Consider the following 132052-nt stretch of genomic DNA (forward strand, 5'->3'; position numbering starts at 1 on the left):
TTCCACATTTTCCATGTCTGGCATAATACTGAGTTGTCAGTGTTTAGATCCCTTATTGACAATTCCAGATAGGAGCCAGAATCCTCAGTCTGTGTTAGCTGCTTTTCTATCACAAAGCAGGGCATCCAATTGGGAACATTATCTCCACACAAATTACATTCACAAGCAGTTTGGTGTAACATTAAAATAGGCAGCCCAAGTCCTCTATCCCGAAAGCTGTCAGTTTTGAAAACCTCATTCAAAACTTCCTGGTGACTTCACATGAAAACCTCTCAATTTTCTCAAGTTGTTCAAAGCATGTTGCTGGAATTGGCATCATCTGGAATAAATAACGTCACTGTGGAGTTGTAATCATTTTGTAACAGTTATTCAACCCCACAGACCAGGACTCGGTAAACTCCATCCACCTCATTAACTCTTACTTTTTGGAAAGCTGGGTCCAGTTTGTCCTTGTATCACTGATACAGGGTTTTAAAATCAGCAGGAAAGGGGTTTTGTTTTTTGGTGTTTTATTACTTTAAGCCATTGCACTCAATATGTCAATGATTTGATAGTGGCAACTAAGATTTCCAGGGCTCTGCAAAAGGTATGGTCCCTCTGTGAAATATTTGAAGGGGAGGCCACAGTCCATTTGTAAAGATTTTAGCCCGAAAACAAGAGGAAAAAAAAGTCACCTAGAAATTTATATCTAATCCAAATTCTGTACGTCAGAAGAAAATCCGGTCCATTATATGTTAGGAAGATGATCCTCAAAATGAAGAGCTGTGCATGTGATTTTCTTTTGTCATGTAACAAACATCTAAATAAATACATCTTTATCTTTTTGCAATTCAGAGCAACATCAGTATTTCCAAAAGTTAATTTCACGTATTCGTGAGATAAACACAACCCCTTTAGACTTTAAAACCCTGGTCAGTCTTCCGTTAAGTACCAAAAGCTACGTGGACAGGTTTGGGATAAATTTACCTCTGAAATGTATTCGTTCTGCTACTGCCTTGTGTAAGACACTTATTACTAGTTTCTCCCTAAGGCTTTCAAAGTTTTGGTCCCCTAATAAGGTAGCACTCACGGTGAAGAAAAAAAATCTCAGTGCCAAGTAGTTAAGGACAGTGAGAAGCTTCTCTAGTGAAGCTGAAGGACCGCTATAGAAAGTGTTTTGAATCATGAACAACTAAGTAAGGGTTGAGACACTAGAGGAGTTTGTGGCATGGAGCACATGCTTGCCTCTACACAGAAAAAGACTTGAGAAGAAACAGTGAGTCTACACAGGCAAAGCAGAGCTAATCACTCAGTTCCATTACTGGAGGGGGAGAGAATAGGGACATTAAATATTAGTTAATTGAATAGTCGATTAATCTCATGAATTCTTATTGGTTACTCGACTATTCTATGGTCCCCACTCCCAAGGAGCTCCCTGCCACTCTGCTGGTGCCTATCAGAGGCAGCAGTAGACGGCGCCAGGCGGGAGCCTGTCAGCAAGGGGAGCCAGTTTAAAAACCAGCTCCCCTCACAGACTGGTTGTCACCCCACTCTGCTGCCTCCGATATAGGGCAGGGAGGGACTGAGCTCTCAGATCTGGCATGAGCTGGAACTGAGTTGGGCTGCCTGCCTGCCTGGCTTCTTACACACTTTAAATGCAGAGCTGCAGAGGGGGTAGGTCCCGGACTTGGCACAAGCCAGGATTAAGCTGGCCAGCCTGCTAAAACTTTATTTGCAAGGGTGGGGGAGGGGGGGTAAGAAATGTGTGTCAACTTTAGCATTAACCTATAAGCTTTTGCTTATTGGTTAATCAACTACACTATTACATAGCTAGGAGAGAAAGAAAATTAAGGGACAGCCAAAGCACAGGCTATAGCATGCTGCATTAAGGCCAGTGCTGCCTACACAAACCAGTCTCTGCTTCTAGCTGAGCATTATGAGCCTTCAGAGGAGAGTGAGGATGGTATGGGCTGCTTGTTTAATATAAGAATTAAATTGAATGTTTGATAATAAAGAGGCTGGTTAGGAGAGACTTCCACAATTAACAATAAGAGTTTCAGCCTTAAAGCACCCGAAATGTGGAAGCCAGTTGTCCAATCCCCTTTTTATATGCTGGTCTCTACATGTAACAACATAGGAGGGTCACCTTCTTGAGTCCGCCCATCTGCTCGCACAGATTTCTGATCCTTACATTATACAGAGGAAACAGTATTTTTACAGCATCCGCTCTTACGCTGAGACCTTATGACTGTTTGCATCTCCACACCAACAATCTGCAAAAGCATAATTGTGACATTGCAGCTAAAAGAGTCAGCAAATGTGACTACTGAAGGCCAAGCTTCAACTTTCATTGTAATCCCCATTTCAATGGCTGCTAACATTAGTTCACCTACATGTTCCAAATGAAAACTTTACGTGTAACTTAAAAAAAAAGCCATTTTGTTCAAACATCCCCATGTGTTATAATTCTTGCCAAGATCTTTAAAAAGAAGCAAAGTTTGAAGAAAGTCTGTACAGCCATTTTAAAGTGATGAGTTTTACAACTGTTCCCCTCATTCAGCCATTTGTTAGAAGCTGTTGATGTGGATAGGCTTAATCAGTGTTCCCCTCTTGTCTGTATGCAACAGCACCGCACTCTCTGTAAAATGTAAATAGGGATAACTTTTGGTGGCATTGCCTATTTTACACAGGCATATGTCTGGTGTTTAAAGAAACCTAGGAGGCAGGGTAAAGTCAGGCATTTTCAGAGCACAGCACCACAAAACTTTTCAATTCCCATAACAAGACTGAAATGCCTTAAATAGTTTCAGAACTGGATAAAGGTAGCAGATTATTCAAATTCCACTGAGGACAAGTAGCTGAAATATGTGACTAACAGTCCATTAGTTACAATAAATACTGCCTCTGGAAACTCTCCAAACACACACTCAAACCTAGCCTGTATCCCTATAAAAATATGATTTCTGCACGAAAAATAGAAGTGGGCAATGAGGAAAACAGTTCACATCTGACAGAGCTTCCATGTAGAAAACTGCGGGATTTCCAAAAACTTCATGGAATGAATCCCAATCACTCAAGTTTATTTTACACTGAAAAATAGCTTGAGAGCCAGAAAATGCTTGTATTTCACACTGAGAATTTGCATTTTTGTAATTTTTGCAATAAATATGGTCTTGGATGCTGAATTAAACTAGTTAAATATTTTTACTGGATCTTTAAAGTGCATGTGGGCTTCATCATTTACACAAGCAGAGTAGTTCTAGGAAAAAAAGGCTAGATTTTACTTTGTATCAGGAACTTTTGAAAAGATGGAAATAGGGAGTTCAAATGTTGGGCTAAATTCTCTCGAGACATCCATTTATACTGCAACAGTAGCCGAGACGTCAAGATTTTTTGGTGAGAATGAACTCTCAGCCAAGGAACATATATATATATGCAGAAATATAAATAACTAGGTAAAATGGATGTAGGATTTCCCACTGTTTTTAATTATGGGGATCAGGAGACAATAATTGGCACCAAATACTAGGAAGATTTAAAATCAAACTAGATAAAATACTCACACACTCGATAGATAGAGAGATAGTATACCATTGGCAACAAGCAAATAAAAGAAATCCAAGAAACCCTAAAACTCTGGAATATACATTATGCCTAATAGTAAAACCTGTATTTTCCTCTATTTCTGAGTTATGAATTTGCTCTCACTTTGCTGCTCCAATACAGAAGAGAAGTACAAAATAAAATGAATTCCAAAATTTAATACAGAAAGCAAGAAAGTTTAATTGAGCTGCATAAAGACGTTTCGCTGAGATTACATAAAACAAGAGCTTAGTTACAATGCTTCTGTGATCACTAGTTGACAGAAAAAGTATAGAGTATAGTTTAAAAATATTTCATTTACTTCCCTAGTTTTAAGATTTAATTATTACATTTATCCTGCAAGCCATGAAATCAAAACCAAATCAGACTGCTTAAATAGTGTATGAAAAAAATTGCATCGATGTAACAGCTGCAGAATTCATAGGAGAGAGGCATAAAAATATAAAAAAGTCAAGAGTTAAAAATTCTACTGCAAGAGTATTGACTGTAATAAAAGAGAAGACATTAAAATCAGCAGTTGTTAGGTGCCAATACATAATAGAACCCATAAGACATACAACAAATGATGCTAAGTTCAGGAAAAAGAGTCTGTTTTCCAGGAAGAACTTCCTGACAGACACCACAACAAAGCAGAAGGAACGGTGACTGTGTGGTCCCCTTCTGGGTAATAAATCAAGCGTCAAAGATTGATCTGTAGTTAATAAGAAGCCTAAGCCTTCTCCAAGGATTTGTAGTACTCTGTCAGCACTGTCCAGGCTTTGGGAGCCATGAAACCTTCAGGAGGGTTTTGTCCTTCCCGAGCCAACTTGCGCATGCGGGTTCCTGATATAAATTCAAAGTCTTCATGGCTAAAAGAAACAAGCAAAAAGAGGATGTAAATTTAAAAGATGAACATTATATCTGAGACTGACCTTTCCTCCATTTCTTTCGAAGTGACTTTATATTACTTTAATACAACTCCATCTTGGAATGTGATATTTGAGAACCTAACTGTGGTTGCAGACATCCTATTAATGAAGAGTTACAGAATTCTGAAAGTATATACACCCTATAGAATAGACATACATATAATAAGGCAAATAAAGAGTATGTCTGCACACACTCATGACAGATAGTTTCATTCTGCTCCACCGCCTATCTTCTTTCTGAGAACTGTTATTCTTAAAGATAAAATTCAGCAAGACTGAGGGAAATTTGAGGGAAATGAGGATTATATTCTACAGCACTTTAAACACCAAAAAAACACTAGTAATCTAGTCAGAGTTGGTAACAAAAAAAGAAAAATCCCAGCAGTTCGAACCAAACTATCTTCTCTTCATCGGAATTAAACACAATGTCAAAAACAAAAACACAATGTCAGAAAATCAACCAAGTTCTGAAGCAAAAGTGATTTAGTGTTAAATTAAATACAGCAATTTTACTTACTTCATTTGTTCAATTTGCAACATGTATTTGTTACTCATTCTTCACTGATCTGTTTGAAATAAAAGCCAAATATTGACCTCACATGCACATGGTTCAGACTGAAACAAATGAGAACCAAGTGTGTGCATCAGAGGGCAGTAGTTTAAATGCTAAACCATGCTCAGTATGAGCTGGAGGTTAGCAAGGTACAGAAATCAATCCACAGTCCCATTTTTTATTTGGATTGTAGTCCTATGCACAACAGTAAAGCCTAGAATGATCTTCCTGCTCTCAGCAGGGGTGGGTGCCCAGATTGTGGCAACAAAGGAGAAAAATATATAATAAAGTACTATAACTACACAGCATATGAGACACACGTCAAATCAGAAAATAATTTTTAAAAGGGAGGGCACCAGAATGGAGAAAGCTGTACTCTTCAAATTGGAATGAAAATTAGAGAACATTCATCAAGTTTTTCCCCCCCCAACATAGGTAGGACTTTGGTGTCTATGAACCTCTCAATAACTGCGATGGAAAGATTTTTGTCCTATCTACACATGTAGCTGTTTTCAACAATGGCTTGCAGGAGGAGGTTCCCAGGATAACCTTCTAGTGTGAAGAAGATAATACAGAATTTACAGATTAAGAAAGCTTCTGGGAAACAGACTTTCCACATTCTACTCAGTGGGGTGTTAATTTAAATGTTAACACCTAGCTATTTACAAGCAGCAATGGGGCAGGAATTCGAACAGAGGCTCAGTTCGAACAGAGAGGATCAGAAGAGGGTATACCAGCTTTTGGACTGAAAGACTAGGAGGCCCTTCAAATGCATCTCAATAAATGCATAGTTTGACCTCTCCCTAACACTATTTGTCTGAACAGCAGCATCCCTAAGGAACAGCCAAACAGCACAGACCTGAAGACGTGAAGCAAATGTCAGACTTCTGAATTTTTTTTTAATATTTAATAAAATTTTATTTTTTATATATATTTATATTGTGTTTTAAAAATGTTGCAAGCCACCTCAAATATTTTAAAGAGAGGTGGGGCAAAAATATTTTAAATTAAATAAAATACATAAAAGCCTCTGATTATAGAACTTTGGGAAATAGTATAAAGAAATAGAGGTCCATTGCTACATTTTTAATGTTTTAGGAAGCTGGAAGAAGTTTCAATATCTAAAAAAGATTTACCCAAATCTCCATAAATTAAAATTTTGATATGATCAAGAAGTCATTCCTCCTCTCCCACACTTCTTTTTACCTGCAGCAAACATTTTATTTCATGCTACATGACTTTCCTTAAAACCAACAGGCCAATTCTTACCTGGCATAAATAAATTTAGCTAAACTGACAAATGAAACTATTCTCTTATTAATACTTACATTAGGTATTACAATAATGTATAGCTGGTCCAATCATGTTTGCGTAAGCTTTGCATAGACTTTGGTTTAAAGTTGTATTTGTTGTAAGAAAGTTTTTCATTTTAAAACTGAAAATACTATACAAGTACCTTAATTGTTCCACAAATTTGACATATTTACTAATGATAAAGATCAGCTCTTCACGGAGCATTAGCAATTGAGGATGTAACTAGCAAGAAATGGCAGCTTTGTACAACACCATTACTGTAACTATGATTCAATAGGACCCAACATTCTTGAAACAACACTTAGTGGTAAATATAATTTGCTTCCACATGGAAAGGTGTTTTATGAGAAAGTATCTGAAATAATGCAGCTCAAGATAGACTGCTACAAGTACTGCTGGACAAGTTAGGAATTATTGGGGTCATTACTCTGTAGAATGTGAAATTAGGCAGGAATAAAATGGGGTGAGGAAAGGAAAGACACCTTTACTATAAGAATAATGTTGATGCTGGGTGCATGTTTCATGGGCACCTAAGTCTCATTTCTGACCTTCAAGAAAGAGAGACTTATCCACTTAGAAACTTAAATTTCATTTCACTGAGGCTGCTAAGTGCTTAAATCACTTTTGAAAATAAGACTTAGAGAAAATTATATCTATGGGATGGAATTAGCTTTGGTATTTTACAGCATATGTTTACAAAATTTATTTTAAATTAGTTTCCTACCAGTTGTATTTCAGTCTGCAGCACTGGTGTGATGTAGTACCTTTTAAAAGGATAAAGGTTTTCGAAGTCCCCAATAACAAAAAAGAGCATGTCCTTGGTTTATTTCCCCCTTAGCCTCAGAAACTATTTTTGTGTTAGGGAGCAGCTATACAGATTTGTTGGTATAGCAGAAAATGTCATGAAGAATCTACACAAGGATTAACAACTCCATTTAAATTATACAATTTGAGGAGCAACAGCAATTAAACACTCATTCCAAACAGACAAGAATAAACCAGCTATGGAAACTGTCAACATTGTGTGGGAAACAGAAAGCTTGATCTTCAAAATATGCACCAATGAGATGGAAGTTTTACCAAAGTTTTACTGTATTGGAGCACTAGTATACTGAAACTGTAAAATCACTCCATGAAATATGTTTGTAAGTGGGCACTAGGGACGTAAGCAATTAGTCAACTAAGCATATGGTGTCCCCAGGCTGCAAACCGCATTTCAAAGCGGCAGCACTGCGTGGAGCCCAGGATCAGGGAGGGAGTCCCCAGCTGATCCTGGGCTCCACGCGGCGCTTTCACCTTTGAAGTGCTGTTGCTACACTTCAAAGGCAAAGGGGGACCTATCAACTAATCAAACAGTTGATGCAAAATGCATCAACTATTCAATTAGTCAATAAATAACCCTTGCTCCCCTAGCCTTGCTCCCCTAGCCTTGCTGCCTCTGTATAAGAGGCAGCAAGGCGGGAGTGGGGCGAGATTGGGAGCCGGTCCCTACAGTGAGCTGGCTTTTAAGCTGACGAAAGGAGAAAAAAAAAAAAGCACTGGCTCTCTTAAATCACCAATTGTTTTTATCTTCACAATAGACCGCTGGTAGGCAGGGAAGTCCCCAGCTGAGGATTTCCATTTTACACAAGAGGAGCTAAGGGCTGATAGACTAAGTGACTTGCCCAAAGTCACAGAAGAAATTGATGGCTGAGCTGGTAAATGAACTCAGGTTCTTGAATCCCAGTCCAGTGCCCTAATTGCTAGACTACCTTTCCTACACTAGAGAGAGACCTTGAGGGAAGGATCCTGGAACTTCAGAAATATATGCATGTTTTCACATGTACAGGCCCTGAAGCCCAGACACATTTTTTCTACTTCCTGAGCTAGAAGACAACAAAAATGTGTGTGTGTGTGTGTGTGTGTGTGCATACACAGGAAAAAGTTAGAATCACTGACAGACCAGGTCAGTATCCAGAAGGGCCAGGAAGCTCCTACAAAGGCCAGCCAATGCAGGGAGGAGAAGGGGGGAGGGAGTAGTAATGCCACACATCACCCCTGAGCAGGCTGAGTGATCAGGGCAAACAAGCTGCCTTCATAATTGAGGCCTGATATACACCATATAGTGCACAGATGTAGTATACGGAAGATGTATGCTATAGACTCAAAGTACCTATTGAAAGCAGTTGTGTTTGGGAACGTGAACAACTAGTTGGCTATCTGATAAGCAAATGCTTATCGGATAGTCGACATTAGTCGACTAATCACTCCCCCCTTGCTGCCTCTATCAGAAAAAGGCAGCAAGGGGGGGGGGGGAACAGGAGGGGATGCTTCAAAGCAGGGGTGCATCAAAAACTAGGATATAAAAGCTGAAAGACTTGGAAAAAAAGTACAACCAAAATCTCACATGTTACTCAGAACATTAATAAGATTTAAAGTTAAAACAACTTACTGCTCAAAATCATAATAATCCATGCACTTCTTTTTCTTATTATAAGCTGCAACTCTGAAGGGTACAATTTCCAATGTTTTAAGACCTGGAGCCATAGTCAGCACTTTTGCACCATGGGTTGGTTCATAGAGATCTTTTCCAGTCTCAGGATGTGGCATGCCTGCTGGGTCTCGTCCCACAATGTAGAAGTTAGCGCCTGCTACCATCCGTGACCTGCAATGCCACTGAACCTAGAATGCAATTTGGGAAAAATATATGAACAGGAGATAAAGAAGTTGTTGGGAGGCTAGGATAATGCTATTGTTCCTGCTAAACTAGTACAATTGCTTATAATTTAGGACTATGCTCTGGTGACTCATGGGTCTCAAGAAAATAAATAAAATGTGCATCAGTGTATCTAGTTTTGTTCTTGTTCTATAGTAAAAAATATAAAACAAGAGTTTGGATGTAAGCCATATTAAACATCAGTCAGGTCCACAATTCTCAAGCCATAAATCAGTGAGGGTTCAACAGAGCACTTGCTATTAGGTTCAGAAAGACCTGACTGGTCTCAGTGCAGATTTTCTAATTTCAGCTGGTAAGTTTTATTAAAAGGTAGTCAGACTACAATGAATATTTCCTTCCTACTTCTACATGTAAGCAATTGCTGTAGTTGCTCTAGGGATGTCATGTTAAGATGCAGGGAGAAACTTCAGCAGGAGATTGATATGACTACACAGGTTGGAAAGAATATGTTGACATGACAGAGGTATGGAATGAATAATGAACTGAATGGTCAGCAGGGACTTCTAAATTTAAAAGAACTAAATTTAAAAAAAAAAATCTATGAGGGCAAATGCTAAGTAATTTATTAGGCTACACAACACCCTTGTGTGGGATAATGAGTAGGATTCAAAATAGATTAGCCATTTGCATGCATGAGAGCATCTTTAGTTGTACTAACAATGAGGTAAAAATTGTCATGTTTCAATCTTCTAAAAAAGAGGACTAGGGAAGAACATCTCCCCTTGAGGTAAAATATTGCAGTGTTAATGTAGATATTATTAGGAGAATTTTTTTTTCTTTTTTAAACACAACTTTCTCTGAAACTTGCCCACTATAAAAGACAAGAGACTACAACAGAGAGAACTAATGCGTAAATCACTACTTTTAAAAAAAATGTTTCACGGTAATGTCAAAATTAACCTGTGTGTAGAAAACAATGCAGAAGTGCTATTCTGATAATTCTACAAAAAAAATGTACTTGAACCTAATATGCTGGGACAGGAGAGTCTGTCACATGTTCAAACGGTGGACAAGTATAGGCAAATAGCCTTTAGCCTATAAATGATACTACTGAAATGACTTTCAAAACTCTCCAATTTGTAAATATAATCCTTCATCTAGACTGAGGCTATGTCTACACTACAAAGAAAAGTCAGAAAAAGAGACGCAATTTACATATCTTTTTCCACTTTTCTTCCAAAAGAGGCTTTTCTGACAGTTGGCCCATCTACACAGGGCCAAATGTTGGGGAAAAACCCCTCTTTTGGAACATCCTTCTTCCTCATAAAACGAGGTATACAGGGATGACGACAAAACACGTCCACTTTTCCGACATTTTATTTTTCGGAGAAGCAGGCGCATACCTTGGATGCAGCAGTGCTTTTCCAGGATACCGGAAGTATCCCAGAAAAGCTCTGTAGTCTAGATATACCCTTAGTCTAAAATTGAATCAGTTATCTATATAATTTTTATATTTATTCCCCAAATGTACTAACAGGAGTGTTGTGAATAAAACACAAGTCGTCATTCTTCCACTCTACTGTGCACTGATTAGGCCTCAATTGAAGTATTGTGTCCAGTTCTGGGCACCACACTTCAGGAAAGATGTGGAGAAATTGGTGACTATCCAGAGAAGAGCAACAAAAATGATTAAAGGTCTACAAAACATGAGCTATGAGGTAAGGCTGAAGGAATTGGGCTTGTTTAGTTTGGAAAGGAGAAGACTAAGAGGAGACATGATAGCGGTTTTCAGGTATCTAAATGGGTGTCACGGGGGGGGGGGGGAAATTGTTCTCCTTATTCTCCTCTGATGATAGGACAAGAAGCAATGGGCTTAAACTGTAGCAAAGGAGGTTTAGGTTGGACATTAGGAAAAACTTCCTACCTGTGAGGGTGGTTAAACACTGGAATAAATTGCCACAGTTGCCTTGTGGAATCTCCATCGTTGGAGATATTCAAGAGCAGGTTAGACAGACATCTATCAGGGATTATATAGACCGTGGCTGGTCCTGCCACAAGGGCAGGGGACTGGACTTAATGATCTCTTGAGGTCCCTTTAAATTCTAGTATTCTACAATTCTACCAAATTTATAGTCTATTGTGACCAATTTCATGGTCATGGGATTTTTAATATTGCAAATGTCATGATTTTAGCTATTTAAATCTGAAATTTTATGGTGGTGTAAATTTTAAAAAAGGAGTTTTGAGGGGGTTTTGCAAGGTTATTGTAGAGAGGATTTTACTGCCACTCTTAATTCTGCACTGCTGGTGGTGTTGCATTCAAAGATGAGCAGCTGGACAGTTGCAGCTGCTGGCCCCCCCTAAAATAACCTTGTGAGTCCCCCTGCAAGCACCTTTTGTTTCAGGACCCTCCCAAATTTAGAAAGGATTGTCTCCCCAGTAATATCTATATTAGTCTAGGGTAGTGTTTCTCAATCATTTTTTATAAAGTACCCCTTTTAAAAAAAAAATTTAAGTACCCCCAGTACCTACAATTTTCAGACAATTTTTTTCCTAGCATTACAACACATTTGTTTAAAACCCTTAATTGTAGCTGGGCGGGCGATTAAATTTTTGGGTGTAAAAAGTACAAAAATAATAAAGCACTGTAAAACTTCACACAAAAATTCAGTTTTCTCCAAATTTCAGTTGTGTTAACGTACCCCCCCCCCGACTTCTCTTGAGTACCCCTAAACGTACTCGGACCACTGGCATAAGGTACTGTGCTAATTAGGCCTTAACTGAGTAGTGTGTCCAGTTCTGGGCACCACATTCAAAAAAGAAGAAAATTGGAGAGGGTCCAGAAAAGAGAAACAAAAACGATTAAAGGTCTAGAAAACATGATCTGTGAGGGAAGACCAGAAGAACTGGGTTTGTTTAGTTTGGAAAAGAGAAGTCTCAGAGGAGACATGGTAGCAGTTTTCAAGTACCTAAAAAGGTGTTCCACAAGGAGGAGGGAGAAAAATTCTTCTTCTCGTCCTCTGATGATAGGACAAGAAGCACAGGCTTAAATTGCAGCAAGCGAGAGTTTAGGTTGGACTTTAGGAAAAACTTCCTGTCAGGGTGGTTAAGCCCTGGAATAAATTACCTAGGGAGGTTGTGGAATCTGCATCATTGGAGATATATAAGAGTAGGTTAGATAAACATCTATCAGGGATGCTCTAGACAGAACTTGGTCCTGTTGTAAGGATTTCAAAGTCCCTTACAGTTCTAATATTCTATTATTCTAAAAGCACACAAAGAGCAGATTTCACAGGACACCAGATTTGATGGGTTTTCTAAGACTTTCAACGTGGCAGAGCCCTCTCCATAAAGACGCACTATAACCTTCTGCAACTTAGAAAGCTCCCTTTATTAACACCACACTGGAACATAAACCACTAATTAAAATCTACATGTTAGCCATCTATTTCTATACACCAATTCAACAGTCGGACCAGTAAGAAGAGTATTTCTAGCCACACAGTTGGTCAAACATTGCACTGTTCTGCATGCAAGTCGGGAACTCTGAGCACACAGATGGCTCGAGCACTCTGTGTCCCAGTACTTTTGCTTGGTTCACAGGGAGATAAAAAGCAGGAACGGAGACGGCAACAAATACCTCGGATGAGATTCTGGGCTCCCGCCTCACAAACTATCTGCGTATCACCAAGAATACAGTTGGGAAGAAAATTAAGCAACCTTGAATTTTTTTGCTATCCTTTTTGGGAACACTCAGTAATTTCTCCGAAAAAGTTTTGTTTTTTTCCTTCCCCCCCCCCCCCCCGGGGTAATTTATTGGTTTCCAGCATAATGACAGATTAATGCAAAGTCTTTCCATCAATGAAATATGATCTAAGCTCCACGTTTCCATTTGTAAATGAAATACATTCCTCCTCTAAAAGATGCACAGCCCAGTGATTTTCTGCCAAAAATCCCATCAGAGCATTAAAAAAACATATATAAACATTTTAATTACAAACATTACTATAGGTTAATCAGAACTATGAAATAAACATTTACGCACTTTCAGCGGTTTTACTTCTGCCAAACAAAAGTCAAACTAGAAACAACTCTCCATCTGTGTTTCCCTGGCCTTCCAAACTGCACTGGGTGGCCATAGTAGATCAGGAGGCATCTGGCATCTTGAAGACAGTTTGATCAGTTAGCAAGTTCTGCAAGATGGCAAGAGACTAAAGAGACTGCTAGGAGGCAGAATGCCAAAGGACTGCATATTCCCCACTGTCCTTTTCTTTTATCACAAAGAGTTTTCATAGTAGAACAAGTCAGCAAATGACAAGAACTGAGCAATTAGAGAAAAATGGCAGCTTCTGATGAATTACTGTCAGGTCATAATAAAAAATTATATATGAATGAGCAACTTCTTACCTGATAATTTTCTGTTAACAGCTTCTCTGCTGTTAACAGCTTCTCTCCCACGAATAATGGGTTAATACCATTTACCTAAGAAATTTGGAGGTAATCCAATTTTGCTGGAAGCTGCAGCTCAGCCCACCAGAAGAGCTCTTCCAAAACTGTAAAAACCCTCCAGCAGTAATGGATTAGCATTAAAATAACAACTTGATTTATATAGAATAACCTTAAGCAATTAATTCAGTTACAAATTGCATCCTAGTCATTTATCAGACCACCAGGGTAGGCTGAATAAGGAGAGAATCTGCTAACAGAGTATTTCCAGGCCACAAATTTCTTATTCTGTTTCACAGCTTTTCTCCTCTTTCATCACTAATGAGAAGTAGTGAACCACATAACCGGGGGGGAGGGGGGGAGGAGACAAGCAGAGTTTTAATTACTGTAACAGAACTACAGCAAGAGATTTGTAATTTAAAAGAATTACACTACCACTGGATGCCTCTGCAAGCAATGGAAATCTACTCTGCAATCTTCCTCCAACAAGACTTTCTGTAAGACCACTAAGAGATGTGAATCTTTCTTCGCAAGTTATTTTTTCGGATTCTGAGCATTCCAATTGGTGCAGGATATTAACATCTTGACTGCAGCAAACTTTGAAGACCTAGGCTGTGCCATTTTGGATAGAATGAGATTAAAGAGGTCCAACTAGCATGTGTCTTCATATTTGAGATGTATTTTTACAGCTCTACACATGATCAAAAAGATGCTAAAAAGACTGAAACAAAATGATGCCAGAATTATTTCCCACTAACCTGAGAAAGAGGGATTATTTTGGCGCTAAGAACTCCTGGCAGGGTGGATAAAAAAAATTGATGGAAATATGATCCTGAAATAGACAGACCTTGGGTCTGATTCCGTACAGCTATTCCTGTGTAAAAGAGCAGTGTCACCAACAACTGCTTCAAGCTGTACACAAGAGGCCCAAACTAACAAATACAGACTATGGGATGAACCGGTGGCATTCTGAAGATCCAGGACTGGGAGCCTTTTTTCTATGAGCTCAGCACCTATTTAGATACTTAAAGTGGAAAGATTTTCAAGAGTATTCTGAAGCCAGCAGCAGCTCCCAGTAGTCTCAGCAGATGCTGAGCACAAATGAAAAATCTGGCCACTTTGTTTAGATGTTTAAACAGGAGCTCTTTTGAAAATCTGTCCCTTAGAATCTTAGAAGATGGGTATTCCCCATGTCATGTATATTAGATCTACTGTACCTCTGTCTAATTCCGAAATACTAATATTTCTGTTAGCAATATATTCAGACTAATCTTTCAAGAAAACGATTCTGTAACTTAAAAGAATAGAACGTTACAAGTATAATCACTTCCCCAACATCATCGCAACAGTCAGAAAATGTGAAATGTGAACTATACCGTTCCCACAGCAATTTTAAATACAGCCATACTGCATCTGTGTTGTATTTCTGATTACTTGTTAGACTAAAATATATCCTGAATAGAGGAAACAACACTTATTAGAAATTTACTTTGCATTTCCTGATTTTTTGTTACAGGCTGGCTGCACGGGGGCAGCAATCAGGGCCACGCTTGCCTTGGCTCCCCTGCCCCAATCATGATGGAGCAGCGTGGGTGGCCATGCAGGATCGCGGCTTCACTGGTGTGGGCTGGCGTGACCCTGGTCCTGACTATGCCAGAATGGCCTGGGCAACCATGCAGGGCCCCCGCCTGATTGGGAAGACGACGGAACTCTGGCTGCACCAGCAGAACCCCAGCCCTGGAGTCGATGGCAGAACTCTGGCCCCGACAGAGTGGCCTGAGTGGCCAGGCGGGACCCTGGTCATGTTGGCTCAATCCGTCAGGACCCCGGTTTGGACCTCACTGATGGAATCCTGACCCGGACGGAGCTGCCTGGGGCAGGGAGAGGAGGGAACAATAACAGTGCATTTCTCTCTTTCATTGATAAAGAGAATGAACCTTATGAGCTTTGTATAAAACTTTTATAGAGTAAGATGGATTTCTTTGGGTGTGGTCTCTTTTGAGGGCTGTGCTTCTGGATGCTGTTAAGTCCTATAACTGAGTTCTCCCAGAACTGAGAAAATTTGCATTTTTACAGTATTAAGAGTCAAGGGACTTGTTCTGCAGATGCTTCACACACAGATCTCTACTGAAAGATTAACGTGCATAACAGTCTAGTCTGCATTAAAGTATACTGTAAGTCTTCATAGTGCTATCAGGGCATGAAACACGGAATTGAACATTTAAGAGGGGAGCTCATAAAATATCTAAGTACTGTGCAAATACTGGAACCAGGAACAAATTACAGATTTACCACTGTACAAATGGTATGAATTTTCACCTTGACCACAGTTAGATAGCACATGTACTGGATTCCATTGCCAATGAGGGCTATGGTTGCAAAGAAAGATTCTGAAGTCTGTTAGGCAAGATTTTAAATCTTTGCACCATGAACACACCATCACTTACACAAGTAACATACAGATAAGCTAGTACAGCTGATGGGATTTTCCTGATCTTTAAAGGAAAATTTTATTTGTTATACTTGTAACCCACACATCTAGTGTGGGTCACTGTCCAACGTAGTGGCACTTAGACCACTTACAGCAACTGATAAGGACAAATGAGCTCTACAACCTAAGCTGAGAGCAGCTGGCTTTTAGCTCAAGCAGTAAAGGCTCCTTCACTGAGGTCCAAAGTTCAAATCCCCCACCTGACAGTAACATACTGGCTAAGAACAACCAAAAAATCCCAGACACAATGAGACATGGTAGAGGATACAACTGGTGTTTCATCAGAATAATTTCTGAAAGTTTTAGAATCATAAAACACATAGGTGAGAGGCAAGAACACAATCAGCAGCTATTGTCCAAGTTTGATACATTCGTATTTCTTAGAAATGTGCTCATCTTCCCCAGTGGGTGAACCAGTTAAGATTTTTATATGGAATCTGCTCTTTTTGAAGTTGATCCTTTTCCTTCATAGATAACTGTCACAACCGCAAATGTCGTTTCCTAGCTGGTTATTCAACACACCATAAAAAGAGGTTTTTAAAACTTACAAAAATGCTAAATTGAGGCCTACAAAACATGCCCATTAAATCTTTACAGACTGGAAAACCATGTACATCCTGTTGATAACCATACTGGCTTAACAGCTGCCTGTTGTTCTGTAAATCATTTGCTCTAACGAAACAAATCTGGTACCAATGTCTTCTAAATGACCTACAGAAAATAATTAAAGGAAGAGGATCTTTTTTTTTTTTCTCCCCCTTAGCTGGCTACAACACATTATGGTAGGCTGCTTTCTGATGTCACTGGAAATGCTGCACAAATTAGGGGATGTTTCTTATTTTATTCAATATAATGACTGAAGGGTTGTGGGGAAGGCATTCAAATCCCTCTTACACACTCAAGATTTGCACTTGGAAAAACATGGACACAAGGACACTGTATTCATAAGCGACATAATATACAAGTGTTTCATTTTCTTAAACCACAACAGAGTACAAGTAGCCAAACATTAATGCCCTTTCAAAAATCTTAAGTCAAGAGCATTGTTAAGTCCAAAAAAGAGCATTTTTTAAAAATCTGTAGGAATCTAGTTTTATTGAGGTGTGGCAAGTAGATCTGGAAGTAGAAGACTGCTGTTTATTCTCAAAACACATCCACCGCAATCAACAGCACAAGGTTTCCCTGGTACCTAGCTAACATTCCTTGACTATGGGCAAAAAGGCGGTTCAGACTTCATAACTTGTCTACCAACAATGAGAGAGAACATTAAATGTGATTCCTGGTTTTTGCTAGGTGTGTTCCCTGTCTATGATAACTATATTAAGTTCTCTAAAACATCTTTAGGTGGTTAATTTTCAGTCATTGTGAAGCTGGTCAGGATATGAACTTCCCATGGCCTGAAGAAAAAAAATGGTAATGAGATACAGAACTAATGTCCCTTGAGACAATCTCTCTCAAATGTGAATGTTTAATTCTCTTCACTGTATCTCACAACCTCTAGAGAATTTAATTTGAATGCAAACCTCTAAATAAAATCTTGCCAAAAGTTATTTCATAGTCTTATTTATGTAACACCATAAAACAACTCTCCCTAGATTAAGTTTGTCAAAGATACACTCTCCCTATCCTCGCACCCACTGTCCCATTTTTAATTGGGACATAAAACTAGAATCTCTAGAAAACAAATTTATTGACAATTATTCAGTATGGTAACAGACCTGATAGTCTTTTTTCTTTTTTAGATGAAGTTAAGAGGTAATATTATATCTTGTCCTTTTTTAACAGCAGGAAAGGAAACAGCAGCTAAAAATTTGACACTGCTCTGTCTCCCATCTCCCAGTTCAAACCCTTTAATACAAATAGGAATTACTGCATAGAAAAACAGATTTTTGTCAGGATAGCAAAAGGATTTCTGTGGTGGTGTTGGTTAAGGAAGAGATTATTATTAAAGACTCACTTGACGATAAAAAACCAGCACAACAGAAAACATTACATAGACACTAATTGCTTTTAAACTCTCATCATTCATCTACCTCAGTTGGCCCAGCATACATCATGGGTGATGGAAATATGGCCACCACTGTTGTTTCTGGATTCAATATTCCTTCCTCCAGTACTGCCGCATGTTGCTTCATACGCCACATCAGAGGAACATCATCATCTTTTGTCCAGCCACCAAGTGGATGCAACAGCAGAACAGGACGCCGGTAGCCCCGTTCTAGGAGCTGCTTATGGGTATCCTGCATTAACAGAGCATGACCATTGTGTACTGGATTGCGCAACTGGAATGCAAAGACAGCATCTATGGGAAGAAAAATAGGCCAAAACGTTCAGAGTTACTATTCACAAAGTCTAGATCCCGGACAGCAGATTGCATGATTTAACAACGCTGAACTGTAATCACTGCTCTAGGTATTTGATCAGCCTTTTGGAAGTAGCTAAACAATATGGATTCAAACCTTGCTCACAGTGCAGAAGCTAAATCCTCTAGATAATTACAGGTTTTGGTTATCAAGTTGTGTCAATAATGGCGTGCCTATATAGTTGCGTTAATCATTCTGAAATACTACAATTGAGCTCTACACAAAGCTACTTTCCCTTAAAAATATTCAGAACAGACTAAAATACAAAGTCTGCTTATCAAGTGGGGCATCTCCCCAAGAGCATATTGCTTCCATGATCTGCACTGGTTACCAGGAGGTTCTCAAATCATGGTCCACAGAAAACTGGCTGGTCCTATGGTGCTGGGGCCATGGTCCCTTCTGGTGGCCTACATCTTCTGTCTGGGAGTATGCCAGCTACTTGCACACACTAGCATAGCCAGGGACAGCTGCTGGTGAACCTGGTGCCTGCCCCAGTAAGTGAGGCTGCAGGAGGTACAGCCATGCTGGAGGTGTCCAGGCTGGACACTGTCTCCTGCAAGTGGAGACCTTACTGGCTGCTGCTTTTTCCACTACAGTTCCTGTCCAGTTGCTGGCCATGACCCTGCTGGTCTCATTTGTTTACAGGGGGAGCCCTGCAACTCCACAGACATCCACTTTATATTTGGTGATATACATTTTGTATCTGCACTAAGCTCTAAACTTATTCCCTACTGCCCTGCTCACACTCCTTATTCTGGGTCAAAGCTTGTAATGGACCATGTGTGTCACAACTTTCTAACAAAACTAATTTTCAGTAATCCAAGTATGACCCCAGATGTATAGCACATTTCCTTTAAACCTGTGTAACATGTATTTTTATTTCAAACATTAGCTTTAATAAAATCTGTAAATCTGTCATTAAAAGATATTTATTAAAACAATGAGACCTACCTTATGCAAGGGTATTTAACACAACCCAACAGACATCCTCCACCTTACATCATCATAGTACAGGTTGAACCTCTCTAGTCCAGCACACTATGGTCTGGCAACGTCCATGACACAGTATGATTTTAGTTAGCCAAATGCCCACTTAGAATGGGTGTGGCCAAGTTTCCTGCAGTCCCATAAAGTTTGTTCACAGCCACCAGCCCTGGCTCTCAGTGTTCTGTGCTGTCCTTTAACTCTAATTTACTCCTACATGTCTTCTAAGAGCCCAGTAAGCAGTAGAAGTGTTGGTAATGCTGCTAGACAACACTGACTTCCTGTGGTCCAGAAAATTCTCTGGTTCAGCACCAGACAGGTTCTGAAGGTACCAGACTAGAAACCTTTGACCTATAAAATCTATGCTGTGTAAGCAACTGACACACACAGGCAGACAAGAATTAATATTACCTTGAAGTCAATTCAATACTCAGCAAATCAAGAAAACCTGGTGTTCTTCCTTACACTGACATCAATCTCAGAGGGGTTGCCATGTTAGTCTGTATCGGAAAACAATGAGCAGTCCTTTGGCACCTTATAGACTAACAAACATTAGATCATGAACTTTTGAAAGCTCATGATCTAAAATATTTGTTTGTCGGTAAGATGCCAAAAGACTATTCATTGTCTTTTCTGAAAATCAATGAGGGACATAAGGCTCACGCATGATTCTGCATACTAACATCATAGTATTAGGTTTTTTGGGTATCCGAGAACTCTGTCTGCTCACTGGATAACTAAGTTCATGTAAGGATTCTCTCTCCAAATATGGGACAACTCAATTTATTATAAGCCAGAAACCCAAGTCTTAGCTGATTTGGCTGCTATCTTTCACCTCCCTATCCAACACTTTATGGTGCTTTCTTAGCAGCCTGTGTACTGCTGCCCCACTAGAAGAGCAAAGAGCAAACAACTATATTGCCAAGCCATTGCCACTTGGTCTGTTACTTATTTATCCAACAAATTTCTAAAAATGGAAAACAAATAAAACACACTGTGGTTACTCTTCTCTGATGTGACGCTAGTAATTGCGTCCCAGATCATTTAAAAAGAGTTGCAGTACCTTTTGTTATGCTAGTTCCCTTGCAAGGCTCATGGACTTTTTCCCCCCCAAAGAGCAGCATGGAATAGATTTAATTAAAGAAAATGTACAAGACAATGATGATAATATGTAAGGAAAAACACTAAAAAGGCATTCCAAAGAATTAAGCACTCAGAACATCAACCAGTCATTAAAGTAATTAAAAAAGGTGACCAGTAAAAAAAAAAAAAAAAAAAACCTTATGCTCTTTTTTGTTTGTTTTTTGCTTCTTGATGATTCACAAAGAAGGTCTGAAAAATTTTATTTTCTAGTAATTTTTTTTTTTGGCCCTTCAAGCAATTAGAAATACCAATTGTCTTTTCTATTTTTGCTGGAGGACTTCTTTGAGGACTAGGGAACCAAGAACAGGCTGAATTCATGGAATTCAACTAAAGGAGCAGGGATGTCGAATCTTTCACAGAAAAAAAAAGCCACATACCCACCCTCTACCTTACCAAGAGTGTGTCAGAAAACTAAGGGCTTGTCTTCACTAATAAGCTTAGTCAACCTAAGTTACGCTACTCCAGCTTTGTGAATAAAGTAGCTATGGTGGACATAGTTTACATTGATTAACTCCCATGTCTTCACTACACTGAGTCTATGGGAGATGCTTTCCAGTCAACTTCCCTTACTATTGTTTGAGAGCTGGAGTATCAGTATAGTCTTAAGTGCTCTGCCATCAATTTACTGGGTCTTCACTAGACCCTCTAAATCTGTGGTCACCGAACCATCGATGACCTCAACCAGTCGATCGCGAGGCGTTCTGGGCCCCCCATTTATCCCCACCCCCAAGAAGCCCCACTACCTATCTCCAGTGACAATGGAGGTAGTGGCGGCTTCCCGCTGGGTGGACCGAAGTCCTGAGCTGCGCGTCACTTCCAGGGGTTCCGGAAATGCACTGGCTGCTTCCTTGCCCCAGGTGTGTGGCATACTGGAAGCTTACTGGGGGAGTCCCCAGAGGCACGCACTGGGACTTCCCTGCTCCACGGGAGGGGGGAGTCGGGCCCCGAGGGGGCACACAACGGGAACTTCCCTGCTGCATGGGAGGTGCACTGCAGCCCCGTGAGAGGGGTGTGACAAGGCTTCCCTTCTCTGTGAGTGGGAGGGGGCAGTCCTGGGAGGAGGCAGATGCAAGGGACTCTGTCCCCACTGGCACCCTGTCCCCTGCCTTCCGCCCCCCCGCCCCCCGGCACCCTTTCTCCTTCACCACTGGCACACTGTCCCCTGCTGCAGAAGCCTGTCCCCTGCCGCAGAACCCTGTCCCCACTGGCACCCTGTCCCCTGCCCTCCCAGCACTCTGTTCCCTCTCCCCTTCCCACAGCAGCAGAATCCTGCCCCCCACTGGCACCCTGTCTCCTGCCCCAGCACCCACTAGCACCCTTCCCCAGTACCATGTCCCCTGCTCCCACCAGCACAGTTGGGGTCACATTAGTAAGGCCTGGGGGGGTTTGGAGGAGTTATTTTTTTGCATCTCACTTGTGAGGCCCCAACTGACTTTTCTGTGGGTCAGTGACCCCTGACTGAAAACAGGTTCCCCACCCTTCTCATAAATAAAAACAATGCAGAAACTTTGTGTGTTTGACATAGTATTTTATTTAAAAACGAAGCCTGGCTAACAAACCCCCAATTGGGGCCAAGCCCCCATCTGACCACAGGATCATAACACTCCTGGCACCCCCCTTTCCTCCAGACCCTAGAGCTGAGCCTATAATACACTAAAACCCCTTGCCCTGACCCCTCACAAACCCCAACCCAAATTCCTGCACCCTCATATCCACAAGCCTGTGGCTTGCATAGTACCCCAAACCCTCCATCTGACCCAAACAGTGCCTGGCCTGAAGCACCCTCCCCGAGCCAGCGTCCTCTTCTCCACCTCTTTCTGCATCCAGATTTCCTTCCAGAGCTTGCACCTCTCACCCCTTCCCACACCCAAATCCCTCATTCCCATTCCAGAGCCTACACATCCTGTCTCAGCCCAGCAAGGGTACAGCTAGACTGCAAGAGTTTTTCAGGATTCCAGAGATATCCCAGAAAAACTCTTCTGCATCCAGGGATGCGTTTGTTCTTCCGTTTTTTTTAGTGGAAGAGCAAACATGCTCTTTCAGTAACCCCTGTATTCCTCTTTCCATGAGGAATAAGGGGGCTTCCAAAAGAAGGGGGTTTTCTGACATTTGGTCCAGTCTGAACAGGCCAAATGTTGGAAAAACCTCTTCCTACAGAAGAATTGGAAAAAAAAAAGCAGCAATATAAGGGTTGAGGATAGCAAGTGATGGAGAGGAAGAGAATAGAGAGGGCGGGGCTTCAAGGAAGGGTTGGGGTATTAGGGGAAGGATGGGGCGGTAGATCTTGGCTTGTTCTGTCATTTAAAAAGTTATCTTGGGTGTAAAAAGGTTGGAGACCACTGCTCTAAATCAATCCCCACTGCACTGATTGCAGTAGCATGCATCTCCCTACAGTGGAGGCCAGCCTTCTGTTTCATCATCATTAACACAACCACATCCATTGCAGTTATAGAAAGCCTCACAAAAAATATTTTCCTCTCCAACTAGTTCAGATTTCAGTTTTTAGTCAAGCCAATCTAGTGCTCTAAGGAGGGGGTGAAGCGAGTGTGTGGACACAGTATTTCTACTGAACAAAAGAAGCGTTTTGAAAATGTACACTATCTCTACTTATCAGGAAGGAGAAAATAAAAGTACACTTTCCTGTTTTTGAAGACTATCTTTGGGATGGGAAATGTGTAGACAACTTTTAACGATTAACAGATAAGCCTAGGCATATTGGTTTATTCTTGGTGACTATATGAATGTATCAGAGGCAGCAAAGGATGGGGAGCTGGCTTTTAAGCCACCTCCCCGCAAGCACTGGGTCTGCTTGCCACCCTCCCAATCCCATGCTGTCTCCTCCGATAGAGAAGCAGCAGTATGGAGGGTGAGGGGGGCAGGTGGAAGCCAATACGTGCGTGTGCTGGCTGCACAGAGCTGCCTCCCTCCCCAACCCACTGCTGCCTCGGATAGAGGCAGTAGCATTGGGGATAAGGGAGGCAAGGGAGTCTCCAGCCTCTCCGTGGCAGCAGCCCCTGTCCGCAGGGGTGTCCAAACTCCCCACAGACAGTGACTGATGCTACGGAGCAGGCACTGTCTGTGGGAGCTTGGATGCCCTGTGGAAAAGGGCTTCTGCTGCCCCATGCTGCTGCTGCCTCTGTATCAGAAGCAGCAGTGTCAGGCATCAGGTGGGAGTACTGCCTCTCTATTAGAGGCAGCAGGGTAGAATGGCAGGTGGCTCCCTCAGAGGGGGGCTACGAGTGCACTGGCGGCTGGCCCCACCCTCAAGGACTACCAAATAGTTGTGTAACCACTAAAATTTGTTGTGATATCTAACATCCCTAATTACCTTTCTGACTCAATATTGCAATGGGTTAGTGAATTTACTGAAGAACTGAATTTTAAAAGAACACACACAAAACAGACTTGCACTCTTACCCTGTTGGGAACAGAAGAGGAGAGATTTAGTGTACATTTGCCTTATACTTATTTAAATAATGCTGCATCACAACCTTTTTTTTTTTTTTTTTTTTTTAAAGTTGTGGAGCTAGTAAGTGGTTACTGAAAGATACTGTGAAGACAGGACTTCAAGGGTCACCAAACCAGGCAAGTCACAACTCACCCAGGTGTTTAAAAAAAGTCTGTTTTTGATCCAAAAGAGAGAATTTCAAGTCTTCCAAAACACAAAGCATTTTCAAAATATGAGTCCCACAAATAATGTTTGTCCCTAATGGGCAAGAAGCCCATTCAGTCTTGCACAAGCAACTTCTAGATAATATAGGTAATACTAGGATACAGCTACAAAAGTGACTCACCAGCATTCATTTCTTTGAATTTCTGCTTTAGTTCAGCAGGGGTGAGACGGTATTGATCAAGACCATCATTCCAATAAATACGGTCAAGAACTTGTAAGTCTCCACCAACGAGACAGTCCCCTTGCTCCATCACCATCTAGGAGAAAGACCAGAAGAGACTTTGTCAGCACAAATTAAAACAAACACTTCAGTTAGAGAAGACTGTTGTCAGCTGCCCTGATCATCCAAAGGTGCAATTGCCAAAAACCGTTTTGAGTTCATTCTATTTTAGAGAGACTCTAAATGGCAATTTTTAAAATCAATGGAATGTGGTGTGAACCAGTTATACTACAGAACAAAGGAGGTGAGAATAGCTAGTCCATGACTGGCACATACATTTCTCTTCAAAATAATGTACCATGCATTGCCACATAAAAATGAACAGTAATCAAAATCTCAACCAATACAGCTATGCAGCATCTACAGCTAAAAGATGGAGATGCCTGGGAAGTTTGTTACTTCAAGTGACATGCTAATTGTTGTTCAAACTTCTCATCCCAGGCTCTGAACTGAAGCCTAGAAAAACTCTAGTCAACCCAAAAATCACTAATTAACAAGCATTTAGTTAAAAAAAATTGTAAAGGGAAATCATGCTTCAATCTACTAGAATTCTTTGAAGGAGTCAACAAGCATGTGGACAAGGGAGATTCAGTGAAAATAGTATAAATTTAAATAAGTAAGTTGTGATGGGAGAAGAGGGAAGGTCCTCAAGAACTGGAAACTGATTAAAAGGTATGAAATAAATGGCCAATTTGCAGAATGGAGAGAGATAACTAGTAGTGTCTCCCAGGTATTTGCTCTCGGACCAGTCCTAGTCAACATATTCATAAACAATCTGGAAAAAGAGATAAACAGGAGGGATATAAAATCCCATTTAGTTAGTTAACTGTTAAATTATGTGTTTAACTGGTTAACTTCTTAAACTGTGATGGCAGGGATGGAGCAGCCCTCCCTCCCCGGCTATAGTAAAGGACTGCTCTAGCCAGGCTGGAACACGGCCACCTGCGATGCGATGCTCTGACCAGGGCAGACTGGCAGCAGGCCCCCGCCCACATCAGGTGGGTGAGGGGGGTACTTCAGTCCCCTCTGGTTAACCATAATCAGCCCCCTCTAGTTAACCATAACCTTACTGGGAGATGCTTACCAGTTAACTGGTTAACCATTCAGATCCCTAACAAACAGTGAGATGGCAGAATTTGCATATGATACAGAACTGTTCAATGATAGTTACAACCTAGGCAGACTGCAAAGAGCCACATAAAGACTTCTCAAAAGCACAGGAAATGTAATGTTGATAAATGCAAAGTAATGCATATTGGAAAACATAATACCAATAGTACAGATAAAATGATGGGGACTAAATTAGCTGTTGCCATTCAAGAAAGATCTTGGAGTCATTGTGGATAGTTTCAGGAAATATCCACGCAATGTGCTGTAGCAGTCAAAAAAACAAACAAACAATATTGGGAATCATTAAAAAAGGGATAAGTAATAAAGAAAATATCATATTATTGCTATATAAATCCATGATATGCCCACATCTTGAATACTGCATGCAGATGTGGTCGCTCCAACTCAAAAAAAAAAAAAAAAAAAGATATTGGAATCGGAAAAGTTCAGAAAAAACACAAAAACGATTAGGGGCATGAAATGACTGCCACGGGAGGAAACACTAATAAAACTTGGGACTTTTCAGCATGGAAATGAGACAAGTAAGGAAAGATATAATTGAGGTTTATAAAATCATGGCTCGTGTGGAGAAAGTAAATAAGGAAGTGCTATTTACTCCTCATAATACAAGAACTTGGGGTCTCCATATGAAATTAGTAGGCAGCAGGTTTAAAATAAACAAAAGGAATTTCCCCCCCACACACACACACAATGCACAGTCAACCTGTGGAACTCCTCGCCAGAGGATACTGTGAAGGCCAAAACTATAATAGGGTTCAAAAAAGAACTAGATGAATTCATGGAGGACAAGTCCATCAATGGCTATTACCAAGGTGGGTAGGGATGGTGTCCCTAGCCTCTGTTTGTCAGAAGCTGGGAATGAGTGATGAAATGGATAAAATATAAAATATTCCCATTCTCATTGAGATACCTGGCACTGGCCACTACTGGAAGACAGAATACTGGGCTAGATGAACCTTTGGTCTGACCTAGTATGGCTGTTCTTATGTTCTTAAATAAAGTTAACTATTCATCCATTGCAATGATTTACATTTATGTAGAAAATGTTAAAGCACGTAGGAGTTTTTAGATTTATTTTACCTTGACTTTTATTCATCAGTGTCATATCAGGTATTTAGCTATTTATAAATTGTAAGAAGTATTATGTCATCTCAATCTTTATTACCAAAATATTAATTTATGGAAAATTTTGTTTTAAATACACAAAACAGCAACATGTGTGTAGAACTCAAAGTATGAAATTAACATTCTTAAAAGATTAGGGCGGCCTTGCTGCAACGACACACCAATGAGCAACTGAGCCCCTAACTGCCCAGCTGTATACAAAAGAGCAACTGTGTACTGAAAGTTATCCTTAAATCTCTTCATGCTAAATAAGGCAGTAATACAGGAAAGTTTTTTTAAAAAGCTATCCAAATCAGGATATTGAAGTAACAAAGCTTATATTACTCGCTCTAGCCAAGCTACACCTGTTTGCAACTCAACTTAGGATAGCTTCCAGTTCTCCCAAGGGACCATTCCAACAGCTAGGGCTCACTGGGGTTCAAGAATGCAAAAACAACCACTGTATCTTCCAAAAAAAGCCTGCTAACCTAGAGGCCCGGGGCAGAAAAAAGATGGCATGTGCAAAACACAGGAATGACTAGAATAGCTCCGTGACACCCTAAACTTTCCCCTTAACTACAGGGAATTCTAGAGGACAGATCCAATGCTCTGTGCTGACAATGTGGTGCAAAGCCATTAAGCAGACACAAAAAGTAGGTCCATATTTTCTACACCAATCTTAACCAAGATATATTGTGATTGGTAGCATACTGTAAGGTGATATTCACCTGCTGTATGCATTCCATTGTCTTGGAGTTCTTTAAACAATACAATTGTCAGCTTTCACTGAATTTGCCATCTCACCCTCGATCCGCCATATCCAAAGGACCTGTCACTGTACAGGATTGAATGCATGATAATTGAAATAACTGTGACTTAGTATGCATTATTCTAGATATAGTCATGTTCTTGCAAAAATGTTCAACAGCATTATAGTGCACTAGAACACTAAAAAGGTTAATGCAAAGTAGGGCAGTATACATTTTCAAATTTGGGTATTAGTTGTATAGATTTTTTTAAAAATATATCAATAGCTTTTCCTTTTAAGAGAACAAACTCACGGTTAGTCTGAATTTTTAAAAAAATAAGCTGGCTCTCAGTCATCAACATGCCGACAATATTATCCGAAAAACATCTCACCTAGGGATAACAGGTCATCTTTAGTGCTGTGTCCACACAGAGCTTACGAATCCTAATACACAGAGCCCACAAACCTTAAGACACAGTCAAGAAGACTACTCAATGACAGAATGGCTACATCTAGACTGGACACAAATTCCGGAAAAGGGATGCAAATCAGGTAAGTCAGCATAGGGAAATCCGCGGGGGATTTAAATATCCCCCGCGGATTTAAATAAACATGTCCGCCGCTTTTTTTCCAGCTTGGGGGAAAGCCGGAAAAAAAGCGTCTAGACTGGCGCGATCCTCCGGAATAAAGCCCTTTTCCGGAGGATCTCTTATTCCTACTTTCAAGGGCTTTATTCCGGAGGATCGCGCCAGTCTAGACATTTTTCTGGCTTTTCCCCAAGCCGGAAAAAAAGCGGCGGACATGTTTATTTAAATCCGCGGGGGATATTTAAATCCCCCGCGGATTTCCCTATGCTGACTTACCTAATTTGCATCCCTTTTCTGGAATTTGTGGCCAGTCTAGACGTAGTCACTAAGTATTGCGGTAGGAAGAGAGCTACAGCTGAGTTCAAAGGAACAGGAAAATGAATTATCTCTATGGGAGGGGAGACTAAATGTTTAATACCTCCAAATCAATTGAGACCTACCTACCGACTATATATTCAGGAAGTACAGATACATCTTATATGTATCATGTTTATCAGCTGCTTGAATAGTTTTGATGACCCATCAGGGCTCACCTTGAAAAGAAGGCTACATTTCCTAAATGTATCAAAATGAGAAAGTTCTCTCCTCTGAAATACTGAAGATACCATGGCACATACTAATCATTTTCACATGCAGATCATCCCTGGTGTTAAGAGTGCCACATTAACAAGTGAGGACAATACAATAGAGATGAGCTACATTGAATAGAAAAAGCGTTATTTTTGTCTAAAAATTGAAGAGCAAAGAATTTTTGGTCAAGGTTAACACTTGCTGTTGTCAGCTCTACTCCACTTGCAACTATAACTCTAGAGAAAGGATAGTTGTAGTTAGAGCTAGATAATACAGCTTTCAAACAACCTTGATATAAGGATGTTCCTTGCATACTGTTCCCCACTGTCTGGCGCAGCGTTCCTCTTTCCTGTGTTCATAAAATTCTGGGTTACGAAGAATGGCCACACGACGCCCCTCATACACCAGCGCAAGTGCTGTGCATCCATCTAGTCTCTCTTTGTCTTCCTGGCTAGCTGTCAGCACTATAGGTACTGACAGGTTAATAACTCCCCCTGTAGGGTAAAGAATACACACTCAACCAACTGTTACAAAATGACATGTACAAACCCAAGTTTCACATTCCATGACATATGGTTCACTTCATTACACTTAACTGGTGCTGAAGGGGCACATTCTGGAATAAAATACTTGAGAATGTACTTCTCTCTGAGATGCAAGGTTGTTATACAGTAATTTAGGCACCAAGTCTTAGAGTAAGAACCAGCATGTTTAAAAATTGGCTGTGAAACACAATCAACATGTGTACTAGTAAAAGGCTCCTAGAACAGGCTTTCCATACAAGGGCATATGGTTCCAGAAGTGACAGTGAGTAAAAGGTAGCTCTTTGCTTCTTGTTTAATGCTGCATTTTAAATCAGAGTATTATGAAAACATCATTTGGGCAATAAATCTGAATTTTAACCTCTCTTTCCCACTATCATTTTTGTTAGTTGTACTTCAGATGCTTGGAAAGTTCAAAATGATGGAAGATGATTAATGTTAAAGCAGCTAGTGAGTGTATGCTATTCAGTTATTTCAAAGTTTCTAATACTATAATAATTAGAGCACCACATATTTTCAGACTGAACTCCTTGAACCCATGTTTCAGAATAGATTGACAACTGAGGTGATCAGACATTTAGCATGTTTGTTTTGTTACAATCTTATCAACCGTCAACTCCCACAAAACTAACCCAGAGCACGTTCATTCTAAACCTACAAGTGGGTGGCAGTCTCTCTGTTTTGGGCAAAATGCCTGCGCTTGTTGGCTCTCTGCCAGATCTAGAAGACCCGACAGTTGCTCAACCTGATCCTAAGACTGAGCACCCTGAACTGTTTGCAGCACCACCCTGAGCAAGGGCCTGGCATACTGACTGTTGCTCAACCTGAGCCCAGGCCCAATCACCTGAACTGTTGCTGCCCCTCCCTGAACTGTGGCCTGGGCATATTGACTTCTTGCATGGCCTTAGCACAGGCCTGAGTAATTGGACCCCAACCTGAACCAGGGCTGAGGCCAGACTGCTAACCTATTCTGATTGCTTACAGTGAGGCAGGCTGGCCTCACTCTGACTCTAGATTGGGCCAAGACTCCAACACGATCCAGTACACCCTCTTTAGTACAATTTTACAAAATTACATTAATACATACATACAAAAGTATTGGAAGGTAAGTAGCTTTACAGCGGGGTCTCAACCTTACGGCCTGTGGGCCATTTCGAGACAGAGCAGTAATGTAATCCAGCCTGGGAGTCCCAGTAGGCTGTCTGTTCAGGTCTCGCCCTGTCCCTTCCTATCACCTCCCTGCCCTCTTCCCCCCCCATGGCATCCCATCCCTCAGGGATGAGGTCTCAGGGATTGCCAAGGGGTCTGGTGCAGCATGGCGGCAGTAGCCAAAGGGAAGCAGAGCGCACTCGCTCCACTTACCTGCTTGACATTATTCAGTCGGAATACACAGAATTAAATGAAAGGAACTGTTAGGAATAGCAAACAGGAAGTGAAAACAACGTTAGAAACACTACCACAGGGCTAAACCACTTCAAGGAAGTTAAAACAGTGGCTACGTCATTAACTATGAAGATTTTATTTCAAGGCATTAGCCAATTTACAGCAATTTTGCCAAAGCCAGAGCCTGGAAACCAAAACAAGCATCAGTTAAAAAACCTTGCCTAAAGGAAGAAAGAGGAGGGGGAATGGGAAGGAGCAGTTCAGAGATCAAGTAGAAGAGACAAAGCAAGAGAATGTAAGAAGGCAGTGTCTCTCTCTCAGCATAGCAGTCAGGGGACCTAGACTGAGTCAATGTTCCCCAAAACTTTCAAAGAACAGATTTAGATAAGATCTAGACATGTCCATGTTTTGTTGTTTTAACTTATGTCTCTAAATGCTACATACCTCTAGGTGAATAAAGAATGCATCCCAGAGAGAAGGTTCATAGATCTGTTAAATAAAGTTGGGGACCATCATATTAATATTGTTTGGGACCAGTGGGGGCTGCAACCCAGAAATCCAGCATAGCAGTGATTGGGTTTCACCCAGAGCCTGTTGCCTGAGATGTGCACTCAATAGAAACTATAAAGGGGTGTAAACTAAAGCCATGAAGAAAAAAATTTGGAGTTACAGAATTCAAAACTGAATTGTGCTGAAGTACAACTTTATTCACACAAAGAATGGGGAAAACCAGGGAATACATGTTATATGTTACAAAAATATTTTAGTTTGTAATTAACCAGTAATACACAAAGAAAAAAAATAAGGAGCAGAACAGATGAACAGAAGTGGTTTGGGACAAATGCATGTTTCAAAATGAATACCACCAAATGGTTGCTAACATTTCCCTAAGCACCCCATTTCCTTTCTACCTTCAATCTGAAAACTGAAGTTTCTTTTCTACCTCACTGAAGAGCCAGCCTTCAAATGACCATCTGTGACATTACACAGCTCTGAAATGTTGAAAATCTGTGATCAAAGGATAGATTTTAGGTGTACTTACAGGAGTGCAGTTCTTTCCACACCTCCCCTCAACATCTTCCTTCCCACATGTTTCCTATAGTTCTACTCTCCCCATGTGCCTGACCTAAACTAGAACTAAAGAAATGGAGACAAAACTCAAAGCTATTGTGTTTATTGACACAACCAGGACAGAACAGAATTACTGGACAGCTATGCACAGACAGTTACATTTGTTTCAAAAACAGTAAATAGATATTTTTCCAAGGAATATTAAAAATACTCCACCATTTAAAAACAAACAAACCCTCTTCACTACATTTTTAGCTGTATTTATAGTACCATTATACAAGGTTGTTAAAACATATATTCAGCCATGTACAAGATGCAAAAGACAGCCAAAAGTCACTATACAAATGAGCTTTACAGGGCAGAGACCAAGAAATAGAACAGTATGGAATAAAAGTGTGAAGTCTCAAAGGATGAGCAAACTTGAAGAGTACGAAATAATGGAATGGCGACTGCATTTTATTATATGGGTTAGTATTTGAGATATTTGCACAAGAAATAAAAGGAGTTAAAGAGATATTTGCATGGAGAGAAAATGGGTATCTGGAACATTGGGATAAGACAGAAGTAACAAGTATTGGAAGCAGCACAGCAGACACAGAGAACAAATTGCTAGACTGACAAAGGGGAGCTGTAAGAGGCACAAGCAAAATCAGACAGGGCTGGAATCAAGCAGAGCTTCTAAGAGGACCAGAAGGGGCGTAAACCCTCTTTTTGGTTTTGTCTGCCATGGTGCCAAACCTCTGTAAAGAATCGCTTCACTCCAGCACAATTGCAGAATGTGTCTTTAGAACACTCTTGGTCTAGAGCTACATATTAACAGTGAGATAGCAGATAATCCTGAATACTGAAAATTAATAATACTGGAGAAGGACAAAGTTTTTCAAAAGCAGATAGAAAAGTCTGAAAGCCATGTACATCCCTGAAGATAATTATTAATTGTGGGAGGGTTGTAGTTTATAAAACTAATCCAGTCACAAGTTGGCAAAAGCTAAAAAGCAAGGTAACGTTTCATATTAAGTTTAATCCCTTGCAAGTTTTGATTCTTTGTGCTCAGGAGTGGAAACTTATTGAACGTAGTTCTCTCACATGACAAAACAACATACCACAAAAAGCTACCAAGCTGGGTGTTTAGTTGGGATGTGAATGATTAACCGGTATGGGATGAAGCAGTTCCCCGCCCAAAGGAGTTGCTCCAGAACCTTGGTGCTCACCACAGGCAAAGGCAAGCCCAGCCAGCCAGTTGGAGCAGCCCCCATCTGTGGTGTGCCTGGCCCAACCTCCCTGCTGCAGCTGGGTAGGGAGGGACCGCTCCAAACCAGTGACAGCCCCCCTGGACATACCCCTTTAGTCCGCTAACTGGTTAAACATAAGTTAACCAATTAAATGGTATTTTATATCCCTAATGCTTAAGTTTGTTTTTAGAAGTATTTTAAAACTGAAATGTCTTACCATCCAGCAGACAGTCAAAATGAAGGCATTGCAAGTATTCTCTCTCTCTCATAAAGCCATTAAGTGGTGTCGCCCAGCCCTCTGCCAGTACTTGCACCCATTGCATATCCACCTGGTAAAGAGACAGAAACAGACAGACACACACTGACACCAGTGAACTCCATGCACTAAGCCAAGTAACTACTTGTTGAGAATTTTTTCAGAATACAGCTATCTCCTCCATACTAAATCTAATGTGTACGTAAGTACAACTCAGCTTTTAACAGAGAGCATGTATCATTTGAATAGAGCTCAAAGTCTTTTCATTCAGAAAAAAATGTCTTTTTGCTCCTCAGTTTATAAATATAAGCTACTTTTCATATTTCCATCATATCATTAGCTGAACTTTCAAATGCAGAATTCAGATGGCCTGTTTCATTGCAGAGCTGGGTGTAGAACATAGGGCTACTTAAAATCTGAAATAGGAGAACAAGAAACACAAAAAACTGAAAAATAAACCTGGAGTCGCTAATAAAATGTTTTGGAGGGGTAGCCATATTAGTCGGTAACTGAAAAAAGTGTCATCTTTCCATCAATGAGAAGTGGTATTTCTATAGCAAAAAGCAATCATGACTTTTTCTCCTGCTCAGACTCATAATAATCAGAGTACCTCATATTTTAGTTTAAGAGACTGATATCAGTTTTCAGGGAATTTCCTCCCTTAACACTTAGTAAAGGCCACACAGTGAGATGTACTGCAACTATTTTAATATTTCTATATGTTCATTAAGGAGACAGAGTAAAGAGCTTTTCACAAGGAGGAATTTGTTGGGCTTGAGCAGGGTCCATCGTGAAAAAGCGCATGTTGTACAATTACATGACTAAATATTTACTATTTACCTCATGTCGAGACAATTCAGATGCAGATTTTTCCCACAGCTTGTATTGTATACTTATTTAATATTAAAGAGGGGAGGAATTAGTTTTCCAGGATTGATCCATTTCTCACCAACAGGAGGGAGCAATTTACCATAAGAGACAAAGGAAGGCTTGGTACTAGTCACCAGTAAGTGTCTTTAATTCAGCAAAGCAATAAATAATTTCACAGAAGACAGCAGAGCAAGAAAACTAGCAAACTGCAGGTGAGAGGAAGTGTTAAATCCACAGGTGTGAAAAAAAAGAATGGAAATCCGAAGACATCATTCCAAGACAGACTGAAACCTTGATCCCACAAAGCAACCTAAAGTTAAGCATGTGCTTAAGCACTAGTAACTTTGTCAAAAAGTTAAAAGGAAAACGCATGTGCTTACAGTTAAGTCTGTGTTAAAGTGCGTTGCTGGCTCATGGCCCAATTCCTCTGAAAAAAGACGAATACAAGGAACAAAAAGCAGGCAGTGTGTGTTTTCAAAAGACTGGCCCAAATTTGAACTGGAAGGGTAGTAAATTAATCAAATAAGAACAGAGCAGGTCAAGGCATTAAGCAGGAAAGCCAAATGGAGTGAAAAAGCAGCATGAGTTCATGACAGCCAAAGGCATAAAAGGAAAAAGTGTCAAGAAACAAATCTAGCATCATTAATAAAAAGAAAATGACAAAATTAATAAAGTCACCTTCTCTAGTATAAGTCTGTCTTTAAGAAAGAAAGCCTGGACATTTATAAAAGAATTAAGACCTTGTAGAAAAAAGCAGGTATGAGACTGTTTTGCTTAGGAAACTAGAAAGCATACATCATCCACGCTTATTATTGGAATTGACTAAAATGTATTTAAAATGCTTACAATTTGTTATGAAGTCATGGAGACTCAAAGATACCAAAAGATCAGAAAAGCAAGTTTTGCAGCCATCTTCAAGAAGTTACTGTTTGTAAATAGCTGAGATATAAACTATATCTTCTGAAAAACAGATTAGGCTCTGGCTTTAGCTTCAGAAATCACGTCACCAAAACACAATACCATTACCCCTCTACCTTATTTATTTCCAGTGTTAACAGAGTCTCTGCATCACTTTTGGCCAATTTGAGCTTGTTTTCTGGCACATACAGCTCTTTCACCTCATAAGAAGCATCCACTGGTACAATGTCCTACATAAAAAGAGAATCATAATTCAATATGCACTCAAAATGTTTTTCAGCTGCTGAACATATGGTCAAAGGTAATATTTTCTTGCAAAAAGTCTCACTACAGAGCAGTATACATCTTAAATCATTTTTATTCGGCTGAAAACCAAATGCATTCTAAAATGTTGATATATTCCTAGCCAAGTTGATGGCCAGAGGTATTAATTTTTGCATAGGTGAAGTCTGCTGAAATAGTCTTTTTCTGAATTCTTACAATTATATAGCATGGCATACTCTCTAGTAAATACAGAGTAACTATCACTGAAAGTAATACAATTTTCATTAGTACAGTATTTGTCAGTTACAAAATTAGCTATTGCCAGGGCATATAATATTCTCTCTCCGAATAAGGAAATAAAGTTAAAAAAAAAAAAAGCTGTGTTTTGGAATTTAAGCAACTAGCTGCACAGGAGACTAGCAATGTTAAAGGAGCTGCAAAATATGCTTCTCAACCAAATCTGATTAGCGCAAAAGCACTGGCACAAATTTAAATATTACATGTAAAGAGTGGAAAATACAATTGCACCAATCCAAACATTAACAGGAGTAGCTTTCAAAACAAGAATTTGAGTTAAATGGAAACAAACATTCTATGCATACACACTAAAGTCATGACAAGAAAAAAAGTGCACAGGTTAAAAATTTCAAGTTTCTTTTTGTTTGAGGATGACAAACAATATACTAAGAGTCTCTCTCTAGCCCTTAACCTCCCAAGTTGAAATACAGAACATGGCAGTTAGATACTAACAATAAAAGTGCTATGACAGACTTCTGCTATTACCCATATGCAAATCTACATCAACTAAAGTATAATATAAACATAAATGTCCATTCCATCTCTATTTTTAATAAATTGTTATATATATAACAGATTCCTTCAGATATACAGGACACATTCAAGTGTCCATTCACCATTTTGGAGGGAAAATATAAATATTTAAAGCAAGGAAAGGAGGAATACTATACAAATTTCATCAGAAAATTAATTCTTCTCCAGTGATGGCTAGTTTCAGAATCCAACCCTCTTCATTTTCTGCACCCAAACTTGCCTTTGAAAGATAAACTGAGTCATATTTTATCTCTTCTACAACCTCTACCATCTGATCTGTGTAATGTGTACGTTGCATACATACATGCACACCCTCTCTGCTCCATCCAACGGGGCAGACATTACCCAATGATATCTTTGGCAGCACACTAAAATTCATTTGTGAAACCTGTTTTTTATGTGCGGTGTAAAAATTCACTTTGGAACCTTAAACCATTTCACAAAGAGACAGACATTGGAATAACTTACAGCATTAGTAAATCTAGTTTTCCTGGTAGATATAAAAACAGTATTTAAAACATCACTTTAGATTAAAAACAGCAGCAAGAAGAATCCACGTGTCTTCAAACCATATGAAACTTCAGTACAAAGGCTATGTTAGCAGGCCATCTAGTGACCACTTTAAGGTTGATAATGTTGCAGTGAGCATCTTTCAATACCTATGAGCATTTCCCTTTTTTGTGCATTTAAATACATGACAAACCAATACAAAAACAAAATCTAAGCATTAAGAGAATATATACGGTATTTTTTTAAAAAATCAGTTTATTAAGCACACCAGAGAATAGCAGAAAGCATAGGCTATTGGGGAAGAAACAGCCTTCAGCTAACTTACACCAATAGATGGGCACTTGTTACACCAGTAAATTGACTAACTTGAAGCTAAGCACTCAAAAAAACAGCTATTAAAATAAGAGTAATACAGATACTTTACTTTCAGCTTGGAACAGCATTTGCTGCAGTAGTCCAAGTATAGGGTAAACTGGAAGCATCATGAACCAGGTTGCAGTACAAGTGTTGAAATCTTAATGGTGACCACTGTATATTCGTATTAGTCACAAGTATTTTACAGTACAGTACTAAAAAGGTATCACTCTTCACTGGATATTTTAAATGTTTTGGTGGCCTATAGGTACCACCATTCATTCAGTAGAACATAGCCGAGAATTTCTACTGTAAATCTTGGTAGTGAGAACAAGTGCCTTACATTGCTCAGAGCCCTCTCCAGTTATGGACTAACGTTGTATAATTTCTTTTGTGAATATAATATTTTGACAAACGGTATAACTATTTCAGAGGTGTAGCCGAGTTAGTCTGTAACATGAAAAACTTTTAAAAAAAATCCACACAAATAGTCTGATAGCACTTTAAAGACTAACAAAACATGTCGATGGTATCATGAGCTTTTGTGGGCTGGGGCTGAGCCTGCTCTTCAGAGCTGGTGCTGGGTGGCAAGTCACACGTGGGACACTGGGGCGGGAAGCCCCTTCCCCAGCACCACTCTGTACCCAGCAGGGCAGGAGCCAGTCCTGGGCAGCTCCTGGCTCTGCCTGCCCCATCCCCGGAACTGTAGCCTGCGGGCAAAGGGCTGGCCTGAGCAGGGAAGAGACACTGCCCCCCACCCCAACCTCTCCTTGCTTCAGCACCGCTGCCCTGCCAGTGAGTGTTTCGGGCACAGGCATATAGGGGCAGGAGGGGGTGGTGGCAGGGGTTGCACTGAGGGGCATGGGGCAATGCAGGGGATCAAGCTGGAGGGGGATTATGAGGCTGAGGGGAGCAAGGCTGGAGCAGAGGGAAGATGTGGGGGGGGGGGAGAGTACAATTGAAAGTGCAGCTTCTGCAAAGTACCTTTACTCCTCACTTCTTTGCCTCCCTCCCCAGCTAGCTATTTGGCTGCATTCTCACCCTCTCACATGTTCTGTATTACTTCCCCCAACTCTCTCCCATCCCCAGTCCCCCCCAAACTCCCACCCTCTCCTGCCACCAAACTCACTTCCTAACCCTGCCCTCTTCATCCTGTCCTGCATCCCCATCCCAGTCACTGGCAGCCCTGTCCTGCACATTGAACCCCTCATTTTTGTTTCCACCCCAGAGCCTAATGGGGTCCATAAAATGCACCAACTCCAGAAAAGTAAATCTGAACCTCAGTCCTTCCTGTCCCTTCCCCTCACCTCTTTGGGGCTGGAGCGACAGAAAAGTGAGGTGTCTAAGCTGGTGACCACATCAGTGAGGGTTGGGGTTTTTTGAAGGAGTTTTTTTGTTTGTCCTTTGTGGATCCCCAACTGATTTTTCTGTGAATCTATGACCCCGACTCAAAAGAGGTTCCCCCACCCCTGCCATAAAGAAAGAAAACATCAAAACCTTTTGTTGGACATAATGCTTCACTGTATTTAAAATGAAGTTTGATCAACTAACATGAGGAATTTAAAAAGCTTAATCTGTTTAATAATTTAAATTAAACCCTTCTCTCCAGCCGCAGCACTAGCAAAATGACTCAGGTGTAATTATGTAATTAACGGTGAGTTTCCATTAGCAACTGATCATCCGCAGAAAGGTTTGCATTGACCCCAATGGTTCACAGGGTGCACGGTAGAGAGAGACCTTCCTCCCCCTCCCCAGAGAGCAGCACGTCCCATGGCAGGAGGGTTAAATCTTGGCATGCCACTTGCTGACCCTTACCTTAGGCTATGTGACTTGTAAGTTGAGAGAGACCATAGTTGCAATGCTGCTCACCCATGTTAGCACTGCTTGTGAAACCATGTTAAGGCACATCTTGTCAGTTGACAGTTCATAATTTCTTTTTTTTTTTTTGTTACTCATGTCACCTGAGATTTTACACTCAAAAGAAATGACTGAGAGAATGCCTGCCTGCTATCTACAAAGAGCCTGTATAGTGAGGAGGTAAAAATCAGAAGATATCAAGTCCCTGACCATGACGGAGAAAAACCACATTTATCTTTATTACAGCTACCAGGTTAAGTTTTGACCGCATACACAAGAGCGTTCTGGTCTTATTCAATGGAGGCCAGGGAAGGAAAGAAGTGGTGGGCAGAATGAGGACTTAAGGGAACAATCACTCCAAGAATCTAATGTGGCCAGGGACACAGCTAGGAATTGCATGGACATATTGAACTGAAATGTTAGCCTGGAAATTGGAAATGAAGTTTGGAAGTTTCCTCAGTAATGTTCTGATACAGGCAAGTCTGTCTACACCATTGGCTGCAGCCGAGTCAGTTAAACTTGCAGGTTATTTCAGAAGGTGGGACAATCTCCTGTTGTCAGTAGCTGACAGATCTGGTTCTACCCCTGAGCTGCAGAACCACTGTAATGCATCTGTGGAGCTCAGAATGAAGGAAAACAGCTTTAAACCCACCTTAATATTTATCTATCACAATATTTCATTGTATCATGTTAAATCAATTCTTCTAAATGAACACAGCAGCAGATTGGACATTGATCTATTATCCCTACATGTATGTCCTATTGTGACTCTCTATGGCTTACTGAGGTTTCTGAACCTCATGTTCCACATGAAGTTAACAGAACACACTATTCAGTATTTCAGCAACACTCACAGGATAAAATGCAGGGTGCGTCTACGCAGCAGGGCTCAACTCGAAATAAACTATGCAAATTGAGCTACGTTAATTGCATAGCTTATTTCAAAATCGCTTATATCGAAATTGGGAGCATTTACACAGCACTTATTTCGAAACAAAGCACTCTTCCTTTGACTTCCCTTACTCTTCATACAATGACAGTTACAGGAGACAGAGTAAGAAGTCCTCCAGCTTGACAGTATTTCAACATTATTTCAAAATAACTGCCTGATGTACAGACATACCCATAGTGACTCAAGGAAATTAATTTTGGACTACAATTTAAACACTGTGTTCTATCCAGTAATAAATCAGACTCTGTACTTTTTATCCCCAGGCTCACCAAAAGAAAATATTAATGAGGCAATACAGTTAAAACAGTTTGTTCTGCCGATTTACATTTGTACTTATACACATTCATATGTTGTTTGTTGCAGTTAATTTCAGCCATTTTAAAAAATTTTATCTTTGGAGTTTTACCTTAAGAGGAATATGACTCCACCAACCCTTTGTGTAAACTTATAACATGCTGTACACTATTAAAGCAGCAGCTAAATGATTTGATGATCATAGCAGCATGTTGCTCAGTTAGAATGTTGGTGTGGTTGTGTTCCATGTGGCTAAGATCATGTTTAAAGTACCAAGCAGTGGTTCTCAAAGCGTGGGCCGTGGACCACTAGTGGTCGGTGACTACCTTTCAGGTGGGCCTCAGGCTTGGAACTCCCTCCCTGCCCTACAGAGGGGAGCCTAGGCTGGTGCTTTAGCCCTCCCTCCACCCCACGAGGTTGGAGTGACAGCGCCAGCTTCCCACTGAAGGGAGACGAGGAGGAACAAGCCTCACAGTCTGGATCCGGCTAACGAGGGAAGAAAGTGACTCCGTGAACTGCTTCTCCTCCCCCCAGCTGTGGGGGGGGGGGGGGGGAATGGCAGCACAGGAAACTGCTTGCCTGGAAGCTGGCCCCACTGCTCCCATTGGCCAGAATCATGGCCAATGAGAGCAGTGGGGAGGGGTGCCTGGGAGCAGTGGGAGGCACCAAGCTCCCCCTAATCCCCTCATGCCCAGACCCTGCACTCTCCTCCCACTGAGACCCCACACCCTCAACCCTCTCCTGCACCCTCCCTCCCAGACTCTCCAGTCCCACCCTCCTCCTACACCCAACCTCCCACATCCCCACCGTCTTGAACACATATTGTCATCATGAGTGGCTGGCTGGTAGTCTGTGGAAAGGTCTGCATTGAGCGCTGTAGGCCAAAAAGTTTCAGAACCACTGTTCTAAAGAAATTAGTTACAGTAAATGAGAAGTTTCTCAATTAAAGAAAGATGGTAGTTTACAACCCGAGTCAATTTCATCCACACTTTACAATTCCCATTGTAATGATGATCAACCACTTATAAGGATCAAATCATGCGGGCTGGATGTGATTATAATAAAAGGAATGCACTACCGCAGAAAAGAACCACCACGAAGTTATATCTCTAAGCACTCACCCAGAGGTGAGTGTTCAATATTAAACCCTTTATCAACTATTTCTTACTACCACTTCATTACTGTCTGTAGCCACAAATAAATGTAATTACGTACTCTTTAACATAATTAATCTCATGCATGCCACACATAGATGTCCTTCATTTTGCTGAAAGAAATGGTCACTGCCCTAAGCCTACCCTAATTTCACCACTAACTCTGCACTTGCATTCACTGAGAACCTACTGCTGGCTAATTCTGGGGCACAGGATGGTCTGTGGTGCCAGGAGAGGCAGGAAGCCTGCCCTAGTCTCCCCACTGTACTGCTGACCAGCAGCTGCTCAAGGTAACCCCCTCCAGCCCCAGCACTGACCTCCTTCCCCATAACCCGAGCTTCCTCCAATATCCCAAAGATCTCATCCTCCGCCCCACCCCAGAGCTCACAAACTAGTCAAATTATGTTGAGTCACAGGCATCAACAATTTTCTTCAACTGGGTTGTGAGAAAAAAAAAAGTCTGAAAACCACTGCTCTAGAAAACAAAACCATTTGTCACAAAACATAAAAAGCTAAAAGACCAATCCAAACTCTGCTCTATCGTAACTCTTACTGATCAGTAGACACACCAGTAAACTTAATGACGTTACCCTGGTTTGATCATACCACTGTAAAATTAAACAGATTACAGGAGAGACAAAGCCTTTTTTTAAAACCATCTCAAAGATGATGTTGGAGACACAGGCTTTGCCTCTTGTTTGCCGAATAGACAACCAAAAATGCATGCCTTTCAAATGCAGCAGCAGTATTACTATGTAAAACCAGAGCCAATTATCAAAGCTCAGTATGTGAAGGGAGGAATTCCTCCTTCCTATAGGCAATACAGAGTAAGCCATCTGTTGGCATGTACACTGACTTACACCAGGGTGTCTCAAACAAAAACCGTGTAAGTATTTTGCTGCACTTTTGCCGTCCAAGTGGACTGGAGAGTATGGTGCTTCGAATTTTTAAGGTTCATGTGATTTAGACTCGGCCTATATTTTTGTTTCTTTAGTTCACACTTATTATACTCCTGAACCTCATAGTTAGCACAAGTTTGGGGGAAGAGGAATTAAGATAATAGTTGAGAGGTTGGGTTTTTTTTCATATCAAGACTTTTGGCATAGCACTGAACTGGTGCTTGGATCTTATGAGACTGATTTGGTCTTAGTAGCTGTTCTTTGTTGTGATATGTATAAACACACTATGGGAAATGGTGCTTCATACACAATATTTTTTTAATCCAGGATGTCACATCCTGGAAAGCGTGCCAGCTAGAAGAAGAACTTTCACAGAACAATTATGGGACCATGTGTAACTAAGCAAATGGAAAATAGCTAGCCTTATACAATAAACAAAAGAAAAATAGCTAACAAAAAAAAAGTCTCTGGTAAAATTATTACCTTTCAGGTATGTCTACACTGCAGTTAAAAACCCACAGCTGGCCTGTAGTAGCTGACTCAGGCTCAGGCTAAGAGACTATTTAATTTGGAGTCTGGCTGGAGCCTGGGCTCTATGAGCCAAAACACAGGTGGAAGCCTGAGCTGGAACATCTACTGCAATTAAGTAGCCCCATTACCTGAGCCCAGCAAGCCTGAATTAGCTGGCACAGGCCAGCCACAGGTGTCTAACTGCAGTGTAAACATACCCTTTGAGAACTACTCACTAACTTCTGGCTGGTCACATGGCAAGCCGGCAAGTACCTCTCCTGGTGTAACAAGGAGAACATTTGTTTCTCAAGGTTAGACAAAAAAGTTTTTGAGCAGTATGCTTTTTTTACTGGTTGTTATATCTGTACTAGCCAATTAGCCCATCATAAGGCAGGATTTTCAGGTCTCATCTCCATGTCCCTCTTCTCTCCTGAGCCTCCAGTCTCTCGCTCCATGTCTTCTCTCTCTCTCCTGCTCCTACTGCCTTCCCCCTTCTCTCTCAGCTCTCCTCCCCCTCCTGCCTCTCACTTGTGGGACTGTGGAGCCCAAACGGTCGCTTGCGCCACTTGCTCCTGCATGGCAGCTCAGTTGAGCGGCACAGAAGTCAGCTGAGCACCACTGCAGGAGGTGATGGGGGCAGGGAGGTGACATTCATGGCCAGCGGGTGGGGTCTGGAGCCGCTGTCACACCGCACGTCACCGCCCCACGTCCCCTGCCGTAGGGCTCAGCTGACTTCTGCACCGCTCAGCTGGGCTGCCACGGGGGAGCAAGCGGACGTTTCTGCTCCCCCGCGGTAGCCCGGCTGAGCGGCACAGAGGTCAGCCGAGCGCCACGGCAGGAGGTGAAGGGGAGGGGCGGAGCAGTGACGTACACAGTCAGGCCCTGCCCCCTGGCCATGTGTACGTCACTGCCCCGCCCCTCTTCCCCTCCCACCATGGTGCTCGGCTGACTTCTGCGCCGCTCAGCCGGGCCGCCGTGGGGGAGCAAGCAGCGCAAGCAGCCATTTGGGCCCCGCACTCCCCATGCAGTACGAGCCACCCAGAAGGAACAGCCAGCATTTCAGCATTACAGACTCTCAGACATTGGGCTACACTATATATGTGATTATAGCTGAATGGATACTGGGAAAGGGAGAACAAAATATATGCTAGTTCATTCAGGTGAAGCAGCAATAAGAAGATTCTTTCTTTACAGGGTGCTTAAACTTTTTCAGCCACCGAACCAACTGTAACTAAATTCCTACATTTCATCTATGTTCTAATTCCTTTCTTTTCTGCCTTTTTTGCTCTTCTGTAAGGGTTTCTTCAAAACCTTTTTGATGTCTTGCCTCTCCCATGACTCCTCATTACTCTCTAGTTTCCCTCACTCTTTTTCTCCCAGGAGCCCCTGGAAATATATTCTGTATCTTTCTCTCCCCCTACATGCACCTAGTAGGTAATTTCACATTAATGCTCCTCCTAAATCTCACCAATGCTATTTCCTCACGTACTACAGTTATATCAATGAGAATATGAACCAAACCTAGCAAGAACTAACATCTTCCATTTCACTGCTACCTTCCATCTTTTTGTGCATCTCCACAATTCAACTATTAATCTAAAACTGCCCACTGAATCTTATCTTATTTTTATTTGTGGCTTCTCATGCCCCCTAGCAGAGGACTGTACCTGTACTGATGTTGCTACGTACAGCTTCTCTAGCCATAGCTAGAACCACAGGGATCCAAACATGATTCAGTGCTACAGAAAAATTCTCCTATTCAATTTTAAAAGCATGAATGAAATGGAAAAATGCAGGATTATGAGGGAGGTTATACCAATATAAGGCATGTTCCTGTAATTTGGAACTACGTACTCCTTAAGTAGCCATTAAACAACCAGCATTTAGCATAGATTTCAGAAGGCCAAAGTTGCCTTTTTCCCTTCAAAAAAAATTCATCTGAAATTGAGGAAGTACTAACATTCTGCATAAGGATTGCTCCAGAGTGGTTTTAAACAAAAGTCAATTTTTAAATTCTGTCTTCCTTCTGCTGCTTTTCCTTTTTAGTAATCCATTAGGAGTAGTAGAAGAAAATCCAGATGCTACTTACAGGCAAAATACTACCCTTAATTGATTCTTAAGACGTACATAATTCACTTGAAACTAAGGCTACCTCTCTGCTACAAATTACTTTGATATAACTTACAGCATTTAGGAGTGTGATTAAGCTATACCCTGGAGCGACTGTTATACCAACTTACACACTGGTGTAGACAGCGCTTAAGACAAGAGGAGATCTTCTGCCATAAGCTTAGCAATAGGAGAGCTCTCTGCCATCAGCTTCATCAGAAGCATTACAGAGGTGCAGCTGCATTAGTGCAACCACACCACTGTAAATTATGTAGACAGTCTCAGACACAACAGAACACACTTCCTTTCTGGATCCCTCCTTTTCTCTCTTCAGGGGAGGAACAGCAAGAAAGTCTCCTCTGCCCTTCCCTGAACAGTTATTCACTCTCACTCTTGTTGGTAAGTGATAGAGTATGGGCTAAACAAGGGGCAGGGTAAACAGACAAACTGAAATCCTATGCAGCATAGCAGAGACAGTACACTAAGCAAAGAGCTGGAGCATGTTACATGGGCTCATATGCTGCTGGTCTTTTGAATGATGAAGTTTTACAACAGATCTGTTCTCCAGGCTTTTCCTACTAGAAAGTGCAAGAGATCTGCAATCAAGTTATTACTAGTGTCCTGTGCATGGCAGGTAACACTTCCCTGTACAAGAATATTCAGAACAGATGTCTTATAATTAGCACAAGCCTGGCACTCCGGAGATCTAGGGTTTAATTCCTTACTCTGCCAAGGTCACTTTGGGATCTGAGACACACAGAGACTCTGTAAAATGAAGGTAATACTTTATCTCTACTGCCCCATCTTAGAGGTGTGCTGCAAGGATAAACACATTATGAATTGCGAGATACTACAGAGAGGGGGACGGCTGCATGAACCATAGCGAGGTAAAATTCAGACCAGCCAGGGGCTTTGTCACCCTTGTTCTGCAACCTTGTGTGTCTTACAATGTCTTGCTGTAGTAGGTCCCACCTTGGTCACTCACCTATGACACACACGGTGTGACTTGTGTTTAATGGCAGCTTGCTAGTTACACTCTGGCTCTGACCATCCTTGGTTATAGTGCAGTATAACCTTAAACCACTTACCCAGTCCAAGATTCTCCCCACTTCCCTGAAACGTATTCCCTGTATTGCCCAGCTCTGGCCTGGACCCATTATTCCTCTAAGGGAATAATACAGCATGTCATCATCTTTAATACTTACCCAGACACATCAATTTACGCACACTGGATTAAGCAAGTTTATTAACTACAGAGATTGAGATTTAAGTGATGAGGCAATGAAAAGTAATGAGGCATAAGTCAGAAAGTTACATGAAAAAAAACCAAGACAAAAATACTTAAAACTACATTAGATTCAAGCAAAATTACTCAGTCTTGCTAGGAGCATTCTGTATTTCAGGGCAGGACCCATCCCCCTTTCTAACTGGAAACTAACAGAAAGCCAGTCTCTGAAGGGAAAAAACTTCATGCTGTTCTTCACTCGGGTTATGTCTATATGGGGGAAGGTTTGGCGACAAAAGTGCTATCAATATGCAAGTCGCCAAAAGTAAAAATTGGTCAAATCAGTTTTTCTGCCTCCCATTGTCAACATTTCCTGGCCACACTGCTAGATTCCTGTTGACAGATAGAGCAAAGCAATGTGGATAACCATCCCACAGTGCAGTATTGTAAGAAGGCAGAGCTGATCTCCTCACTTCTTAGGACTCCCTCATAGCTTTGTAAGCTCTCCATACTAAGAAAGCAACGCAACATAGGAGTCTTTCCATGCAGCGGCAGTCTGCCTACTGTTGTGTTCCTCGTGCAGGGCAGAACAGAAGCACTCCAATATTTGTTCTTCGTTCCCCAAATGGAGCAGCTCACTCAGCTGTCAGATATTTCCTAGAGCTTTGAAAGGGGAGGGGCCATGCCTGCAGGCCAGCAGAGATCACAAAACATTGAACACAGCCATCAAGGTAGGCATTGTGGGATACTGGAGGAAGCCAGTACTCTCAACAAAACAAACAGCAGAGTCCACACTGGCTCTTTGTCAACAATAAAGGGAGGGAAAAAGGAAAAGCATCCAGCTCTCAAGAAACTTTTGCGTCACCAAAACTATTTTTTCCTGACAAAAGTTGCACTGCTGTGTAAACTCTCACTGCTTTGTCCCCAAAAGGCAGTTTTTGGCAACAACATGTGCCCGCGTGGACAAGTCCTAAGATGCAAGTCTTTGTCCCAGCCCCACTTTCTTGCCTAATAATGGCCAAGTGATAAGTAATGGTTCATTAAGCTTTTCTCCCCACACGACTGGGACATCAGCTTTCCCTTTGCGTTTGAGAAACTGGTTTAATCATTAGACCAGTGGTCACCAACTATCGAGATCTACAGGTAGATCTTGGAGCTTCTGACCAGTGATTTCAACTGATTTGGCTGAGAGGCCATAGTGCCAGAACTTCAGCTGCCCCTCCTCCTATTGCTGCGCATCTCTTGCCCTTTGCCTTGGAGCTGTTTCCCCCCCTCCCCAACACACACACACACACACACACACACACACTGAACCCTTCTGCTTGCTGTGCAGGACATGGGAGGAAGAAGAGGGTGCTGATATCAAGGTGCCCGCCCTCCCCCCACTCTGTATCTTATCTCCACAGAACAGAGTGGGAGGGCACAACAGGACTTGGGATGGAGTTTGCTGACTGCTTTTGGGAGTGGTGCAGGGCCAGGGCAGGAGTGAGCCTGCCTTAGCCCCATTGCACTACCACCCAGGAGCTACCTGAGGTAAGCAAGGCCCAGCTGGAGCCTACATCCTGAACTCCTGACCCAGTTATGAACCTCCTCCTGCATCCCAACCCCTTACCCTAGCCCTGACCACCCCTACATCCAAATGCCCTGCCAGAGCCTGCACCTAGAACCCCCTCCTGCACCTCAACTGCCTATCCCAAGCTCATTTCAGAACTCCTCTCACACTGCAAATCCCTTCATCCAAGACCAGAGCCTGCACCCCAAGCATCTGTCCTAGCCTTGTGAAAGTGAGGAAGGAGGGAGAATGGAGTGAGCAGGGCTAGGGCCTCAGATAAGGGGCACAAAGGAGGCAGGGCAAGGGTATTTGGGTTTGAAGTAGATGTTGGATTGCACTTAAATTCAAAAAGTGATCTTGTGCTTAAAGGCTGGAGACCACTGCCCTAGCTGTAACTGGGAAATAAACTGAAATCATGGCTGAAGTGTATGTTCATAACTTTACATATAATGTTGCTAAATGCACTTTTCTGTGATATTAGTGATGAGCAAGATGTGAGGTAACTTGATAACTCAGAAACATACCTTGTATAAAGATTATTACAATAGTGTGACAGCAGTCAGTATAACAAATACAGAGCTCCTCTTTTTGCATCTTTCATCTTGAGCAATGACAATTCAATTTCATTTCTGTTCACAATCCTTTTTCACATTCTTACTGATGCTTTTTTTTAAAAAAAGACTCTGCAGGGTGGTGTTTAAAGACAACTATTTACAGTGGATTTTTTTTAAAAACTGTGAAAAAAGTTTTATTTCTCTTTAGTTGTATAAAACTTTTTTTTTTTAAATTCCAATTTGGAGACAAATTTAAAATCAATGCTATGCCTGAGAAAGGTCTCAGAAGAGCCTGCTACATCTCCTTACCCGTTCTTGAAGAAGTTCTACTACTTGTTGAATGCATTCATTCACGTCACAGGAGTCAGTTTTCAGCACCAGTTCTGGAGCCTCAGGCTTTTCATACTCTGAGTCAATGCCAGTAAAACCTGCATAAAAGAAAACAGAATTGAAAATTCATCCACATTTCAGAATGGTTCTTATAGTATTCAACTGTGGCTGTGTGGTTGTGGACAGACACACAGAGTACACAATTTTAATTTGACGCTTTTTGTATGCTTGACTTCTTTTTTTTTTTTTTTAAATGAGGCCCTTTATTATTAATGCCAGATCTTTCTAAATGCAGGCATCTATGGTAAATAACAAAATATATCATGGATGAGGAAGAAGGAAAGTAGTGTTGTAAAAAGCACAATGTTCGACCACCTTGAGTTACTAGATACACACCCTTTTGGCTGACCTTACCATAAGTCGCTTTGATACTGAATGCATTGTTGAATAATCTAAGTATTTTGCTTATCTGTATTTAAGATTACAGAAATTTTTGATTCAATGAGCAACGTTCTAAAGGGCAAAACTTCAGGGTTTTTCTGGCACATTGGACTGGTTAATACAGGTGAAGTAGTTAACTGAGCTAATAAAGCCTGCGACACATGGCTACTGCACTTCTGAAGACTGTATTTACAACCCAAATCTGAGACCATATCATTTTCTCTGCCTTCTCTACTTAACATGCTACTCTGAAACAGAGGAGCTTCTAACCAATCTAGGGATGTAAGAATGGTCAATTGGTCAACTACCTGATAACCATCTGATAAACCTAGGCTTAAGTTGACTACTCGTATTTCCCGCCCTCCCACCACCTCTTACTCCCCCCCCCCACACACACACCCAGCCTCTATATCAGAGGCAACAAATGAGGGGGGAATCAGGAGCCAGTGCTTGGGAGCTGGTGCTGGCTTCAAAGTCAGGTCCTCCCAGCACCATCTCTGTGGTGTTTGGGGGGAGAAGCAGGGGAGGAAGAGGTGCTGCACCTCTGCCTCTTCAATGTAATAAGAACTGGGCAGACCTACTCGGCTGCAGCTCTGCAGTTTAAATATAGTAGGAGCTGGGCTGCCTGGCTCCTCCTACATTTAAATTGCAGCGTGGCAGTGGCCCCTTATCGACTTATTGTGTATTCCTTAAACCAATCATGCCTTTCTTCCACAATCACTGCCATGTAAATCCAGGTATGTAGCAAGTAGTTTCTGACTTGATGGCTTAATTTTCTATAGAGGAAAAAAAGAGGGTGGATTCTCTGTAACTTGACGACATTGAATCAAGATTTCAGGACTTAACTCAGCAAGAAGTTATGGGCCTATTGCAGGCTCTCTTGCCTGCAACATGCAGGTGGTCAGTCTAGACCTGTGGTGTTCAACCAGCCACTACTGCAGATACTGCTATCGCGAACTACTCACCCTCAACAGGCAAATAACCACATGTGGCTTTTGGCTAACTTGTTGGACACCATGGGTCTAGACAATCACGATGGTCCCTTCTGCCCTTAAAATCTATAAGATCGAGTAACAGATACTATACAATACTGTTTTGTTTCCAAATACAGCCACAATTACTATGGCTAATGACCACAAGTTCCAGGACTACTATCCAGCAAAAAGGTATTCAATCCACTAGGATGTTTTCCAGCTTTGTTTTTTTTCCCCCCGTAGTGGGGCAGTGGAGCTTATTTGTGGTATTAAAATGCAACAAGGCATCAGTGCACAGCCATAGCTTTTTCAGCACCATAGAAATAAACTATTTATAAAAGCGATCTTCGTGATGCAGTTTTATAGAAGGAATGGCTGTGCATGTACTTTTCCATAACTTTTTTGGAAGGCCATTATTAGCATTACAGCAGTGTCTACACATGGAAACTGGATCAGGTTCCCACAGTGGTCAGTATCAATACAGAATGAAAAAAAAAATTGTTCCTGCTCTTAAGAGCTTATCTTAATACAGAAGCTAGATAAAGAGTGAAAGGGGAAACAGTCACAAAGAGGCAACTTGCCCAAGGTTACACAGCAGGCTTGGGGCAGAACAGGGAAGCGAAATCAGCATTTCTGAGTCCCAGTCCAGTTTCTATTCACTGAACCATACTGCACCTTAATGAGATGTGGCCCAGAGTGTGCCTTTTTTATTTGTCCATAGACCTGATCATTACAGCATCAAAGTCGAGCATGGAAAAGGAGTAACTATACTGAAATTCACCTTTAATTTCTCCAGCCCGGGCTTTTTTGTAGAGCCCTTTGACATCTCTCTTTTCACAGACATGCAGCGGAGCATCCACGAATACTTCAAAAAAAGGCAAACTTGAACTTTCATGAATTTTTCTGGCATTGTTCCGATCCTGAATGGGAGGGAGGGGGAAGAGGGAAGGGATATTAACAGATTTTAAATACAATGTTGAAGCAGAAAAAAATATTTGAAGGACATTGGCTTACTTAAGATTGCAATCACAAAAAAATAGAAATTTTTCTTCCACAAAGTACAAAATACATAGGATTAGTAGGTCTACTGCTCTTTGCAAAGTAAAATTGACACTAAATTCAGAGGTTGTTTATACAGAACTGTATTTTATAACCAAATTATATATACAATGAGCTATTCTATTTCATAACTCCTAATAGTTTTGACTATGTGTTATCTCCATATTAAGAAGTTAATCTACCAGTCTCATTGAAGCCTTAAAGAGATGTCACTTACCATTGTGGCTGTACTCTCCACAACCCTCCCCACCAAACACACACACTTTTTGGGGGGGTTTCCACAGAACACCAGCTTTCCTTCTGCATGCACCAATTTTGACTAGGCTCAATAGACTATTTTACACAGCTCAAAATACCACACACTCATTTTACAAATATGGTCCTGCTGAAAGACTTCCAATCATTAGTCATCATTAAAAAAACCAAATCATTCAAATATTAAATCTAGATTTCTTGATCCCTAGATAAATATACATAGTGCATGCGTGTGCGTATTTTTCTCATCTCCAGAATTTCTGGCCTGCTACAGAATCCTGAACTATCCAAACTATTCTTTAAAAAACACTGCCCAAAGAAATACTGATGTAATTTTCACTTTGAAATTGTCATATTATAATCATCATGCATAAAACTATTTTTGAAGACGCTCCCTGCTGTCCCTTCACCAACTCTCTCCCTTTCAAGTTCATTGAGTCAATTTCCACGGACACAGTGAAATTCTTCACAGTATAAAATGAGCACACACATTTAGTCTGTATTTCCAAAAAGCCACATCTAAATACACATGCAAAACCACATTCAACAATAAACTGAACAAGTTGAACAGTTACCTACGCTGCATACTCAACTACATATTCTGCTTGCACAATTTAGGCCCAATTTTTAGAAGTAAAGGCTATGATATATATTTGGAAGTGGGGGAAGGAGGTTTTAACAAATGAATTGTCACCTACAGTTGTGTCTTTAAGGCAACTCAAAGGAAATTGAAGCTTGCATACTACAATTTTATACTACAGTGAAAGCTTTGTTGTCCGGCACTCTGTTAACCAGAAAACTTTGTTAACCAGCATTGCTCCCAGCCACAATACTGTCATATCTTCAGGCGCACAGCGGTTTACCATTATTGGCTTAACAAGTACTAATCATCTTTAACTCAAAACAGAAATGAGAGAATTGCCTCACACTACAAAACTACCAATATTAAAAACTTGAGTTTTACTATTATTGTCCGCTGGTTTTTCCTAGGTTGATGGGACCCTCAGATACCCAGAATTTTTAGATAACCAGAATGCCCTAATCCCTGAGCGTGCCGGATAACACAGGTTTTACTGTATATTCATCAGCTCAGAAAGGCTAAATGAAAGATGCCTAGAGCTCAATTTTTTTCCCTTGAGTGGCACTAACGCATGTTTTCTTCAGTGAGACTGCCGATATAACATTCTTGGGACAGCAAAACTAAATGCATCCTGTAGCAACATAAATATTTATCAGGACAATATGTTTACCTGGGTATAGGGGGAGATAAAACTAGTGATGCACACCAGACCAGCATCTGCAAACAACTTAGCAACCTCAGCAATACGTCGGACATTTTCTTCCCTGTCTTCAGGACTGAAGCCCAGATTCTTATTAAGGCCTTGGCGAATATTGTCACCATCCAATGTGTAGCATGGAATGTCGTGGCACACTAAATACTCCTCCAGTGCCATACTAACTGTGGTCTTCCCAGCACCGGACAACCCTAAATTAGTCAAAAACAAAATACAATCTTGGATCAATTCACCATTCAACTGTCACCACTTAAGGAACTAGGAGAAAAAATATAAATGTCATCTACTTCCTCTATTTATATTTAGTCACTCTCTCATGCCCCTCAATATTTTTAAGCACATGAAGGAAAACTTAACAAGAGTCTATATGAATAGGTGCTCCATGGTCTACAACAAGAAACTGTTGATTGCACTGTTAATTCTTCCTTCCAGACTTTGACTACTGAGAGAAATACCAGACAGATTAAACACTGCTCACACACCAGCAACATCTATGGATCCAACAAGAATTCAGTTTCGATTGTGCTGTCCAAACAAGTAAAACAGAGATGGCTCATCTTCAGAACATTCTGAAGTATTCCCCCTCCAGTTTTAAAATCATGTCTTATGTTGTGCACAGATATAGCCTTAAACTTTTTTTGTATTTCAAACACTTAGTGAGATTTTCAAAAGCAAAGATGCGCCTTTAACACATGTCCCACGGAGAGTCTTACGCTTTTTTCACTTGCCACTTTTGAAAAATCCTATCTTTTAATAGTGCAGCTTCAAGATTTTTCTGAAGCAGCCTCTCCAACTCTGTCTGGAGCCTAATTAGGCAACAAAGGGCCAATTTCATCCTGTGATTACTTTAAAAAAAAAATCAATCCTTTTGCCTCTGGTTTTCCACTAAGTCTGCCTACCTAGGTTCTTAGAATCGGCCATACTTATATTTGAAGGTGGCAGAGGAAACTCACATCATTCCCTGAGGCAAATTTCTAGTACTAAGTCACCAGAACTATCAGTCCATCATCTTGGGGTACATGATTTCCATTCATATTCTTTTTCTAGCTTTCTGTTCCCACAGACCTTAATCCTCCCTTTCTCCTCTTCCTCAACAATTTCAAAACTGAGGTCAAGCTGTCATTATGGAAGCAGCTACCTGGAAAGGTGGTCAAGTAGGCAGCTAAGCATAAGTTCTTATTGCAGCTGTCTGGAAGAGGTGTTTCTAGAATTTGAAGATTATCACTAATGCCGATCAAGGCTGGTGTGCAGTGGTGTAGAGATGGGGAGAACAAGGGCATCAAGCTATTACCCAAAAAGTGAACAGGATATAGCAGACAGCACTTCAAATGTGTTGCTTGCCTCTCTGGCTGACATTTTTTCTCTTTTGTCCTTATCAAACCTTTCACACAAGCTTTATTTATACCAGGGAAAGTTCCCATGATACAAATACAATTTGTCCCCCCTAAGATTATAGCACCACACCTTTTGTCCACCCACAAAAGTGATCCAAACTGTTAACAAGTAGGGTAAATTACTGTTTTATTTACTTTTTATCACTTCAGCCTTTAAAAACTCCACATCAGAGAGTTAATTTAAAGGTCTGGTAACACTGCCATATATTTCAATAAATAAATGAAATAACTAGTCACCTAGCACAGGATTTGGGAAACATGCACCCAAAAAAGCAGCATTTCTCTTTCCTCCCACAATTTCTTTTATCCCTGGTCATCTGACAAATACAGCTTAAAATGATGACCAGAAGCCCCACTGGTCAGCACTCAGCCAAAGTGCATTCAAACAGATGGGCTTTGCCTTGCACCTGCAACGCCTACAGGCTCAGGTTGGGTTGTCTTAGTCCAAAGAGAGGTCAAAGTGAGAAAATACCAAAGAAAAATGGCCCTTATAGACAATGCTTAGCCAGTAGCCCCCTGCCTTATTCCCGGCCCGGTCTGTCTTTTTATTTTTAATCAGAGGATCGAGCTCAAGAACCTGAGCTGATTGCAACTGTGGAACCAGGAGCCCACCTCTGCCCATACCATAAATAGACAGGAATCATGCCAAGCCACTTAAGACCTTGTAGGTCAAAAGCCAACACCTTGAACTTCACTCTGAATCCAATGGGCCGCCAGTGCAGTTTCCACAGCAACAGTAACTCTCTGAAAGCGCCACTTAAACAGTGCGCTGTATACTGCGCCTAGTTATACTTGCAGATGGATGTTGTGCAAGTGTAAATCGTTCAACAAGACCTCTCACAAACGTGCAGCAATATACTAGCAGCCTTTTAAAATTCCTCTAACAAACTTCTTCTGGGAGCTATGCTAGGAAGAGAGAGATAAATACTCAGACAAATTTGCAACTGAAGCCCTTTAGAAGAGTGGTAAGTGTGAACATAAAGCAAACGTGTAAGGATATAAGCACTGACACATTTGGGTTTAAACCATTGCAGTACAATGGGTTTATTTACATACAATTCAACTCTCATCTAGAAAACACCTAGAACATAAGAACATAATAACGGCCGTACTGGGTCAGACCAAAGGTCCATCTAGCCCAGTATCCTGTCTACCGACAGTGGCCAGCACCAGGTACCCCAGAGAAGGTTGACCGAAGACAATGATCAAGCGATTTGTCTCCTGCCATCCCTCTCCAGCCTCTGACAAACAGAGGCCAAGGACACCATTTTATCCCCTGGCTAATAGCCTTTTATGGACCTAACCTCCCTGAATTTATCCAGCTTCTCTTTAAACTCTATTATAGTCCTAGCCCTCACCGCCTCCTCTGGCAAGGAGTTCCACAGGTTGACAACACGCTGTGTGAAGAACTTCCTTTTATTAGTTTTAAACCTGCTACCCATTAATTTCATTTGGTGTCCTCTAGTTCTTCTATTATGGGAACTAATAAATAACTTTTCTTTATCAGCCCTCTCCACACCACTCATGATTTTATAGACCTCTATCATATCCCCCCTCAGTCTCCTCTTTTCTAAACTGAAAAGTCCCAGTCTCTTTAGCCTCTCCTCATATGGGACCCGTTCCAAACCCCTAATCATTTTAGTTGCCCTTTTCTGAACCCTTTCCAAGGCCAAAATATCTTTTTCGAGGTGAGGAGACCACATCTGTACACAGTATTCAAGATGTGGGCGTACCATAGTTTTATACAGGGGCAGTAAGATGTTCTGGGTCTTATTTTCTATCCCTTTCCTAATAATTCCTAGCATCCTATTTCCTGCAAGCCTGACCAAGACCCCACTGTACATATTTAGAGAGAAACTTTTGCTCTTCTACACAAACATCATGTTTTAGTGATAGAGATGTAGCCGTGTTAGTCTGGTGTAGCTGAAACAAAATACAGGACTATGTAGCACTTTAAAGACTAACAAGATGGTTTATTAGATGATGTTTCATTATGTTTTAGGAGACCCGTGATCCAGGGAACCCTTCCCCTTTCCAAAAACTTCTTTTCAACAAAACAAAAATGGACTGAATATCTTCTTTTACAGACAACTCTAAACTCTCTTTAGGACATAAGCAAACCTTTCTCTACCCTGTGAAATTTCTTGAACATAAGCAAACCTTCCCTGCCCATACATTATCAGTAGACTTTTTGGTTTAATTTAAGCCTCGTATCCACATTTAGCAAGAAAAAGTTGATATGAAGAAAAGGGAAAATAGAATTTTCACACAAAAATGAAGAAAAGCTTCATAAATCCATGCATAAGGCTTGGTTGTGCTGTACCTGTTAACCAGACTGTGCAGCCACGAAAGCCGCCTCTTGTCCCCACCACTTGGCCTCTCTTGCTCCTGCTGACATGATGAGCTTGATAAGTGACATTGGTAGCTCTCTGCATTCCCTGTAAGTAACACAGTTGATTAGGTTAAGTTATTCACACATACAAAGTTGAGACTGGCAGGCAAACCAATAAAAGCAAAGAGAATATACAATAGATTCTCAGCTGCATAAAGCCAAAGGGCACAAAGCAAGTCAAACAGACCACCTGTGTGGACCACATACAGTATTATACTCCCCATTTTCCACCACTGGAGTGTCTGGCTAGTCAATTACTGCAATAAATTGGATTGGCTAAAATTACAAGGTTGGGTTCTAAAACCTTCTTATTTAGGTAATTAGAAAAATCAGATTCTTGCAGCAGTACTGTAAATTCTTTAGAGGAGAAACTATTCTCACAGTTCCTATTATAGGGCTTACCCTTGGCTCTTTTCTAAATTTCTCTAAAAGGGGCCCTTTCCCCTGCAAATTGTGGTCTGATTTCCAGTTTCGCACACACACATCTAGCTCACCATGCCATTCGGTAAAACTTTCAACCTTCTGTAAAAGGTAACCTGAAGTTTAACAAATAGTATTTCCACTCAGTTGTATGTACTGAAAGACCCTGATCAACTTATTTAAAAAGCATTCATTATGACTATTTCCAGTAGCACCCACAATGTCATCCTCCATATTATCTCTGTCCAAAAGCCCTCAAGGCACTCACAGTGTCAAAATTAGCTTTCAAAATAAAGGACCCAGGACAGACTATTGCAGTGCTTCCATTGCTGGCTCTCCCAAACTGAAGCAGAAGTCAGATTGGTTTTCCCTAGTGTTCCAGAGAAAGCTGTAGGCAGCAGTAAGTGACAGAGAACAGGTCATTGTCATTCTGCTGCTTGAAAGAACTGAGAAGTGTAGCAGAAAGAAGCACTGCAGCCATTCACTAGGGAGAACAACTGGCCAAGGATAAATTAGCAGAGACACTCCACAACCAGAAAGCTGAGAGAGTGAAGGGACGACACAACCCCCCCGCTGTGGGTATACTTCCAGTGGCAACGCTCAATGTCAGGAAATCTTAAGATTTCCAAAGACACCACCTTGTTACAAAACCCAGAATACACTCCTTTCCTAACAGCGTGACTCGTTTTTCATTTTGCAGGTCACGTTTAAACCCAAAACGCTCAATCCTATTTCCTCTCAAGTAAATGACAAAACCCCCATGACTCTAAACAAACTAGATCTTCTAAACAATCTCGAGAGCAACTATTAGTATAAGTTGCACTGAGATTCAATGGTTGTTAATTTGTTCTCAACTGAGCATAACTGGGTTTTGATGCAATACAAATGTGCCTAATCTAGACAGTCTATCACCAAATTGTGCAGCTAGTGCTACAGAAAATAGAATTATGAATAGTGAATGATTCACAGTAACCTCAGGAGCTCTAGCACCGCTAGCCTAAATAATGGAAAGTTACATCCATTTCTGTACTGCATCTAACCCTAGTTTATTTTGCCCTCTATGCTTGGCATGTTGCATTATGTTTGACAAACTATGATTCTCTAGAAAAAACTTAAAAAGACAACAAATGGTCCTGCAACACATTAGACCAGAACTGGGCAAAATACGGCTCAGGGGCAAGATCTGACCCACTAAGCCTGTGTCTCCCAACCTTTTTATAAGTACCCCCTTTAAAAGGGGTAAGTATAAGTACACGAACACCTACAGTTGTCAGACACACAACATTTTTTTCTAGCATTGCAACACATTTGTTTAAACACCTTAATCGTAGCCAGGCGGGCGATTACATTTTTGGGTGTAAAAAGTCCAAAAATAATGAAGTGTTGTAAAACATAAAACAAAAATTTAGTTTTCTCCAAATTTCAGGAGTGTTGACATACTCGCACCCAGACTTCTGCGGCTCACTGCATTGCAGGGAGGGGAAGACTTTGTGTGATCTATCTGCCCCCAGCCCAATCCTCAGCTCCTATCATCTGGAAACAAGCAGCCTTTAGGAGCTGAGACAGTGGCCTGGGGGATGGGGACAGTGCAAGACACACACATGGAGGGAGCAACTTGCAGTTTTAAGCATCTGGGGCTGCAGCAGGCAGGGAGCCCAGCCTGCCTTGGGGATGCTGCAGGGCTGCTGGCTTGGAGGTGCCTGCCTCTAGCAGCCCTTCCCCTCCCATACCCCATCTCTCTCCCCCAAGTCATTATCCAAACCTCTGCACCCCCCCCGCCCCACGTCAAAACTCCCTCCCAGACCCTGTACCCCCTCAAACATCCCTTCCCCCACGCCAGAATCCTCTCCTGCATCCAGACATCCTCTTAGACTCTGCACCCCAATCTCCTTCCCCAGGTCACCATCCAAACCCTCTATAGTCTGCACTCCCTTTTCCCCTTCTCCCAGGTCACAATTCCTTTCCAGACTTTGCACCCCCTCCGAAAACCCCTCCCCCAGGCCAGAATCCTCTCCTGCACCCATACCCCTCCCTGACCATACACCCCAATCCCCTGACCCAGGTTACAATCCCCTCCTTTGCCCCAACTCCCTCTCAGACCTCACACCATCTCCTGCATCCCAGTCCCTTACTCCCTGCGCCCTTCTGCACCCAACCTCTATCCTAGATCCCACATCTCCTCTACAGAAAAGTGTAGCCCTTAACCACTTTCCAAAATCTTGGAGTGGGCCCCCCCACCAAAAGTTATTGCCCAATCCTGTCTTACAGACTAACAAAAATATAGATAGTATCATGTCCACTCCGTATGGCTGAAGAAGGAAAGGACTGGGAGAACTGACATAGACTTCTGTATTCAGCTTGATTTTTGGCAAAGAATTTTCAACATTGGTACACTTGGCAGATTTAAATACCTCCAGAACAAAAGGGTTTTTAAATAATTCTGTGGCCATGTTTTCCAGCTGACCTCAAGGCACCAGACATTTACCAAGCATATGAGTCAGGGAGGTAGGTGAAAAACCAACCAGCTAGTAACAGCACAAAGAAAGAGCAGAGTAAGATATGAGGCAATGGCTACCAGCCTGATCTGCAGCACCAATGTACATTTGAATTTTTAAATGAAAGTTTGAATTCCACTCTTACGGTTCAGAATCTTTCCATTTCCATGCAATATTTCCATTCAAACAGTAAGCAAATAGGTTTCCCCAATTCTTGTTCTGCCTGCCTGCAGAAGTTAACAAGGAGGCTTTTATAAAGCTACAAGCACTGTATTAAGTCAGTAACCACACAACTTTGGAATAGATTCAAGAGACAAACAAGTTCAGGTACATATAACAAATTAGAGATGTGCCAGTAAACTAATTGGCTAGACTCACTTCCTGATTTAAAAGAAGAAAAAAATACATTTGGAGCACACACTGCAGTAGAGAACAAGATTATTCATTCAGGACTGCCCACCCAGTTACATTTCACAGAATAAACCATTCACTTGCGAAAGAGTAAACGTTCCAACATCTATAAATATTGATTTTCCAGAAAAAAAATGTATATACCACTGATACAGAAAATCTAGGACATCCCAGAAATATTACATTCCTTCAACACAAAGACAAAAAAACAAGCAAATCCCAGTCCTAATGTTTGAAAACAATGTTCTTTGTTAAGGAATATGTCTCAGGGAAGCATGTAACATACATTTACTATCTTAAGTAAACATTTGTAATAGCTGCCCATTATCTAAAGTGAGATTTTCTATAGCATATAAGTCACTAATGGTCAGTAAGCACATCTAGACTGCCCGAGGCTTTCGAAAGAAGATATGCAAATTTGGCACAAATTTACGCATCTTCTTCCAATCCCATTTCTGGAAGAGTTTTTCGGGGGGAAAAAATCAGTCTAGATGCAGTTCTTTCAGGGAAAAAAATCCCTTTTTTGAAAGAACCCTTCTTCCTAAAAAAGTGTGTACAGGGTGATTTCAAACGGTGAGGTGTACAGGGTTATTTCAAAAGGTGTTTCCCCTCCACCCCGAAAGAACCGTGTCTAGACTGCTTTTTTCCCCAAATATCTCTTCCGAAAACAGGATCAGAAGATATGCAAATTTGTGCTGAATTTGCATATCTTCTTTCAAAAGCCGCAGGCAATCTAGATATGTCCTAAGACTTGCGCTCTTATGTTAGTTTGGTGCTTTTGGAAATCCCACATTTGAGACCTCAAAGTTAAGCAAAACAATATTATGTTGTACCAGTTGCCAATATGCAACTGTTTTAATTTTGCGTATCACATTGATATGTTAGGAAAAATTCTCACAATGTGCAGTTTTCCAAAATATTAAGTTGATTTTAAATGCAAATTTAAATTATAGAATGAAAGACTGCCAAAGGACCAGAAAGTGCTAGAACAATAAGCACACAAAGTCTGAAGACAGTGTTCCCTGGCAATAAAGTTTATGCATATCTAATTTCTTTCTGAAGAAGTGAACTGTTAATTTATTCAGCAATTTGTATTTTACAACATAAATGCTGACAAAGCCTTTATGTACATCAAACTGGATGGTGCCATTATAATAAGGTTTATCTACAATGTGAATCACCACTGAATGTATATAATTAGATGTATATAAAATGATCCATTCTTTTTGGCCAAATTTAGCAGCACTTTTAAGATTTGTAACAGGTAAAGACCATAAATACTTTTCAAACGTCAACTGAATGAATGCTCTCAACATCTTTCATAGGAGGGTCAGTCAATATGGCCACTGAGTGTTCTGCTTCTTCTTGTGTAGGGATCTATTCAGTGAGACCACAAGTGTCCAGATTCTCTCTCTTCCTATGGCGAATTCTGCACACTGGCTGCTCTTGGACCAGGACCTGGATTACAACCAACTGGGATTTGGAACCTACAAGAGTTTCCTTTCAGAAACCTATGAGAGCAACTGATTAACATGAACAAACAGGTATTGTTTGTTTATTCTTTCATCTAATACTACAAAGCAGGCAGAGACAATATATAAAACAAATGAGTCCTACACTGAATTGGAAGAAACAGCCTGCACCATTTCCAACATGATCCTTCAGTCTGAGTGAGTTTTCCCAGACTATCAACTTTTTCCACAGATACACCCAGGGTAACAGCTCTCGGTTTATCCCAAAAAATCCTTCCCTTTTTTAGAATCTCTGATCCTGTACTTAGTCATGGAAAAAATAAACCATTCTAGCCTGGAGAGAGACATTCAGGTTAAATCTTGCCCTGCTGATGTTTCAGCCATGTTATCCCAGGCCACATCTACACTGCAATTGCAGGCCAAATCTATACCGTGCCAGCTGACTCAGGCTTATGGGGCTTGGGATATAAGAGTCTGTTTATCTGTGATGTAAACCTTCAGGCTCCAACTGGAACCCATGCTCTGGGTAGCCTCCTACCTTTGCAACACACTCCACAATTGGTCATTATATCAATATAGGAGATTGACAAACATAGTAGTATCTTAAGAACAAAGTATGTTTTAAGGTTTAAGTATCATGCTGAATTCCCCAGTAACCTTGCTTAGGGGGAACATCTAGCACAGTGGTCCCCAACCAGTAGATCAGGATCTACTGGTAGATCTGGGAGCCTCTGACAGGTGATCCTGACTGGTTTGGCCAAGAGGCTATCAAGCACAGCACTTCAGCTGCCCCTCCCCCTACTGCTGCAAATCTCCTGCCCTTTGCCTTGGAACTGTCCCTCCCACTGGGCAGCCTCCTGCTTTCTGTGCAGGGAAGGGGAGGAAGTGCAGGGCATTGATGTCAAGGTGTCCCTCCCACTCTGTATCCTTTCTCCACGGAGCAGAAAGGAGGCACAACAGGACTTGGGATGGAATTTGCTGGCTGCTTTAGGGAGTGGTGCAGGGCCAGAGCAGGGGTGAGCCTGTCTTAGTCCCACTTCACCACCAACCAGGAACCACCAGCAGTGCCCAACTGGAGCTCACATCCACAACTCCTGTCATGAATACCCTCCTGCACCCCAAGCTCCTGTCCTAGCCCTGAGCACCCCCACATCCAAACACCCTCCCAGAGTCTGCACCTAAAACCCCCTCCAACATCCCAACTGCCTGCCCCAAGAGCAGCTCAGAGCCCTGCTCGCACTCCAAACCCCTAAATCCAAGATGAGAGTCTGCACCCCAACCCTTTGCCCCATCCTGATGAAAGTGAGTGAGGAAGGGAGGAAGATAGAGTGAGCAGAGGCAGGGCCTCAGAGAAGGGGTGGGAAGGAGGTGGGGCAATGGTATTTAAATTTGAGTAGATCTTGGATTGCACTTAAATGTGAAAAGTGATCTCTTGCTCAAAAAGGTTGGAGACCACTGATCTAGCACATACAGGTGAACTTAATAGCATTTGCATCTTTACCTTTGCAGGTCAGTCACATCAACACAGTTTTAAGTGTTCATCAGTACTACAGAAAACTCAATAAATGTACACCGACAATTGATATTAGCCGTTTTAATTATTTTAAAAACATTCCTAAAATTACACTACACTGAGGCACATTTGCCATTGACCCATTTAGACTATGTAAGCAAGTTATACAACCTTAAACTCAACAGAAATGGGGAAGGATGGTATTAAAATCCCAGATGATACACAAACATTGCAGGAGATGTTTTTGTTTATTAAAAAAAAAACCCACACCAAACAATGCACTAACTAGGGGGAAATTGAAACTGACTATAAAACAGAGGTAAATGACTAGTTTGTTACATTTCATCTCAGTTCAACAAAAGACCAGCATGGTCAGTGGTGAGTAGGTTTTAGAACAAATGTTTCAAAAACATATGGAGATATTAGTAACTTGAGTTTTTTTAATATTTCATTTTAACCAGTATTTTCTGCTGCTGCCCAGAATGTCATAAAATACTAGGTAAACATGCTTTTAATTCATTCATGCATAAGCCCAATGCTGTCAGAGTGTCTTCCTACCCTAGAAGCCTGAAAACAAACAGCTTAAGAGCAAAAGATTAAAATATTTCATATGCTCCTTATTCCTTTTGACACAGAATTAAGAACTTCCAACAATTGAATCTAATAAGTTAGTATGGCAACATCTTACAGGCACGTTTTGACCAGAAGTATTATCTCTAAAAACTAAAGGAAAGATTTGAACACTACACAATTTAGCAACAGAGTTCCGACTTATTTTGTCTAACATTCACCAGGTCCTACAGAAACAGGTAATGGCTTTCAATGTCGAAGTTTCCTTACCAAATGAATATACAGGAAACTACAAACCACTACTCTGGCAATAGCTGCTTGATTATTTTTACAATATTAATGGTACCATAAGAGATACACAATATTTTATTATGACAAGGAATATGCCCCAGCTCTCCTTCTCACAGCTGATTAAAAACAGCACTTTTTTCAGAATCTCAATGATTTTTCACATGCTCTTAAGGATGGCCTCTTTTTTCTCTGAGTTTTCTAGTCTTTGGCCTGCACTGTAAATTGATCTGCCCATGTGCCAGTACCTCGATGAATAAGAACCATGGTTTTCGTTGTTTGGCTTTAAAAAAAAAATCTTACTTTGACAGCTTTCCATTTAGCCACCACATTACAAAGAACCTCAGTCTTTAGCTGCCCCGCATTTATGAATGGTTACTTTGTACACTGAATTCTTCATTTTCCCCTCTTCCAACATATCTGAAGCAGAGACACCAAGGTGCAAAAGACAGAAGTGAAACCTTGAAATCAGCATTTTTCCCCATGCAACTCCCCTCCCCTTTTGTCCCCCAGAGCCCAACTTTCAAAACATAAAAGGATCCACAAAGGCAGAAACCCAGGGTGAGGGGAGATGTGCTGGTACCCTGTCTCACTCGCTTAGGGGAGGCAAACTTTTATGGGTATATTCATTTTAAGGGAGCATTTACCATCTCTCCCCTGGGTAAGGAAGATGCCGACGTTACAATGAGACAATTCACAATCCCATTGCACCATCACACCCTGCCCATTGCACCGTGCCCCATCCATGTACCACGCTTCCAAGTCACCCTTGCTGGAAACACCCCCCAACACCTTCTAATCCCCCCCCCCCCCCCCACATACACACCGTGCGCATCCTCCCTCCCCGCCCCTCACCTTTTGCAAACTGCAGACCCAGCCCGTGCAAGGCGCGAGCTAGACCCTCGCCCCAGGCGGCTGGTGCAGCTGCCTCGCTAGAGCTCAGCAACCAGGTCTGCAGCCCAGCCCAGCCCTGCCACATCAGCACAGGCGGAGCACGAGCCGCCAGCTTCCCCGCGTCTCTCCCGCCTCCCCCGGCCGGCGCTCACCCAGCTCTGCACCGCGTTGCTCAGCTTGACTTTCTTGCTCTGGCTCCCGGGCCGTTCCATCACCAGGGAGGGGCGTGGGAGGGGGGAGGAAGGAGGGTTCCAAACGGCAACCCCGGGGCGTAGGGGCGGAGAAGAGACTCTTCGGATGCTGCCGCTCGCGCGCTCAGAACCAGCTTGCGTCGCTGAAGGGGAGGGGCTGACGCGCGCCGCCAGCCTCCCGCTACGCACCGGGGGCGGGGAGAGAGAGGGGGGGTGCGCGACTGCGTCATGCGCAAGGAGCGGATTGCACCGTGACAGACAAGAGGGAGGGGGTGGACTAGGAGTCGGCGCTTCCGGTGTCGCCGCTCTAGCCGGGCGGCTCATCTTCGCTCGTTTGTCCCCGAGAGGGGGGCGGCGCAAGTCCTCCAGCTCCCCCCCGCCCTGCTTGGCTGTGTGGAGACGGGGCCTGCCTCGCGCTCTCTGCACGGGGGCAGCCCATTGCCCTCCCCTGGCCAAGGCCCCTCGTTGGGACACGGGCAGTGGAGCACTGGGGGGTCCCCACGAGCACACAGCAGGGCCCGGTGGAAGGGGAACATAAACCAACGAAATAGCCCCCTCCCAAAGGAGAAGTGGAGACACGTTGCCCTAACGGCTCTTGAGCCACACCACGGTCACGCCACGTTGCTTCACGTGGTCACCGCACTATGTATTGCGATATAGTTGACGAAAGCTTGGCTCAGCGTTGCCGTTTGGTTGCCACACACTGTGTCATTCTACTGCTTTGTCCGCAGGTTGTAGAATGACAGCAAGTTCTATCATCGCAAGATGGTACTTTGACACACCACCATGATTCTTCATTGCATTAGTCAATGTGCCAATGCAGCCTTAGGAATTCAGGACACACATTTGTCTTTTAAGACTGATGTATACAAATAGTAGCCCCCTTTTGATTGTTCCCAGAATGTTTCTCAAAAAGCATCTTTAAAATACTTATTTGTGATATAATTTGACATAACACTGGGATTCTACTGGAATAAGTTGCCTAAGGAGGTTGTGGAATCTCCTTCTCTGGAGATATTTAAGAGCAGGTTAGATATCTATCTGGGCTGGTCTAGACGGTACTGGTCCTGCCATGAGGGCAGGGGACTGGGAGGTCCCTCCCAGGTTGAGCGTTCTATGATTCTATAAAATTAAAAGCTGCCAGTGAATTAATTGATACCTATGCTCAAAGGTTGAGATTAGTATTTTGTACACACATAATGATACCTGCTCCTAACTACAGCTGACCACCACTGCAAACAGATGGAGAGAGAGTGGTGTGGGAGCCAAAGGAACTTATAAAACAGGAAAAAGAAGAAAAGAAAAGCAATTAAAAAAAAGAAAATTAAAAGCAATCGCTGAAGTGTTCCAATGATAATATCACAGTCTCACAATGGCTGATCTTACTGTTGGCAAGACCCCACTGGACAAGCTGAAAAGAGGGAACTCACAGGTCCCTAAACAATTGCTTTATCACTTATGCTAAATGTAAGAGAGAAATGATACTGACAATCTGTACCTTGAATCACTGATATATATGAATTATATTTACTATATAAATTAAGCATTTTGTCTTTGTGTTGTATGTTTTCTGACAAAAGCCCTATTCTGGAGATGTGGAGAAATTGGATAAGGTTTAGAGAAGAGCAACAAAAATGATTAAAGGTCTAGAAAACATGAGCTATGAGGCAAGGCTGAAGGATTTGGGCTTGTTTAGTCTGGAACAAAGACTGAGAGGGGACATGATAGCCGTTTTCAGGTATCTAAAAGGATGTCACAAAGAAGAGTGGGGAAAATTGTTCTTGGCCTCTGATGATAGACAAGAAGCAATGGGCTTAAACTGTAGCAAGGGAGGTTTAGGTTGGACAGTAGAAAAAACTTCTTAACTGTCAGGGTGGTTAAGGACTGAAATAAAATGCCTAGGGAGGTTGTAGAATCTCCATCACTGGAGATATTTAAGAGCAGGTTAGACGGGCATCTCTCAGGGATGACATAGACTGTACTTGGTCCTGCCATGAGGGCAGGGGACTGGACTTGATCTCTCAGGGTTCCTTCAAGTTTTATGATTCTAAGGAGAATGTTTTATTCAAAACCATAAATTAGGAAGATACTTTTTTAGAGCTACCAACATGCAAGGTTTATGTATTAATCTAACATATAAATCACTTATCACAAGTTTAAGAAACTTCAGGGGGTAGCCAAGTTAGTCTGTACAGGATAAACTGATTCTTTGAAATGGAAGAACAGTTGGAAACGTGTCCAGATAAATTATTAGCAAGGCAGAAATAAACAATTAGCAAGTAAGTATTAATAAACAAAATATTTGGAAATACATTTGTTATTATTATTAATAATTATTATTATAATTATGCATTGAGGTCTGAAATTAGTGAGAAGTTGACATGCAGCAATAATGAAGCACTTAATGCAAACTGGGGTGGGGTGAGGGAGCATTTCAAAAACGATGAAGAGACGATCCCTTGTTACCTGGAGACACACTGGCCATGATGGAGATTGACAGTCATAGTCTTTGGATATTATCCTTGGATTAATGACTCATCTCACAAAGAGTTCCATAGATTGACAGAGAAAGAGCATCCAGCTACTGAACTAAATTTAAAAATTTTCTTCTGTTTTACTATTAGGTTGAATTAGGTTAGACCTGATTCATAGCATTCAAGCCTCTGTGAGGGAGGAGGTGTGGGACAGAGTGCAAATCAGCTGATTCATGGCTCTCTGAAAGTACTGGGAAGGAGAGGGAGGAGTGTCCCATCTTTGCTCCTTCCTCTCCCTCCCAGCACTTTGTATCAGCTGATTTGTGGAGTTCAAGCTCTGGGAAGGAGGGGGAGAGGAGGAGATGGAGTGCAAATCAGTCAATTCATGCACTCTGAAAGTTCTGGAAGGGAGAAGGTGGAGTAAATAAGTGCTGGGCACAAGGGCCATAGGTGGAACTCCAATAAGCCGCAGACCCCAAGTTGCCCACCACTTTCAATCTTGCAGCCCACTGAGACGAAGAAGGGTACTCATGCGGCCCACTCACTAGTGTTGGTTGCCCATTGCTGTTCCAGTCACTAAAACGCTACATAAACTTGTACTGAAACTGGGTTATCAGGACCTGTTTAAATAATCTGTACTTTGATTTCTACAACAATAAAACTAGCTAAGATTGCTGATTGTCCACTAATTCTAATCTCTACACATATTGCCTTTTATGACCAGGGTTATAGCTATGGGTAAAGGAATTTATTTCAAGGATAGCTTTGGAAAAAATTCAGTGTTTTCTTGGTTTTCTTTGAGGCATTGCTGTTTGTATAGGCAGGATAGCTTAAGGTCTAAGAGTGATCAGAAAGGTAGAAGCATAGTAGTAATTGATCAGGTGGAAGATGAAGGATCTACAGGTCCCTCACCAACACTTGCAGCAAGGAAACTTGCATAAACTATATGGTTTTAGGGAGAGCCATAAGACCTTAGATTTAGATGGAGATTATATGTAAAAGTAGCTTGGCCTCAGAGAAAACCAAGAAAACATATACAGACACTCAGCATACACATAACAGACAATCAGCAACACTAACAAGTTTTATTGGTGCAGACATCAAAGTACAGATGATATTTAAACAGTTCTTGATAACCCGGTTTCAGCACAAGTTATGTAGAGTTTTAGTCTCTGGAAGATCTTTTTTCAGAGACGTACTTATATGGCTCCCATCTTCATGATATCTGAGCATCTCCAAATTATCTAACAAAGAAATAAAGTAGCATTTTATGGTCCTAACAGAATCCCAATGCAAAATGTGAAGGCACTCACTGGTACCGGGGAATGATATTTTGCTGGCCTGATCTGTTCAGTGCAGCCCTGTTCTAGTCCCATAGTCCATTATTCTGTGAAGACATCAACAGTTAAAAGCTGTTTAATGATATCATGTTATAAATGAATATATCACAGGCATATTTTATCCAGAAAAATTACAGGGACTTCATTCTTAATTTCTGGAATGAAAAAAAAAATACTGGCTGAGTTCTGAAATTTTAAATGGTTATAAATTATATGCAAATCTGTTTTCCAAATGGATTATACTGCTGGGAAGCAAAATACTAGAGCTAGTTTTTTCATACTATATATCCCTCTCTTTGATGGACATCACCATTACACAGGTTTAAAACTATTAGAATTTAATGAGTCATCTCTCTCAAGCCTAGAAAGTGCTGGAATCCATCTCTCAGGCTCTGTCTCCATTACACCAAAGCTCACTTTTCAAAGTGAAGCTACATTATGACTCTGAGGTTGTCTACACTGCAGTTATTTTTCCGGAAAAGGTACACAAATTGCGAACCACAATTAGCACTCCTTTTTCTGATTCTTTTTTTGGAAGGAGCTTTTCTAATATTTAGCCCATATACACGGTACAAATAGGTAAAAAATCTCCTCTTTCAGAAGAGCCCTTATTCTTCATAAATGAGGAATACAGGGCTTCTGAAAGAGCGCGCCTGCTTTTTTCGGAAACTGATCCAAAAGAGCGGACGCATTCCCTGGACGGGGCAGAGTTTTTCCAGTGTCCCAGAAAAACCCTGTAGTGTAGACATAGCCTCAGTTTAGAAACCAGGTTTCCCATGTTTCACATTACAAGATTTCTGAAATACTGTATTAAATCTGCCACTGTACTATTGGTTGAGCAGGATGAATTAAAATTAAAGGTTACCTGCAAAGGAGTACATATACAGTATAGGAAACTATTTTGCCATTTGGAAAAAAGGCTTGTGTAGTTAATTCAAGAGGGTTTTTCCCTCCTACTCACTAAGATTGAAGCATGAACTCCAGCTCCTTTTGGGAGCATCTTTGACAAAAATGAAACTTAAAAAAAAAAAGACACTTGCACACATGTCCACAGCTATCTTATTGCATCATTCTGACATGTTAGCAAGAGTGAGGTTTTAGTTTATCCAACTATATCCTCATATGCCAATCATTTTAGGAGTTGCAAAATCCCCACTGAGAAACAGGAGGCTGTTTGCATGGGGAAATTGAGGTTGATGTATATGTAGTTTGTTCAACAGTTAGTTCTCAAAACTACGTAGATACAGTAGCCGAAAAGGGAATCTAGCTAGGTGGTGCTTGTGTGCACATACTTGAAAAACCACACATCATAGGGAAAGCACATCCTGGAAATTTTCAGCCCAAGTTATGACTCTCAGGCAAACCTCAAGCACTCAGAGCCACATTCTAAGATGAGGATTCAAGAATTTATTTTTCAGTGGGCCCTTGCTTATGCCCCCACATTTATTCGTCATCTTTGTCATAATCCTAGCTTATGCTGTGCTACCCAAACTCCAGAGAGCCCTAGGTGAATGGAAAATGTTGAAGCCAACAAATAGTCATAATCTAAAGCAGGCTGCCTTCAAAACATTTGTCAGTTTCTGAATAGAAATCCATCATGAAGGTAATGTTGCTGAAAATATTAACTCCCACAGAAATCCCTCCAGAGCACCTGATAGGTGTCTAAGACTAGCATAGGCTAGAGCAGTGATCACCAACCAGTAAATTGGGATCTACTGGTAGATCTTGGAGCCTCTGACTAGTGATCTTGACTAGTTTGGCCAAGAGACTATTATCAAGTGCAGCACTGCTGTGCACCTCCTGCCCTTTGGCTTGGAGCTGCCCCTCCCTGGGAGTCTCCTGCTTGCTGTGCAGGGCAGGGGAGGGAGAGGAGTGGTGCTGATGTCAGGGTGTCCCCTCTTTCACCATGTATTCTATCTCCACAGAATGGGCAGGGAGGGGAAGGGGCACAACTGGGTTTGGGATGGAGGGAGTTTGCTGGCTGTTTTGGAAAGTGGTGCAGGGCCAGGGCAGGGGGGAGCCTGCTTTAGCCCCACTGTACCCCCACCCAGGAGCCACCTGAGGTAAGCAGCGTCCAACAGGAGCCAACTCTGATCCCCTGCCCCAATCATGAATCCCCTCCTGCACCCCAACTCCCTGCCCTAGACTCAGCTCAGAGCCCCCTCACACTCCAAATCCCTTAGACCAAGACCAGAGTCTGTGCCCCAACCCTCTGCCCCTGCCTGGTGAAAGGGAGGGAGAATGCGGGAGGACAGAGTGAGCAGAGGCAGGGCCTTGGAGAAGGGTTACAAAGGAGGGGAGCAAGGGTATTTGGGTTTGAGGTAGATCTTACATTGCACTTAAATTCAAAAAGTGATCTTGTGCTTAAAAAGGTTGGAGACCACTGGGCTAGAGTCACAATGCTAGTTTGAATGTAGGCCCACAGAGCAACGTAAACAGGCAAGCCTCAGGATTCACAAAATTAGGAACTGAGTTTTATTGGAAAGCCCTTGGGTCAGCCAATTTAGGGTATGTCTACACTGCCACCCTAGTTCGAACTAGGGTGGTTAATGTAGGCATTCGAAGTTGCAAATGAAGCCCCGGATTTAAATATCCCGGGCTTCATTTGCATCTTGCCGGGTGCCGCCATTTTTAAATCCCCCTTGGTGTGGACTCCGTGCCTGTGGTTACACGCCTCGGAAAGAGGTATACCGGTAGTTCAAATTGGAGAGCCTAATTTGAACTACCTACTCCGTGCCGCGTGTAGCCGCGGGCATGGAGTCCCCACTAAGGGGGATTTAAAAATGGCGGCGCCCGGCAGGATGCAAATGAAGCCCGGGATATTTAAATCCTGGGCTTCATTTGCAACTTCGAATGCCTACATTAGCCACCCTAGTTCGAACTAGGGTGGCAGTGTAGACATACCCTTAGGGTATGTCTACACTACAACGTTAATTCGAACTAACTTAGTTCGAATTAGTTAATTCGAACTAAGCTAATTCGAACTAACGGATCCAGACTAAAAAAACTAGTTCGAATTAGCGTTTTGCTAATTCAAACTAGCATGTCCACATTAAGTGGACCCTGAACCAGGCTTAAGGAAGGCTGGAAGCAGTGCCGGCAGGGCATCAGAGGAGGACTTAGAGCGTGGAGATGCAGTCTCAGGCTAGCCGAGGGCTGTGCTTAAAGGGTCCCGACCCCCACCCTGGACAGACAGTTCTCAGGGGTGCCCCGCTTGCAAAGCAGTCCTGGCTTGGAGTGCCCGGAGTACCCACACTGGGCACATCACAGCACTCGGCCATCAGACCGGCTGCACTTGCCACAGGCTGCCATCTGGGGAGAGGGGGCAATTGGAGGGCTGCAGGATAGCTTCCATCCCCAGAAACCCGCAGAGCCAGCCCAGTCCTCCCCATCGGGGGCTCCATTCCTCCCTCACCTCCTTCCACTTACCCTTCCCTAGCCCCTCTTCTTGATGTACAAAATAAAGATAACGTGTCTTCCAAAATGGAATCTGTCTTTATTGAACAAAACTGGGGGAGACTGGGAAAAGGAGGTGGAAGAAGGGAAGAGAGAGGCTGGGAGAGGGGAGGGCAACTAAAATGATCAGGGGTTGAGAACAAGTCCCATATGAAGAGAGGCTAAAGAGTCTGAGACTTTTCAGCTTAGAAAAGAGGAGACAGAGGGGGGACAGGATAGAGGTCTCTAAAAGCAGGAGTTGGGTGGAGAGGGTGCATACAGAAAAGTTCTTCATTAGTTCCCATAAAGAAGGACTAGAGGACACCAAAGGAAAGGAATGGGTAGCAGGCTTCAAACTAGTAACAGAAAGTTGTTCTTCACAAAGCAAAGAGTCAACCTGTGGAACTCCTTGCTGCAGGAGGCTGTGAAGGCTACAACTAGAACAGAGTTTAAAGGGAAGTGAGATCAAGTCATGGAGGTTGGGTCCATGGAGTGGTATTAGCCAAGGGGTAGGAGTGGTGTTCCTGCCCAAAGTTTGTGGAAGGCTGGAGAGGGATGGCACGAGACAAATGGCTTGGTCACTGTCTTTGGTCCATCCCCTCCAGGGTCCCTAGGGTTGGCCACTGTCGGCAGACAGGCTACTGGGCTAGATGGACCTTTGGTCTGACCCAGGACGGCCATTGTAAGCTCAGGGTTGGGGGTCTCAGTGGACCCCCTTGATTCTCTTGCACACCTGCTCCTGGGTGGCCAGGCTGGCAGCTCTCCTGCCCTAGCTGGCCACTTTCCTGTGCCTAGTGCGGAGATCGTGGATGAGGTCCACGATATCTGCACTAGCCCAGGCAGGTGCCCGCCTCTTGCGGTCCCGGGCAAGCTCCCGGGAGCCGCCAGCCTGGTCCCGGGAAGAGGGGGAAGGGCTGGGGGGCATCGGGTGGGTGGCTCGATCCGTGCCAGGTGTAGGGTCTGCTGGCTGGGTGCTGGCAGGCTTGCACCTGGCACGGGCATCGTAGCCAGCCCGTGCCCCTTTAAGGGGTCCGGGGCCGGGAGGGGGGCAGACGAGTTTCCCTGGTGTTGGCCAGAGTGGCCACCAGGGAAACCTGGGGAGGGCTAGCCTCCCACTAGTTCGAATTAAGGGGCTACACACCCCTTAATTCAAACTAGCTAGTTCGAACTAGGCTTAATCCTCCTAAAATGAGGTTTTGCTAGTTCGAACTAAGCGCTCCGCTAGTTCGAATTAAGTTCGAACTAACGGAGCGCTAGTGTAGCGCTTATGAAAGTTAGTTCGAACTAACGTCCGTTAGTTCGAACTAACTTTGTAGTGTAGATATACCCTTAGAGAGTAATGCCTTCCGCAGCTTTGCAAATCCTTTATTTTAGAAAGAATCCATAAAGGAAATGCAGCAATGAGAACCTTGTTTAATTAGTTTCCTGAGTCTTTTCATATGGCATAGTACTTATTTGTTGAAATGAGGGGAGAGATTTTGCAAAATATTAGACAATCATTTCTCAGTGTAATGCCGAACATCACTTCTTCCACTTGAATAAAGTTAATCAGAACACAAGAGGAGTTTTGTCTATACTATGAAAATTGGGAGTTTAGCTCACCATGAGCACTTATGCATTTTTCTCTCATGAATGTTAATTTAAAGGACTAACTAAATTTATTTTGACATTATATATGAATTAATTGGAATTCTTCCTTCATGGCATTACAGAAAAATCAAGCTGGCTAGATGCCAATCAGTGTACATCAGAAATGGAGAAATTTTATTAGCTAAAATAGAGTTATTCTGAATCAATTCATCTTAGAAGGAGAGTTCTCTATTCTCGGGGAAAGAAAAATCTGAGAAAGGCAGTTTAGTGGTTAGGAAGAAAGTTTACAATATGGGAGACATGAATTCAGTTATCACTACAGAGGAAGACTCAGTGAGTGGTATCTGTCCTCCACTCTACTTTTGGGGATTGGCTAGTGTTTCCCAGTGTAAGATCTGGAACTAAGAGGAGTAAAGTGGGATTAGGGTTTTAGTGAGGGACGGGAGGTTGACAATGTAGGAGGAAGAGAGATCCCATTCACTCTGTTATGCTGTCTGGAGTGGCTCACAATTGTTGGTACCTACCTCAAGGTGGATTGTCAAACCAAAGCAGACACCCCAAACTAGTGGTGTGCTTTATAAATAGATTTCACCATGTCAGTAACAAATTCTGGATCACTGTAACAGTCTTACCATGGAGCCAGACAGTCTTTAGATCAGGGGTGCCCAAACTTTTTTCAAAGAGGGCCAGATTTGATGAAGTGAACAAGCGTGAGGGCCGACCATTTTGCCTGACATTCTTTGAACCATTAAAATTAAATGCAAATTAACTATTTTATGCAAAGTTTATTGCAAACGGCATACTTTTCATTTCGTCACATGGATGACAAATCTAAACAGGTGTTAAATCACTCTGCCTTTCATATCTGAAGGCCAGATGAAAAAAAAATCCAGGAAGCTGAAATATATGTCAGGAACATTGTAAAGTACATTACATATTATTGGTAATAAAGGTTGTCTGTCAACTTTTAAGTTAAAAAAATATGAACAGGAACATAACACCAAGTATACATGTTGTGTCCAAATATATTTATAACTGATTTAGACCAACTGACATTAACTGAGATTTTACAATGTATTCATCTCAATACATATGGATTCGTTGGGGGCCATAAAAGATAGATATTGCCAAATTAGCTGTGGGGCCGTATTAAACCGGAACACGGGCCGCAATTGGCCCGTGGGCTGGACTTTGGACATGCCTGCTTTAGACTCTCTAGTCTATCTTGTTAGCCAGGCAAGCTGAACTTAGTCGCTTCTACCAAAAATCGTAAAATATTCAGGTTGTTTCCAATCTCAAGAGACCAGTCACTTACCCCAGATCAATTGGTACCTTGATTTTACGCCAGAAAGATAATGCCTGTAGCAATCCTATAACAAACTAAAGTTTTATGAAACAGGAAAAAGAAATAAAAGCATTATTTACAGGTTAAAACAAGCAACCATATACCCACAAATGAATTGCAATCTAATTCCTAAGAGTGACAGAACCATAGTGATCTCACAATTCAAAATGTCTTTCAGGGCTGATCCAGAGTAACCACAGGGCATCTCTGGGTTCAATTTAGCGACTCTGGCCCTGTGAGAGTTCAAAGAGCAAAGAAGATGGAAAACTTTCCTGAAAAATTTTCACTCCCTGCCCACTGCCCATCTATCTAAATAAAGAACTATCAAATTCAGATGGGCCATCCAGGAACATCTAAATACAAAGGATTGGTTAATGGCTCTATTGCACCTTGGAGATCCTACATGCAAGGAAGCTCTTTCTATGGACTTGGAGGTTGAATGAAAAAAATAAAACGGGTTCTCAAACTTCATTGTACTGTGAGCCCTTTCTGACAGCAAAAAATACTATACAATCCCAGGAGAGGGGATGGAAGCCTGAGCCAAAGTTTGAGCCCCTCTACACCTGGTGGATTTGGTGGGGTGGGGGAGGCAAAGTGCAGGGGTTTCTGCCCCAGCAGAAAGCCTGTAACCTGAGCCACACTGCCAAGGGCTGAAATCCTCGGGCATTGACCACAGACACTGGGACTTGGACTTCAGCTCTGGCCCCAGGCCTCAGCAAGTCTAAGCCAGCTCTGGCAATTCCATTAAAGGGGGTCCTGACTCACAGTTTGAGAAAAGCTAAAATGAACAATCTGAGTTCACAGCAAAAATTTTCAAAGTTATAAAGCAAAACTTACACATTTCCTCTTAGCATGGAATACAGACGTTGCAAATAAAATTAATTCATGCACCAGCATTCTATAGAGGCTAAACACTAACTACGTTCTTATAAGACTAATACCTATTTTGAGCTAAATCCTATTGGTTTAATGCGTAAGTGAACTTCTCTAGTCTCCAGCTATGAGTTTGTCAGTTCTTAGTTAACATCTGAGCTTAGCATTTTGCCAGCCAGGGTCACATTCTTACCACCTTCTCTTTCATAATGGAATGCTGGGATGTCTTATTGTAAAGGGAGGAGATCAGCATTTATCCCTATGGTCCTTTCACTGTTCCCTCCTCTCAATCTCTGCCCCTCCAATCTAGCTATTATCATGACAATTCTCCCCAATAATGTACAAAAAATTAATCCACACTAATCTTAATTCACCTACTCTCATCCTTGCCAAACCAAGATTCCAATCCCAGCACAAGCATTCCCTCAAGTTGCCTCTGCTCCTATATCTTCAGTATCCATTTCCCAGCAGATCCTCCCCTCCCTCAGTCAATCCCACCTCAGACGCACATTCAGCCTTATCAAACTCAAAAGCTTCTTTCCTCCTTGGTTGCAAAACTAACCCTCAAAACACCTTTTTCTACCCAAACTTCCCACCTCACTCCCACCCCCCTGCTCTAAAAGCTCTCCCCTTACCATGATGACATTGTCTTGTGGTGACATTGCTGCCTTGTAACCTCACCAGTGGGTTAATTTTTAAGTATCACTCTTGAGAATGAGGAAGTCCAGGTATAGATTTGAACTAGTAAAGAAAAACATCCCAGTCTAGCTTCACTAAAGACCATCACATTAGGCAAAGGGTTCTTGAAAGAAAGACTTGGCACAACTCTCTGCCTTCTTCATTGAAGCAGGAGGTGAACCAACTGTGCTCCATCACTGGAACCATCTGTGATTAGAAGGGAAGACAGATTAACACAATTGCTTATGAAAGGGTGTCCTCCATCTGTTCGCCAGCTGAGGCCAGTGCTCATCTCTATTCTGGATCTTCCCCAGGTGTTCTCTCAATTCCAGTCTCTGCTCCTTAGGCCTCTTACCCCAGCAGAATCAGATCCTTCTTTGGAGTCAGGAGCACAGCATGGTGATTCTTCTCCAGGAATGGTAGGTGAGTGATTTTTGCTATGCCAGGCTTCTGAGATCCCTGGCTGAGACCAGGACCTCTTGGATGCCTGCTGACTGCAGCTTTCCATCTAAAAGGCTCCTCTCTCTAGGACTACCTCTTAAAGGTCCCCCATTCTGATAGATTTCCCAGCAAACTCAGACTAGGTACCTTTGCTCAGCCCTCTGGCCTCAGACTTCTCTTAGGAGTGTCTCTCCACAGAAGCTTTATGTCTCCCTTTGGAGTTCCCCCCTTGCTGAACTTGGGAACTAGGTCTATGTGCTTGTTTACTAGTGAGGCACCTGTGACAATCAGTTATTCTGGGTGGGATAAGACAGTTACAGACCTAGCTCCCATAGACCTGATGACAGAGAGTTAAGAGATTGGCGATGAAATATTTCAGTACAGGCAGTCCCCGGGTTACGTACAAGATAGGGACTGTAGGTTTGTTCTTAAGTTGAATTTGTATGTAAGTCGGAACTGGTACATATTGTAGGAGAAACTCTACCAAACATTTCTCCAGAGCTCAGTTTTATTCTCCCACACCTCACTTCTCTCGGTCCTTTATTCTCAAGCTGAGGTGTCTGCTGAGAAAAGCCACTCCGCGTCAACCTGGTCTGCTGGGGGGGGGGGGGGGAGGGGAAGGCGCTAGCTTCGCGTCTTTCTGGTCTGCTGGGGGGAAGCAGCTAGTGCAGGGTTGCCTCACCCCGTTTGTAAGTAGGGATCCGATGTAAGTCGGATCCATGTAACCCGGGGACTGCCTGTATTATCCAAACATTTCAACTTTTTGGTCAAAACTGTTCAGTGAACTTGACCAAACAGTTTTGGTAAACCCAAATCTGCATTTCTTGAAAAGTAAATAATTAGTTCGAATAATTTCTCCCAGCTCTTGTTATGATTTCACAGGAAATAATGATGTTCCATCTGGGGGACTGGACTCATGACTTCTCGAGGTCCCTTCCAGTCCTAGTATTCTATGATTCTATGATAGTATTCTATGATAAGTGATATCATAGCCTAAACCATCTCACTTTCAGTGAGGTGTTCCAACCATGACTCATCCCCACCCCTCTGCAGGAAGGTCCACCACCTTGCTTAGAGGGGAAAATCAATAGGGTTTAGTTTATGACCCAGGATTCCTAACCTGAAGCTCAATAAGCAATGACACCCCTAGAAATGAAAAACTACTACTGTATAGCTAAAAGCCTGGGAGGAGCCAGAAATTCAAGAGGTTTTTTTTGTTTGTTTTTAAATACATGCAAAAATTCCAATGGTGTAAGGAAAATTAGGTCTGTACATTTTGATATTGACTGAAAGGACAACCTATTTTAATCACATGCACAACTGGAGAGGTATTGTGTTAACGCCAATAGAAGACCTTAGCTCAGAGAGTAAAAGTTGCTAATGTGATCCTGTCACTGTACAACACTAAACAGTTAAACATGATTAGTGGCTACAAATATAGAGATTTTGCCTGCCATGCAACTAAGCAACAGTTACTATGTACCTTTTAATACAGAAAAAAAAATTACACATTTGAAATATATAGTATTGAGTAAGGTTTTTATTTGAACAATATCCCTAGTTTCCTTGATCTGTTGAGTGTTTTTAGATGGACAATGCTGTGTAATGGAAAGCTAAACTGTATTATACTGTTTGTCCACTAGATGACCCCATGTGTAAAATATCTTGAGTTGGTAATAGCTAGACAGGGACTGCAATGCATTAAAGGCCCTTATGGAAGAAAGTTCTCTGGTGTATTTATCTACAAATGAAGTTCCGTAGCCACTTCTTATCTGGTGCAAGAGCTTGACTAACTAGTAGCAGCCCTGCCTACCCGTAGAAAGCATGGTAGCATAGCATTCTCTAGCTATGTCTAGACTGCAGAGTTTTTCTGGGATACCTCTGATATCCTGGAAAACCCTTGCCACATCCAAGGAATGCGTCCACTTTTTTGGAACAGTTTCCGAAAAAGCGGACGCATTCTTTCAGCATCTCTGTATTCCTCTCAGTGAGAGGAATAAGGGATGTTCCAAAAGAGGAGGTTTTTCTGAAATTTGGCCCCATGTAGATGGGCCAAATTTCGGAAAAGCCTCTTCCGGGAGGGGGAAAAAAGTGGAAAAAGATACGCAAATTGCAAACTGCAATTTGCGTATCTTTTTCCAATAAAACTCTGCAGCCTAGACATAGCCTCAGAAATGCTTCCATTTCCACATGCAAGGCCAATTAGATAGGCAGAACGGCAGGACCTGCATGCATGGATGAGGGAGACAGTGCTGCTGGGAGGAGATATTTATGTTTATTAGGAACAGAGGAACCATTTGGGGAAAAAGGAACCTATACAAGAAACATGCTTTCCACCTAATCCAAAAGGAGTCAGATTCCTGGCATGTAAAATTTAAAAAGCAAAACTGGTGCTTTTAAACTAATGGCTAGGGGAAAGCTAACAGTTGTGGAGGAGCACAAGTTTTGGACAGAGACATCCTTTAGGATCTGTTAGAGGATATATTCTATATCCTAGTAAAGAGGATAGAAACTGATAAAAATAGGAACTGAAGCAAAACAATCAAAGAAAAGAGTCCCATTCAGATGAAAGCAGAGAACTAAATATTCACAAATTTCACTGCTCTACAGCCAAAATGCTTCTGAAATAAATGTAGTCAAAATTTACTAATTCTGGGTCACTGAGAACGAAAATGATGCTTAAAATTGTTGATTGGCTCTAGTTTTCAAGATATGCTATTAGGTCAGTATATACGACCCTTGACTTGGTAATAGCGGAGGATAAGTGAGTTTTATAAAGGGAAGGGATCTCAATTTAAACCAGAAATGACTAAAATACATCTTTGACTGGATCTATGAATAAATCTATGACTGGGTTTGGACAGTACTTGCTTTTTAGGCAAAACAGTGAATGATGAGTTAATACATCGAAGATGAGTCTTAAAGCTGTTTTGCTGCATAATCGCAATGTTTTTCCATCAATTCCAGTTGGTCATGCAGTCCATATGAAGGAAACCTATGACAACATGAAACAGCTTTTGAGGTGCATAAACTATGACCAACATCAGTGGCAGCTTTGTGGCGATTTGAAGGTTGTTGCTCTCTTGCTTGGTCTGCACACTGGATACACAAAGTACTGTTGTTTTCTCTGCGAATGGGATAGTCGTGCAAGAGATTCCCACTACATCAAGATAGATTGGCCACTCCGACAGTCATTGGAGCCTGGGAGGAAAAGTGTTCAGCAGCCACCACTTGTTGAATCAAGGAAGATTTTTGTTACCACTCTTACACATCAAGCTGGATCTGATGAAGAACTTTGTCAAGGCCATGGACAAAACACAAGCAGCTTTCAAGTACCTCCGTGGAAAATTTCCAAGGTTAAGTGAAGCTAAGATAAAGGAAGGTGTCTTTGTTGGTCCTCAGATTCGTGAACTTCTTCGAGATGATGCATTTGACCATGTACTGTGTGGCAAGGAAAAGACGGCATGGAAAGCCTTCCAATTAGTGGCAATACATTTTCTCGAAAACAACAAGGCAGACAACTACAGGTTGTTGGTGGAAAACCTCCTCAAGGCATACAAAAGCCTTGGTTGCAACATGTCACTAACGATACATTTTTTTTGCACTCTCTCTAGATTTTTTTTTCCACCGAACTTTGGAGCAGTGAGAGACGAGCACGGCGAGCGATTTCACCAGGACATTGCAACAATGGAGAAACGCTATCAGGGCAAATGGAGCCCATCAATGCTTGCAGACTATTGCTGGACAGTGACAAGAGATGCTCCATTTAATGAATACAAGAGACAAGCCAAGAAGCGCTGAGTAGACACTGAATAGGACTAAACTATGTACATAATAGTTTTTTGCCTTTTGTTTCATAATACATTTTATTTATATAACCCTTTTGCTGATTTTTTTAAAGTCTTACATAAACAGGACAGGTGAAATATTATCATGTAAAGCAACCATAAACACATGAAAAGACCTAGGTTTACAATTTATGATTAAAACTCTACTATCTACACAGACGTAAAATGTAAAAACTTAAATATCTTGGAAACAGTTGTTTTAATTGTCATATTTGAATTCAGCACATCAAAATACATAATAAATAGCACATTTTATCTCTGAAGCAGACAACTTCTAAAAAATTGTAGACCAGTGTTTTATAAGTACTTGTATATCAATTTCTAAATACAGGTTGAACCTCTGGACCAGATGTTCCTGGACCAGAGAGCCCCAGCGGCTGGGAGCCCTGCCGGGATGAGTAACCTGAGTGGGTTTGGTGGCAATCAACCTAGTTAGGACTGGTGGCAGCAGGACTGGCAACCCTGCTGGGGCCAGCGGCTGGCAGCCCAGCCAAGGCAGGCAGCCCAAGGAGTTGGGGGAACAAGATGAATTGAACCATACAGAACTACCATGCCTACAAAGAATACTGGGCATGGAAATGGACTGGACCTTGAAGCACGGACAATGAGTAGATAGGGAAATGTCTATTTACATACGATCAGATTATTTTCTTTTATTTGTTGTTTGGTTAAACTTCTCTGTGCTAAGTCCATGCCCCCACCCCACCCCTAAGTTGTAAGTTTAAGCTGTATCCCATGGATGGAATTTCAGTGTTTTTCAATTGCTCTTTTCTCAATTGCTTTAAAGCACCTAACACCTAGCAACCAAGTATATCGTTTTGTTCTGTTAATAAAATCTTTTTTAAGGCAATGGTTTGATTCTTGTGTCCTGGAAGGCTGCAGAAGGTCTGTGTGTGTATGCATGCCTAAGACTGAGAGGCCAACTATCAGAGATTGCATTTTGTCTTCTTCTTTTATTCCAAGCTCCCTTCTGGTAAAAGAGCTTGGGGGTACTCCTATAGAAGAAGTTCAAGTGCTTCTTCCTGGGTTCAAGAAGAAAGGCGTTTTTTGCTTGGTGGTGGCAGCCTAGGAATCTGACCTTGGGGAGCTTTTTAAGCAGAAGCCTATAAAGGCAAGGTATTTTTAAGGTCTCTTACAGGTCCCCACCTTCTGCACTTGAGTGCCAGAGTGGGGAACAGCCTTGACAGTACTAGAAAAAGATACTAAAGCAAGACTGACTGGATTAATGCAAACAACAAGATCTATTTATACTACTCAAGGACTTTAAGATCCATGAATGGTACAAAAAGAATGTACTAAGAAATTAACAAACCAAAACTCAGGAGGGGAAACCTGTGTGATTTTAGAATTGGATAATGCCAGAGAAAATGGTTCATACTTGGGCCCAGTTCTCTATAGCCGGTCACACTGCCCAAAAACCAAGTAGTCCCAAATGTAAAGGGCACGTGAGGACTTGTATGCTGTCAGAGAGAGAGGGACATATAATACCACTCACTTAGGTTCAACCAATCTCTAAATGAAAAGTTTGGGCCATTTTAAAAATAAAACACAGGGAGAGGGCCCCCCGAGGGGAGGAGGAAAAAAAAAAGATGATCTATCCCCTGCATATTGGTGTTTATGAAATAATTGGTGTTACTGATATGAAATCTGTAATAGTGCATGTCCTCCACTGGAGGGAATACATGCATAGGAAATAATTAAAGCTGATGGTCTTTAGTTTGCCTTTTAAAACAATTATAGCTAATTAGATTTACCTGCTTGAGAGGGGTAGCCGAGTTAGCCTGTAACAGGAAAAACTTAAAAAACAACAAATAGTCTAGTAGCAGCTTAAAGACTAACAAAACATGTAGATGGTATCATCAGCTTTCGTGGGCGCAACCCACTTCTTCAGATCACAGAATGTGGATTCCACAACCTCAACTATTGATAAGCAGCTTCAGGGGGCAGCTGAGTTAGTCTGTTATAGAAAAAAACAGCAAGCAAATTGTCTGGTAGCACTTTATAGACTAACAAAACATGTAGATGGTATCATGAGCTTTCATGGACACAGCCCACTTCTTCAGATGACTGGAGTTATGATTAGAGGATAAGGAAACTCGAAATAAATAGGAGAATAAATAAGCAGTTTCTTGACAGACGAAATGCTGTTAATTAAGTTTTCTTTACCCATCTTGATCTGTTTCTTTATCTGGTGACAGTGGGGGCCATTAGGACATGGTCGCCTTCTCACAGCCTAGTGTGACACTATTTTAATGCAATTTAGATTGGCATGTGAGTCTGTGACTCCAGGCTTTCCAGCTAATGGCTGCGGCTCTTCATTCTGGCTGCAGAAGAAGGCTTTTGTTCAGGTCTACCAATATGGCTACAGGCCTTCCAACATGCTTACAGAAAAACCGTATTGTTACAGGCCATCAGTTGTGCACACACCATATCAGATATAAACAAAAATGTAGGGAGAAGCTTGTGAACTTATGTATACTCACTGAACACCACCTCACCAAATACAGGACTATTTTGTTTCAGCTACACCAGACTAACACGGCTACATTTCTATCACCTCACCAAGTCCTTCATCCTCAAATATATACTCACTAGCAGATTTACCTGGCATTGTTTGGGTCTTGAAATCAAATAATGGATTATTGTGGGGGAGGGTGTTTGGAAAATAAGGAAAATAAGGAAAAGCCACAAAATAAAAGGAAAACATAAGCCACAAAATCAAAGGGTCATTTGACTGCACATCTAGTAATCTGATCTATGCCATCAAATGCCAACAGTGCCCCTCCACTATATATATTGGACAAACTAGACGGTCTCTGCGGGAAAGAATCAATGGACACAAATAGGATATACGTAAAAGGAACACAAAAAGCCAATTGGAGAACATTTCTGCTTGCTTAACCACACTCTGACAGACCTGCAGGTGGCGGTCTTGCCACAAGCCAGCTCTTCAAGCCAAATCCACAGGGAAAGCTCGGAATTACAGTACATCCACAAATTCAATTCACATACTAATGGACTCAATCGAGATATGGGCTGGTGGGGACTCTACCACTGAAGGTGCTAACAGCTTTCTGTGCGGTATCCTTCCTGTCTCAGCAATCTATCTATTGATCTTTATCTGCTTAGGTTTAAGTACCCATTCTCCAGATACTTAATGATGCCTTGTTCCTCCCCTCTCTCCCATACATACCCTTCCATTTTCCTTTCTCTTCCCTTCTCCTATTTATTTCCAGTTTTCATATCCCCTACTCATACCTCCGGTCATCTGAAGAAGAGGGCTGTGCCTACGAAAGCTCATGATTCCATCTACATATTTTGTTAGTCTATAAAGTGCTACCAGACCATTTGTTATTATTTAGCTAAATTCCTGTAATTTTTAAAAAAGGAAAAAAATTGTATTAAAAGAATGAAAGTGATTCAAACATTAGATTGGGCTTGTTGGTAAACAATATGTGGAGTTTTTCTGTCTTTTGCTAGAATAAACAGATTTTGTGCACTTCCCACACTCAATGTAGCAACATATAATGGCTACGTCTAGACTACAGGCTTCTTGTGCAAAAAGCTTTTTTCAGAAGAGATCTTCTGAAAAAACTTCTTGCGCAAAGGAGCGTCCACATTGCAAAAGCACATCGAAAAAGCGATGCGCTTTTTCAAAAGATAGCATCCAGACTGGATGCTATCTCGCATGTAAGCAGTGATTGCTATGGACAGAATGGCCACGAGGGCACCTGTGCCTTTTCCCCTTCCCTCTTCTTCCGAAAAACTCCCTCTTGCCTGTTCACGCACACCTTTTTTGCGTAAGAGCTCTTTTGCAAAAAGACTTCTTCCTTGTAGAATGAGGATTACCAATTGTGCAAAAAGCCCCCTGAACACGCTTGCTGTGTGGACATAACTCAAGTTTTGTTGGAAAAACAGCCATTTTTCTGACAAAACTCTAGTCTAGATATAACCATAGTTGCCCATGTCCAAAGCAATTAGCTCTCAAATTCCCTATGTTGCAGCTGGTCTGGTGGGGGTTGAAGGGCGGTACTGCTTGAGCTTCTTCTTCCTTTTCTAGGGAAGAGGAGAGGGCTGATATATCTGTTAACAAAACCAAAGTACCACTTCTCCCAGGCTGTCTTTTCCCAACAAGACCCTTTGGCTATAAGGTTCCCCAGACAACTGACAATGATTTGTGACTCCCTGAAGCAAATGTCTGTTGCACATCCTACTGTGCATAAATGTTTGCATGACCATTTCTCGCTGTCTCCAGACTACCTAACTGATGCCTCACTGAATTTTCAGGTGATCTGCATCTTCTTCGCTACTACCCCAAAAATATATATTGGGGGTCCAGCCCCATTCTTTTTGTAGTGATAATTCAAAGGGTTTTTTTTATATACCAAAAAAACCCACTTTCTCTCCATTCACAATCAAATGTTGCCCTCGGTCATTTGATTTGTAGGAAATAGAGAAGAAAGCATTACAAACAGAGTGCTTTTCAATAATTCATTACTTCTTAACATTCATATCCATGGCCTAAGTACAGTACAATTTGTACTTCTCTCTATGTTTAAGAGGTACTTGGATAGTTAATAGATGGCTGTGTCCCAAGCTCACCCACTTTATTTGGCAGTGGCTCTTATGTGCTACATTTTGGAGATAGTTTCAGGTGTAGTTTCACTACATAGTGAAACTATGGCACATCATTTTAAAAATTTAGGTCAGCAGCAATTTTTAAAATGAAGTTTCTACAAATGTTTTGTTTTACTCATCTTTAGTAATGAATAAAATTAAGTTTAGTCAACTTAAATGGTTTCATTTTTTTAAAATGAACCTTAGCAACTAGTTCATAGTAGAATAGGCTATTATAGACACCAAAGAAGAAGAGTTAGGAAAAGCATTTAATATGGAACATTTTACAGAGTAAAATGTTGTGCATGTGGATAATGACGACTCAGGTGGCCAATTACCATATTAGCATTAAACGCTGAAAAATGGCTTCATAAAAACAGCTGTTATGAAGTCTCTATAGAGAAATACAAAGAGAATATCATTTACTGGTCAGAGCAGAGGATAAGGAGTTAAGAACTGTGCATTCAGTTCCTTTCATGTAACTCTGGGAAAATCACTCAGGCTCAAATTATCAAAAATAGGCCATTAATTTTTGGCACTCCCAGTTTTTAGGAGCTCGGCTTGGGACACCTTGATCTGATTTTTGATGTGCCAGATAAACACTCTGAAGTTTAAGAAAATAGGACCTGTAGCTGCCCAGTACTGCTGAAAATAAGGTGACTCAAGGTACCTTAGTTGGATACCCAAAAATCAGTGATCAACATTTTTCAAATGTTGCCCTTAGCCTTTCTGTGCTTCAGTTTCCTTTCTGTTGAATAAAGATAATGATATTTATTTTACAGGAATGTTTTTAGGGTGAATTAATTTTGGTAAAATGCTCTGAAATTTTAGAATAATTTTGTGCAAGACATAACTATTATTTATTTTATTTACGTAACCATTCTGTGATGTGATATATGCATTTCTTTGAAGTGCTGCCAAGGAAAAAACTAACAGATGTGATCAAAACTCTTTTAAAATTCGGTTTATGAGGTGATTAACTCCCAGTAATTAAAGTGCAGGCAAGATCAACTTCTTTTAAAATCTAATATATTTAATAAACAGGTATCACTTTAAGGTAAAAATATACAGTAGATAGTTGCCAGACTTGAAGGCTTAAAACAGCCTCATCTGAGAGGCTTCCAGAAGAACCTCTCTTAGCCCTGGTTATTTCAAAATAACAAGCAGAGCACTCGTGCTGCCAGGCCTGTTATTTCAAAGTAAGGGGCTAGTTATTTCAAAATAATAACTCCTACTTTCCTTGGAGAATAAGCTAATTTCAAAATAGTTATTTCAGGGGTTATTATTTCAAAATAAATCATTTTGAAATAATTTCCTAGACATGCCCTTAGATTAAAATTCTCTTCTGTTTTCCTACTTTGAGGGTGCTTACAGAACTAGAGCCATATACCACCCTCAGTCTGTGATAGGTCTTCCTTTGATGTCAATGGGGTTTGTGAGTGTGGTTCAAAGGCAGTATAAACTTTTGCTTATCGGGTCCTTTCTATCTAAGGGCATGTTTACACTGCAACAGTATTTCAAAATAACTAGTGCTATTCCAAAATAACTTAGTCTGCATCTACACAGCAGGCAGTTATTTCAAAATAGTGTCAAAATACTATCAAGCTGGAGGACTTCTTACTCCAACTCCTGTAACCCTCACTGAACAAGGAATAAGGGAAGTCAGAGGAAGAGTGCTCAGTTTCGAAATAAGTGCTGTATAGACGCTAAGTATTTTGAAATAAGCTATTTGGAAATAAGATATGTGATTTGAGCATTGGCCTGCTAAACCCAGGATTATGAGTTCAATTCTTGAGGGGGCCATTTAGGGATCTGGGACAAATCTGTCAGGGATGGTACTTGGTCCTACCATGAGGGCAGGGGACTGGACTCAATGACCTCTTGAGGTCTCTTCCAGTTCTATGAAATATGTGTATTTCCATATTAAGTTAAGCCCTGCAGTGTAGACACACTCTAAAAGACTTTTGTTGACTTCAGTTATCATTGGATCAGGTCCTTAGTGCTTTCATCCTGCACCAAAGTCAAAGGGAGTTGATGCAGAAACATCAGCAATCTACAATGGGATTCTTCATTTCTAAAAGAAATTAGAGATTTTATTGTGCACCTATGGAAACTCTCTTTTCTCAATGGATAATCTTTCATAGCAAAGTTATGAATGAAGAGTTAGATTGCAGTGGTGTATAGTGTGGCCAGGCAGTGAAAATATCATTTTAATTGTGAGCTTTTATTCTTGAGGGAATTATACCATAGAATCACATTTCAAAATGTAAAGGTACGCCTTCACTGCACAGCTATTTCAGGATACCAGAAGTATCCTGAAATAGCTACCCTGCATCTACAAAAGCTGCCCATTATTTTGAAATATTTTTTTAAATAACGGGTGCGCTATTTCGCCATCCGGTAAACGTTGTTGCATAAGGGATCAGGGGCGGCCCTAGACTAGCTGCCAGCAACTGGCACCCTGGGCAAACCATGCAATTGGCACCCCCATCTCCAAACCTCTCAATGCTTTTGTGCTACCATTTGGCGCTCCATTTAACTTGGCACCCTAGGCGACTGCCTATTTCGCCTATATGGACGGGCTGCCCCGGTGAGGGATAAGGGATGGCTTGAAATAGCATGTTATTTTGAAATTTGGCACTGTGTAGATTTGCCAAATTTCAACAATCGCTACTTCAAAACAGATTCAAGATAAGATACACAATTTGTGTAGTGCAAATTGTGTATCTTATTTTGAGTTTAAGGTGATGTATAGACGCACCCTTAGGGAAGAATAAAAAATAAAGCTCCCGGTATCTGGGAGCATTTGAATAGGAAGGACAAACTATCAGAAAGGAAGAAGCTACTAAGAGCTAAAGAGGGATCAAACAAAGAAAGCTTTGAATCTCAAAACTAAGTGTAATGCCAGCAGAATCAATATATATATTCATGTTTATATTTTTCCCTCCATGCTCCCTCTCATCTCAATCTACTCTTAATCTGGGCATCTGGGCCATTCATCAGGATCAAACTGCTTGAAATGTAAAGCTATGCAGACTAAAATTTACTCCCTTAATAAAATCACTCTTGCCAAATAAATGTTACAGATAAGTGGCAGTGATCCATAAGTATAATTACAACACTTGCAATGCTAAAATACTGACATCTCTTCAGACTTTAAGGCCCAAAGGGAGCCTGAGCTCCTGCATGTTGAAGGTCACAGAATTTCATCCACCCATGATTCACCCTTATAATAGGCCCATCCCTCTGGCTGAGTTACTGAAGACCTCAAATCTTGATTTAAAGATATCACATTCAGTGTCCTCTCTAATTTTTTATGTACACATGCAAAATGAATTTCAATACTGTTACCCGGAGAGCTGAGGTAAACAATTGCTGTGCTGTGGGCTATGCAATTTAATTTAAGCCTATGGTGCCCTCCCACAGAAGCCAGATTCGGCCTGATATCCTGTATCTAATCACCAGGGAAACAACTTAGAAATCACCAATCAACAAGAATTTAGAACCAAACCATGTATTTTAAAGATAAAGATCAAACATCAGCAAACAACATGCGATTTAGCAACAGTCCTACCCTAACCCTAGAAGAGAAGAAGATAGAATAGTCCCACACACACAAGGTCGTTCATTACATTCACAATCGGTGATTGATGCTAGATGTCCGTGACCTTCAACCTTGCGGCTAATGTAAAGCTTTAAGGGAGAACAAACGGAGCGATCCCTCGATGGATGTCCATTGCCGGTTCCAATGCGGATACCGCAACCGAGTCCTCGCCTCCTGCGAGCTGACGCTTGGTGGAGTACCAGATCCTGTCCAAGTATCCCATAAGCGAGACGATATTATAAGTCCCAAAGTCTTAGTGGTAGCAAAAAAGACTTCCCTTATTCCAAATAATGTCACTAGAAATGGGTAGTCTTGTCAGACTGCAGGCTGGAACCTTCTCAGGGTAGACGACGACGCAGGGAAATGATGAACCACAGACGCACATGCAGGACGTGAGGAGAACCAAAGAACACGAATGTTCCTTGACAAGAGCTTATAAACACCTTAAGGTGGGAAAATGCTAAAGGAAAGGGGTGCAGAGAACTAGGGCCGGGTGCATAAGGAATTGAGTGCCATGTGCAAAGGATGGATGCGCACGCAGGCAAATGGGGTGGTGTGCATAGTCTTTGGTGCTGAGTGCACAGCCTTTCCCTTCCTGGTTTTGGCGGGAAAGTTGCTCTGAGGAAAAGAGAACGCTTCAGACTCCATTTTGTATTTTATATATTATGCCCAGGCAACAGTTCCCCTCCTTGACGGTGTTACGATGTGAAGGAACTGAACATGTTACATACCGTCACTCCAAAGCTTACAGTTACACAATTACAATATGCAATAAAATACAAAATAGGTACCCAACATTGTAACATTATTAACAGTATCAAGCTGTCTCTTTTTCTAATACAAAAGTTTTCCTGACCTTACGATTTCCATACTTAGCCATTTTACACATAACCATAGTCAGTGCAGTCACGTATACCAGAACACAAAAATGTAACGCAAAACTAATGATCATGGGGTAACTAATTAGTGGCGACATCTTGTTAAAAGAGGAAAATACATCTCACCAATGGTGTACAGGTACATCTGTATTTGCATTTATATTTACATTTGTCTTCACATTCTTTCTAACTTCACTGATTTTGTCAACAGCGTTGTGTATAATTATCCCAGTCCTATTCCCTAATTCGTTTATTTCTTTTACTAGACCAATAAGCTCTGGGTGGTGGAACAAAGACTTCATAGCATTTAAGTTAGGGCCAATTGCTATAGGCTTGATATTTCTTATCATGTGCAAACTAACTGTATATTGCTCCTCTGATGGTTCGGACAAGGTCACCTCTATATCACATCTTTGTATGTGGAATACCTTACATAAACATAGATTGGAAGTACCTGGATTCATTACTTTATAATATGTATTTACCATAAACTGGGGGCACAAACTCTGAATGCATATACACCCATCTGCTATCTGAACCACGACAGAATGATTGTTGTTATTATTAGAGGGATGCAAGTCGTAGTGACACTTTCCAAAATCGGGATTAAAACAGATGTGATCATACTCCCATAATCCGGTGGTGCACATGTATCCGAGACTGACCTGCTCCACACATGCCTGGAGGTTTACAGTTCTAACTGTAGAATCCTCTTCCTTCACATGTGCCCACATTCTATCCGGCAATGGAAGCAGCAAGGAATTGTTCACAAACATCCCAATGGGTATAATAGGATATATGCATTCCTTAAGCGCCTCCTGCATTATAAGGATGGACATTTGAAGTTGTTCTTCCTTCAAATCATATTTGGTGTGTATTACCGACCACCATTCAGGATTGTTTCTTTCAAACTCATTCAAATAAGGCTGAAGTAATTTTGAAAGTTCGACAGGTACATTCCCACTAGCACTATCACGCAAGATGTCCTTGGTGATATCTATCAATATTGCTTGAGCTTGGATACAAGCTAGAGTGACACATTGCTCTGTATATTTTCCATGGTCTGTAATAGAAGTAAATTATCTGCTTCTTGGACGGCAATCCATAAGGGCAACAGTCTAGTAATATCCAACTGCAGCTTTTCCACAGCTAGCAATGCATCCTGTATGGGATGTGTTAAGTCCACAAAATTGTTTGAAAGCGCAGCCTGTTGTTGGGCATAATGATTTGGCCTATGACATTTAACGGTCCTATATTCGCTCCTGCTCCTCCTATCAATTTTGCGACAAGATCCCTTTTGGGCTGTTTTGTTATAATTTCAGGCTCCATAATTCTTAACCATCTATTCCATCCATTCAGCATAGGGATAACATATGATTGACAATCCGGATTGACTTTGCTGGTAGAAATTTGCATAGGCACAGTTATCATTTTTACAGAATACTTCGGTTCTATCATCATCACTTTAGCAATGTCCCTTTTAATTACATACGGGCCTATATTAGTGACAGTAGGTGATTGAGCTACCGTAATTTTTAATTGGTATACCACTTCGTACGGTCCCCTAACAGTCCAGGTGCCGGAAGCTTCCGCTTTCACTTCAACGTCACCATGGCATCCATAGCCGACCATATTCCTCCTGTTTTCCCACTTAAAATATATCGACTCATAGTGGGTGTTGGATTGGGCTGTTTGTCCATGCATTCCACAATGAATTTGGTGAGATATCTTCTGACCATTAGGGCTATAAATAACTACAGGCAGTCCCCGGGTTACGTACAAGATAGGGACTGTAGGTTTGTTCTTAAGTTGAATTTGTATGTAAGTTGGAACTGGTACATATTGTAGGGGAAACTCTAGCCAAACATTTCTCCAGAGCTCAGTTTTATTCTCCCACACCTCACTTCCTTCAGTCCTTTATTCTCAAGCTGAGGTGTCTGCTGAGAAAAGCCACTTCACGTCTCCCTGGTCTGCTGGGGGGGAGGGCGCTAGCTTCGCGTCTCCCTGGTCTGCTGGGGGAAAGCAGCTAGTGCGGGGTTGCCTCACCCCGTTTGTAAGTAGGGATCCGATGTAAGTCGGATCCATGTAACCCGGGGACTGCCTGTACTGGCACCTTTTCCACGCCTGTTGCCAGATGGACTATTTGAATGGAGATGTTCATAGGTCCAGGCTTTACGACTGTCGGACTTGAATACACATTTAGTTTGGTCCCATTTGCTGATAAGTGGTATACAATTGACAAGACACCTTATTGGTTGTTTCTCTGTGCATCCAACTTGCTATATGTCTACTCCCCAATCACATCTTCCATGGGGATTAGGACCCATATCGAACCAGTTGAGTGTTCTCAAGATGATCTTCTTAGACTGCTTAGCAGCTGCAAAAGTTAGTTCTGGGTAGCCTGATCTTTCGTCCATGACTTTAAAGTAACACTTTCCCTCTGCCATAAATGCATACATAATTAGGTCCTGTGATTTGAATCGTTCTAGATATATTTTCCCCTGCCTCCTGATGATCATGGAGGAAGTCTTTGGGATGTTCCATTCGCTTAACGGCTTATCTATAGCTGTACACCTCCAATAGTCATTCTCCAGAAATAACAGGCCCCATGTCATCTAGACACAATATAAAATCAAAAGCATAACAGTGTCCATATTGTTCTGTAAAGAAAAAGAAGAAAACAAACATTAGCTAACTGACTTCAGTTACATCTTTCAACAGGTTATTAGGAGGATCTCGTCGATGTCCAGGCTTCCACTTCTTTAACTGGGAACTGGGAAACCATTTTTTTAGTTTTCGCTTTCCTATTGCTATTTCTATTTGATTTACAGTAGGACCTGTTTTACTGATAATGAAACAGGGTCCCATCCACCTTGGGCTGAGGGGATGTTGCTTCTCACTGATATACCGATACAATACTTGGTCTACTATTTCCCATTCTTGCGTCCACAGTTGACTTCCTAATCGTCGGTCCATTTTCTGCATATTTTTCTTTAAATTCAACGCTACGTTGTATTGTATGGATGATATGACTGTAAGGATCTTCTGAATATAATTGTCTGTCATCATCCTGGGTTGAAATTCATCGGGTGGCACCCCTCCTTGTATCCACCATAATTCTGGTGTCCTCATAGATCTTCCCAGTAACGCCTCGTGGGGTGAATAACCATTTGCACTTATGGTCGAGTGGATAGCCATAAGTATTAGTGGGATGTTCTCATCCCATCTCTTCCCCGTTCAATCAATCACCTTTCTTAGCACTGTTTTTAGTGTCCGGTTTGATCTTTCAAGCAACCCTGATGATTGAGGGTGTCTGGCTATGTGGAATCGTTGTTTGATCCCTAAGGCTATGCATAATTGTTTTACAACGTCACTGGTGAAATGAGTGTCTTGGTCGCTATCTATTTCGTGGGGCAACCCAAACCTGGCGAATACCTCATTCAATAGTACTCTGGCAGTGGTCTTTGCCATGCAGTTTCGTGTGAGTATTACGTCAATCCACTTAGTAAATGGATCTACTGTTACTAAGCAGTATGAATTGCCCTCTGCTATTTTCGGAAGTGGACCGATTAAGTCGATTTTTAATCGATACCAGGGTCCATGGATCGGTTGATGACAGATTGGCTTACAGTGATGGTCCATTTTTGGGTTGTTTTTCGCACAAGTTAAACAGTTCTGAATAAAGTGTTCTATGTTGGATTGCATATTAGGCCACCAAGCCACAGTGGATAATCGATCCATGGTCTTTTCACACCCAAAATGCCCTTGATTATGGGAGAGAGTGAGTAGTTCTTGCCTGAGGATAGTTGGTAACACTATTACTGGAACGTCGTCCGTCTCTTGTCTTTGTGTCATTATTATTCCACCAGGACGGACAAATATCCGACGATCTCTATATTTCTCTTCCTTTGCTAGGGTTGTTATTTCTCTATCCATAGTCTGCATTTTCACCAAGTCCATGGTAACACTCACATCTTGATGGTCTTTAGGTTGTTTGACTCCATGTACCACTTCCTCTAACGTCATTTCCCAGGCTTGATCCAGAGGCAATGAAGCTGCAGTCTTTGCTAGCTGATCCACCTCATTATTAAATTTGGAGATTTCCGCTTGGTTTTTGCAGTGTGCTTTCACTTTAAATAGATAGGTTTTTCCTTTACACATCTTGGCTAGGTTCCATACATAATTGAGCAGCAACGCATGGGCTACTGGTTTATTGTTGGTTGTGCACATCCCTCTCTCTTTCCAGATGGTCATCCAATCTACTAGCGCTCTAAGGACCCACTCCGAATCAGTATACACAGTTATGTCCATGCCAGGATCGCTGTTTTCTAAGGCTAGTATCATGGCTACAATTTCTGCAGCCTGTGCAGACATAATTTTAATGGGTTTCAAAATTTCTTTTCTGGATTGGACATGTAGGGCAGCAGCTCCAGTTACTAATTTTCATTCTTTTCTATGTCAGTTCCCGTCCACCACCCATATATGTTCTGGGGTATTCTTCTGGACGAGGTCGTAGCCTTCTACTAGAATGAAAGGAGACATTACTTCAGGAGGCCAGACATCTGGGATAGGACACTCATGATCTTCCTGTTCTGAGCCCTTTACTGGTTGACATAATATTGCAGGGACAATACTTGGCGTGTTAGCACTTTCGACCACAATCGGATGATTCATTAATGTCAAGGTCCATTGGGTGAGGTGAGGGTGGCTTACTCGACCATTATTCGTACGCCCAGAAATAATGTACCTTACTGGGGAATGACATGTCCTTGAAACAATAGGTGCCATCCCTACAAGGTACTCCCAATAGTTTAGGGACCAGACCAAGGCAAGTACTTCCTTTTCATAGGTGGAAAATCGTTGCTCTGTCTCTGACAACGTTCTTGAACCATATGCCACAGGTCTAATGGAAGTTCCTCATTTCTGCATAAGGACCGCTCCAATCCCATCTTTATTGGTGGATAACTGCATGTAAAACTCTTTAGACGAATCAGGATAACCCAGAGCTGGGGCTTCCATTAAGGCCTGTTTTAATTGTTTGAACGCTTCTTGGTGAACTGAGGTCCATTACCATGGTTGATTCTTTTTAAGTAGTGTATATAGGGGCTTTGCTTTGGCTCCAAAGTTTTCAATAAAGTCTCTACTGAACCCAAGGAGCCCTAAAACATCCATAATGAGTGGACGTCCGTCAGTGCGGGAAGACCAGCTATCATCTTAACCCTCTCGTGGTCTGACTTCCTCCCCTTTTCTCCTAGCTCCACCCCCAAGTACGTAACTTTTTGCTGGACCAACTGGGCCTTGGATGGGTTAATTAAAAATCCTGCTTCTTTTAAGAGTCTCAACACCTCTTCTAGCACTTCCAAATGTTTCTCACGATTGGTGGTCGTAATCAAGATGTCATCTACATAACTAACAATGTGCTCTGCAAATTTACTGTTCTTCCATAAATTAGACACAATCTTATGGCAAATAGTGGGTGCGTTATGAAAACGTTCAGGCACCCTTGTAAATGCGTACTGCTGATCTTGGTAAGTAAACGTGAATTTATACCATGATTCTGGAGTCATTGGGATCAAAAAGAAGACGTTAGAAATATCAATAACTAAAAACCACCTTGCCCCACTGGCAATTTGTGCTATTATTTCTGGGTATTTTGCCACTACAGGAGTTAACCGTGGTGTCACCTTATTCAATTCCCTAAAATCGATGGTGAGTCTCCAAGATTTCCCATTGGCTTTATGCACCGGCCAAATGGGCGAGTTGCAAGGGTTTTCACCCTTTACTATGATCCCTTGGGCCAGCAAGGCCTGAATTGTGTCTTTTACTCCCTCATTTGCTTCTTTGCGAAATTTGTATTGGCGCACTGGCTTAGGGTCCGATCCAGATACCGTGACCGATGTTTTTACTTTACCACAACTTACTTTATGTGGCACAAATACCTCTTGATGTTGATCGGTAATGGTCCGTATGGATGGTTCCCAAGTGGGCATTGGAAAGCTGTGGCAGGCTTTTATTGATCCTAAATGATGGGTAGGAGATATTGTTGCTCCCACATCATTACTTTCACTAGTTCTGTACATGCAGTGATTGGGTAAATCCACAATTAATCCAAATTTTTGTATCAAATCCATGCCCATGATTCCTGTACAGTCCAGCTCCTGTATTCCAATAGCGTTGGTAATTTGTAACTGTGACGGCGTGTTGGGTGTCCCCCGTCTCCTGCACCCCGAAATGGCACAAACAGACTGCACCAGCCGGTGGAATAGAGGAAGTTTATTGCCTCTCCAGGTTACAGCACAGCACAGATGTAGTCTGGTCACAGAGCTGGGCTAGGATGCCTCAGGCCCCCTTGAGATGGGAGAGACTGGGCCCCTAAATTCCAGCCCCTTTCCCTAGGCTGTCTCCTCCATGCTCCCAGCCAGCAACTAACTCACACTCTTCCAGCCCTGCCCCCCAGCCAGGGCAGCATTCCACCTTCCTTTGTTCCTCTCCATGGGGGGTGTCTGGCCATACTGGTTTGCATAGTGACTCCTCCTGTTTTTCTGGGTCGTGGTACCCACGGCAGCCAGTGGGGGTTACCCCAGAGCCAGCAGCATAGAAACCAGCCAGGTACCCCCACTACGTCACAGTAACAATCCCAGCTGACAAATGACTCCAGTTATGAACGGTACCAAAGATGTCTTGCCGTTATAAGATTGCAATGTCCGGATGTAATCCACAGGTACACTCTTCATATTGGGTAATTGCTTAGTGCATATGAGACTGGTGGAGGCCCCTGTGTCCACCAAGGCTCGTTGTTTAAAACTCCCAAACTTCCCTTTGTAGGTGATATATACTGTTGGTCTTCCGCAGAGGTCAAATGTAATTAGAATAATCCGTTCCATTTCCCTGGGGCTGGGAAGCTTGGCACCTTCAGTATTGAGCTTCCTGGTTCCCACGGTCTTGGTTCCCAGGACCTTGGTTTCCACGACCTTCAAAATGGCTGCCCTCTTGTGCATCCCAAGATGGCGACTCCGTACAGCAAGATGGCGCAATACATTCCGCAACTACCGCACAAGATGGTATCTCTTCATTTGCCTTAGCATCCTCTTTGGTCTTTCCTTACCAGTATATTAATTCAGTAAAGATGGAATCAGTGTTTAGAGCTTTTACTTTATCCCAAGGTAAGTATTTTGAAAGCCTCTGTATCAAGACTTTCCTCGTTGCAAAAATTTCATCCTTTTTTCCCCAAGACACACGAGAAGGTTTCTCTAAGCTTTTCTCTTTCTTTTTAGATGGAACCCCTCCTTGCAGGGCAGATACCTTTTTGACCTCTGCTCCTGCTAGTTGCTGCAAATTATAAATTTCTATTATTTGGTCTTCTAAGAGAGAAAGCGGGGTATTGGTATGGTCATATGCCCCCAATGCCAGTTTTAAACTAGGGAACAGACCTTGATAACACATCCGTCGAAATTGGGGATTGTCACACCAGATGCTATCACCCCTCTGACCATTCTGCGTGTTAAATAACCAAAATAAGGTTTTCTTCCTTATAATATATGAATCAGGTTTTTCCCCTGTCTTTTGAGTGTCCGAATAAGCTTTCTCTATCAGATCCTCCTGAGGAAACTAAACTTTGTATACAGCCGTATACAGTTCCTTAGGGTCTATAGCAGGATTACCAACCACAGTATATGGTAATGCTAAGTAGTCTTCGACTGGCATGCATTCTTTTAATAAAACAACAATATCCTCCAGGCTCAGTTTTGGAGTAGCACACACTCTGGCAATCCAGTCTACCACCTTTTCCCGGTTACATGGCCCTATATTTCTCCCTAGAGCTTGAGCTTGCTCTGGTGTTAACACTCGCTGTTCCTGTTTTATAACAGGGCTCGGTTGTCCAGTATACTGCACCCTGGTTGTGGTAATAGGGGCCATGATTGCTAGCTCCTTACTATCCTCCCCTCCTTGATACTGTGGAGGGGGAGCAGAAGGAAAGCAAGACTCCATCTCACAGTCTCCCAGCCAATCCACCTGATGGTATTTAGGTTGGATTGCTGCTACCACTCCTTTAGCCATCCCCAGCTGTTGTTTTAACTTGGCAACCTCTATCTGGCACTGTGAGTGATCCCCAGCAGCCTTGGAGCCACAAGCCTCTTTAAGAAGCTGCCTAATAACCACTTGATTATCTGTAAGCTGTTCGTTTTGTTCTAATATGATTTCTTCCAAGTTGCTTTTCATTTCTTGCCATTCCATCAATTTACTTTCTAAACTAGAACTTTTAACCATTAAACCTTGAACCTGGGAGTCCTTAGCCTCTAATTCTGATACCTTCTTTGCTAATAAATTCTCTACCTCCACTAGTTGACCTTCCTTTTCATCACATCGGGCCTTCAGCTCTTTAAGCTGCGAGGCAAGCTCCTTGCTCGTCATCGCTAGCCTGTACAACAGTGCCGGCTTTTTATGTTTGCGTTTAGGCTGAGGCTTTGCCCCCATGTTCTTTTCCCATAAGTTAGTGAACCTTTCCAATGAATCCTCCCCTTTGAAGGACCCATCAGCCCAGGGGTTAGTCCCCTTCCAATAACAATTAACCGCATATTCCACAGACAATTTATTATACGCCGGTTTCCATCCCTCGGTGCTGAAAAGCTGGAGCACTACCATCGCTGTCAAGGCTGCTTACCTAGCCTCCAATAAAGAAAATCAAGGCACCTTGTTATAGCAAGCCTTGACTGCTCAAAGCCTGCCAGAAATGTCTTGCTAGAAAACCGGTACACGCAAAAAAAATCCCAACAATAAACACTACAAAGACAAAGGAGCAGTTGTATTGCTTAGCCCGTAAAGTGGCAAGCGGCGAAAGGATTTAAAACCCGGAAGCAGGTTCATGGCCTACTCCGGCTAACTGTTTCCAAGGATTGGGCCTTGCCCTCGGCCAGCCAGGTCGGGAGCCTGCTGCCATGTGGTGAATAGGGTTCCAGAGGGGCGTCCTATCACTCTCACTCAAAAAAAAAAAAAAAAAAAGGATAGGGGTCCGGGGCAGATACCCACCCCGAGTCACTGGACCATATCTCGTTGCTCACTGTTGCTGATGCTTATCTCCGGCTCCACTCCTATAAGTGGGAGTGGGCCTAGGGCCTGGTGGAAACCAAAGCTGTTTCTCACCAGGTCCTGCTGCGGTCGCCAAACTGTTACCCGGAGAGCTGAGATAAACAATTGCTGTGCTGTGGGCTATGCAATTTAATTTAAGCCTAAGGTGTCCTCCCACAGAAGCCAGATTCGGCCTGGTATCCTGTATCTAATCACCTGTATCTAATCACCAGGGCAACAACTTAGGAATCACCAATCAACAAGAATTTAGGGCGAAACCATATATTTTAAAGGTAAAGATCAAACATCAGCAAACAACATGCGATTTAGCAACAGTCCCACCCTAACCCTAGAAGAGAAGAAGATAGAATAGTCCCCCACACACAAGGTCATTGTGGCGGCTTTCCGCTCGCCACCGCGCCACCTGCCGACGAATTAGGGAATTAGGACGGCTGGTAGGTGGCCGGATCCCTTTCAGGACACTGTCCTCCGGCAATGTCCACCACAGCCAAAGCCTTTCCCCCCTTCCGGGGGCTGAGACAAGCCTCTTTCCCGCCTTTCTTCAGGTCGGGACGAGAGGTACTTGTTCGCGTGCCCGGCCTTGCTCCAGGTCCGGGCCGCAGAGGGATAAGTTCAACCCCTCCCAGCACATCTATTATCGCACAGTCCAGGGCAGGGTCCTGTCCCTTTAAGAGTTCCCGCCCGAGGCCCGGTCGGCAAGCCCGAGCCCTCGAGCAGGGCGGGCAACACTTACAGTCTATAAGGCCTGGCCCTCGAGCCAGGCGGGCCAAGCAACAGGTCCAGCCAAACCCAGGCCCTAACTCCGGGTGGGGCAGCAACTGACGGCCAGGCCCTGAGGCAAGGCGTGGCCGCCAACATAGGCAAGTTTGTAGGAGCTCCTCGTTCAGGAGCGGGCCCAGTAGGGCACCTGCAGCAGCGGTGAGGGGGGAGACTGCCACCCAGTTAGGGAGGGTGGCAGGGGGGGCGCAGGCCCGTAACTTGCTGGCCGTGGGCGGCTCTCCGCCCGGGCTACCCCATGGGCCATTTCTCATCTCCCCCCTTCCCAGGTACCTGTAGCCCCAGCGGCCTGTCGGGGAGTTGAAGCCCGCATCGTCTCCGCAGGGGCCGGGTGGCCCAATCCAGGGGTCAAGAGGTCGGAGCTCTGTAGCATCCCGCGGGGCTTGTCCGGCCCGGCATTCCAGTACCCACCGGGGGTCCAGCTGGTTCAGCGGCTCGGTCCCGTCCTCTGGGTCCGCGAGTGGTTCAGCTGGCGGGCCTGGCCAGGCCTTAGTAGCTCGGGCAGGGAAGCCCTGGCTGGCCTCCAGGAAGGTGGCTGAGGGCGGCCTAGCCCGGGTCTTAGCCTCCCCAGGTAGGAGCTCCAGCCAGGCCTCCGGCTCCTTCCGCGGCAGCCTTCTTATAGTCCTAGCCCCGCCCTTTGACTTCCAGTCAGGTGAGGGGGCGGGGCTAGGCTGGCCCCAAGATGGCCCCCAGAGGGTTTCCTCCGCCTCCGGCTCAGAGGGTGGCCATTCCACCCCTCTACAGTCATACATCACATTCGACGATTGATGCTAGATGTCCGTGACCTTCAACCTTGCAGCTAATGTAAAGCCTTAAGGGAGGACAAACGGAGCGATCCCTCGATGGATGCCCACTGCCAGTTCCAATGCGGATACCGCAACCGAGTCCTCACCTCCTGCGAGCTGACACTTGGTGGAGTACCGGATCCTGTCCAAGTATCCCGTAAGCGAGACAATATTATAAGTCCCAAAGTCTTAGTGGTAGTGGAAAAGGCTTCCCTCATTCCAAACAATGTCACTAGAAATGTCAGACTGCAGGCTGGAACCTTGGCCTCCTCAGGGTAGACGATGATGCAGGGAAATGATGAACCACGGATGCACACGCAGGACATGAGGAGAGCCAAAGAACACGAATGTTCCTTGACAAGAGCTTATAAACACCTTAAGGTGGGAAAACACTAAAGGAAAGGGGTGCAGAGAACTAGGGTTGGGTGCATAAGGAATTGAGTGCCATGTGCAAAGGATGGATGCACACGCAGGCAAATGGGGTGGTGTGCACAGTCTTTGGTGCTGAGTGCACAGCTTTAGTGCTGAGTGCACAGCATTTCCCTTCCTGGTTTTGGCGGGAAAGTTGCTCTGAGGAAAAGAGAACCCCTCAGACTCCATTTTGTATTTTATATATTATGCCCAGGCAACAATACGGAGATGGTATATAACACATCACCTCCATATTGGTGCACATAACAAAATTAATTCTGTACAAGGACTATCTGTGGTCAGAGTGAGGCCCTGAGGTTCGGAGTGTCATAAGGGGCTCAGTTGGGGAGTGAGGGCTCTGGCTAGGTGTGTGGGCTCTGGGGTAGGACTGGGGATGAGGCATTTGGGGTGCATGTGGGGATTCCAGCCTGGGACCTGGGGGAAATTCCTTCATAACCCCATCTAAGATGATCAGTTAGACCCTGAGCATGTGGGTGAGACCTGCCAGATAGATACCTGGCAAAGATTTCTCTGTTGTAACTCAAAACCATCCACTTCTTGCATTCCATCTCTGGCCATTGGAGATATTTGCAGATTAGCCATATGCCATTGTAGGCAATCTCATCATACCATGCCCTCTGTTATCAAGCTCAGCCTTGAAACAAGTTAGCTGTATTGTCCTCACTAATCCCCAGAAATTCACTCCTCTGATGATTAGAAACCTTCATCTAATTTCAAGCCTAAACTTGATAGACCATTTGTATCAATTTTTTCTTGTGCCAGCATTGGTCCTTAACTTAAATAACTTCCTAGGAGTTTCTGCCTCTCATGTATTTATAGAGGGAAATCATATCTCCCCTCAACCTTCATTCGCTGAGGTTAAATAAACCATGCTCCCTCAGTTTCCTCTCACAAAATAGGTCTCCATTCTCTAATCATCTTTGCACAGTTGAATTCATATTTTTTAAATGTGGGAGATCAGAACTGCATGCACTATTCCAGACAAGGTCTCATCCATGCCTGATATAATGGTAGTAAGACTTCCCCTATCTCTAATGGAAATATCTCACTTGATGCTTTCTAGGACTGCTTTAGCCTTTTTCCTGGCTGCATTATTAAGATGCCACGTGACTCCTTGGCTGTGTCGATACTACAACCCTCTTCCACAAGAGGAAATGCAAATGGAGTGCTCATTTGCATATGTTGCACTCTAATTTGCATTTCCTCTTCAGATCCCCTTTGCGCAAGAGGTTTTTGCGCAAAAAAGAGCTGTGTAGACAGCTCCTTTTTGTGCAAAAAACCTTTTGCACAAGAGCCGTTCATCCTCAAAAAATGAGCCCTTACCCCCCCCACCTACCCCCTTCCCACACTCTGAACCTTAGGGCCACACCCCCACCACAGACAGTCCTTGTGCAGAATTAATGTTTTTGTCCTCAAAAAATGAGGAAGAACGGCTCTTACACAAAAGGGGGATTTTGCGCAAAAAGGAGGCATCTACACAACTCTTTTTTATGCAAAAACCTCTTGCGCAAAAGGGATCCGAAGAGGAAATGCAAATGAGAGTGCAACATATGCAAATGAGTGCTCCATCTGTATTTTCTCTTGCAGAAAAGGCTTGTAGAATAGACACAACCCTTGTGTTTATAGGAAGTTTAGTGTACCACAGCACTGAGCAGTTGTATCTATTACAAAATCTTTTGCAGATCAGTCACCTTTAGCAACTTTCTATTATTTCTCACAAGAGAACAGAAACTCATTATGTTGAGAACACACACTTGTTAACAGCTTGATAACAATATAAATACTATTTAAATAAAGCTCGTAAATCACTTTAAGATTCTCAGAGGCAAGGTGCTATAGAAATGGTAGTGGGCAGGAACTTATACACACTCACATAAAAGATTTCTTCCATATAAACCAGCACCTAATTTAATCAGTGTTGAAACCAATAGTATTGATTTGTGTGCAAAGCACCCTATTCCCTCTCCCCAAATGATTACAGGAAATTTATACATACATTTTGTAGCATATACACTAATATAAATTGTTGAATGTGTAACAAATGGTCACAGAAGATTCTGTAGCAAGTTACATTGCAGTAACACTGTCATGGGCTAGCTTGCACTTGTGATGATCAGCAGTCTGACTAAATCATAAGCCTGGCTGCACTGTCTCTGTTGGAATGTCTTCTTTTTTTATAAAAAGTTTAAACTTTTAAAAACATTGTTTTGCTAAGTACTGAGGTGGAGTATGATGTGGCATGTACTGTTGGACTATGGTGTGAGGTAAAATATCAAGATTTTTTTATCTCTCTTTATATTTCCCACACACTCTTTCGTTGCCTTGTAGAATTCCAAAACCAGAAGATGATTAATTGAGAACCATCATGACAAAGACAACAAGAAACAAACAAGAAACACTTTAGATCCCAAACTCCTCTAATCCATGTAACTGAAAATATGACAGCTGGACATGGAGTTCTCTCCAAATCAACCATTTCATTTCAGCTTGCTGTTAAATGGTATGTCTTTCTCTTGCAATGTTCTAAATTGCTTGATTCAAGTTCAGTGTTTTCATACAAAATTCACTTTTTTGATTTTGTTTGTTCCTACTCTTACTGATTTCTTGTCCCATAGTTTGGTAAGTTTGGGAACATTTTTCCTTACTTGGCTTGAGGCTAATCTTGTTTTTAAGGCTTTATTTTGAACAGCTGGCTAACTACCAGCTATTGTTTATACTGGGTATGGTTTCTCTCCCTGTGATACTGAGCATCTGCATCTAAAACCTGCAATCTGGTTAAACTGCACGTATTATAAAATTACCTCATATCTTTCTTCTACTCACATTTCATGCTGATTCATGAGCCTGGAACAATATTCCTATACTTGTGTATTAAAAACACCTCCATGCTTCTTGCTCTCCCTTCTTTTAACTCTCATATGTTTTGTCTTTAACAAAACATTCTTTTTATGAAGACTTTCATTATAACCCTAATAATCATGGAAAGATACACACAAACACACACACACACACACAGAGGACCCAGAGGAAGGCTAAGTTGAAGAAACATTTTGCCTAGATTTTTGCATGAAAATCTACATAAAAAGGAGGAAATGGTAGTACACATAGTGGTATTATTCTGATCTGACTTATGACTGTGTCCTCCATAATTTTTCTGTGTAATTTAAAGTTTTAGAAGCACACTTTAATGGCTCTCTCTTGGCTCAGGGAATGTATTCATCCTCTGAGAATTTAGTACCTCTTGGGACTTTTCCCAGAGATGGAAGTAAGCAGGGAAGGGAGTTCTTGTCAAAAAATATGGGAGAGAAAAGTAGAAGAGTCTTATGAACAAGCCAAAATAAGCAAATCACACTTCTTTCAATGTTGGGAAGGGGGCAGCTAAGCATAGAAATCTAAACCAAACTGAGACAATAAAAGCACCTGTATCTTGTTTGACAGGTACTAATTCAGATGACGGGTACTAACTCACCAAATAGCCGAAGTCATAGTGACCGTTGGCAGGATATCATGGATTATGCTTTTATACCGAAGAACACTTTGTCCAATATGTAAGGTACAAAAAAGCTTTTCCTCATAGGCTTTCCCACCTCCTGCCCCCATCTCGCTTTCAAACAATACAAATGAATTCTTAAAATGGTATTTGCTCAGATTCAGCATTTGGTTTTCAGTGGCTTGGTTAAATTTACAACTTACTAGGATCAAGTAAAACCCCATTTTGAAGGAAACTAACCAGCCGCAAACTACATGCATTCCCAATTCAATCTAAACCTTCTTCAGGTTCAGATTCGTCATTCCTGATCCCATTACAGCTTCTCTTCTTCCTACATACATTCACAGCGTCTATGCCCCATTAAAGCATTAGATGTTGGGCTGTTTCTTGCAGTGCATCCAGATGCTAAATCTTGTAGTTATGCTGGAGTTTCCTCATTAATGATACTTCAGAGCATATAATCAAATTCTAAACTAAGTTTCCAAAGGAAGTAGTGGAATCCTTATCACTGGAGGTTTTTAAGAATGGGTTGGACAAACATCTATCAGGGTTAAACTTCATATACTTGGTCCTCCCTCAGAACAGAGGTTAGACATAATGGCTTTTCAAAGTCCCTTCCAGCCTTAGATTTCTATGACCGTGTGGGGGTTTCCGGGTGCGATCACCCCCTCTTGGGCCAAGAGGGGGGGTCAGCGAACCCTTGTATTCCCCCTTTTTGGGCCTATTCGGCCTCGGAGCCCCCAACGGGGAACCCCCGGTAACGGGTGCGATCACCCCCTCCCAAGGGGAGGGGGGGTCAGCGAACCCGGCAACAGTCACCCGCCCGAGCGGGGTGGGGCAGCCGGCCCCTGGTCCAACGTTTCCCCTTGTGGGGTCGTAACTCACTGCGGCTCTCTGCGCCCGCCGCGGGGAGTGGGATACTCCCTTCGGGGAGGGAGGGGGACCCGGTCCCACCCTCTCTCCGGGTCCCAGCCCGGGGCCCTGGGCGCCGGGGCTTGCTAACGCCCCAACGCGGTGGACGAGGGAGCTAATCCCTCCGAAACTCGTCCACCCATGGTCGCCAAAAGCGCCCTGCCCCGGACTCCTTCCTCCCCCCGGGCGGTGCCCGCCAATCGGGCCCGCCGCCTTCCCCCCTACCCTGGTTCGGGGTCTCGTGGGGTCTCGCCTCCCGACGTATCCTCGGGGGATCGCTCTGAGGCGCCGTTCCGTCTCCGTGCGTCCCGCTCCTGCTGGACGCGGCGCGGTGGGGTATGCCCCCCGTCGGCCGACGGGCTGAGGGATCGCCAGGGGCAGTGACTGTCCCGAAGCCCCTGGGCCCAGCGCCAGGCTGGTAGCCACGGGGTGTGCCGCCCGGGCTCCGTCCTGCCTCCGGCTCGGTTCCTCTGCTCCTGCCGGGAGCCTGCCTCCTCCTGCGCCGGCGGCCGGCCCTTTTGAGCTGGCCCGCCGTATCCACCGCTCCTGGGGACTCCTCCCCTTCCGGGCACGCCGCCGTGCAGCGTCCTGCCGCCCAGCTGATCCGCCCCCCCCCCGCCCCCGCCCGGCCGGCGGCGCGGGGAAGGAGCCGGCACGGCGCAGCCGGCGCAGGCGCGGGGGGAGTTCCCCCGCCCGCCGCCGCCGCCCGCGCGAGCTCGGGAAACGCCGGAGAGCTGGTTCCCCGGTGGCAATCTCCGGGGGATCGGGGTTCTGGCCGTCCCGCCCCCCGATCAGTGACAAGCTGTCACAGACCGCATTTGGTGACAAGACCAGCAAGATTCTTCACTGCTGTGGAGCAGCCCACAGGGAACTGGGGAAAGGTGGATAATTTAGAGCAGCTACTGGCTGCTCTACTTTATGTGGAGGACTATTTTGGTCCACAGAACAATCTGAATCAGATGAGTTCATAGGTGACATAAATCCATCTTTGCTACCTCTCCTCCTGAGCTGTGCCACACTTTGCTCTGCCTCTTGGAGGTTTAGCACAGATCTCAGCCCTCATTTCTAAAACAGCATTTCTGAAGTTGTGCTGAAAACAGTGTGTCTTTGTCTACATTTGCAACTGATCAGTGTTCAGCACTGGCTTCGTTGCACCTCTTGCTGATGCCTGTGGTCAGCAACGTGTCTTTTGCAGTGCTGAGAAGGCTTACGCAGTTATGTTTTTTGAACCAGTTTTATTTGAAGCCCTGAGGTGTTACCAAACAAGGACTAACAGCCAGTCGACGTGAGAGATTCCAGCTGTGGACCAGACTCTAAACTGTGATGGACTGGCTGAGCACTAGTGTCACAGCAGAGTGTGGTGAATCTGCTGGGGGTGGATATGTTGCTGCTCTTTTCCTCCTGCTGATTGGGGATAAGGTCGCCACAAGGGGAATTTGCTATGACAATTGGAAGGAAGTTGGTGAAGAGGGGGGTTGGGAAGGCAGGTGCCTGGGGCTCTGGGAGGGGCAGAGTGGAGGCTGGCAGAGGAGGCAGTGGCTGGAAGCACTGGGCAGAATTCTGTTTGGGGTTTCACATGTGCCTGTCTAGCCCTACCACCTTTGCACAGGAGTGATACTTACCAGTGCACCAGCTGCAGTGCACCAGCGCTCGCCAGAGACGGTGGCAATTAAAATCTGTTGTTTAGGGATAAGCTTCATAGCAAGGGCAATGACATTATAAAGGCATAGGAAGATACCCTCTCTCTTACCTTCCTGCCCCAATGTTTACATAGGGATATAAAATAAACAGCAAAAGACGACATCTACGATTTCCCAAATACCTACGCCCAAAACCAGTAATACAGAGATACCCACCCAGAACTCTGAAATGCTGTCAGGGTTTCCAAACCTAACATTTGTCTCTCCCAACTTTAATATGACCAACTTGGAGGAGCTCTGGGGTTTGTGTGTATAAGTAATCTACCTGTCCATCACTGAACTCTTTTTAAACCCGTTGTTTTCTAAAAAGAAAAAGATAATATTGTTAAGGGGAGCTGTATTTTCAAGTTAAGAGCATTACAAAAACTTAGAATGAAAAAAAAATAAAATGGACAATATGCCTTTGATTTACACTTTAATTATAAATCAAACCCTGCTTTAATCTCAATTGAGAAAAAAGAAGTCTTTAAAATAACTTTTGATCTTCCACACCAGGCACACATGCACATACATACAAAATCTACTTAGGAATTTTCCTCCCATTGATTGTTTTTGCCCCATAATTTCAAACAGGAACACTTTTTTCCCCCCTTTAAATTAACAAGCTTGGATCCCGTCATGTTCAAACCCAACAGAGAAAAAACAAAACAAACCAAGCAAAATACAAAAGGAGATGGAATTTAGACTCATCATATGCAAAACTCCTCTGTTGCTATCCCTCCAAGTGTTGTGGTGTTGAACATGCAAAAAAATTAACAAATAATCTGAGGATACTACTAAAGCCCCAGGAGTAAGGAACTAGACAACGGCTCTGGTAGAAATTTATGGATCTCATTCTCCTTTTATTGTCCGTTAGAAAACTTGCAAGGATTAACCTAAAATCAATCCAGTTACAATGGTACAACTGATAATAGAGCTGAACTTAAATGGATTTAAATTTTGCTTAAACTGGTTTAAATTGGTTTAAGTGCATCTCTATTAGGATGTGCTGTGGTGAAACTAGCTAGAATAGTAGTAAATAAAACTGAAGGAGAAATTAAGAAATTAAATACATGGAACATAAATAACATCATTTTATACAAATAGGGTATGTCTACACTACAAAGTTCTATCAAATAGGGTATGTCTACACTACAAAGTTAGTTCGAACTAACTTTCCTACGCGCTACACTAGCGCTCCGTTAGTTCGAACTTAATTCGAACTAACGGAGCGCTTAGTTCGAACTAGGTAATCCTCATTTTACGAGGATTAAGCCTAGTTCGAACGCCTGGTGTTCCGGGGCACGGATGGGGATGTGCGTCCCGTCGATGGCCCCCCCGCAGTTGGGGAAGCCGAAGGCGCCGAATCCCCGGATGACGGCGTCCGGGTCGGCGAGGCGGACCACCCTGCGGAGCAGCACCCGGTTGATGGCCTTGACCACCTGCGGAGAGAGACACAGCAAAGCGCCAATCAGTGGGGCGCCCGGGTGGCTGGGAGCGTGCGTGCCCTGGCAGTGCCCCGCGCCCCACTCCCAGAAGCAACCCCCCTGGCAGCGTGTAGTACGGACGGGACAGCCCGACCCCTCCGGTGCGGGGTGCTTTCGCCTCCTCCCGCCCCCCCTTTGTCCCTGGGGCGGCCCATCCCCTCCTCGCAGCCCCCCTGCCCCCCGGCTTGGTGGCCGACGAGTGCCATACCTGCATGAGCACCGCTCCGACGGTGGATCTCCCCACGCCGAACTGGTTCCTGACGGATCAGTAGCTGTCTGGCGTGGAGAGCTTCCAGAGGGCGATGGCCACCCGCTTCTGGAGGGGGATGGTGGGTCTCATGCGAGTGTCCCTTCTTTGCAGGGCAGGGACGAGCCACTCGCAGAGCTCCAGGAAGGTGTCCCTCCTCATCCTGAAGTTCTGGGTCCACTGTCGGTCCTCCCAGCGCTCCAGGACGATGCGGTCCCACCAGTCGCTGCTGGTGTCCAGACGCCAGACGCGGTGGGGCACGCCGGTGCCGGGGCCCCCAGGGCGGCCAGGCGGAGAGGCAGGGGGCTGACGTTCACCAGGTGGTGCCAGGCAGCCTCGAGCCATTGCTGGCAGGCTTGCAGCAGCAAGTCCAGAAAGTGCACCAGAAGGTGCAGGGCGAGCTCTGGCTCCATGTTGCCACCCGCGGCGGCCCTCCTGAAGGGAAGCACCGACACAGACGGGCACAGAGACCAATGCTTTGCTGTCCCTCGGCGAGGTTGGCAAGCAAGCAGGAAAAGCTGAGAACCGGCTGTCCAGGGGGGTCCCTTTAAGCTCGAGCCTCAGATAGCCTCAGACAGCAGCCACACAAAGCAACTACTGACCTGATGCCCTGCCAGAACCGGTTTCAGCTGCCCTTAAATGCCCCCCTGCGTCCAATCAGTGTGGACGCGCTAGTTCGAATTAGCAAAACGCTAATTCAAACTAGTTTTTAGTTCTAGACGCGCTAGTTCGAATTAGCTTAGTTCGAATTAACTAATTCGAACTAAGTTAGTTCGAATTAGCGCTGTAGTGTAGACGTACCCATAATGATTATTTGATAGAGATATTTATTTTAGTGAATATAGTTCTCTTGAAAGCTTCTGAACTGGCAAGAACACAGATCTCCTGTTTGTCCCAGAACAGTTGTAAAACAGACTGTGGCAATCCAAGACTTTGTACTGCCTCACAACTGTGCCTCTTCCCTAATCTGGGTCATCTTTGCAGTGAGAGAGCAACTCATTTTTCACTTGGCATGCCTTCTGAGATGATTAACATGTGTTCTAAATCCTCAAGTGTTAAATTAAAGGAGAGCACAACTCCTCGTACTCTGCTAAAAGCAATGGGTTAGCTCCGTATCCTTTCTTTGCTGTCTCCTTAGCTGGTGCAGTGATTGCTCTCCCTCTCCTGTTTGTCTACTTTAATCATTGCAGACAGTCATAATCACAGTGATGGTTTGTAATGTAAACACTTGTCCACTCGAAACTGAACTGTGAACACCAGCTACATAAATACAGGAATCAGTTGCTAAGGCATTTTGGTCCCTTTCCAATTGTAGTGGATTAGAACAGTTACCAATTCTTGGAATCATCTAAAGGGCCGGTTCCAAATATATATTGGGACTAGTGGTAAGAGCACAGGACATTCCAATGTTCTTCTGTGACAAGTTTATTAACCTTGCTGTCAACATTTCCTGCTTTTAAATAGGAGAAATATCTATCTTCACAGAGTTGATAAGGATTATTTTATTAGTTTCCACTTTGAAAGAATAAAAAGTGCTAATATTGTGATACTTTCATATGGGAGCAAATGGATCCTGTAACATTTTATTTTATACTGTACACTTGTGTTAAAATTGTTTGTCTCTTATATTCAAGAACTGAGCAGAAGACACCACTTGCCGTAGAGGGCATTTTTAACCACCAATTGATGTAACAATGTTATGCATTGGGAAAATGTTCCTTTCAGTTATGGGATTCACCACACTCTGGTTTCTGCTGAATTATTCAGGCTGGAGTTCATAAAATATTTCAGAAGAGTAAACAATATTTTAAACTTTTTGAATGTACCAAATATTGTCAATTTTTTCTGTAGTAGAATGCACCCAATCTCCATTTCCGCCCCAAGCTGCAGCCCTCAGTTACAATACACAAGTTGAATAGTATGTTACCATGCAGTACTATCAATACATTCAGGCGATGTCTACACTATGCAGAAGATTGACACTGCCACAGTTAATCTTCTGGGGTTCAATTTAGCAGGTCTAGTGGAGATCCAGTGAATCAAACTCAGAGGGTGCCCCTGTTTGTCAGCACCAGTACTCATGCTTCTCACAATGAGTAAGGGTGATAATTTCTCCTCAATATGAACAAGAATGCAAAGAGTCTGTTGTTGTCTCTGTTCTCCATCACATAATACAGTACCTTAAATTTAGAAATTGCACAAAAGCCAAGTGCTAGATCGATATGCTTATGTGCTAATAGATAGGTGCTTCACACATCCCAGGATGCATTGGTACAATTTAAATAGAAAGAAAGAATAGCTTTGGGGACAATATTGTCTCATACCTGATAAAATTCATTGTTGCATGCTTGAAGACCATGGCTTTTCTTAGATTTCTTGCCATTGCTATATACAGTAACACCTTACAAGTATTGAGCCAGCCTGAAATTTGCTTGGCTTAAGAGTCAATGGGATCATAACATAAGTGGTATAGCTGCACACTATCCAGTTGCAATCATTCAAGACCAATGATTTAACATTTTCTGTCTCCTCTCCCCTTCAAGAATCACCAAGTCAATGGCAGCAATCCAGAATTCCTCAGAAACCCCACCCTATACCAATGTTTTAGTGGGTATGCAGATTGAAGGGAACATCAGTTGGAGTAAATTAGAAGGCGAGATTTTCCAGCTATCACTGAGTTATTTTAACTTTAAGTAAGACTTTAATAAACATCTTTTCAAAATAGAAAAAGCAAATGATACCTACCTTTCATCTCTTTAGATTACAGGATCCAGCTCTGAGATTTCTGGAGCAAATAGCCTGAAGACAAGATATATTTGTAGCTACCAATTTCAGGTTCTTACTAGTCATCACAAGAATATCTCTTCACTTCCATATGTGCTGGAGCCAGCAGTGCACCCCTTGGCTTGGAGTGGTTTTCATGATTTGGCTTCAACGACTCTCAGTACCCCCACTATGTAAATTATGCCAGAACACCTGTTCACTTTGTTTTCTTAAGAGGAAACAATTTATACACATTATTGGATCCTTGCCTTTATTACCAGAGCACCAAGAAGACCTTGATCCTGCAACAGCTGTGCACATGCACACAAAACTCTCCCATTGAAATAGATGGTGGGGTTGTATTCATAGTTAGCTGCAGGATCAGGCTGTCAAAGGGCAGTTTGCATCAGTGCATTTAAGCAAACATGATAAACTGATATTTGGAGAGGGCCATTTGAATAAATGTCAAACTAGGTGATAATCTGAGGGGCAGAATAAGAATCAATAATGCTTTTGATGGCAGATTTCTAATCTAATATATAAAGGAGAATGTTTGTATGTTTGTGCGCTAATAACTTGGATACTATGGGTGTGTCTAAACTACATGGCTCCGTCGATGGAGCCATGTAGATTAGGCTGATCTGCAAAGGGAAATGAAGCTGTGATTTAAATAATTGAGGCTTCATTTAAATTTAAATGGCTGCCACGCTGAGCCGACAAACAGCTGATTAGCTGTTTGTCGGCTCAGCGCGCTAGTCTGGACGCTCCCGCGCCGACCTGAAAGCCCTTTATCGACCACCCTGTTATGCCTTGTAGGATGAGGTTTACCAGGGAGGTCGATAAAGGGCTTTCATGTCGGCAGGGGAATGTCCAGACTGCCCCGATCTGCCGAGAAACAGCTGATCGGCAGAGCGGGGCAGCCATTTAAATTTAAATTAAGCCGCGATTATTTAAATCACGGCTTCATTTCCCTTTGCCGAACAAACAAATCTACATGGCTCCGTCGACGGAGCCATGTAGTCTAGATGTACCCTATAAGAGCTACTTTAACCGAACTTTGCATGGGATAACCTTTTATCCAGGAGAAGGTTTTAAGGGACTGTGGGAGGGAAGAGATGAGAGACGGATGCCTCTCCCCGGAGCTGCACGGAGCTTGGCAGTGCGGGGAGAAGTGGCTTCCCGGGGGAAGTGGCGGGGACAATCACTCACTAAGGACGATGGAGGGAAAAGGAAGCAGAGTGCGGGCTCAGGTGCCAGCAGCAGGCGCATGGCTCCCATCCCCCTCCCTCCCTTCAGGCTCCTCACCTCAGTTATATCAACTGTCTCGAGCAATGGCAGGTAACTCCAGCTAGTTCCAACTAATTAGAAAAGATAATTCTATAATGGACAAAAGAAAATGTTAACAGCATTTTATTGGTTTCCTTCCTTTTTACAGGTTTTTCTAGATTTGCTGCACTAAAATGAAGGGTGAGTAAAAACAAATATTTTGATTTGGTACAGTGTAAACTTATTTCAACCTACATGTTTTTCATGAACTATTCAGTTTGACCAAGACTTGCAAAAGTGATTTTGGCTGCCTCCATTTTCGCATGCCCAGTTTAAGACATCTTTAAGGGGTCTGAGTTTAACTAAGTATCCTCTCAAAACTAAGGCTCTTTAAGGCATCTCATGCTTGATTCCCAAAAACTGAGGAACCTCAAATCACAAGTCACTCGTTATGCAATGTTGGACCAGTTTTGCCACATTTGCTTACACTGAATGGTACCTTACTACATTTAAAGCCTGATCCAATTATCCCTGAAGGCTAATTAGGCCCAGAGTCCCATTCAGTGAAACTGCTATGTAGCAAGGTACCAGTCAATGTGATTAAGAATGACAGAATCAGGCCCAATGTAATTAATTTGTCACATGCCCATATGGTATTGTTTTTGTTCCTTGAGACCTAAACAGGGCCAGCACTTTTGGCACAAACAGAGAATACCCATATATGCACATAACTGCCCATGTATATAAATATAGGCATTTGCACAAAGTGGCTTTTCTCAACATTAGTGTGAGCAAAAATCCATCCACACAAATCTTCTTGGTGATGTGAAGTGCAAACGTGGCAAATTGGAAAATGATTCACAAATCACAAAAATATTCAGGAAAAAATTATTACAGGTGGGGTATGTCTACACTACAAAGTTAATTCAAACTAACAAAAGTTAGTTCGAATTAACTTTGATAGGCGCTACACAGGCAAACTGCTAGTTCGAACTTAATTTGAACTAGCGGAGCGCTTAATTCGAACTAGGTAAACCTCATTCTACAAGGACTAACGCCTAGTTCGAATTAAGTAGTTCGAATTAAGGGCTGTGTAGCCACTTAATTCGAACTAGTGGGAGGCTAGCCCTCCCCAGCTTGCCCTGGTGGCCACTCTGGCCAACACCAGGGAAACTCGTATGCCCCCCTCCCGGCCCCGGAGCCCTTAAAGGGGCACGGGCTGGCTACGGTGCCCGTGCCAGGTGCAAGTCTGCCAGCAGCCAGCAGACCCTAGACCCGGCATGGCACGAGCCAGCCACCCACTGCCACCCAGCCCTCCGCCTCTTCCCAGGACCCGGCTGGCAGCTCCCAGGAGCCTGCCCAGGGCTGCAAGAGGTGGGCGCCCGCCTGGTCTAGTGTGGACATCGTGGACCTCATCCATGACCTCCGCACTAGGCACAGGAAAGTGGCCATCTAGGGCAGGATAGCTGCCAGCCTGGCCACCCAGGAGCAGGTGTGCATGAAAATCAAGGTGGTCCAGTGAGACCCTCGACCCTGAGCTTAGAATGGCCATACTGTGTCAGACCAAAGGTCCATCTAGCCCAGTAGCCTGTCTGCCGACAGCAGCAAACACCAGCTACCCCAGAGGGGATGGACCAAAGACAATGACCAAGCCATTTGTCTCGTGCCATCCATCTCCAGCCTTCCAAAACAGAGGCCAGGGACACCATTTCTATCCCCTGGCTAATAGCATTCCATGGACCCAGCCTCCATGAATCTATCTAACTTCTCTTTAAATTCTGTTCTAGTTCTAGCCTTCACAGCCTCCTGCAGCAAGGAGTTCCACAGGTTTACTATTTGCTTTCTGAAGAAGAACTTTCTGTTATTAGTTTGAAGCCTGCTACCCATTCATTTCATTTGGTGTCCTCTAGTCCTTCTATTATGAGAACTAATGAAGAACTTTTCTTTATGCACCCTCTCCACACCACTCATTCTTTTATAGACCTCTATCATATGCCCCCTCAGTCTCCTCTTTTCTAAGCTGAGAAGTCCCAGTCTCTTTAGCCTCTCTTCATATGGGACCTGTTCCAAACCCCTGATCATTTTAGTTGCCCTCCCCTCTCCCACCCTCTCTCTTCCCCTCTCCCACCTCCTTTTCCCAGTCTCCCCGAGTTTTGTTAAATAAAGAGAGTTTCTATTTTTGAACACATGTGTCCTTTATTTTGTACATCAGGAAGGGGGGCTAGGGAGGGGTAAGTGGAAGGAGGTGAGGGAGGAATGGGGTACGAGCCCCCAATGGGAAGGATTGGGGTGGCTCTGCCGGCTCCTCTCCTGCAGCCCCCCGATTGACACCCCCCCCCCACCCGGATGGCAGCCTGCAGCAAGTGCAGCCGGGCTGATGGCTGAGTGCTGTGATGTGCTGAGTGTGGGCATTCAGGGCACTCCAAGACAGGACTGCTTTGTTGTCCCTCATCGAGTTAGACAAGCGAGCGGGGAACCCCTGAGAACTGTCTGTCCGGGGTGGAGGTCGGGACCCTTTAAGCGCAGCCCACGGCTAGCCTAAGACAGCAGCTCCACGCTCTAAGCCCTAATCTGATGCCCTGCCGGCACTGCTTCCGGCCAGCCTTAACCTCAGTTCTGGGTCCACTCAATGTGGACATGCTAGTTCGAATTAGCAAAACACTAATTTGAACTAGTTTTTAGGTCTAGATGCACTATTTTGAATTAGCTTTGTTCGAATTAACTAATTCTAATTAAGTTAGTTCTAATTAGTGCTGTAGTGTAGACATACCCTTGTACTCATATATATCAATAGTTTTGTTTTTCAGCGCTTAAGAATAGTTTCTCACATGATTGGTGGAGTATTATTAGTAACTGAATGGTTATCAGAAATCACTATAAATAAGCCAGCTGACTTTACAGTTCTGTTGTTCTTAACATGGATTGCAGTAAGATTTTCTTCAAGTACCTGATTTATCTTAGATATGCATAATTTATAGACTTCTTTTACAAAACACCATCAGGGATCAATGCAGTTATAAAATATATCAACTATTGTAAATGTCTAAACAAGAGCTATTGCAAAATGCCATGCTATTCTTTTCCCATAATGACTTGCAAACATTAAAATGGTTTTAATACAGATTGTTTTCATTAAATTATGCAAGTCCTAACTGAAATACATGACCATCCTGTGGAAAGGGCTACCCACACATGCATCAGCTAGCAGTGAATGTAAAGATTGTTAGATCTTATACATTTCTACTAATTATACTGTCAGATAACATGAAAGAATAAAGATATTGCTAATCAATGTTCAGATTAAACAAAAATGAAGAATTGATATGGTCTTCTCAAGAACCATTCACTTTCTCTAGCTACTGCCATAATTCCAGATAGGTGCATGTTTCTGCCTAAAAGATCAGTAATGAAATGAGTAGCCATGCTGACAGTTAGAGCCTGATTTTTCAAAGTGGAGGTAGTCAAAGTGTTTAACATGTGCATTACCATAGTAACACATTTGTGTGCTAAATACACAGAAGTGCATTTGAATATTGGCTATTATTAGTTCCAGTAGTTAGGTGCCCTAGTATACATTTGCTTGCCATATTATCCTGAGATACACATATAGCTTGTGTAATTGCACATAAAAGCATTTGTATGAGCAGTTCTTTTTTTATAAACCAAATTTAAAAAATCAAATTTTAAATCAGACCTTTTCTTGTCATAAAGAGGCTTCACAGTCAGCATTAGTATGAATGGAGTCATGTCTTAGGTCATTTGGGGCAGATTCAGATGCTTTTTTCTAAGGCTGAGACAAAAATCAGGCAACTTAAGCAATCAATATATGCAAGGGAATGGTGGACAAATCTAAATTTGCTCTATAAGTACTATGAGTCACCAATGTGTAAATAAAGATTTGAATTGAAGTCTACAGTCTAAATGACATATGTTTAATACCAGAAAATCTCAATGTGAGGATGATGACAGACCTAGAATGGTTAGTATCTGCAAATAGCAACATGTTCTGAAAATGTATTGCATATACAACACACCCAGAATTAATGGTTTTGCTGTGTGGCTTTCTATTTAAAACTAAAAAATGTATGGCAGAGTGCATACGTGGAGAGTTCTCTACCCATGAATTACAATATTATCCTGTAACCAACAGTTGTCTGGAGGGGAGAGGAAAGCAAGCAAATTGATGTGTCTTGAAGCCATTTTAATCAGGGAGAAGGTAAAGATTTAGCCTACTTATATCTCTGCATACAGTTAAACCAATATCACAAATTTTGCCAAAATTGGGAAGGGGGAGAAAGAGTCTTTAGCTCAGTGGTTAGAACACTCACCTGGGAGATGGGTGACCCAGGATACAGACACTCGCTTCAATGAACATTTAATTATTTTTACAGAGAGAAGAACAGCTTCAGTGGAAGTGACTGAGAGACCTGCCTGCACAATACTCTGTAGCTTACTGTTTTGGACAAACACCTGGCATAAAGGAGGACCAAGTTAAAATCCCCCCTGGGTGAATCCTCTAATAACTGAGCTAAGCAAGTGGTAGCAACCTCCTCTTCTTCTGGCTATTTTGTGTAGCTATAGGTATGCATTGTGAATGCCTGAGGTCCTACAAGGGAATGTCTAATTTGAGGGTCCCACTGAGGTTTACATGTGGGATATATGCCTAGATTGATACAGCCATGTGCATAATTACTGGCAAAAACTGAGGTGCCTAGGGTACTTTAATGGTAGGACTTTAGGTACAGGGCTACATCTACACTGAAGGCTTTTTGCGCAAGAGCAGCTGTTCTTGTGCAAAAACTTGCGGCGCGTCTACACTGAATGTGTGTTCTTGCACAAACAAATTTACAATAAGGCATCGGAACAGAGGGCTTCTTGAGCAAGAGTTATTCCTATCCTCATGAGGAATAACCCTCTTGCGCAAGAGCTCTTGCGCAAAAAGGTAGTGTGGTCGGGCAACAGGGGTTTCTTGCACAAGAAACCCTTGTGCAAGAAACCGTGGCTAAAATGGCCATCAGAACTTTCTTGTGAAAGAGAGCATCCATACTGCCATGGACGCTCTTGCGCAAGAGCACATCTCTTGCACAAAAGCACATGGCAGTGTGGACGCGCTCTTGCGCAAAACAGTTCTTGCGCAAAAAGCCTGCAGTGTAGACATAACCACGGAGTTAGGTGACAGCTTAGCAAGCATTTTGGGAATCTCAGTGGTGACTAAACATGCACTCAAGTACCTAAGTCCTTTTGTGGATCTAGCCTCTACTGTTTTTTGCAAACCAGACTCCACTATTCCCTCTGCCCTAGAAAAACTCTTAAACCTTACTTTTATTCTGAACTAGAATTAATATGACCAATTTGACCAAAGCAATAGCATTCTTCCATGTGATATCACAGTAACTGCAACACAATTCTGCATTCCTAAGCAGAGTCCTAGTCTATTCTTGAAGGCTTAACAATCTCTCTGAAACTCTAGTATCATGTCCTTTTTGAATGCCAAATACCAAGTTTCTCTCTTCCCCACTATTTGAATTAGACAGAAACTCTGTGGACCAGTGGTCCCCAACGTGGTGCCCACAGGCTCCATGGCGCCCGCCGGGGCATTTATGTGCACCTGCCAAATGATCTGAGCCAGTCCTGCCCCCAGCGCGTGGCGCATGCGCGGTGCCGGCCCCGGGTGTGCGGCGCATGGGCAGCCCCTGTCCCGGGCGTGGAGCACATGCGTGGTGCCAGCCCCAGGCGCACGGCACACGGGCGGCCTCTGCCCCAGGCGTGTGGCGCATGTGCGACCCCACCCCCAGATGCCTGGCACGTGAGCAGTCCCACCCCTGGGCGAAAGGTTGGGGACTACTGCGTGGATCATTCACCTTCACTTACAGTTTACACTAGCGGTAGGCAAATGCTGGTTTGCCAGGGTCCAGCTGGATCCGGTTCACAAGAGTTAGCCCTCAGCAGGCCACTGCCACTGTATTTGTGTGAGCCTCCACAGGTATGGATGCTTGCAGCACCTGTTGGCTATGCATTGCCATTCCCAGCTGGAGGGTACTGCACGAAGCAGTGTCCCAGTCTATGCCACCCCTGGTTTACACTGCCAGCAGAAAGGTACAAAGTTCTGGGGTCTGCCTTCTGAATGATCATAGTGAAATTTGCCCTTCTTTTTGATGTGTCACACCAAAAGAAAGGGTACTGGTTTTTTTCCTCTGCTGACACAGTGGAATATTTTTTAAAAGTAGATGGACACCAGAAGATTCTGACCAGACTATAACAATGTTATATTCCTTACAACGTATTATAGTGTCTCAAGATAAAATAGATCTATTTCTAGTAGTCCTATAGCACCTTAACTTTGTGATACATAAGCATCCTAATAGGTAAGGTCATTTGAGCAATTAATGTTACTTCAGGATTGAAGATGAATGTCCGTTAATTTCCAGTTTTTTTAAAATTGTGCTACATGAAAAAAGTAGGGAAATAGTTAATTTTTATCAGGCAAAGTGGCACAAAAGTAATGTCCCTCCCAGTTCTCTTGAAACTAGATTCCTTTGTTCCCATTTATTTTGATTTTTTTCATATTTTATTGCCTTCCTTGCTCACATTGGCTATATCTACACTGGGCCACTTATTCCGGAAAAACGAGCCGCTTTTTTAGCGAGCTGTCTACACTGGCCCCTTGAATTTCCGGAAAAGCACTGATGATCTACTGTAAGAAATCAGCTGCTTTTCCGGAAAAACTATGCTGCTCCCGCTTGGGCAAAAGTCCTTTTTCCGGAAAACTGTTCTGGAAAAGGGCCAGTGTAGACAGCACAGTAGTCTTTTCCGGAAAAAAGCCCCAATTGCGAAAATGACGATCGGGGCTTTTTTCCGGAAAAGCGCGTCTACATTGGCCATGGACGCTTTTCCAGAAAAAGTGCTTTTCCGGAAAAGCATCCTGCCAATGTAGACGCTCTTTTTCTGGAAATACTTATAATGGAAAACTGTTCCGTTTTAAGCATTTCCGGAAATTCATGCCAGTGTAGACGTAGCCAATATTGTGTATACTTAGTTATCCTCAGATTGCCTCATTATTGTTCTAAGTTATAATGCCTGAAGCCATGTTTTGTCTAGATGGAAGATCGATCCTGCCACAGTCAATCTTCCAGAATTCGATTTAGCAGATCTAGTAAAGACCTGCTTAATTGAACTCAGAGGACACCCCTATCAGCCGGTATGTCTGCTCCTCGTGAGGAGTAAGGGAATTCAATGAGAGCATTTGCTCCCGTTGACCTCCCACTATGGCAACCGTGCAGAAACTCAAATTAACGTACATAGATGTACATGTAATTAATGTAGCTGGAGTTGCGTATCTTAATTCAACCTAGTGTAGGCCTAGGCTAAGTCAAACTATTATGCTGTATTTATCTGAACAAAATTGTGTGATATAAATATATTTACCTTTATTATGCATTATGGCATCATTTGTATCACCATTTGCAATAATAGTGGACATGTATGCAACACTTTACATTTTGAAAGCACTGTGTAAGTATTAATCTAGATTCAGAGATGAGTTATCATAAGATAATTTATTCATAAGATAAGTTATGCTATCTTAAACCATAGTGGAGATCACTTGTGACAGGACCTTTGCCTGAGTATTGTAGTGGCCAAAGTTCCCTCTAATCTTTTCCATCCACGTGCAGAATAATTTTATGTGCACCAAAGCATGTGCGAATGTGCACCCCCAGTAAAAACAAAAATCTAGCTGTGAACACTCTGCTAATCAGCTGGGCAGCATTAGAATCTCTCCTGAATGGCTGCACATGAACACAGCTCAAATGAACACTAGTAATGACACAAAAGCAGCTGGCCACTGCATCAGTCTAAATGGCCTTTTACATCTTTCTCTCTCCTAAGTAAATTTGCAGCTCTTTTTTGACAATGTGAACCATATTCATTATTCTTTAGATATACAGTAATGCTCAGGACCTATTCCATCATTCCTTGCACACCCTACTGTCTCCCATTGATCAAGTATAGTGAAACCCACTCCCTCCCCCGAGTGCAGTCCTTCCCTCTCCCCAGCACCTCCTGCGCAATGAAGAACAAATGATTGCAGAAGCCAAGAAGCACTGGGAGAGAGAAGGAAGAGTTGATCAGCCAGGTCGCCAGTGGGAGGAAGGCACTGGGGGAGGGGAATTGGAGGAGCTGGCTGCTGGTGGGTGCTAAGTACCAGCTAAATTTTTCCCTAAGTGCTCCCACTATAACTAATTAACTGATACACTTTTTAAAAATTATTGGCTTAAATAATTAAAATTTCCACATCCCAAAAAAGCCTAAATTTCTCTCATGATGAATGAGAATTTGAGACATGTGTGAAAAATAGAAAACCATCACCATAGACCTTGACTACAAGAGAAGATAATGCAGCAGTGGGCAAATACCAAGCAGCAGGCCAGATCCGGTTCACCAGGGTTAACACCTGATCGGTTGCTGCTACTCTTGCTTGAAGCTCCCATTGGCTGCTGATCACTGTTCCTGGCCAATGGGAGCTACAGGATGCAGTGTCCCGGTCTGCACCACTTCCCGCGGCTTCTGTTGGCCAGGAATGGCAATGTTCAGCTAATAGGAGCCTCCATCTTATTGCCCACACCTGGGATGATGGGAAAAGAAAAGAATGGTGGCTGAAGACTCAGAGTGCTGACTCTGCAGTGGCAGAAGATCATTATAGGCAAGAAATTTTACAGCAAATGCAGACAGGAGGTGACAGACTCACATAAGTGTATGTACTCTAACCCCAAAGTATGATCCATGACTAGCACAGAGGAACTCAGATTCCAGGAGAAGTCAGCACTATAATTGGCTGTACAGTGAAAAATTGGTGTAAGAATAATTTATAAAATAAATCCACATTGGCAAATACTTTATTTTCACATTAATTTTCCACTGTCACTAAAAATTAGTCTAGAACAACCATATTACCATTCCACAGCAAAAAGTCTGGAGCAGCAACTCTCAACTCTTTCCATACTGTGATTCCATGTTACTACAGACAATTGTTTCAGGATTCCCTTCTATGTAGTGTTGGAAACACATTCTGCTACAGAAAAGCAGGCTAGTTAAAACCCAGGCCATGACCTGCTTGTGATCCTGAGGTTAGAAACACATACTCTATTTGTTCTGCTGTAGAGAATTAAATCTTCTATTGCAGGGCTATTCGACTTTGGAAGCCCCAGGGCCACAATGATACTCACAGAATATGCCGAGGGCTGCAACTTAAGTGTGGTTGCATGTACATGCAAATAGATATGTAAATAGCTTCTTTCACAATGGCGGGCATGAATACAAAGATTAGGGCAAGACTACACAACACTCAGGCCCCATTTTAGTCAGCTCTGCTGATATTAATAAAATGCAATAGTTACCTGATATCGACCCATATGACAGCACTTTTAATGAGCAATGACAGTCCAGGAATTTAACTGCTAAAACGCATATCAACAGAAGACTCATCAATATCAATATTGATGCATATCAATATTGACTCATCATTATGGAGCGTGTTCCCAGTGGAGGCCATATTCAAAGGATCCCACCCGCGAGCCACGTGTTGAGCCCTGTGTAAAACCGCAACACAGTCCTCAAAGAAACAGGTCGCGGGCCACAAGCAGGCCCACAGGCCATGTGTTGAGTAGTCCTGCTCTATTGTATATCATCCCATTTGTGCTCTTTTCATATACTGCAGAATGTCATGAACTTGTTCACATGTCAAATCAAAATGCTTTCCTTTTCATGTGATTTACTAATTCATGAAGAAGAGGTGGAGGAAAATCAAGTGTCCGTCATTAATTGATACATGCTAAATAACAGTAGCACCTTTTGATTCAAAGAGCTCTCAAAAGTGTTTTACAAACAACTAATTGTTCATGGAAGGTGCAGGGTAAATTGATTCCTCTCTCTGGGGTGAAATGTGGCAACTGCTTAACTGTAGGACAAAATAGGACAAGAGACAAAGCAAAAAAGAACACAAAAATTGGGGGGAAATTTAGGTGAGTAGCATGAATCACTATATTGGCAACCAGCCTTCTTCCAGTAATGGAGGCTGAACCTGGTGAACGTGATGGAGTTTTCCTTTAAGCTGCTTTGGACTATCATCATAATCAAAACTAACATGCCTCTATTTTGCAGTCCTTCATCTTTCCAGTACACATAAAGAGATAGAAATGTGAAAAGCATTGTGGTGGAAGGGAAGACACATTCACTAAAACAGTTAAGGGTCTGATACTTGGTTTCACCAAGACCCCTTTCTCAGGAAATACTCTCTGGCTGTGTCTACACTGGCATGAATTTCTGGAACTGCTTAAAACGGAATACTATTCCGTTTTCAGTTTTTCCGGAAAAGGAGCGTCTACATTGGCAGGCTGCTTTTCCGGAAAAGCCCTTTTTCCGGAAAAGCGTCTGTGGCCAATGTAGATGCACTTTTCCGGAAAAGAGCCCCGATCGCCATTTTCACGATCGGGGCTTTTTTCCGGAAAAGACTACTGGGCTGTCTACACTGGCTCTTTTCCGGAACAGTGTTCCGGAATAAGGACTTATGCCCGAGCGGGAGCAGAATAGTTTTTCCAGAATAGCGGCTGATTTTGTACAGTAGAGCATCGTTGCTATTCCGGAAATTCAAGGGCCAGTGTAGACAGCTCGCAGCTTATTCCGGAAAAGCGGCTGATTTTCTGGAATAAGTGGCCCAGTGTAGACACACCCTCTGTGTATCAGGGCTCCTGCACTAACACAAAGTTGACAGCACACTCCCATCTTCTCATACAGGGTATATCAGAGATCCAGGGATGGAGAGGTTGAGTGCAGGCTAGAGTAGAGACATGGCTAGAACATGCTGGGATCTGGGTTTTCATTTCTGTCTTGGCCCTCAGAAGCATCCCTGAGGCTCTTGTAATTGATTAGGGATAAGCTGCAGATGTTTAAAGAGTATCCATTTATATTACAATAAATGAATATATTCGTCAAAGGCAAAGATTTGTGGTTTGAGTTCAGGAGGTTTTTGGTGCACAAGGAATGCAAGATCTTGCCCTAAAATTACAACTAAATGCATGTACCTTTAACTGAGCAATGTTTAAAGAGTATCCCTTTATACTACGATAAGTACAGGGTAGTCAAATGCAAAAAATTATGGCTTGAGATCAGGAGGTTTTCAGTGCACAGAGAATGAGATCTTGTCTTAGAATTACAACTGAAACCATGAACCTTTAATTGTGCAACTGAAATTATAGCTGTGGAAAAAGGCTCTGACTAAATTCACAGTATTTAAGTATGAGATCTAGTCCACGTTTGTTGTCATTTTCTCTGGTGTTCGTGTGTTCTTTTCTGACCACTGTTTGTACCTACATTATGTGACTCTTAGCTGATATGTCAACGGGCAAACAAAAGTAAGGAAGAGCTTTTAGAGGGCTTGTTTATCATCACATATTATGAACCTCTTAAGGTCCTTTATAAAGTTATAAAGTTGTACACAGATTCTGTTAAGAATAAGTGACCTGGCTCACGTTGTGATTTCTGCTATCCTGTAAAGACCGTTAAACACAACAGCATGTAGTATTAATCCTATCCATTCTCTCTTCTCATCTTTCTGTTCAGTAGTGGGTGTTAGTGACCCAATTAATTTCCTATGAAACACATGTATTATAAGAGGTGCTTCTGTTCTTGTTCCAAAATCCCCCCCTAGAATGATAATACTTTAATGCAAAAAGAAAAAGGTGCTTGAACTCATAATGCATCAAATTTTAAATCAGATTTTAAAAAACATAACACTTCTTCAAGGCCATCGTCTTTACAAGCACAGCTGGTGGTCCCCAACAAACTTTTATCTATACATAAAAGTGCTCAAACTCAGGGACATATGTTTAGCACGTGGCGCTTTCCTGCTCCTCCTCTAGGGACCATCATTTAAGTTCTGACAGATAAGACTACATCTGCTGACAAAGTGGAGCAAGATCACCTGCTCTATATCAAGAAAGGATTCAAAGCCAGATCAGTCATATAGCTCTACACTGTCAGGTGTTCAGAACAACCTTGCAGACAAACTTAGTGCTTTATCAGTCATGACAAGACTCTCAAAGACTCAACCAAATTTTCCTCAAATGGAATCTGCTCACCCCGGAACCCTTTGACACCAATGTTGATCAAATGTCATGTGTTTTGTTCCCAAGGAGGCATAAGCCCAGGCAACTTATAGGATGCATTCTTGATCAGTGGAATAAAAATGGAAATATACCTTCTCTTTAATAACCAGGGTCTTCAGAAAAGAAAGAAAAGGCAAAAGGCTGCTAATTCTGGGTATGTTTAGACTGCATCCCTCTGTCAGCAGAGGAATGCAGATTAGACAAGTCGACATTGCAAATGAGGCAGGGATTTAAATATCCCATGCCTAATTTGCATAAAAATGGCTGTCGTGTTTTGCCGACTCAGCACTTTGTCGGCAAAAAGCAGCAGTCTAGAGGGGGGTCTGTCAATAAAGAAAGCCTTTTTCGACAGATCCTGTAACCCTCCTTGCAGGAGGCATAAGGGATCTGTCAAAAAAGGCTTTCTTTCTCTACAGATACCCCTCTAGACTGCCGTTTTTTGCCGACAAAGTGCTGAGTCAGCAAAACACGATGGCCATTTTTATACAAATTAGGCACAGGATATTTAAATCCCTGCCTCATTTGTAATGTCGACCTGCCTAATCTGCATCCCTCAGCTGACAGAGGGATGCAGTCTAGACATACCCATTGAGACACCTGCATGATCCATCTGTCCTGGGATTCAGAACTGATGCATCTTTCAACACAGTTGCCCATCATGCTTCCAGATTTCCAGGCATTATTTCACAGAATCAGACCCAGGCATAAATCCTTGTCTCTATATCTGACAGGATGGATGCTGTCATCCAGGGTTGGTTAAATGTTATAGCCCAGGGTTGCTTCACTCAGATACAAGATGTTCTGATTCAAACGAGAGAGCTTCTACAAGACAAACAAACTGATTGACATGGAAATAGTTTTTCCTCTGGGTTGCTCATCTTGACCTTAAACTGTTAGGGTATGTCTACACTACACACTTATTTTGAAATAAGCTATTTCAGAACAAAAACTTGAAAATAGCTTATTTTGAAATAGCGCATCCACTCTACAAATGCCCATCAAAATAGCACAGAGCCATTTTGAAATAGAGTGTTCACACTGACTGTTGCCTGAATCGCATTTAAGGCCTCCCAGAAGCACTTAGGTCAGGGCATCAGGACAGCAGTCATTTCCTACAGCTGCTGCCTGAGGGTGCCACCTGTATAGTTATGTCTCAGGCTCTTCACCTTTGCCTACCTCCTTGAGGGACTGCAAACTTTTCCTACTTCCTGCTCTGGTTGCCCTTGTGGACACCACAGCACTCCAGCCATGGAGCCGGACCTGCTGCAAAGCAGTTGCCAGCTCTTAAACCTGCTGCTGCACTCCCTAGTAAAGTTACTGCAGGCTGCCCTCGTGGCTCTACGGGAATAGGATCTGTCACTCCCTGCAGGGCACCTCCTCTTCTCTCTCCAGTGTGCACTGCTGCTTCTGGCACCGGGACACCAGTTCTGATTGGTGGGAGCAAATTGTCATGGAGAGATGGGACGATCAGCGGTGACTCCAGAATTTCCGCATGATGAAGGCTACCTTCCTGAAGCTGTGTGACTGGCTCTCCCCTGCCTTCAGGTGATGGGATACCCACTTGCAACCCGCCATCCCCCTCCAGAAACGGGTTGCCATCGCCCTCTAGAAGCTTGCCATGCTGGGCAGCTACCGCTCTGTTGGGAACTGTTAGGAACCATCTGTGGCCAGACAGCCCGTCTCCATATCATCCATCTTATTTGCCTCTCTGAAGCACAGGACAGAGAAGGAGCAATAAAATCAGCATAGTCTATGCTGGCTCATCTGATCCTGAGAAGCTGAAACACAGATATGTGGATAGAGAGCAGTTAAGTCAATAAGCTGGCCTCGAGGCTGCGGCTGGCACCTATGTTGATTCGAACACACACACAGTCCCTGGAAGGGGAATTTCCCACTGAGAAAACAATGTCCTGTACTTCCAATTTAATCACCTCAAATCTCTCTTACAAGTGTAAATTAAGTTCACAACTCCCTTGTAAGAACTGGTCTCACAGCAGACAGACCAGCATCAATTGGCATTACAGATAAGAGAAATACGTGACCCCATGATTATAAAAGATGGGCCCAGCACACACTCTTTTGAGTGTCATTCTACCCTCTACCTGCTGGTCGGGTTAGGTGTTTGACCTCCCGAGGTTCTATGGGGACGCCCACCTCGTATTTTCGTCTTTCCTAGGAATTGAGGGACCGGCCCTGGCCTGACATGCTGGAGTCGAGAGGCACAGAAGGGGGTAAAAATGGTACCTGGATGTGGTCCTCTGTCTTAAGTGTACACATAGAAAGAGTAAGCTGTTACTTGGTACCATTATTTCTATTTTTCTATCTTTATCTTCTTTGTAACCATTTTTAAGACCTATATTTTGCTAATAGTTAAGAATATAACAATAGCCATTGCAACCATATGATTTATAAGCTTCCTCAATAAACCTGTAACTGTTTAAGCTTTAACCTGACTCCTTCAGTTGCTGTAACAGAACCAAGCACAATTTAAAAGAACTTCAGCCGGTCATAAAGGGACAGACATAGGGAGAGCTTGGGCGTTTGGATCTGTGTCACTCCCAGGTGACAGGATCCACTGGGGCATCTTTCAGTCTTTCCCCAAGGCTGCCAGCTGCGAAGGAATTATGAAATTCTAGCAGCTGAAATCTAAGATGTAATAAGCTCTTCCTATATAACGGGGCGTCTGTTGGCCTGCTGGCCACCCTCTGCGATGGGACCCCGGTCCTAGCAGTAAAGGCACGGATGTTAAACCTTTTCTCGGAAACATACACACACACACTGCCCTGACCGTCGGCTGACACCATCTTCCACAACTCCAGCCTCTACCAGAAGATGGACACCAGGACTTTTTTCCCTGACCACACCATCAGGGTCGGGGAGGTGGACATGCCCATGCGCATTGTAAAGGATGCAGCCTATCCTCTGCTCCCCTGGCTTATGAAGCCCTACATGGGACACCTTGACTAAAGCAAGGAACGTTTCAATGGCAGGCTCAGCAGGACCCGCAATGTTGTGGAGGGAGCCTTCAGGCGTCTCAAAGGGAGGTTCTGTTGTCTCCTCACTTGGCTGGACCTCGGCGAGTGAAATGTCCCCCAGTCCTGCTGTGTCCTCCTCAATATTAGTGAAAATAAGGGGGAGACATTCCTGCCAGGGTTGGGGCCAGGGCCCAAGCAGCTCAAAGGGTTTTTAAGCAGCCACAGAGTGCTGCCATCCAGCAGGCCCATCAGGGGGCTGTGTATATCCAAGAGGGCCTGAAGGAGAGTTTCAGACAAGGACACCTGTGAGACTCTTTCCCCTGGGCCTCCACACAAAGGGCCCCTGCAGTGCCCCGTTTTGCCTTTCCCCCCCCATACCTCCCTTTCCCTGCTCTCCCTTCCCCCTCCTTTCCTCCCTCACTTCACTCCTGCTGATAAAATAAACAAGACTTTGTTTTGGAACAATAAACTCTCTGTAATTTTTAAATGGGGTAAATATAACTGGGGAAAGAACCTGGGAGGGAAAATAGAAGGGGGAGGAAAGGCTCAGGGATGGGGATGGAACCGTCGCCTGCCTTGGGCAGTCCCACCACCTTGTGTGCAGGGCCCTCTGCAGCCACAGAAGGATTAGGGGGAGAAGCTGGAGGGGCAGGAGCAGGAACGGGTACAGAGAGGACTTGGAAAGTGGGGGGGGGGGTGGCTGCTGAACTGCTCAATCGCGGAAACCAGGTTGTTGTTGTTGGTGCTGTATGTCACACACATGGTCTGGGCCTCTTGGGACAGCTCGTGCCAGGTGGTGTGGGGCAGCTCCTGGTCAGCATGGTGCACCTCCAGGTGCTCATCCAACCTCCAGTCCTATCACTCTAGAGACCATTGTAGGGAACGGAGGCAGGCTATGGGTTCCCACTCAAGGTCTTTGCAGGGTCGACGGCACCTGCAGGTCTCACAGGGCCAGGAGGCTGGTGCAGGAGATGTGGCTCATGCCCCACTCACAGCTGTCCTCCCAGGAGATACTGCATGAAGCCCAGCTTTCATCTCTGAGCCAACACCGAAAGGACTCCGGTCAGAAGAAGGCAATGTGCTTCAAGCAACACCATCTGAGGCCTGGACAACAGGCACTTCCCTGCATGGGCACAGATGTCCCACAGGAGAGCCTCGCTACCCCCACACCGCGAGGACAAGCAGGAATGTGAAGGGAGCCTGGGAGCAGGAGGGGGGTGAAGAGGCAGCTTGGCTTCCCTCCGTGCTGCACACAAACAGGGTCCAGCAGTGGCGACGTCCCACAAGGAGAGGACTTGTGTCCCTGCCCTCTGGAGGTGGGGGGAAGGTTGTTGGGGGTGAGCAGCAGTTTCCGGTTGCTGGGGAGGTTGCTACTCCACTTCCTTCCCCTACTGACAGGCTCCCCTGGCAGGGGCTCAGTGTCCTCCACCTCACCATGCTTGCCTGGGAGCAGATGCTGCCTGAGAGTGCATGCATGATCCTGTGCCATGTGAACTGTGCAGGAGCCCTGTGAGCAGGAGCACAAGGTTCCTGTGTGGCATCCTCATTGCAGTTGTGTGCTCTGGACTGATGCTCCGCGTGCACCCACATGCACAGGCTGCTGTGTGATCCCCAGGCTGGGTAAGGAGCGCACTGCCTCTCCCTGTGTGGGCTCGTCTACACTGGCCCCTTTTCCGGAAGGGGCATGTTAATTTCAACTATCGTAGTAGGGAAATCCGCGGGGGATTTAAATATCCCCCGCGGCATTTAAATAAAAATGTCCGCCGCTTTTTTCCGGCTTTTAGAAAAGCCGGAAAAGAGCGTCTACACTGGCCCCGATCCTCCGGAAAAAGCGCCCTTTTCCGGAGGCTCTTATTCCTACTTCAAAGGGCGCTTTTTCCGGAGGATCGGGGCCAGTGTAGACGCTCTTTTCCAGCTTTTCTAAAAGCCGGAAAAAAGCGGCGGACATTTTTATTTAAATGCCGCGGGGGATATTTAAATCCCCCGCGGATTTCCCTACTACGATAGTTGAAATTAACATGCCCCTTCCGGAAAAGGGGCCAGTGTAGACGTAGCCTGTGTGTCTAGGGAAAGTAATGGAACTCGGTTTCGTCCCACGCCTTGGTGACATCCTGGGAGTGGGGGATGGCTCCAGGGATAGGATGAACTCCTGGCTGGCAGGAATGATGTTAATGCTGGCCTCTTCCTCCTCCTTCTGCAGCTCCTCCTCCTCCTCCTCAGCCACACTCTCTGGGAGGCTGATGACGGGTGTCTCCAGCCCAGAGTCCACAACGAAGGGGAGGAAGGGACTGACCCCCCCCCCCAGGATGCGGTGGAGCTGGTCATAATAGGGGCAGGTCTGGAGTGCCACCCTTGAGTGGGAGCTGCACTCCTAGGCCTTGGTGTAGGCCTGCCTCAGCTCCTTCACCTTCGTGCGCACCTGCTTCTGGGTGCGGCTGTGGCTCTTCTGGCCCAGGCTGTCAGCCATCCAGCCATCAATGTCCACATTCTGGTGTCTGGTGTGGAGATTTTGGAGGTTTGCCTCCTCTCCCCAGACCTTAATGAGATCCAGGACGCCACACCAGACCAGGAAGGGGCCCTCCTCATTCGCCCCTGGGAAGGAGCTTGGGAGATGGCTGCCAGCTCACTCGCAGCCATGGAGGGCTCGGTGGGAGCATGGGGGTCATTCATGGCAGCATCAAAACAGCGAAGATCGCTGGTGTATGGCACAGGACTAGCAGGGCTTTCCTTGTGCCACAAGCCCTTTCCCCTATGGCTGCAGCTTTAAGGACTGCAGGGGAAGGGGAACTATAGAGTGTTGTTGTGTATAGATAAAGTGGGCACCAGGGCAGCTGTGAGAAGCCCTGGAGGCCACTTCTTTCAAAACAACCACATAATCGCACTGTCTACACACACCTTATTTTGAAATAGGTGTTATTCCTCATGAAATGAGGGTTATAGATTTCAGAATAAGAAGCCCGTTATTTTGAAATTATTTCAAAATAATGGGCTTGCTGTGTAGACACTCACCTTGTTATTTCAAAATAACATGAATGATTTTGAAATAACACTGCAGTGTAGATGTGCTCTTAGACGACCGTCTTTTTGTTCTGTGTTGGTATAGTGCCTAGCACAACAGTGCCTGGTCCATGACTGTGATTCCTGGACACTATAATACAAATAAATAATAATTCCTGTATTCTGGACTAATTATAAGACCCTTTGTTTTCCATTTTTATTTTGTTTAAAATTTCCTGGGAACTTATTAGTATTGGGCCAGCTACAGAAAATTATAAGTGTCACAAGGGAAGCAAGCACAAATAGGAGTTCTGGCCTCAGAAGGAACTGGGGATGAATTCTGTTTGAATGAGAATGATCTTGGTGCTTGGAGACAAAACAAAGGTGGGAAGGGGTGGATAACAGTAGGAGAAGGTGAACTAATTACTCCAGCTATTAGCAGGTTTGTTCACAGTTCAGCAGTTTTTTCTTGTATCTGGTGTATTTTATGCTATTTCCAGAAAATGATTCTGAGTGCTATGGAATCGCCTTCACAGTCTGCTTTCTCCTGCCTTCTATCATCCTTTTGATTTACTAGTTATTTCCAAAAATACGTTCTTTTCCCTCAGGGAGGATGAGAATTTTCCCTAGAACTTTTTCTTTAAGATCTGTTTTCTGTGGAGATATATATCTTTAAACATCTCATTGCAGAAGATAAACTTGAATTGACCCTGTGTTTCTCTTTCATTTCCTATTCCCAAACCTTTCTGCAAGAGCCTTTGTTTGTTAGGATTTGCTTTCCTTTCAAAATGTCATAGCTGAGATTTCACAGCACCACAAAACCATGTGGTCCCTCACCTGGATCCAAAGCATTTTTTCAAGAGACATTGCTGTATCTAGACAAACTATAAAGGTAGAGTCAATAATTCCTGTAAATCTAGCTAAATGTAACAAGCACCAAGATAGTTCTCACTCAAACAGAATTCGTCCCCAGTTCCGAGGCCAGACCTCCTATTTGTGCTTGCTTCCCTTGTGACACTTGTAATTTTCTGTAGCTGGCCCAATACTAATAAGTTCCCAGGAAATTTTAAACAAAATAAAAACGGTAGTTCGAATTAGAGAGCCTAATTTGAACTACCTACTCTGTGCCATGTGTAGCCGCGGGCACGGAGTCCGCACTAACGGGGATTTAAAAATGGCGGCGCCCGGCAAGATGCAAATAAAGCCCGGGATATTTAAATCCCGGGCTTCATTTGCAACTTCGAATGCCTACATTAGCCACCTTAGTTCGAACTAGGGTGGCAGTGTAGACATACCCCTACAGAGGTAGCATTTTGAGGTGGCAGGGGCTCCCTGGGAGTGGGTCTGGGAGCGCGTAGGCTGTCCCCCGGGGACTATCAAATAGTCGTGTAACCACTGAGATTTCATGGGGTTATACAACTATTAAATTACCTGATATCTAACATCCCTACTTTTGGCAATTAGTTTTGGCCTGAATTTCAGAAGTCCTGACCATCTCCAGTTGACATCAGATGGAATAACTGGATGTTCATCTCTGAGTGTCTATCAGCCTTAGAAGTGAAGTTAGATTTTTTAAAAAATCTTCATAACTAGATACTGTATCTGAATTAACTATCCTGAACAAAGAGTTCATTTTTACTCTCTGTACTCTTCCTTTTTGCACAATC

General features: G+C 42.9%; 1 protein-coding gene across 2 annotated transcripts; it reads right to left on the minus strand.

Moving 5' to 3' along the window:
• Nucleotides 1–3725: 3725 nt before the first annotated feature.
• PAPSS1 (3'-phosphoadenosine 5'-phosphosulfate synthase 1) lies at nucleotides 3726–64379 on the minus strand. Of its 2 annotated transcripts, none has more exons than XM_006119302.4 (12): nucleotides 64166–64379; nucleotides 55882–55996; nucleotides 52120–52355; nucleotides 50337–50475; nucleotides 48120–48238; nucleotides 34862–34975; nucleotides 32919–33030; nucleotides 28762–28967; nucleotides 24235–24370; nucleotides 17984–18252; nucleotides 8789–9018; nucleotides 3726–4430 (listed from the first exon to the last, which is right to left on the minus strand). In XM_006119302.4, the coding sequence occupies exons 1-12, from the start codon at nucleotides 64223–64225 to the stop codon at nucleotides 4292–4294; spliced, it is 1875 nt and encodes a 624-aa protein (XP_006119364.2). In that variant the 5' UTR covers nucleotides 64226–64379; the 3' UTR covers nucleotides 3726–4291. The 2 variants fall into 2 exon arrangements, with proteins under 2 accessions (XP_006119364.2, XP_006119365.2); XM_006119303.4 differs by lacking the exon at nucleotides 64166–64379 and adding an exon at nucleotides 63975–64138.
• Nucleotides 64380–132052: the final 67673 nt, after the last annotated feature.

This window comes from Pelodiscus sinensis, chromosome 5 (assembly GCF_049634645.1).
Source record: "Pelodiscus sinensis isolate JC-2024 chromosome 5, ASM4963464v1, whole genome shotgun sequence".
NCBI classification, from domain to species: domain Eukaryota; kingdom Metazoa; phylum Chordata; order Testudines; family Trionychidae; genus Pelodiscus; species Pelodiscus sinensis.

Excerpts from the sequence above, each read along its gene's own strand:
- PAPSS1 (XM_006119302.4), bottom strand. The coding sequence starts at position 64,225 with ATGGAACGGCCCGGGAGCCAGAGCAAGAAAGTCAAGCTGAGCAACGCG. Across the intron at positions 50,476-52,119 it reads TTATCTCCCCCTATACCCAG|GATCGGAACAATGCCAGAAA; the intron begins GTAAACATATTG and ends CCTCCCATTCAG. Across the intron at positions 24,371-28,761 it reads AGGAACATCCTTATATCAAG|ATGGTGATGGAGCAAGGGGA; the intron begins GTTGTTTGAAAG and ends TCTTTCTCCTAG.